General features: G+C 38.5%; 4 protein-coding genes across 6 annotated transcripts; 1 reads left to right on the forward strand and 3 right to left on the reverse strand.

Moving 5' to 3' along the window:
• Positions 1–21,992: 21,992 nt before the first annotated feature.
• On the forward strand, positions 21,993–25,341 carry tac1 (tachykinin precursor 1). 2 transcript variants are annotated; one of them, XM_026942164.3, is made up of 5 exons: positions 21,999–22,483; positions 23,265–23,367; positions 23,528–23,551; positions 24,205–24,261; positions 24,886–25,341. In XM_026942164.3, exons 1-5 carry the CDS (start codon positions 22,370–22,372, stop codon positions 24,930–24,932), a joined length of 345 nt encoding a protein of 114 aa, XP_026797965.1. In that variant the 5' UTR covers positions 21,999–22,369; the 3' UTR covers positions 24,933–25,341. The 2 variants fall into 2 exon arrangements, with proteins under 2 accessions (XP_026797966.1, XP_026797965.1); XM_026942165.3 differs by lacking the exon at positions 23,528–23,551 and having other exon boundaries at positions 21,993–22,483.
• Positions 25,342–28,564: 3,223 nt separating this feature from the next.
• On the reverse strand, positions 28,565–37,882 carry asns (asparagine synthetase). The gene is made up of 12 exons (XM_026942378.3): positions 37,747–37,882; positions 35,792–36,047; positions 34,972–35,209; positions 34,507–34,692; positions 34,047–34,148; positions 33,839–33,966; positions 32,615–32,741; positions 31,630–31,736; positions 31,411–31,511; positions 30,482–30,563; positions 29,948–30,103; positions 28,565–29,863 (listed from the first exon to the last, which is right to left on the reverse strand). The coding sequence occupies exons 2-12, from the start codon at positions 36,038–36,040 to the stop codon at positions 29,654–29,656; spliced, it is 1,686 nt and encodes a 561-aa protein (XP_026798179.3). The 5' UTR covers positions 36,041–36,047; positions 37,747–37,882; the 3' UTR covers positions 28,565–29,653.
• Positions 37,883–38,577: 695 nt separating this feature from the next.
• bloc1s4 (biogenesis of lysosomal organelles complex-1, subunit 4, cappuccino) lies at positions 38,578–46,812 on the reverse strand. Its single transcript, XM_026942103.3, has 5 exons — positions 46,328–46,812; positions 43,041–43,112; positions 42,827–42,928; positions 42,592–42,726; positions 38,578–40,063 (listed from the first exon to the last, which is right to left on the reverse strand). The coding sequence occupies exons 1-5, from the start codon at positions 46,679–46,681 to the stop codon at positions 39,956–39,958; spliced, it is 771 nt and encodes a 256-aa protein (XP_026797904.3). The 5' UTR covers positions 46,682–46,812; the 3' UTR covers positions 38,578–39,955.
• A 994-nt stretch (positions 46,813–47,806) lies between these two features.
• On the reverse strand, positions 47,807–86,021 carry pard6gb (par-6 family cell polarity regulator gamma b). Of its 2 annotated transcripts, none has more exons than XM_026942423.3 (3): positions 85,638–86,021; positions 77,558–77,780; positions 47,807–50,955 (listed from the first exon to the last, which is right to left on the reverse strand). In XM_026942423.3, the coding sequence occupies exons 1-3, from the start codon at positions 85,710–85,712 to the stop codon at positions 49,970–49,972; spliced, it is 1,284 nt and encodes a 427-aa protein (XP_026798224.1). In that variant the 5' UTR covers positions 85,713–86,021; the 3' UTR covers positions 47,807–49,969. The 2 variants fall into 2 exon arrangements, with proteins under 2 accessions (XP_026798224.1, XP_053087243.1); XM_053231268.1 differs by lacking the exon at positions 85,638–86,021 and adding an exon at positions 80,824–81,117.
• Between the last annotated feature and the right edge of the window lie 58,158 nt (positions 86,022–144,179).

Consider the following 144,179-nt stretch of genomic DNA (forward strand, 5'->3'; position numbering starts at 1 on the left):
TTCTCCTTCTTTGTGTGGGAAACCCATGATTTTTATATCAGTTTCATCATTTTTTTTTGTCTTGATGTTGTGGAATGTGAACAATGAGATTCTAAAGGTTTAGTTTATGCTTTATCCACTCACACAACACAGAGAAAATGGCATAGTTTGAAGAACAGATGTCTTTTCAGGGGTTGAAAATGCCATTTCTGTGTGAAAGGGTAGGCAAGACAATTGAGTACTTAGCCTTAGCTTCATCATGAGGTATCCATTCGTTTATCCCAACAGGCATGTTTGCACGTCTCCACTGGAATTTTTTTTATTTATTTTGTTTGTATTTGCATTTTTTAAACTTAAATTTGTATTAATTTTTTTTTTCTGAATTCATGGTCAATTTTTTATTATTATCATTAGAATTATTCATTTAGAATTACATTACTTCCTTTAGGCTGTTATTTTTATTTTTATTTATTTATTTTTTTTGCTATTGATTCAGAAGATTTTACACAAGTAGCAATCATGGTGAAGGTGAAGGAGCATACATCATTAAACAACACCAAGATAATAGAGAAGCCAATAGTCACTCGAAAAAGAGTTGCAGGACGAACTGAAAGCAGCAGGAAACGCAGTTACACAGAGAGCAATAAGAAATGCATCACAATCATCTCCGTTCCTACACCACATTACAGTACTCATCTGCTACAAATAAAACACAAAGATGTATCGAGAATTAGCACACAGGCATTTATACAACTCTTTTTGAACAAAAGATAATAATTCAGTTCATCATGTTTGGAGAAAGAAGCATTGCACGTTTATTTATAAGTACGAAGTCAAAAGACGTTAAGTGTGTAAATTTGAAGAGGATGTATACACTGGAAGTATACTAAATAACAAAAACAGATTTCCCCTCACTGCATATGTCAATTCATTAGAAAAAGGAATGCTGAGATGTATAGCTCCAATAGTACTATTACTGTCAGTCTCTGGGCTACAATTAATCACTTCTCCATTACACCTCCACTGAGAGAAGATGATTACAATCCATACACATGACTTAAAACCACTTACACACCTGTCATTGTGTATATAACCAAAATCGCTCTAGATAGATTTGGGAAAATGTGACTCATGATACAGTGGCAAATCTCGAGCTGACAGCTGAAGTGCTGCACTTGTCATTCAGAAGATTTTCCGTGAGCATCAGGTGTCCGGCAGCGGAGGAGGCATAATATCCAAACCTCCACAGAGACTTAAATCATCCTGCCGCTAATCTGAATGTTTAATTAGCCTTGATGCCCAGCAGAATTTTTGTCTATCATGCAAGATAACGTGCTGGTGAAAAAAAGGTCCCAGATGTGTGTGGTTTTGCATAAAAAGACGGAAATCTTGTGATCAGAAAAATGATTGTCAGGAAAGAGATCTCACATGAGGTGGAGAAGAAAGTCCTGTCAATGATAGTCACATTTAATGAAAATTCCTGTAACTATATAAAACCGTTCTGGTATTTTATGAGATATTATAAACCTGGTTGTTCTGTGGCCAATGTTAGTCCTTCTAGCATATACATATTTATAATCTGTAACAAGATTTGATGCCATGTGTATAGTGTTTGGCTCTCATGAATGAGTAGCTTTTAAAATTGCTAAACAAAACAGTTATAAAGCCACTAACATCACAGTTATTCAGTAGGAAGGTGGGAGTTTGGGTGTGTCTGAAAGAGTTAAAAAAAAAAAAAAGAGTAAAAAAAAAATAGCTTTAGCCTTTTCTCTTGATGAACAGGTAATTTGGTTAGACCAAGTGAATAATAGATTTATCCTTGATGTGGAATTTGTATTGTTACCCAGTTGCTCATTATAACTAGGGGTTTAAACCTCATGCATTCCACACAATACATTATGATTTCGATTCTTAGGTCAACAATTCAACATTTGACAAAACCTTTGAACCCGTTATGACGATTTCGATTTAGAAGCCTCCGTCAATATGTGACCAACTTTGTTAAGAATCTGGGGTAGGCCTACCATTAATTCGTGAATGATCATGGCGTAGAGAAGGACTTTTTTTTATGTTTTACGTATCGATTATAATAGATAATAGCATATGCGTTTCAATTGTTGCTTTTCAAATCGATGCATCGATTCAAAGCGTCTGATCGGTACACCCCTAGTTATAACACAATCTGTATGTGTATTTCATCCACTCATGTGATAGTTTATAGATTTTTACTATATCTTAGCTAGCTAGCTAGTTAGCTAAAGCAGGCTAGCTTACTACCATTTACCATAGAGATGTGCGTAGCTTTGGGGCAAGCCCTTATATCCCCCCTACAGTCTGGCCCCAAGCAGTGGGCTGAGTGATTACAGCGGAACAACCCTATTCCCTTCAACCAGAACTTATACAGTATCTTAGCTACCTAGTCCAGTAACATCAAGTTAGTTCGTTCTGTAGGTTAGTTCATTATGGTGGCTAAAAGACAAGCTCTTGCTGAACGTAAGATGTTTTCTCTTTTTCCTAATACCCAGTGACAGTTATGTGTACAGTCCATTTGGATTCTCAGATTATTTATAACCTCAAAGTCACAAATAAATAATGCAACCCAAACTACATACTCCTGTACTAAATAGTATGTCAGAACATTTTTGGTGTCCTTGCTTCTTAGCGTGCACAGCTGTTTGGAACACAGCTTTGAATTCTCTTTGAATGCTTCCTGACTTACGGTTTAATCTGTGCAGCAGAGAATGACGCAGCACAAACCCACGTTACAAAATATTTATACACGAGTAGCTCTGTACTTCCACCACACAGGTTATTGGTCAGGCTGTAATTACATTTATAGCTCCAGAACAGCTTTGACACTGAAACATTAATAAGCTTCATAATTACCATAAATGATGCTTAAATGCATTCCCTGTGGTGCTCATCACGAAGTGGCTGCTGAAGTAGATTCACAAACAAAGCGTCTACAGACACTAAAACATCAGATTTATGCAGAAATTCAGGCTCTGTAAGTGTTCTGGGCAATGGTAGTGTAAAGATTCATGTTTAGCTTAGTGCATATGCCTTACTGATTACCAAATCTCACTGTTCACAGATCCATGTGTATTGGATGCTGAAGATACAAAATAAATATTTGATTATATAGATCAAAGAACTGATTTACTAAGATCCCAAATAAATCATACTAATTATACTACTTTGCATATCCAATCTGGCAAATTGTTGCAAGAATATTTTCATTAATGATGTGCAAAGTAGCAGAAGACATGTAATCAATATATATTTGATCAATATTGAGTCACAGTTTGTGTGTGTTCTAACTGTTCTTGATAGCCGTGGTGACCTTCTGACCTCCTTGTGACAGCAGGATTACACGCTGCAATGAAGGAGACAACAAAGGATAGCAAAGAACAACAGCAAAGGCAAAAATGCAAGGCACAAAAATGCAGCAGGGGCCAACAGTTGTGAGAAAGGCAACTTCGGATAATATAAAAGGTACAGCTTTGAATTTAAAAGATGAGGGATTTAAAAAGAAAAAGGATATAAATAGTAATAAATAGTAAAAATAGGAATAAAACCATATAGTTAAAAAAAAAAATAAATAACTTTGCCAGGCTTATAAACAAAATTTAAATAAAAGATGAACTTTGTGAGTATTAAGCGTTTTTTTAAAATAATTTTTCTATATGGAAACCAGTTACTTAAATGTTATGACGCGATTACCATGATAAGGTTAGTATTATGTTCAGTATGCATCACACATGTAATTGGGCATCATGTATATACAACTGTAAGATATGTGAACTAAACCATCTTGGAGCAGTGATACTAGTCATAATTTCAAGGAAGTTTCTCTTATTACTTCTTTGCTCATGTGAATGACAAAGTCCTCTGTAGACCCTGTCGAGCATCCTGGATGTTTCTGTAAATCAGCATGTATAATAATTTACATGTGGCTTCCTGTATTTCTGGAATATGGTGAAATGTGTGTGTATGGGGGGGGGGGGAATCAGCTGAAGATCCCAATATCATTTTTGTCATAACTTGACAAGCGATACTGTCTTCATACAAAATCTCATTTCCTACCTTCAAGAAGTAAAGCTGGAAGTGCAATTCAGCATTCTTTAAAAATGCAATATAAACTTTTTTATTAGAAAGCCGACAAACACACAAACACATACTACGTATACCGTACTGTAGGAAGAGGAGCCATAAATGTAGCTTATATGATTACTACTGTAATTTATTGCCTTTTCCTGTCTAGTAATAATGATGAGACATCATAATGACTTTGTATTTTACTTGCTTGTTTTCTGTAAAATGTGATTATAGGCTAAAAAAAACACACACCTTAGTTATCACACAGTTATCTCTCAAAACACTTATTTGATTTTGTTCCGTACACACTGGAGCCATCATGCTGGCTGTTTAGGAAGTGGTAAAGATTGCCCATGATTTGAACAAATAATGGTTTGAGGGTAAATATTTTACTACTAGCAATAAGTTCTTGTTATACAACCTTTTTCATGAGCTAATAATAATTTCACCTATGTTTAGTGTCAACAAATGAGAAGGTGCAGCTCTCGTGAGGGCGAGTTAGCAACTAAAGATGTTCAGCAGACATTTTAACAATCAGAAAGTAAGTGGTGTTATGAAGTGAGTAACACTGTGTGGTGAGATTGAAGATTAATAATGACCCTGTGAGTGGGGTATAGCTGTATAAGTAAAAAACAGACATACATTAGTATCTTCGTACAGCTTAAATGAAAAATTCACCTGCATATTAATCTTTATAATTAACATGTTATCTTCTTCAGCGTCCAAGGATTATTTTGTAATGAATTTCTGAGTTTTACTCAGATTTCACTTTGGTTAATGGTTTCCTACATTACCCACAATGCCATTCAACTACCTGCTGATAGTGGTGCAGTGGGATTTCATCTCTACTGAAAGAGAGCGATGCAGCAGTGCTTTAGTCCTTTAATCTGTCCAGCTCATCTGTACACAAACTGATCAGCTTCCAAAGCTTCAACTTTCATGCTAATACAGGATTGTTTTGTTACTTTAAACATTCATTACATTTTTGAGATTTCAAACAGGCATTTAAATCTGCATATTCACTCTAACATATTATTCCCCTAAACGTTTACATGCTAAAGCCAGAGCCGTGCTACTTATTTAGTCACAAACAATTGACTAATTTTAATCCAGTTTCCATTTGAGCTCCCACATAATCTAATTCTCACTCGCTTTGTGAGTGTTTTTTCATCCTACCTTTCATGAGATCGTCCAGCCATTTTTTTTGGTCATTTGTGTGGAGAGCAAGTGGGCGAATCATTATTACTTAGAGTGGACAAAGTGACGCAGAAATTCAACAAACAAGCAAAATTGTTCCACTTCATATCCTTTATAACATAGTTAAAGGTAATTTCTGGAGACATTTATTTATTAAAAAAAAAAAATCAGCTCTATCGTAAGACACTACTTGTTATCTGAAATAAATAAATAAATAAATAAATAAATAAATAGGGTTTACTGAGAAGTACACTGTTGAATTAAGAGTTCAACACTGGTAATTTAGAGTGCACAAACTAATGAAAGGCAGAATACAAAAACAATATGGGCTTCTGACAATTATCTCAGAATTCAATCCTGAAACGTAGTGAAAAATCCATCCTATTCATCTTAGTATAGGGGTCTGTTTACAAGCAAAATTAAGCTTCCAGTAACATGCTGGATTCTACAAATAACCTATACATCGATTTTAGGAAATAAAGGCATGGGATGAAATTGGCTCAGAGGGATTTTTCAGCATTAACCTGTTCTCTGTCTGCGGATTTCCCTTTCCTTAATCTGCAGGGCGACGAAAGGTGGCAAAAAAAGATTTACAGGGTGTTTCTACTTTATTCTTTTTTTAAATCCTTCTCTTTTGCTATTAGGTCTAATAAATAGGCCTAAATAAAAATCTTGTCATTAATGCAGAATGGATTTCTGTAAAGATGCTTTGTGACAATGTCTATTGTTAAAAGATTTATATGAGTAATACTGAATTGAACTGAATTGAAAGTTGACACTTCACCCAGTCATATCCAGCCATGACTCAGTATTATATACTACACCATACTATACTATACTATACTATACTATACTATACTATACTATGTGTATGCTCCGATGTTCAAAGTAAAGACTTTATTTTCCCATGTTAATCTTGTTGAAACATATTGACCAGGAGAGGGGTATAAAAGAATTTCCAAAGCATTAGATGCAGCATTGAACACCGTGAAGGCCATCATCAACAAGGTGAGAAAATGGAGTGCCACAGTGACATCACCAAGAACAAGACATCCCGCCAAAATTTACAAAAGGACAAGACAAAACTTACCGGGGGGCTGCCAAGAGACCTGCGGCAACATTACAGGAGTTGTAAGATTATCTGACAAGTACTAATTACTCTCTGCATGTGACAACAATTTCTCATTCTTCACATGTCTGGGGTTTGGGGTTGGGTGGATGGACAGAAGCCCTTTCTTACAAAAAAACATAGTAGCTCAACTAAATCACCCCAAAATGTGTGGCAAAATGATGAAATTATAATATAATATAATATAATATAATATAATAATTCCAAAAGGTATGTTTGGTGCAAAAAAAAAAAAAAAAAACACATCAACAAAATAACACCATACCCACGGTGAAGCATGGTGGTGGCAGTATCATGCTTTAGGACTGCTTTTCTTCAACCAGAACTGGGACCTTTATCAAAGTGGAGGGAATCATGAATAGCTACAAATACTAGTCGATTTTAGTGCAAAGCCTTGAGGCGTCTGCTAGTAAGCTGAAGATGAAAAAGAATTTCACCTTTCAGCATGACAATAACCCAAAGCATACACTCGAATCAACAAAGGAATGGCTTACCCAAAAGATGATCAGTGTTTTTGATTGGCCTAGCCAGAGCCCAGACCTGAATCCAACTGAACATCTGACCTGAAGCGGGCTGTGCACAGGAGATACCCTTACAATTTGATGGAGCTAGAATGTTTTTGCAAGAAAGAGTGAGAAAATATTGCCGAGTCAAGATGTGCCACGCTGATAGACTCTTAGCCAAAAAGACTGTGGTGTAATAAAATCAAAAGGTGCTTCAACAATGTATTAGTATAAGGGTGTGCACGCTTATGCAACTAGGTTATTGTAACTTTTTATTTTTCCTATTTTTCCCTAAAATTTTTCTGATTGTTCAATTTAAATTAAGTGATTGCACTTCATTTTTATACTTTGTAATTTCACACTGAGAATGGGAAAACGTTCTGACATGATTTATCTTGGTTTCATTTTTTTACCTCACAAAAACCTGCCATTTTAACAGGGGTGTGTAGACTTTTTTTTATATCCATTGTACATATTGACAGACATCCACATTAACACTCCACTACAGTTTCAGATTAACTGCAGATTAACTTGTCCAGTGTTATGACCAGTCACATGGAAAACTACCTATAATGGAAATATTCTTTGTACAGGTCCGTTTTTTCTCTTATCCCTCTTCTTTGAAGAATAGCATTCTCTAAAAGCTTCAGTTTGACACAATCCGCTCAGCCCCATATTAGTCACTTTATAACTGGTGATTTGTCACGGCTCCATTGTTTGAATAGAAAATTACACTGCAATTATAGGTTATGTAGGCAGCTTCAGCTGCCATTTTGCCATTGTGTGCTGTTGTCTCTGGACTCCAGTAGTTTTCATGCATTCCATAACTCTTAAGTAAGAGCAATGTGGACTATTTTAATTGCGACACCTAACTACCTGCACTGACATTCTGCCTTATGAACAAATTAACAAATCATAAACTTTGGAAGGTATATGTTGTTGAACAAATGTTGTTTTATAGCACTGTAGATTTTTAGAGCACATATGGATGTTGAAAACAAATATTGTTTTATAGGATTGTACATCATTTAATACCATATATGGATGAAAACTACAGGATAATGTTTTGAAAGGAGCATTAGTCATCAATAATGGGAAGCAGAATGAATATACAGCATACACAAAAGAATATTGATCAAAGATGTGCAGTGTGGTTTGTATTAAATCTGTGAATTTAAGTGTGAATTTAAATCAAAGTCAGAGCCAGGAAAAGGGATCATGGGGGTCAAAGCAGAGCGGCGCTCCTTCTTGTTAAATGGAAATCTCAGTGTCACCTGCTGCCCAAACCTTATTTACACTTTACATTGGCAAGACCACTCACCAGAAATCACCTTCTGGATTACATCTTGGGCTCTTCCTCAATATATTTGAGATATCTCTGAGACATATTTACATTTTTTTACTATACTGCATGGATTTGAAACCCTGTGTTTAAAACTCTGCTGAATATCCAAATCAACTTTTGCTTGGCCGTTACGTTCTCATATTTTATATTTGCTCTGGCTAAATCGAATAACACAGAGTGCTGCTGTAAACGTCTCTGCTTTATAACCACTATGGAAATGGAATGTTTCTTGTACATTAATATTATTTTCAGTTTGTGTGCTATGTCGCATAAAGGTTTTCAAAATGCTACTACATGCTTTACTTGGATATTATGCTAATATAAAACAGAAGTAGTACCATTAAGGCAATTATGTAGCTCTAAGGGCAATTAAATTTAAGAATTGAGAGAAAAAGTGTGCTTAAATTTGTTCTATACAAACATAAAAATGTCATTAAGATTCTGGAGGACTGTAGTTGTATAATGGATATTTGTACTGTCTGTTGTCTCAGTGGCCATTTTACACTTTTTTGTTGCATTTGCTTTCAGACGGCGTATTCCCTGTGTCTAGAGGATATTTAGAGCCACAGTTCTCAAAGTGGGGTCCGTGAATCATAAGCAGGGTGTGTGGTTTTTTTTTTTTTTTAGTTAGTTACAGTGATGGAAATCACAACCTACCATTATCAAGGTCATTATATTGATTACTCTTATAGGTTCTTATAGTGATAAGCCTTTTTGTTCATTAGGTTGAGTAGGTTTAATCCAAACCTCAATAACTCAAAAACAAGTCAGCCTATAAATAATGTCAACTTGAATTAATAATCTAATGTAGGATTTTGACTTCATTTTTACAGTGAACCAATTATTAAAACAGAGACATTTAAGGCAAATTAACGCTGATGATGTGTCTACATTTAATGGCTAAAACCATTTATCTATAAGTCCTGGATGATGTCTTTAGAAAGAAAAAAGAGAAAATCTGGTCATTAATGGAGAACGTATTTCTATAAAGATGCTTTGTGACAATGTCTGTTGTTAAAAGCATTATATAAGGAAAAAAGTGAACTGAATTGAAATTTGACCCTTCATCCAGTCACACTGTATACAACCTTGACTCACTATGAAAAACATCTAAATGTATGTTTACTCATATGGTGTATAAGACACAGTGTTTCTAGTGGTTTAATTTACTGCTCTTTTCTCACAGGTTAAGGCTGTCGCACTGGCCGTAGCTGTAATTACATCTCTGAATGTGGAGAATGAGACAAAGCTTCTTGTTGTGTAATAACCTTGAGCAGGAGGTTTGTTAAAGCAAGGTGCCGAATGAAAAGGTTTTAAAACAATGGCTGAAAAGTCCTCATTTTTAATGATTTTTAACTGTCAAGGTAAAACATCCCAAGATGACATTTATATGCGACAGCCAGGAGACATTTATAAATAAATATAGAGATAGTAAAAATTTTGCAGCACGTACACAAAGTTTCCAGGGAAACAGGATGTTTCAGAAAAAGTCCTTCATCAGCAGTTAAAAAACATTCTACTGAAGCTATAGGAGGTGAAACCAGTTCATATTAATATCAATAATTACAGTCAATTTTTATTCATCGCTTTCATTTTGTAATTTGTTATAATCATTTTGTTATAATCAATGCTTAAGTCTGAGCAAAATAGATAAAAACTGTAAATCCAAATCTTTCTAAGGCTTTATACTACAGTACATGGGGGTATTTAACAGTATAACAGTGTGAAGGCCATGGATAGTAATATTTATAAAGTAGAAAGTAAATGGATCTCATCTATTTTCTCATGAGATTTGAACTTTTTTTTTGTATCTTGAGTTAGCTACAAACGAAATTTGTGAGAGAAAAAAAAATCTGTCTAGCCAGCTATCCACTGGCTAGATAGCTGGCTAAATGCTATCATATGACAGCTACTAATGGGGGAGTGTGAAATCCAGCATATGCTTCCTTCAAGAAACACATGACATCAAACTGCTGCTCGTGCTGCATCACAGGGCAGCATAACTATAGTGAGGAAATCACTATCTGCCATTGTCCACGTGCATGAGCTCACAGACTCCCATGATTGGCTACTGTGATTGACAGGGGAGAGAGAGTATTCCATCCCTCCCACCCACAGAGTGCAGCCAGTTTAGCTCTCTGGGATTCCCGGCCACAGATGGCTGTGGCCTTGTCAGGATTCAAACTTGTGATCTCGAGACAACAGGGCAGATGCTTTTCTGTCGCTCCACTTGGACACACCAATGGTTTATTATTATTCCACAAAATAATAAAGTGTGTCATTCAGGATCCAGAGTGGCACAATGGTCACAAACATCATAAGTGAAAATCCTAGCAATGCCACAGCCACCCATGGCCAGCAGTCAGAGGAGCAAAATTGGGCATTCTCTCTGATTGGGAGGGAAAGTGTTACTCCCTGTCAATCACAGCAACACTAGCCAATCCTGGGCATCTATGAGCTCATGTATGCGGAAGAGGGCAGGTAGCACTTTCCTCTGTGTTATGTTGCCCTGTAATAATTTCTGTAAAGCTACTTTGTGACAATGTCCATTGTTAAAAGCACTATATATGTAAATAAAATTGAATTGAAAATTGTTTTCATAAACTACTGAAGGCTGAGAACAGTCCTCAAACCAAATAATCAGGGACTTGCACTGCTGCTTTTTATGTGCAATTTCTTGAGAAGATGCCGCAATAATACAAACAACATGATATTGAATTGTATGTTTGAATTTATCGTACAGTTCCACTGTTAATAACGTGTGCAATATATGGACAATAAACTCTCAATATCTAACTCTCTCTCAGGAAACAATTCATGTGTGTTTGTGTGTGTAAGACTGTGCCATGGTGCCTTAAAAGCCAGCAGAATATATGGACAAAGTATTGCACTGTTCATGTAGTGTATAATTGAACGTTTACCCTTCACTTCCCCCTTCGTCTAATAACACAAGTAAACGTTATGAGTCAATCCAGCGTAACAAGGAGTGATGGAGAACACACAGTCCCTCCCTCATGGAAATAGACTCCACATACGCAACACGAAACACACGCCATTCCCGCCTCAGTGTGAGTGAAGTAACTCATTCGTACTGTCTCAGAGCTGTGAGTGATTGATGGTGTTCTCTGCGCAGGATGGCAAAATGTTCCTGACTGCATTAACAGCGAGGGACTTTATTTAATCACACATGTCTCCATTTGGAAAAGGGACAATGACATCATATCGGATCGGTACCTATGAATCATCAGGTTTGAATTAAAGAGGTGCATTATTATTAGGTCCCACTCAGGACTGTCTTTGCAGATGATATGCTTACTGATGTGTACTGGAACAAACAGGGAACTTTCAGACTGCAAAATTATCTTCTCCCAGAGTGCAAAACCTTGCTGGCAAAACCAATTAAAACATCCTTCTTAGAATGGGAGTGGGGCATGGCACTGCATTTAGCGAGAGAGCTGTGCAGCTCATCCAGCCAGTGAATGTCTTTTTTTTTTTTTTTTTTATAGAAAATATGAACTAATTCTCATGTGATCACAGCTTGTAACCAAATAAATCCTCTAAATGAAGATTCTGTCATTTCTTGATGTTTTAGTGAGTCAATGACAGATGCTGTTTGTCAATCATTAAAAGAGAAAATCACAAAGCAGCCTCCCTTGATGATTTGTTAGTTGGTATTTATTTTAAACACTAGCTGAGATTTTTAATCTATTTAAATGTAACTGAAGAGTAATAGAGTAATAATAATAATAATAATAATAATAATATCCAAATTGATAGGTGTGTACTTCGAAATGATATAAATATGGCTAGAGGAAGTTGAATACCCGTCTCTCATGATTCACAAGAAGCCATAACATGATGCCAGATTTCCTCAAAGCAGTTAAGCTCCTTGGACAAAAAATTAGTCACATGTGTCATTTCTTTCTTAATACTTGGTTACGCCTCTCCTAACAGCGCCAGTCCTGTGTCAGCATCAATGTCTTGTGAGAGTTCCTGTCAATGTTAGCCCACTCCTCCTCTGCCTGGGTGCAATTCAGCTGGAGTCTGTGACCTGCATCAATGTCAGAAAACTTCAAAATCACACACATTTACACAATTACACCACTTGTTACTATAGAAAGAATAATGTATTAGAACGAATGCATTAATATAAACCTCTGAATTGTCTTGCAGTCAGAATTAAGGTCAGAGCTACTGTTAGAGAAAATAAATCAACACCTTCTGACCAATCAGAATTGAAAACCCACCTGTCCCCTTCCCCAACAGTTTAACCATCCTGGTGCTAATTACTATACTGATATCCTTAGCGCTAATCTTACACTTATATTCCAGTTTACTTGTGTCTAGGATTCCTAGTCTACAATTCAGTGTAAGCCATAGGACTTCTGGTGCTGAGTCATGGTTTCTCCCAAAGTTTCTTCATGTTAGCTTCATCATATGGAGTTTTCTCTTGACACTGTTTTCTTTGGTCTGATTACTAAGTAGCTGAGGCACTGATATCTATGCGTCTTGCACTGAGGAGAGGCTTCCGTCTGGCCACTCTGCCATAAAGCCCGGATCGGTGGAGTGTTGCAGTGATGGGTGACCTTCTGCAAGTTTCTCCCATCTCCACACATGATCTCTGGAGCTCAATCAGAGTGACCATCGGGTTCTTGGTCACCTCTCTTACCAAGGCCCTTCTCCCCCATTTGCTCAGTTTGGCTGGGTGGCCAGCTCTACGAAGAGTCCTGATTTTTACATACTTCTTCCATTTAAGAATTATGGAGACCACTGTGCTCTTGGGAACCTTCAATGCAGCAGAAATACTTTTGTAGCCTTCCTCAGATCTGTGCATGGACACAGTCCTGTCTCTGAGCTCTGCAGGCAGTTTCTTTGACCTCATGGCTTGGTCTTTGCTCTGATATGCATTTTAAGCTGTTTGACCTTATATAGACAGGTGTGTACCTTTCCAAATCATGTCAAATCAATTGAATTTACCACAGGTGGACTCCAATCAAAGTGAAGAAACATCTCAAAGATGATCCAGAGAAATGGGTTGCACCCGAGCTAAATATCAAGTATCATAGCAAAGGGTTTTAATACTTATGCCAATGCAATATTTCAGTTTTTTATTTTTAATAAATTTGCAAATCTGGTTTTTGCTTTGTCATTATGGGGTATGGAGTACAAATTGATGTGAAAAAAATGATTTAAAGCATTTTAGCATAAGCCTGCAACATAACAAAATGTGAAAAAATGAAGGGGTGGGAATACTTTCTGAATGCACTGTGTTTAGTATCTGCTTTAAGGCATTTGGATTGTAAGGAAATTCTATTTTTTTTTTTTTTTACCATTTTTAATTTATTAAAGAGCAACATGTCACACTTTATGTCAATAAAACATTATCAAGCATGCTGACATCTTAGCAAATTATCTACAGTATATCTGACAGCACAAGACCAGCTGTGCCAGGTTTCTCATTAAATTTGGCAGCGTTGGCCTCCACTGACAACGCTACTAAAATGGACAATGTTAATTAAAGGCACTGGACGTGGAGTTTAGGGGAATCACAGGCTACTAGAGGACAAGCCAAATCAAAACTACATGAATAATCCAGCTGTTCACAGACAAAAAGCAAGTCATTGAAGTGCTGTTGTTGAATTTTCTAGGTTTAGATATGAAATAAAATGCTAAAAGGAATCATTTTGTGGTAGCACAAAGGCTCTCATTAGAGCTGCTATCATCAGGTAGATAAGTGACTGATGAAACATTTAACTTGAATTGTGAGATAAATAAAAGAAAATAACATGCAACTACAAAAGAAAACCATACAAGCCATACAATGAATAACAAGAAAAAAAAAAAGAAAAAGAAGAAACTGCACAATCAAAGCACAACACTCTAAGTGATTTTTTTTATACTAGAATGAAATGCATGAAATATAAAAGTAAATACCTCACACAGATCGATGAGGAAAGATGTGCCACGCTCAAGAGCCTTTCACTTCAGATTGATGCTAGTTATCCAGGCATCATTGACTTTTCCTAAGACTCAAAAAGTGTATGCATACATGTACATATCTAGCTTGCTAAGTAGTTAGCAAGATAGCAAGGTAATGTAATTTCATCAACTGTAAATCAAATGTTTTTAACTACAGTAGTTTAACTACATTGTATATGAAACTACATCAGAGCTCCAAGGACCCTGGTTCAATCCTGACCTGAATGTGGAGTTTTGCTCCCCGTGTCTGTGAGGGTTTCCTCTGGGTTCTTTGATTTAACTACTTAACTTTACATTAGCCTAAATATTATGCTAGTAACTGTGAAACCAAGCACTTAATAACATTAAAGCTAACTTATAGCTAACTCTAGATAACGCGGGATAACTTTACATTAGCCTAAATATTATGCTAGCAACTGTGAACATGAACACTTTATAACATTATAGCTAACATATAGCTAACTTTAGCTAACCTGAGCAGCATAATGTCATGTTAGCAAGACTGATGAAACGACATAGCCTACAGAAGTGGTTCTCAACCTTTTTTCAGTCGTACCACCCCTAGCTTATTCGGACTGATCCTTGCAGACCCCTCACAATTTAATAAATTTTCAGTTCAATATTAGATTTGACATAATGCCAGCTTTAACATTAACACAAACTTTATTGCTTTAACATTAACATTTAACATTAACATTAACATTTTTGTATGATTTACATTTGACATTTTTGTATTATGACATTAACATATACATTTCATGGGTAACATCAATGTTAAACTTGAATTTGCAGCTTGAGGTGAACAGTAAAATGTTCACACATTTCATTGCTAACATTAAACATTAAATGCCTTTTAGAGGGCATTTAGAATGTCATATTATTAAACAAATATGTTGTGAATGACAAAAAAATTATTGTAAGTATAACTAGTAGATACCAAATTATCAAGGAATAAAACAGTGATAGGTCCTAGTCATGCCTCTGTCCTTGTCCTGCTATTGGTTTGTTGCCTGATTGTGTTAACCTGTTTCATGTTAGTTTGCCTTTTTATATCATTGCATATACCATTGCAAAAGATCGTGCAGTTAGTCATTTTAACACCAAGCCTTGTTTTCTGTGTTTCGTTGTATTTCCTGGTTGCATCATTTCTGATTATGGAATACCCTGTATTATAAATGCCTGTATATGTTCTTACAATTGGTATGGACTTGGATTATGATTATTGCATCCTGCCACATCTCTATTCATTACAAGTTACACTAGCTCAGTTTCTTACCCAACTTGTCCACAATGTTCAGCATGGGGGTAATAACATTCATTCATTCATTCATTCATCTTCAATAACCGCCTTATCTTGGTCAGGGTCGTGGTGGATTTGGAGCCTATTCCAGGAACACTGAGCGATGTGAGGATCACCTGTCCATCACTGGACACAATGCATACACACATTCATATCTGGGATGAATGAGAGTAGCAAAACCACCTACTATAGTTGTGAGAAAACTGGAGAACCCAGAGGAAACCCCCATGGACAAGGAGAGAACATTTGAAGTTCCACACAGAGAGTAACCTGAGGTCAGGATTAAACCAGAGATCCTGGAGCTGTGAGCCAGCAACACTCAAAGAAAAAAAAAAAAAAACACATCAGATGGAAGCAGTGTGACCACACCAAGGCCTCAAGAGGTTAAATGTATTCCCTAATGAACAGGCTGGACCTGGTTTCAGACAAAAAAAACAACAACAGATTGGAAACTAGGAGATTAGAGATGATGAAAATGTCTTTGCATTTCCTCTCTTGCAAGAGACTCTAGCATTTACCGGTCATTAAATAGATCAAATTTTCTGTGCGCAATTGTTTTTTAACATCCTTTGGCACAGACTGTGGTTGTGGATGTGGGTGTGAGCCATAAACATTTATTCTAGACTTTGAATGGATGTGGAAAAACTTTATCTCAGCTGGGATTTAGGAGGGAGGTGATATTGAATATTGAGCAACCTTGAGTGTGCAGTAGCTCAGCAGTGATGGTTTGGTGCTACTGAACAGGAAGTTCAAATCTCTGGTCAGAACGGTCATAAACTGAAACTGTTGAGTGCTTGAGCAAGACTCCTAGCCCTCAACTGCTCAGCTCTGAACTTGGACTGGAGTCTCACTCATTTGTTAGGTAATGTCACTTCAGACAAAACCATTTGTCAAACACAGCACAGGAAATATTCAGTGTATCTTATGGATGAATAAATCTTTAAACCTGTTCAAATTAAAAAGCTGAGATTCATTGATGCCAAAATATCGACTTTCCGTAAGAGTGCATTTTTGGCATATTCTGTCACCATCTGTGAAATTAAATGTATTTCCAATTGTCCTCTACAACCTGATAAACATGGACTTGAGTGAGTTTTGAAAGAATTTGTGCCTTTGTGTTCGTAATTGCTGGGCACATTTGGGTTAATGTCTACTTGCTAAAATGTTCATTTCTGATCTTTCTATTCAATTATTTTTATTAGTGCTGGATTATTCATCTTATGTAGCTGGAAGACATTTATAATTACAGCTAATAAATCATTCACACCATTTCAAAGGGCTTTTTGTAATACTAATTAGTTTTATTCACAATATAAAAGTTAGAAAGTTTTTTTTAGGACAAATCTGCATTTCTATCATATGTAGGGTCAGTTACAGTTAAATTCTTTATATTTGAGAGAACAAAAAAATATATAGTTATAGTCTGTTCTGCTTTGTTTTATTATACAGGGTGTCCCAAAAAGTTTCCAGACATAGGGGACTGTGTATGCCAGCACTACATCGGTCATGCCTTCGTCAGTGGGTGTTCGCGGACGTCCACTTCTCAGTTGGTCCTCAACACTTCCAGTCTTTTAGAATTTGTTAATAAGTTTGGCAACAGTCTCGTGTGTGATGTGCTTGCCATGTTTCCTGTTAAATTCCGTCACAACCTTGTGACAGCTTCCTGATCCAGCCATGAGAATGATTTCAATATGTTCTTCCTTAGTCAAAGGCATTCTTAAAGGCTAAAATACATCTAAAATACATATATATATATATATATATATATATATAAACTTGGAAAAAACAAACTAGATTTTCTATTCATTTTGTCCATGTTTATATGCAAAGGGAGAAAATGTTCAATCCAAGCATACAGAGATGTTAATGATTAAAGTTAAGAGGTAGCTCAAAGACCCAGAAGTATTTATAGCAGTGCTGGGATATGACCTCACAACTTTTTGGTCATTATCATAGACCTGTAACAGTAAAACTGTATTTCAGAAAGTGTTGATCTCCTGGGATGTCCATGCACAACAGACACTAGAGATCACACAATATATGCATATGCGTATATAGCTTGTTGGTGAGACAGGTCAGGAGAGAATGGCCAGACTGGTTTGAACTAACAGGAAGGCTATGATAATGCAAATAACCACTCTTTACAACCATGGTGAGAAGGAATCTGAGGCTATAGTGGGCCCAAACTCATGCAAACTGGACCAGTAAAGATTGGAAAAAGACCAAAAGATGTCTTTCCAATCGATAGATAGATAGATAGATAGATAGATAGATAGTTTTGGCATTCAGGTAGAATGGAGATAGACAGTGTATCATCAGCATAGCTGCGAAAATTAATGCAATGTTTTCTAATTATATTTCAATATACAGCAAGAACAGCAATGGCCCTATTTTCTGAGATAATGTTCCCCATGTTTGTTTCCAGTTAGAGACCCAGGTCTTCTACTTTAACACATTGATCAGTCTACCTGAATATTTGATCTTTCTTCCATGCCAAACCTGCGCTTTATCATCACTAGCACATTTCCCTCCATTACTTTTGCCCACTAATGCATCCTTATTTCAGAAGCTGTGTGGCTGCTTTCTGTCTTCTAAATATTTTTCTCTTCAGGAGAATATGAAATGTAGTTATAGTGTACTAAAGCATTGTGCCTTATTACATTCTTGTTATATACAAGAAGACAAAGTCCAGCACGAAGCAGAAGACAGGATGTGTTTTTTGTGGAACTGAGATTTTTGTGATTTAAAATAATGTTTTAATGGTGCACTTAGCGTATCTTAGTATGTTTCTTCTTCATCCTGCTTAACTTGCTCTTTTGCCTGAGGAACACTTTTACTTCCATCACGTTTGGCCACTAATGCTGCCTTATTTCAACAGATTTCTAACCTTTCTCTGGTTTTCTGCCTTCATCATAGCCCTTTATCCTTAGTAATTGCATGAGTAGTCGTAGTATTGAAAAATATTCATTTAGGACAGGAAACTTTCCTGCCTACTTTCTCAGGCCCCATTGGTCTGACGCTAATTAAAATTGCGAATATGCCAAAAGTTCAGTGGCGTATAAACTTCTTTGATAAAGTCTAACACTTGATGTGGCGACGTTTATATAAAAAAATATCACTGTAAACTTAGTTAAAAGTCTTAATAATTAAAAGATTGAATATCAATACAAGCAAGAGTGGGTCTCAAAGCTAGTCCTGAAAATGCTATGAACTGCACTTTCATGTCTTTAGGTTCTAGTAAATACCTGATGAGTTGAATCAGATGTATTTTGGAAAAACACAACAATAGACGATCTTCACTATGACTAGTTAGTGTAGTTTGAACCCCAGGCATTCCAAGATGTCTTGATATTCATTACTTTCAAGTGTTCAAGAGTAGAAGGATTGTGTATACTTCCAGTTCTCGGAACTATGGTTACATATATAGCCTACCATTCTATTTCCTTATGTTGTGGACCAGGTTGGATTCCTAGTGAAGACAGCATATCAAAATCATCACAAGGGATCATCACAAGTCCTTGGACAAATCTTACAATAAGAGCTGATATGTTTTTCTGTGGCTAATTATGATTGGTCAAAGCGTTGATATTGTTCCCTCTTGGGTCATAAATTTAATGTGCTAATATTGCTCTCTACTGATGATGAGAATAGCTCATTATGTTAGTATCGTACTCTATTGAGGATGAGAATCAGTCAAGTTATTACCTTACTTTACCTACTGCCTTCTATTGTAGGTCACAATCACTCAAGCACTGATACTGAGCTTAGTTGAGAACGAAACTCTCACAAAGTCCCATTACTATACTAGATCAAGGATAAAATACTGATGCTATATTATACCAAGGATGAGAATTACTCAGGGTCAGATACTGTTTGTGGTTGAAGGCAAGAATCACTCAGATGAACCACAGAAATCATGAAAACTTTTAGTCTGTAGAATCTGGTGAAGGTGATTGGTGAATTAAACGTCACAAATGTCCTTCTCTCAGTCCATTGGTAGGAAATTCCTGTTAGTGCGATATCTGAAAAATAAGTGGTTAAATGTTGCTTCCACCAGATGAAATGATTGCATTTTGGAATTGATTCAAACATGCTCAAGGTATATTTTAAGGGTATTTGATACAAATTAGTATCAAGAAGGACCAGACTTGGTGGTGGTAGGTGCACCCCTGTTGGCATTGGGTCCTTTTTACGCTTGACATATACAACCACCGTAGATATCTTTTCTTCGTATGATCACAAGATGCATCATTAAAAACATTACACTAGACATTGCAGACGTGGCATCTTCTTGGGCAACCTGATTTCATGTGAACAAATGTAAAGAAACCAGGGTGATGTGGTTGGATTTTGCTTTATTCATTCTCTAAAAAGCAATGTGAAACAGTATTATTTGGATCCGGAGCCAATCCCAGTAACACTATGTGCAAGGCAGGAGAATTCACTCCGGATGGGACACTAGTCCATCGCAGGGATCACCATTGACATTTCCATCAGAATATACTGGAAGTCAGCTCCACTTGCCATTCTCATAGATCATTTAATCTAATTTAATCTGTGATTTTATTCCATTTGACCTGTAGTGCTAGCTGGACACACCTCACTCATGTCCTGCACTGGATCCTACACTCTCAGTGTGAGTATTATGAGTAATACCTGTAGTTTCCTGGACATCCCTATTGAGACAATATGGACACCTGAAATAAGTGTAGTTACAATTAATTTTAGTGTTCAGTGTTTGGGGTGAGAATCACAAGAATCATAGGGCTGAATAAATCTATAAGTGTTTGTTAAAACCTGTATGAGTGAACTAATCAAATGCAGCTGTCGCAATAACAAAGTGCATCACACACATGTGTAGGTGCTGGCCTATTCTGCACAGAAAAACATTTGCATACATATAGCTTTAAGGCATGATTAAATACAGGGACATAAAGCCACTTGTGCTGTGTGAAGTACTCATCTCTGAGCATCTCCTCCTAAACATCCTTTCTGATGGAAATCAGCGGCGCTCGTCCACCTCCGAGAGACCTCTCGTCTCCTCCGCCTCACTCAAATAACATTTATTTACAGATGAATGAATTAAAAAAAAGGCTGAATGAATCAAAAGCTCCAGAGTTTAACCATGAGCTGCTGACACCACACACACACACACACACACACACTCTCTCTCTCTCTCTCTCTCCAGCACAGCTCCACCCACTCATTATGCACAGTAGCCCTCCAGGTTACTCATGCTATAAGCTTTCTTGTCAGATGAACTGTTAATGAAACACAGCAAAAACACAATGGCAGAGCTTGCATTTAACAAATAGTTGTGAATGAACCAGGGTTTAGTGAAGCTGGATGTTCCAGTAGGGTTCGTTGGATAAACTTTTTCTGAATAGGTTATATATGGAACCTTTTCTGAAAGGTAAACACTTAGTTGCACCAAATTTATCACCCTTAAAGGCTTTTCCTCTTGAGTAACGCTTAAAAGTTGCTGCCAGCTAGGAACAACTCAATTAGTTATCCAATTAACCCTTAAAGAACCCTCAGAAAAACCACTTTTTCTAAGAATGTAGGGTACTGCATAGTTGAAGGGCTCCTCCAGATGGCAAAGTAGATTTCTAAAGTGGATCTGCTTACAGAACAAAAGGTTCCTTCAAGGTTGCTTGCGTAGTTAAGGGCTCTAATTTACTCGAGCAGTTCTACAAGAAACCTTTTCTAAAAGAAAAAAAAACTCATCAGTTGTAGACTCCTAAATAGGATCTTTAAAACTAAAAAACAAAAAACATAGATGCTATACAAAAGCCTTTCTATCTATCTACTCATTTATCTATCCATCTATCTAAAAGGGTTCTTAAACATTCTTTGGATGGTTAATGGATCTATTATACTAAAGCAGTTCTACATGGAACCTTTTCTAAAAGAAAAAAACTCATCAGTTGTAGGCTTCTAAATAGAACCTTTAAAAGCTTTCCACAGAGGGACAAACTAAAAAAACATAGATGCTATACAGAAGCCTATCTATCTATCTATCTATCTATCTATCTATCAGGGGTCCTCAAATGTTCTTTGGGTGGTTAATGGTTTTAATTTAAGAAAGTGGTTCTAGGTGGAACCTTTTTCTTTAAAAAAAAAAAAGAAACACCTCACCCTATAGGTTCTGAATAGGACCTTTAAAGGTTTCCACGGCTTAGATGCTAGATGAAAGCTTTGCATTTTTTTCTTTTTCTTTCTTTCCTTCTTGAGAAAGATCAATATCTACAATCACAAATAGTTTCAGAAAGTCACTTCTTTTTTTTTTTTCCAAATCTCGCCACTTTGACGCAAAACCACACTCTGACGTATTCTGGTCTGCTCGTTTTAGCTCTGAGATTTTTCTTTCTTTCTCTCTCTCTCTCTCTCTCTCTCTCTCTCTCTCTCTAAGTACCTTTTTAGTAATTCCTACATAACTCGTTAGGGAGTGAGTGAGTGCCACTGTCTCTCCCCTCCTCCCTCCCTCCCCCTCACACACATTAGAGCAGCAGCACCCTGTTTATAGGAACTTCACCCGGGTTCAGAAGAAGGCAAATCTCGGTCAGCACCGAGGCTTCAACTCGTGTCAAGGACATCAGGGTCAGAGGGAGAGTTTTTGGGAAGACGCGTGCCAAGCGCATTTATTACTTTTCTGCTATAAAAGCCGTGGTGTGTCTCTGAGCAGTGAGAAAAGAGAAAGCAAGGGAACAAGACAGGAGCGGTCCTCCTTCACAGCATCTCTCTCTCTCTCACTCTTTCTCTCAGTCCTCCACAGCACACTTTCAGGAGGACACTGACTCTGGGACATTTGTTCTTTTTTTTTGCGCCTCTGCTCCGTGATGAAGTTGCTACTCTCAGTAGTGGTGCTTTTTCTTGCACTAAATGAAGTATTTGCAGAGGAAATGGGTCCAAATGAAGACCAGGATTACTGGGCAAACGGCTCCATAATGCAGGTAAGTGGAATTCCTTAATAAAAAAAAGGAAGGAAGGAAGAAAGAAAAAAAATCTTTTGGTTTGGTTTAGTTAGGAAATAACACCTAATTATAATAAATGAAGCATTAATTCTGAAATGTTGTTCAGGATTAAATTATCTGGGTCCAAGATTTAAAAACTTTTTAACAATTTAAATCTGGATTTTCTACTTTTGTAGCAAATCTAACATTACTTCTTAATATTGTGAATAACCATAACTTGAGCTTAAATAAATATCAATAAAAGTCAATAAAATTCCAGCTTGATTAAAGTCAGTGTAAATGGACTTGTGTTGCTGTCCAGGGCTGAAACAGATCACTGATGTTTTATATGCATTGCACGTCTCCCATTTGACTTTGCTCACTGGAAGACAGCCAAGTACTCTCCAAAGAGCTATGAGCGTGTTATGAAAATGACAATGAAAGAAAGAGAGCTGGTCTACTTTGTAAAAATTCCAGCAAGGAATTTTTTTTGTACATCAGAAAATCCACAGGTAAAACCTTTCACGCTGAATGCTGAATACTATTTCAATAACCACCAAACTATAAGAGTTAATTATTGAAGCTTCTTAAGATTTTATTAGCTAGCAGTTGTTTAAATGAGGCTGATGTGTCTACTGTAAGTCAGTACATTACCAAATGGACGAGGGCCACTGTAATGGAATTCCAGGGCTGATTTTATTGTTTTTGCACACTATAAAGCATTTTGCCCTACATTTATCCTGAGCATCTCACTTTACACTAATCAAATAACCCTTCCTAGGATGACTGGCTTCAAGCCGATCCCTTCAGAGAGATACTCAGACGGATAACGAGAAAACCTCGGCCACATCAGTTCATCGGTCTAATGGGAAAGCGCTCCTCTGGTAAGATCATTTCATCCTAAAGCTTTCTCGCCCTCTCTTCCTCTCTCACTTCAAGCCTTTATAGAGTAAATAACTAGCTCAACAGTGATACTGAGAATAAAATGAGGCTGCTGGAATGACCAGACATTCTTTTTTTTTGCATGTTTTTGCCTCCCAAAAGCTAACACACAGATTACACGAAAAAGTAAGTAATTGTTTATTTGCAGTCTTTTTGAACATTTGTTTGGTTCACATTATAATATTTAAGCTTTATGTAAAGTGAGTGTATGTGGAACTCACTGGAATAATTTACATTTAGTAGATAGGCAACGTGAGTATTTACTAAAGCCCTACCATCCTACAACACATGGGTTTTCTTCGTTTAGAAAAGGTTTTTTCAATTTAGTACATTAGAACCAGTAACCATCCAAAGAACCTTCCTTTTCCTGAATTGGGTGGATAGATAGATAGATAGATAGATAGATCGACAGATAGACATATTAAGATTACTGTTATTGGGTAAGAGGAAAATTTTGCATGCAGGAGCTTGTTTCACACACACACACACACACCTACACACACACCCAATGCTATAGGAGCCTAATCAGTGGTGGATCACATTTGCCTTGTCTAATTACAGTATTCACTATGGTATTTAAGTGCTTTAGGTGCTCTGCATTCTTTATTTCGTTCTCATCACATTTCACAGTCTTTCACCAAACTGATTTTAGTCTCCATGTAAAGAACGAGCTAAAGCAACATATGATCAAACACATTTTATTGTACTTTAATGAATGAGAAGTTTAATTTATTGATCAATTGATGAATGGTTTTTTTTTGCTCATATTTACTTTCCAGGGCATAAAATTAACTCCTTTGTGGGTCTGATGGGTAAAAGAAGCCAAGAGGAACCTGGTATGTATAGAATAATATCATATCCAAATCTTAGAAATAATACCTATTATGTAGTGAACAAATTTTATCCATTAGTGCAATTAAGATTTATTTAATATCCATCCAAGGAATTGGGTACACTTTTCAGTACACATTGCATCCGATTACCACTTAAAAGGACCGGTATCATTTACAAACCACAGCAAGAAATGCAGTTTCATTATTTAGAGCCATCCCATAAATAGAAATTTCACTTTCAGAATGTTACATGAACTCTCTTATCCAGTCCAAACCAGCAAATTTTAATATTTCATTAATAATCTTTATCTGTCCATTAGGAATATTTGTTTCTCAGTTTAAGTGTTACAAATAAGCACAGATTGAATTTTTTTTCTTTTCTTTCTTTCTTTCTTTTTTTTTTTTAAGAAACAGGATGTTGTAGAATTATAAAACACATTTTTGGACAGTTTTTCATAATGTGGTCCTTACAGTTAACCTTTAAAAAAGGTCCATATATCTGCCTAGAGCAAGTGCTACAATATATTGTTCACTTTTAGTACTCTTTAGTAGTTTCTATAGACAAGTATTTTCTAATTCTCTCTGGTTCAGACTGCAGCATTACTCATGTTTATCTCTTTCTTTAAGATTCATATGACTGGAGCTTGCTACAGAGCTACGAGGAAAGGCGTTGACGAACAACCCGACCTCCATCATGTCTGCTTCATGCTCAGTGGAGACACCACTCATCTTTTTTTTTTCTTTTCTAAAATAGGTGGTTTCACTTCTAGACTCCAGTAAAACGTTGTTTTCCACCGTGTGGTGATGTAGCAGTACCTGTGCCAATTTGTGTACTAAGAATGGAAGGGACATTTTGATACTGTCCAACATGTAATATTGTGTTTCTGTCCAAGTCTTTAAAAAAAAAAAAATACTAGTGGACTATTTGCACTGCCAATCTCTGCATAGTGCCTCACGATGTTCACAATCTGACTGTGCTGTAAATATTGGTCATGTTCATCATTCTCAGCATTTCCTGTCCATCATTGTAACTGTGGCTTAATATTATATTAAATATTAAAATTATTTTCCTTATTGGTAGAATTGTGGATTGCAAACATTGTGGTTGTGAATGTGGAGCGTGTGCGCCTCCTGGTGGCTTCAGTAAGACATTACAGAGGGGTTAGTGCCTGATAAAATGATATAATTCTGGGCAGAAAAGCAGTTTATTCCCAAACAAAATCTCTGATAAAGTCTAAAACTAATCTGAAAGCAGGGTGAAATTTGGTGTTAAATGTGAAACTTTGGACTGAATAAAATACACCTAGATTTATGCTTACCACACTGACATGGTAGCTAATGACCTCTAAAGCAATAGTCTACTAAAACACACACACACACACACACACACACACAGCACACACATATATGGAAAAATAAATCACATACATTTCACCATGTTATGCCCAGAAATTGCACAGGTGAATTCAAATACGTGATCACGTGTGATGTGAAAAGTTAAATCACCTGCATGTGAAAGAATTAACATGCATCCTAACGTAAGTGATTATTCACATACACTCCTGGGCAAAAAAAATGGGCCAAGCCCAAAATGGCAAATATTAAGCTTTTAATGGTCTTAACAACAAATCATTGGTCAAAAAATGAGCAAGAATTAAACAAATGCACTCCTGAGAGCTCCTGTGCCAACATTTACTGGTTTACTTTTGCCACAGTGAACTGTTTGGGGAAAAGCTAGAAACAGGGAAATTCACTTATACAGTCTTCTTATATGCAAAGGTAAAATCATGATAATGATTCAACTGTTTGATGTAAAATTGAAACTAACACGTCTGGGTGTACAAAACTTTCCAAACAATATATTCTGGGATGTTTTTTTTTTAAAGATTAGTCATTATTTGGTTCTCTGCCACACCTGATGCAGCTCATCAAGGCCCAAAGGCTTAAACATTTAAAGAAATTAAAGGGAAAAGCTATCTCATACTAAGTTTCTTTATCTACTAGTTTAATTCTTGCTAATTTCCTGACCAATGACTTGCTGTTAAGACCATTGAAAGCTTTTTTTTTTTTTTGCCCAGGTCTACATTTGAAATTCGAGTGACTTTTCTGTAAGGGACACACTCACACACAGATACAATGATAATATTGTTAACAGGAATACATTTACATTTATAGCATTTGACAGAGGTGCTTATCCAGAGCGACTTACAAAAGTGTGTTGAAGTCTCTATCAGTAAATACATTCTGATACTGGCTCACTAGGTAACAAACTAGCAATACCATCAGTCTAAAAACTCTGTTGGGGAGATAATAAAAAATCTCTGTTGGGGAGATAATATATTAACAAGCACTCAGACAATACCATTTTTTTTTAAAACTGTATATCCTCAAAAAAAAGACGACACTGAAAATATGAGTGTAAACAAAAGCAGTGAACATGCTAGCATATTTTTTTACAAACAAAAGTTGGGAGTTAGCCATGAGGTAAGTGAAGGACCAAGATGGTAGCTCATCCAGGGGGCGGGGCTTATTTCATACCACTATAATAACATAAGTTAATTCACATTAAGTCATTTTTACTAGAAAACAGAATAAAACAGTGCAATTCTTTTTCCTTGTGATAGTCATATGCTGTGTCTAATCAGCAAGGAGCATATGCTGTTCAATAAAGAAGTGCCTTTAAATAAATTAATTAATAAATAAGTACAGTGGAGTAAAATAACCTGACAAAATTTGTTCCAGAAGCTACAAGAGGTACATAATCCCTCAGAAAATAAATAAGTGAATTAAAACATATGACTTTTTGAAACATTTGGAGTTAATGTTGACATGGTTTTGGTTTTGAAAGTGGCATTTGTAGTCTGTTGGCATGATTGTGGTTTGAGTGTAACATTTCCGTTTGTAAATGAGTTTCGCACTTACAGGCCACTGTAGTTTCCTCCACTTCCGCCTTCTTCTTAGCAGTGCTCCTGCGTTTCCGGTTTCTTTCACTACACCCCAAAATGGCGCTATTTTACAGTCTGGGTCTGCAAGAGCTCCTTAGATAAAACTGAAGGACAAGCTGCTGTCTCTGATGTTCTGTTCTGATGAACTGTCCTGATGAGAGTATTTAAAAAAAAACAGAAATGCATCATAACACTGAATGCAAGGAGTCTGTTTAGGTCTCAACAGACCAGAGAATCTTTCCCTCTTGCAGAGAGCAGAGTCAGTTTCCAATTTCTCATGACTAAACCTTGATTGGTACTGATACGTTTCTAGAACTTTCTCCAGGACTTGTTCTGATAGCTCATTAGTCAAACTCTGAGGAACAGGTTTATTTATACTGAGATCACATGACACTTTAATTGCACACAGCTAAACTCCATGCAACTAATTACATGACTTCTGATAGCAACTAGAACGGTTTCACAGCAATATGGTGAATACATACGAAATCACAACTTTTTTGCTTTTTATTTGTTAATACTTTTGCAGACTATATTGATTTTTCCTCCTACTTCAACATTATGGGCTATTTTGTGCAGATTCATCACATCTACAATTAAGTTCCTTTTAGTTACAGGTTGTAACACTACAAAATTCCCACGCTGTCAAAACACATCTTAGTGCTTGTCTTTATACACAAACACGCTTGTCAGTTCCACCATAGTTAGAGGAAAAACAAGGCGTTGTAATTTAGAGAGGTCAGTAGTAGGCTGTAAATGAGAAACTGGAGAAAACTGGGGATTTTGAAAAACCCTGTATTCACTGCTTTAGTGAAAAATGAGAAAAGCAGCCGACACACTTGTCTGAACTTTTTAAAATGTGCTGATGTGCAGCTGTAGTTTCTGGACATCTTAAGACTGTTTTTTGTTTGTTTCATAGGTTTTTTTTCCCTCAAATGCAGGGAGTACCAACAACTGAAGTTCATCTTTCCAGAAAGATGAAGCAGTAATTTTTATTTATTGTGCAGGTCAAGCTCCTCAATTCAGATTTATTGCAGCGCAGAGCTTCATTTCAGCACTTTCTCAGAAGACATAAGTAAACATCATGAAAATTGTCTGTATTGGATCGTTACGTTATGAACGCGCAGTACCATGCTGCGTATAATCAAATAAAAAATTTAATAACATTTTTACAGCTTGAGGAAATATGTTTAGTGTGGGAAGCCACTTTCCAGTGGTTATAATGCTTAAGTGAGCTTTTAATTCCATGATAATGCTACAAAGAGTGGAAACGTTCAAGAGGTGCAAGCCACTGGATGTATTCAGTGTAAACAGACACATGGAGAAACATGACAAGACCACGAGGAAAAAACAACAAGGACAAGAGTCAAACTTTCATTTACTGCGTTAAGATATTCTTACACATTATTAGGCAGAATGCCATGGAATCACAAATCAGGTTTAAATGCTCATGAATCAGTACTTTAAAAAAAATCATTAAATGGTTAATAAGTGCTGTATTATTAGGATTATTACAATAACAGAGTACCTTTGGGTTACTTTTGCTTGAGGCAGTCGAAAAAGCGATTACAAAAATGGGACGTCACAGTTCACAGTATAACAAGATTTAAAACACAATTTAAATGTTTTATTTTGCTCCAAATTACAATAATGAGTAATGAATAAAAATTCATGCTTTGTTCCCTGAATTATTCCCTGTTCCTTAATCCTTGTTGTGTGTACTGTATGCTGTATAGTCGATTTATTTTTAATGACACCACAGCGCTGTTGAATTTTATCTGATTGGTCAGGAGGTGTTGATTAGTTTTCCATAACAGCAGCTCGGACAGTAGTTCTGGCTGCAATGTGCGCATTATCGTTTCTATGGCAACGGCTAATTCATAGGGACTTGTATGACATGTAATCTAAGTCGAACAATAGATAACAAAGAAACATGTTATCTAGTTTTCTGTTAGGAGATGTAACATTTAACATTTTTGAACGGAGTCTCCAGGTATAGAGGTAACGCTATAACTAACAAGCTGCATTTCTTTTCGTTTTATTATCTTCAAGAGAAAGTGAGGGAACAACTATTTCTAGCTGCTATGCGGGTACTCCACAACTATAAAAGCATAAAAAGTGTAACATTTCGTTCTGCATTATAAGCGGAATAAAACACTTTGGGATATGCTGGTATTGGAAAATAATCAACAGTAATGCTGCGTCACATTGGGATATATCACACCACGATTATTTTCCTATAACAACACGTCCCCAAGTGTATTATTCCGTACAAAGTAAACATTTTTAAAGCTATTTTAAATGTTATGCTTTGTTATAAAAGGCACGCCGGATGACGCAGTATTCTGACCTGGTAAACTCTTGCATGCTGTGTTTATCGTAGAACAGAAAGTCAGAGAAAGGCTTGATCTAACGATGTGATGCAGTATTTGGAATAGAATTACAAGTTGTTACTGATCTTTGTCTGGTTTGTAAATGGACAGGGTTCTGGCCGAGGGGTCTGTAGCTTTGATCCATCGAGGCATCCAGTAATGCGGCGTCCATTCGGAGCGTCCCGGGTAAAGCTTCTCGAAGATCTGCCGGAAGAAGAAGCCTTCTTTGGTAGCGGGAGGGTTGTAGGGGAACAACGCGGCCGCTTTCTCTAACTCGGTGTCGTTCACCTACAGAAGACAACAAAACCCACAGCTGTTAAATGTACAACATCCTCACGAAGCGTCACACTTGGACAGGCTGTGCACATGTACCTCAGACTCGATGTGCTCCTGCAAGCTCATGTACCAGGACTTCTTCACGGACGTCAGTCCGTCACTGAAAGCCTCTTTGCGTCTCCACAGAATCTCGTCAGGAATCAGATTCAGTCCTTTGAACGCTTCCCTCAGAAGATGCTTCTCCACGCCATCCTGTGGTAAAAAATAATCAACTTCGGGTTGGTAACAGTAACTCTGCTTTGCGCTTAGGCTCATTTCCTTATAAAAGCACGAGTGTTTTATTCATTACATAAAATATCTGTAATTTTAGGTGCAAGCCGGGTATGTAATATATGTACGAAGCTCTAAACAGACATCATGAAAAATTAACAACCATGATGTTATCTTTTTTTTAAATATTGCTGTACTCCTAATACTAACACCACTTGTTTTCATTTAACGAATTTAGAATGAAAGTCATGAATGGAGCGGTTATGGCCACTAGAGGCAGCTGCTGCTCTAGAAACCTATTAACCTTTTGTGGGTTAACTTCAGAAGAGTGAAGAACAGAGAGAAGGAGAGAGTCTTAACCTTGGGCGTCCTCAGCTCCTCAGGCAGAGAGAGGTAGTATGCGGTGAACCTGTGGTCCAGGAAGGGCACTCTCAGCTCCAACCTAATGAGACGAGGCCCAGAGAGAGAACAATTAAATAATGAGAGGAGAAAATTTGTTTAAAAATCAAGAAAAATATACAACTTGCTCACCACTTACCTTTTCCAGGAATATACCACAATACACAATATTTTTTTGACAAATAAAAAGTCCAAGCTGCTGTTTAAAAGTGATCCTCCAGGGGTCAGTATGGAGATAATGTTCTACTCAGAGTAATTCTGCGTTCATTTGCAAGTTGTAATAATGTCATTACTGACATTGGGACGTCTGACATGTGAAGTGGGAAAAAAATGGCCATCTCCATGAAGCGTGTGTATTTTGTATGCTCCGTCAGAGCACGTAAAGCTCATAAACAGCTACTTTAAGCACACTTTTACAGTTCCAGGCCTGAGTGCGTACTGGTTCTGTTCTGCTCTAGTCAACTTCAAACATTCATGGCAACATTTTGGACAGAAATTGCAGCAAGCTAGCCGGCTAACGTTAGTGATAATGATAATGTTGATTACTTTCTCAAAACATTGATTAGTATGGTCAGTGTTGTATATTAACTGACCTAAAGCCAATAAGGCTATAAACTCATTTAATAGTAGAGAAGGGGGACGTTACACTGTTGACAGTGTGAGCGGCCATGTTGATTTGATGTCACTCTGTAAACTGGGAAAGAACTGCTAGTTGACTGAAGGAAGACTAACCCAAGTTGACGAGTTGAAACTTTAAGCTGAAGGGGTGTTTTCAGTGGTTTTTACCAGTTGTAGGCAGGGAATTACAAGTTGCAACTTCGCCTCGAAAGCAGCCTAAGACGTGTGATAGATGGTGTGAATTTGCAAGCATGAGTGCACCATCATCTCACCCGTGTGCGGCTGTCGTCCTGTCTGCTCTCAGCGCGTCGAACAGATAAAGCTCCTTCAACAGACGCACACTTTCCTCCGCTCCAGCTTTGGCCGATGGAGCCTGAATGAAACAGCACAAGTTTACACAAAGAAGCACTTGCAGTACGTACTAAGCACACAAAAAGGCTTCAGTCTGATTTACAAGACTAGATCTGATCACTTGCTGAAGTGAAGTGTACCTTATGGAAGTAGATGTAGCCCTGCGTCAGTTCATCAGATCCCTCACCAGAGAAAATCACCACGCTGTCCGTCTTCTCTCGGATGTATTTAGAGATCAGATACATGCCTGTAAACATAAAAGACACAAAATACAAATGCTTGTAAACTAATGAATTGTCATTTTGTATCATTGGTGCCATGTAGTGGCTAAAATAAAACCAAATCGTCTATTATATCTATAATTTATGACCCTTTTTCTATGGCGAAGATTCCACGTCAGATAGAAAAGGAATCACAGTGAGAGGAAAAATCTGACATGGAAAACCCAGACATTGCTTTTCATTTGTAACATGAGGAAAACATACCACACTGAAAAGCAAAACCTCCACTCTTATATCGTCTGATCTCTTCAGTGACAATCAGTCAGAAGGGGATTGATTTATTTTAAAAGAATTAAACACTGAAGTGAATGTAATTCTGCGCTGCACTGCGTTTCACTTTCACCAGTGTGCTGCAGTAGTGCTACACTGAAATGCAATCACTGTCTAATTGCAGCTCAGAGCTGTACTCCTATGCTAATGATTAATCATTACCAATGGGGTGAGTTACAATTCAGACAGACTCTTCACCTCCACGTCAACTCTTCCAGCTGTGCAGCACGGACCAAGCAGCTTCATGGGCAGAGATTTAGAAAATTCTTCTCTCTGAGCACCAAGGAATTCGGACTAATTCACATCATCAGATCAGATGGAAGGAGGAATGTCGCTTAGACACATTTTAATCAGTTATGTTCACTGAGCAGATTGAATGAGAAACGTTTAATCTTCCTCCCGAACAATGTGGGCTAAGAAAAGATCAGGCTAGGATAACAATCCTCATGCCGTCATCCTGCATCAGTTTCTGCTCTACTGCGTGAAGCTCACAGCTCACAGAGTGAGCATCAGGCTGTGCTGTGCACTAAAATTGCATCATTCGTAATATTGCAACTGAAACGTCCAGGCTTACCAACTGACGCGCGCACTGTGGTGATGTCGTAACACTCCAAGTGGAAAATAACTTCCTCCAGCGCGCGGATGCCCTCCTCTGGGGTGAAATTCACCTCGTGGTGCTCACTGCCTATGTGAGCTGCAACCTAGCATATATATAAAAAAAAAACACCTAAAACACCTTGACAACTCATACTCATGTTCATATTTTATTATTAAAGGTACCGTCAGTTATTTTAGCAGATGTTAGCTGAAGCTAGCAGTGCCTTCCTTCAGTGCTCCGGACATAGCCACGCCCCAAAATACACACCTACATCAGAATGCTAGTGCAAGATCGAGAGCTTTCTGAATTGGCAGACGATATGATGATGTAAAGACGCATCCTTATCCTGTTTACTCGGATGTTCAGGGTCCACATTATTTGTGTTTTCTCCTGAAGATTTTTTTTTACCCTCTAAGCAGATATTTCATGAAGCTTCCACAATGCAAAGCGAACTTATAAACACTGACTCCACCTTTGATCCCAAAAAAAAAACAACAACAAAAAAAACGTCTTTATTCTTCTCTATGTCCTGTATATTGTGTTTATGTATCAACTGATCCGAGGACTCTCCCTTAAGGGTGCATCGATACTAATTTTTTAATGTTTTTCTTTTTTTTTTTTTTTTTGGAACTCCCAATTAGAGAGACCGTTACCGAAATGAGTAACTGCACACTATTAAACAAGCAGGAGCGAATTATGTTTAAGATGTTATGGTGTTTAAACAGTATATTTAATGAAGAGCGTGAGGGTAGACAAGCTGAGCACGCAGAGCAGTACCAACATACATAAAATAAAAGCAAGGTGACATATAAACAAAACGTTAACATTGGCGAAAGAAAGCGCACGTGTCTCAGTGCTCGCAGAAGTGAACTGCTCTCACGCACGACAGTTTCTGTGCACGCTTGATTCTCTGCTCCACGCTTGCAAATGCCTTTGTGTACGCACATTTCACACAAAGGCATTATAGTGTTGATTTGAGTGATAACTTGTGTCACATGGTATCCCGTGGTATCTGATGCATTTTTTTACCAGTGCGAGGACGAGTAAATGAGCACGGTGTCAGACAGATACCTGAAATCAGTATGTCTTGTCTTGTTAAATGTCCAAATTCTAACAAAAACAACACTTGCACTAGACCCTGACATGTTAGTATCATTACTGTAACATGGCATTAAACATTAATGATTAAACTCTACTCACCTTGCGTGCAGCTATAACGTCTGGACTGTCTTCTGCCCCGATTGAAAACGTCTGAATGGGATACTGCAGCTGCTCCTCCGTGGCTAGCTTAACAAGCATAGCAGCGACGAGGCTGGAGTCAAGACCACCTAGAGATTAGGAGAGTGTCTAAAATTACATCAGTTAAAGAAAGGAATTGTAAAGGAGAAAAAGAAACAAGCAGGGGTACCTGACAGGAGGCAGCCGATCCTCCTGTGGGCCATGAGGCGCTTCTTCACAGCGTTTTCAAACAGGATCCTGATGTTGCTCTTTACTGTTTCCAGAGCGAAACCTACACAAACAACACAACACAACTGTTCAAACAGGACTTGTGTATTTGTGCTTTGGATATTTTAAGGTAATACAATATTTATTCAGCTTCATGTGGTTAAAGTTGTGAGGAGAAACTCTAAGCTAAGCTTGAGCTAGGTAATGACTGTGGATTTAGCTACAGTTTAGCTAGTTAGCATGTTAACCTCATCATCCACTTTATTAGGAACACCTGTACGCCTGCTCTTTCATGCAATTATCTAATCAGAGAGACTGTCTAGTGTGGGTTTACAAATGTTCCTATTAAAAAGGACAGCGGGTGTGTATTAAATGACACTCCGTTCCCCGTGATTCCTGACCTCTCTCTCTTATGTTCTTACCCGTGCCGAGGTTCTCGACGTTGTCGTAGGCAGCATGTTTGGGCTCTTCGGTGCAGCAGTGGAACCGGTCCAGCTGAACAGACTCCACCTTTCCATTCAGCTTCAGGTCAAACACCTCGAAGTGGCCTGGTAGGAATGGGGTGATCTTCACAGGGTTCGACATGGAGTGCATGATCTGGGTCAAGCCTGGAGAATGGAGAACATGAAGACAGAAAATGTTTGATATTTAGCTCAGTTTTCTCCTTCTTTAGACCAAATTCCAAATGGCTTCCTATTCACTATACATGCTCACTACATAGGGCATCTGTTGAATGTATACAGTACAATTTTACAGTGTAATGTATACTGTATTTTACTATTCATGCCCATCAGCATATTAGAGTATCAGATAATTTGCATCGGGGAAACACTAGAACAAAAATCAACAGAGATAGACATCACCCAAAACAACCTCCTTCCCAGTACCTTTGGCCTCTGAACACACGGCGAGGAAGCCATCTTCAGTCAGCATCCTGAACAAAGGCCTGACGCCGTACGTGTCTCTCCCCAGGAAAACTTTCCTATTGGCCGTGTCCAGCAGCACGAAGGCGAACACTCCGTCCAGCAGCGACGCCATCTTCTCGACGCCGAAGCGGTCGTACAGGTGGAGGATGATCTCTCCGTCCACTTTGGTCTGGTGCTCGAACTCAAAGTGCTTTTTCAGCTTTAGGAGAAGGACATCAGAGACATTAGACTACAACACAAGCAATCTCAAATAAAGAACTGATAACTAATTGTCTCTTACTTCTACATAACCACTAAATTTAAGCAGCAGAAAGGTGGCGTCTGAGATGTAATAATATCGAGGTTGGTTAAAAGCCGGGTAACAATGGAAGCATAAACACTGGAGATCTGAATTAAACAGATAGCGTGTGAGAAAATAAAAGTGGATCTTTGCTTTTCTAGTAACCATGACAACTACAGGATCTTAGTTATCACATGCTTTATGCTATTTGATGCTATCAGTTTCTCACTGTAATGTCTATAATAAAAAAGTTGCATGTCTGCACTCCTGAATCAGGCTAATTATCCATTAATGCAGAATGAGTGATTTTCCAGGTTTGTTTTCCTAAAAAAATGTAGATCACGTTGGATCATTAAACACTCCAATCATTAAACACACAATGACATTGTGTCACTGCAAATATAAAGTGAACCTTTATACCTGTAGCTGTCATTTTAAGAACCCATTTTTAACTGGTTTCTAGACCGGATTTAGACAAATTAATCAAAGACTCATACACACCCGATGGTGGTTGTAGATTTCGCCATTGTAACAGAGCCAGAGGTAAGGGAAGCGCTTAATGCGTAGCGGCTGCATCCCGTACAGCTGGTCCACGATGGCCAAGCGGTGGAAGCCGAAGCAGCAGTTGGTGAAACCGTTGACATTTTCGAAGCGGAAAGCATCCGGACCCCTATGTGCGATCTTCATGGCACAGGTGCACTGAACTGACAGGCACTCATCACTGCCAAACAAGGCCCATATACCACACATTGTGTTTCTGTAGGGAGGAAATTATACATTATACTGTAGGTAATTTCATCATTAAAGGCAGGTCAACTATTTAAGATAGGTTTTTAGACAGTTATGACTTTGCTTATCATCTGAATGAGACGACAACTGTAGTAGACATCACCTGGCCCATTCCCACGTGACTCCTTTCCTATTGGGCACTACATTGGCCCATTCTCACGTGACTCCTTTCCTATTGGGCACTACACCAGCCCATTCCCACATGACTCCTTTCCTATTGGGCATACACTGGCCCATTCCCACATGACTCCCTCTCTATTGGGGACTACACCGGCCCATTCCCACATGACTCCCTCTCTATTGGGGACTACACCGGCCCATTCCCACATGACTCTTTTCCTATTGGGCACTACACCAGCCCATTCCCACATGACTCCTTTACTATTGGGCATACACTGGCCCATTCCCACATGACTCCCTCTCTACTGGGGACTACACCGGCCCATTCCCACATGACTCTTTTCCTATTGGGCACTACACTGGCCCATTCCCATGTGACTCCTTCCCTATTGGGCACTACACTGACCCATTCCCACATGACTCCTTCCCTATTGGGCACTACACTGGCCCATTCCCACATGACTCCCTCTCTATTTGGCACTACACTGGCCCATTCCCACGTGACTCCTTCCCTACTGGGCACAGTTGCAACTGTGACTGGCCCATTTCCATGTGACTCCTACCCCACTGGGCACTACACTGAGTGTAGAAGCCACTATTTCTTACCAGATATATTTCTACTTTTAAAGGAAACAGTAGGTTAATGACTCCTAATGGGATCTAGCATTAAATATTATTCAAACAGCATCAACTAAGAAGAGATTATTCAAAAGCATCAATTAAGAGGTTATTCAAAAAGTTTCACCTAACAAACTTGCCTTCTTTACACTTCCAACAAGAGGTGTCCATTGTGAGTCATTTTACTGAGTCGTTTTACTGATTCGACTCTTTTGAACAAAACCGTTAAACAGAAACTAAATTTTGAAACGTATAATTTACCAACCGAAATATGTCAGCAAAAGTAAATGCCCCCTACAGCTTAACACAGGATTTTCCCTTTAATTTGTCCCATTTTTATATTTTAATGCTAAGCTTCCATATGTGATAAAAGTAGCCTTTTCGAAAAAATAAATTTTACCATTCACAATACACGTTTAATCGCTACCACAACATATTTTACAACGTCAATATTATGGTTACGTCAAATAAAAGTAATATTATAGATAAATATGTAACTAGAATATAAAAGAGTCGAACTCTCGATTCGTTTGTAGTTTGCTTGAGGATCAATGATTCAAAGAGTCGTTCAAATGAATCGATTCGTTCAGGAGTTGAGCATCCGGCAGTAGCAGCAGCAGCTGCACGGCTGATGCAACTGTGACCCAAAACACTGCATGCAGAAACGTGTAACATCGACTATTAAACTAAATTATAAAAATAATAATAATAACAAGGGTCATGGCGATGTGAATGTTTATCAGTAAAAGAGATTAATACGAGAATTAAATGACATCTTGGTCAACTGTATCGCGATGTTTTCTTGATTATTAAAAGCGACGAAGAAGAAACAAAATGAACAGAAGTCAAACTGACCTCCTCACGTCTCAAATGGCAAAAGTTAATCGCGCTTAAATAATAATAATAATAATAATAATAAGGCTGTGTACCTGCTGCTTTACCCAGGATGAGAGAGATGAGTCTCCGCTACGGTGGCCTGGAGCGGACACGCTCGAGCCAGAAGTGCGCATGATGAAATTCAACCGCGGATGTCATAGCGCGCGAGAGAGGGGGCGGGGCGACATTAGTGGGCGTGTTTATCTATTAATAAGCATGTGCACTGTGTTCATACAAGAGCTCAGTCCATCTAATGTCTATCCTGTCAACTAAAATCATAAAAGGAAAACAATAATCTGTTTTCCTGGTATTACTGTGTAAAAATATTTAGTAACGGACCAACAAGAGCACAGGCCAAATACACACTTGCTCATTTATTTAAAAATGTTTCACTATTTACATTTGCTTGGCTGGGAACATAAGTATGTTTTTTTTTTTAATATTATTGTCTGCATACAAATTACTGAATAATCTTTGACTGTGCTGAGTAAAGTAATACTACTACTACTACTATTAATAATAATAATAATAATAATAACAATAATGTAATAATGTAATAAATGTCAAAATATGTTTTTATTAAATACCATCACATCATTGGAATTCAGGTTATGTACAAATGTTTCCATACCTGATTCAGGAGTGTACACGCTTTTCCTTTATGATTAATACCTGCATTCTTTATTATACACAGGCAACATGCTGTCTGTAAGTACGAGAGGTGAATCTCCTTCGAGATCTTCTTTATGTGATGCGTTTAAAACAATGACAAAATAAATAAATAAAAGACAGATAAAATCAAGAAACCGAAAGAAGAGAGTCGCTTTGGAGGAAAATGCCTGCGAATGAACAAATGTAAATGCAAACACTCAAGGTATCTGTCCTTTTTACAATAATATTTTGCTTTTTATTATAAATAAATGTACATTCCTTACAAATTGATTCATTAAATTAGCTAACTGATAATCATAAGGATAAGTGCAAGCGTAAAAAAAAGAGATTATTTACTCAAAACAGGAATAACCACAGATTTCCTTTCCTGCGGCCTGAAGGGGATCAAGTGGAAATTTACAGTATGAACAAGAAGCACAAGCAGCCGTGGCTTTGTATCAAATTACAGCAAGTGACAGTGTTTAATTAAACGCGTACTTGAAATAAAGATCGTTCAAGCTACCGTGATGTTAGTTATGTTAGTGCAAAAAAAAAAAATCCTGGCAAAAAAAGACCAAGATCAAAATAACACTATAAAAATTTACACAATCTTAATTAAAAACCTCAGAAAGTCTTTCTGGTGTTTGCTAGTAGGTATGTGTCGATAATCAGTTGTACAATATACAGACATATTTGACTTAAAACATAAAATATAAACACAGTATGAACAAAATATCTTCACTAGAGGTGATGTGACTTAACCCCTTAAACTCCCAGGTCCTGGGGTTCAAATTCTCATAACGGTTACTGAATAATTCACTAAATAATATTATGATTTAAGGAAACTAAATGTCGGTTGAACATTTGCCAGGTTTGTATTGGATTTCATTTTTAATCTGTTTTGTTACAGAGGTACAAACGTCTACAGTGTAGACTTAATACTTATGATATTTGATTTGTTGCTACGGTGATATGGGAGAACACTCCACTTTTCTGTTTTTTTTTTTCCCAAGTAACCCTCAGTGCAGAGCGAAATGTCCCGGGGGTGGAGTCGGACCTGATCCAGCTCCTCCTACCTGCACGGAGTTGAGCCAAAAGTCCAGGAGATGGAGACAGCTCAGTGATTTTCAGGTTTAATGTGGAGTTTCATACTGTACAGTTGTACAAGCCTCAGTGTAAGTCGTTACTATAGAAACCATAACGCATTAGAATGAGCGCATTAATATAAACCTGTAATTTGCCTTGCAGCCGGAACTACCGTCAGAGTTGCCGTTATAGAAAACTGTTTATGAAATTGTTTATGAAACTAGTGTGATATGAATATTTGATATCGACACATGCCTGTTTGCTAGCATGCTGCTGCGTTCGTGTGAGTGAAAACAGCGATGTTTCCAGGAGAGGCACTTTAAACAAAAGTCCTTTAAAAACAAAAACTTTGTTATAAAACTAGCTGCCATCTAACGGTGTGCTAAAATAGTGCTCGGCTGTGATCGGCGTTCTCGAGTACCACTTTGATATTGCTGTCAGAGGCGAGTTGCCGTCTCGCTGCAACACGCAGCTCGGACCTTTGGCGGGAACGGCGTGAGCTCAACACTGCCGTGTTTTCTGTTCTCACGGTTCTGGCTGAGTGGGGAAGAAATCGGCGGTCCTGAACACAGAGGGAATCTCCTGCTGCTGCTGCTGCTGCTGCTGCGCTGCTCGTTTGGGGCTGGATGGTTTCTGGGAAAGGGAAAAAAAAAGCTAGATGAATCACAGCCACTGTTTAGAATAACACTGCAATTCACACACCTTCAATAAACCGTGGAGAAACTGGAAACTCTTGGCTCGTACACTCTGGGTGCGACTCCACCACAGAAGACAAAAGACTTGGTACAGGATGTGCAGGGCGATAAAAGAGGACGTACTGATGGTATCATCATAACAGTGGAACTACAGAAGTTTGAAGCAGGAAGTGAATTCTGCTCTTCATACCAGAACCTGAAGTACCACTGATCAAATGATATAATTATACAATGCAATGTGGCAGGACTTGCCACCATAAAGGAGAATTATCTCCGTGGGTGAGATAGTTACAGTACTTTCAAGTGAGATAATCTTTTCAAGGATCTTATCAAGTGTAACACAGATAATGCTCAACACAGAATGCTCAACACTGAACCTTTGGCAAACCGTCTTCAGTATTTTATCTCAACTCTTACATGTTTTTTTTTTGGCTGCTTTGACCATGTGACTGAAAATTTTATTTACTAGCTAATTTAAGTTAAATAGCTAGGAATAATGGTGTAATGTTAGCAGGCTGCTAATCATATGACGCACTTAGCTACTGCCACAGACACTTTGCATCCAGTGCTAACAGCTAAAGCTAGTCAACAATATCAAAAATAAATAAATAGATAAATAAATAAATATTTAAAAAAGCTTAATGGGAACATATAATTTTTTTTTTCAGATAGCCTTTTAGAATGCCTTTGACAAAAGAAGTCATTGAAATAATTCTCATGGCTGGATCAGGAAGCGGTTGCGATGGACATGCAATTACACGCATAACACCAGATGTGTTAATACGAGTTCATCATGAGCAGGAGCATCGACTCTGTGTGTGTTTTATAAAGAAATAGCAATCACGTTAATAAAGATACATTTTGCTAAAAAGTGTTAATTTCCTCTATGTATGCAGAATTTTGGGACTCCCTGTACTATAAAATTACTGGTTTGTACCACATGTTATTTTGTGAGTCTATTTGTGTAACTGTTATTTTGTCAACACTTAAAAATATGTATTACATAAGGACATGTACTTTTTATCTGTTTATAGTTACATTAATGCTGTGGAACAAAAGACAAACTGGGAAAACCAGAAAGCACAAACTGCTCTGTCCTGAAGACTTTCCTGTTACAGAAAGCGTACTGACCCTGGAGACTCCTTCCATAAACGTAAATAAAAAGAAAAAAAAAAAAAACTTCACTGAATCAATGATTATATGTTTGTCGTTGTTAAATAACAGGATGCTTTTGAATCCATTTATTAGGCTTAGATTATCCCCACTAGGCTTATGCGATATAGCGATTTTATCATCTCGCAATGATATCCAGTGGTGTTTACTCTGATTATAGAATATTACCAGACCTGCTGACCTTTACGCATTTTGCATAGGAGCTCAGAAGTGTAAAATCAGAGTACGCTAGTACAAGTTTATCACTCAATAATACCCCAAAGGAGCAGTCTGTTTCTCCCCAAATAAAATGGGGGATGAGTCAATCGACATATGAATCAGGAATGATTAGAAAATATTAATTAACAGCGTCTGGAAACTCCGCCCCCTTCCCCTCATCTCACATGCTCCAGACTCGTCTAGGAAAAATGTTTTGAGTTCATTAATGTGAAATGAAATCTATCCGTGTATATTTGACTTAGCTAACATTACACAAGTATATAGTTAACACCAGTTAAGTGTTTTTATTGCCACTGAAATATTTAAGCCAAAAACTGTTAAAAATAGTACTTTTGATTTTCGGCAGAACGAGAAAAAGGATGACAATTTGACCTAAAATGGTGAAATAATAATAAAAAAAAAGCATATGGTGTAAGATGGTATAATAATGAAAGATTATAGCTGCTTTTAAGAAGTGTCAGGACAAACCCCAAGCCTTAGAACCAGGTGAAGCATGAAATGCTGACTTGGCAGAAACCTTGCTGCTTTGCTGCCACCTTCAGGTGTGGCATTATTGCTCGAACAGCATGCAACAAATGCAAAGTTTTTTAAACTGTTAAACAGAATATAATCTGAACAATTTTTTTTTTTTTGGAGAAATTGAGCAGTTATTCATAAGAAAAAAGACAGTGCATTGTCTAACTGTTCAAAGAATGCAGAAGAAAGCAAGAAACAGTAACAGGAGACGTGTTTTTTTTTTTTTTTTAAATCATGACCAAATTAAACCACTACCTCTGTCAGACTGTTAGCAGTTATCTCTTTATATACTTTGTAGCTAGCTCTAATAATACAAAGTCAGGACATTTTACAACATTCTGCAGCAACTCTTCCTTGTAACATAATATCCCCAACTCCCATTAGCTTTGTCAGCAAACGTTACTTGTTAACATTAATTCTACAATTAAACAACAGTGTTTGAGAACATTGGAGCAGGAAACCCTTCCGTCTTTAACACATGTGCCCTAGAGACTGACCTGAATGTTTACAGTTTGTACAATGTTATACAGTCACACACCGTTTTGTAACATTACTTACATTTAAAAATCCCGAGACGTTCATTGTTCGGAAAATCTTTTTGAAAGCACCAGGTAGAGTCCGGGCTTCACCTTCAGCCTCGATTACTTGCTCCTCCATGACACTCACGTTGGCTGCGACCATCTTCACAAAAGCCTCGAGAGAAAACGGATATAAATACACATGTGTAACAATGTACACATTGTTGTATATTAGCTGATCATATAGCACATGCTGTTATTTAACATATAAATACCTCCAGCTTATCGATTTTCCTGTAAATCTGTCTCATGTCCTCGGATTTTTTGTAAATCTGAGGCAGGCTGATGTTCACGATCTGAGAGGTGTCATTGCGAATCTGCAGAAAAGGAATTATTTGTGAATTATGTTGTGTTTCACTGTAATGAGAGTTAAAGCAAACAGTTAAAAGCAATCATACGTGCAATTCTGTGTGTTTGTCATTAACTCACCATGTCCAGCATCCCTACAAACTCGTCCACTCGAGTGAGCATTTCTTCCAGACTCTTCTCCAGACATAAGATCTGCAATGGATACAGAAGTGGAAAAAGTCATAAATACAGCCAAGAGTGCAAGTAAAAGCTCCAGTTTGCTGCCCAGTCACATGACATATAGTAGCTAATGTCATGCACAATACAATACTTTGATCTTGACATATACTATAGCATGGTTATACTATACTACCATACTACTACTATGATTATACCTTACCACTAGTACTACTACTATCTACTAGTACTACTACTATCACCATACCATACTACCACTACTACATACTACTAATACAATACCACTGCTCCTGGTACTACCATACCACGATCACCATACCATACTACTACTACTACTCCATATATACTCCTGCTACTACCATTCTATACTACTGTTACGCACTACCACAACATGCTACCATTCTACTAATACATAGTACTCCAATATCATAATCAGATATCACTGCTGCATTCTACTGCTACTACCACCATACTATTACAACCATAGTACTATATCATATTAATACTATTACTTTTACTACACTACAACTACCACACCAACCATCACTACAAACTACTACTACCATAACACTCCTACTTTTACTAGCACACCATTATAGCCATACTACTACATACCACTACTCCCACACCAGTACAACTCTATTACTACCCTACTATTATTACTACTACCATACCACTGCAACCATACTACTGCATACTACCACTACTACCATAACACTACCATACTACTATGAAACAACTACCATAACACTACTACTACTACTACACAGTACTTATACAGTACTACTATTACTACTCCTACCATACTACCACTACTACCATAACACTAACACTATCATATTAGCATACTACTATGACACAACCACCACATCATTATCACCATATTACTACATACTACAACTATACACTACTACTACCATACCATTATGACCATACTACTACCATACTACTGCTACTACCATAACACTACTACACAGTACTAATACTACCACCATACTACTACTACTACCATACCACTACTACACAGTACTAATACTACCACCATACTACTGCTTCCATACCACTACTACACAGTATTAATACTACCACCACACTACTACTACCATCCCACTACTACACAGTACTTATACTACCACCATACTACTAACATAACACTACCACTACCATACTAGCATACTACTATGACAGCACTACTACTACCATAACACTACTATATAGTACTAATACTACCACCATACTAATACTACCATAACACTACTACATAGTACTAATACTACCACCATACTACTATTACATTGTACTAATACTACCAACATACTACTACTACTACTACTACCATTACTACCATAACACTACTACATTGTACTAATACTACCACCATACTACTATTACTACCATAACACTACTACACAGTACTAATACTACCACCATACTACTATTACTACCATAACACTACTACACAGTACTAATACTACCACCACACTACTGCTACTACTACTAGTACTACATAGTACTAATACTATCACCATGCTAGTACTACCATAACACTACTACACAGTACTGATACTACCACCATACTACTGCTACTACTACTAGTACTACATAGTACTAATACTATCACCATGCTAGTACTACCATAACACTACTACACAGTACTGATACTACCACCATACTACTACCATAACACTACTACACAGTACTAATACTACCACCATACTACTACCATAACACTACTACACAGTACTAATACTACCACCATGCTAGTACTACCATAACACTACTACACAGTACTAATACTACCACCACACTACTGCTACTACTACTAGTACTACACAGTACTAATACTATCACCATGCTAGTACTACCATAACACTACTACATAGTACTAATACTATCACCATGCTAGTACTACCATAACACTACTACATAGTACTAATACTATCACCATGCTAGTACTACCATAACACTACTACACAGTACTGATACTACCACCATGCTAGTACTACCATAACACTACTACACAGTACTAATACTACCACCATGCTAGTACTACCATAACACTACTACACAGTACTAATACTACCACCATGCTATTACTACCATAACACTACTACACAATACTAATACTACCACCATGCTATTACTACCATAACACTACTACACAATACTAATACTACCACCATGCTATTACTACCATAACACTACTACATAGTACTAATACTATCACCATGCTAGTACTACCATAACACTACTACATAGTACTAATACTATCACCATGCTAGTACTACCATAACACTACTACACAGTACTAATACTACCACCATGCTAGTACTACCATAACACTACTACACAGTACTAATACTACCACCATGCTATTACTACCATAACACTACTACACAATACTAATACTACCACCATGCTATTACTACCATAACACTACTACACAGTACTAATACTACCACCATACTACTACCATAACACTACTACACAGTACTAATACTACCACCATGCTATTACTACCATAACACTACTACACAGTACTAATACTACCACCATGCTATTACTACCATAACACTACTACACAGTACTAATACTACCACCATACTACTACCATAACACTACTACACAGTACTAATACTACCACCATACTACTACCATAACACTACTACACAGTACTAATACTACCACCATGCTAGTACTACCATAACACTACTACATAATACTAATACTACCACCATGCTAGTACTACCATAACACTACTACACAGTACTAACACTACCACCATGCTAGTACTACCATAACACTACTACACAGTACTAATACTACCACCATGCTACTACTACCATAACACTACTACACAGTACTAATACTACCACCATACTACTACCATAACACTACTACACAGTACTAATACTACCACCATGCTATTACTAACATAACACTACTACACAGTACTAATACTACCACCATACTACTACCATAACACTACTACACAGTACTAATACTACCACCATGCTACTACTACCATAACACTACTACACAGTACTAATACTACCACCATGCTATTACTAACATAACACTACTACACAGTACTAATACTACCACGGTAGTATGCGGTTTGGGACGAAGCCTACAGGAGAATACAGACACTACCCGGGATAATTGTGACTTGTACACATTGACAGCTGAGGAACCCTGAGGAACACAACACTGTGGATGACATTGCTCACCTCCTCGCCTGCGTCTGCTCGGATATAAGAGGAGTAACTAAGCGCAGTCTGTCTCAGGAGCTCATCCTCCTGCTCATGGACGGGACTCTGCGCAGCAGCACCATCCAGACTGGGACTCTGAGGCACGTTACCGCTGAAACTGGGACTTTCAGATCCGTTGCCGGCGAAACTGGGGCTCTGGGAGACGTTAAGTCCGAAGCTGGGGCTTTGGGAGACGTTTCCGTTGCTCAGGCCCTCGCTCAGCATGGACACAGTGCTGGCGCTTTGGGACACGATCCCGCTGTCTCGGCTCACCTCCTCACTCGACTCCTCCAGCGGAGACAACACCGGCGCCCGGCCTAACCGATGCTCCATATCCGCCTCCACAGATCTACCCGTGTGTCTTTGGAATGATATTCGCAGTTAAGTCTTCTTTGCTGATGTTTCACCAGACCGAGTCAGGTTAAGATGTTACTTCCGCATTCATCATGTGACTTCGACCCCTTCCCCCCTCCTTCCCCCCTCCGTCCCTCTCCGTACGGACCATCGTGAGGCTCAAAAAGTCGCTACCTGCCCTTTTGCTGATCGACTTTCCATCACCATTTCTCCATGGTAAAATCCACGTCGAGGTTTCAATACTTAGCTAAAAATACTTTTAAGTTTTTTTCCAAATGGGAACCACAAAATAAACATACTTCTGGATGTTTGTGCTGCATCTGTGCACTGTTATAGACTGTTGTGTGTGTTCATTCATTAATTACTTTTAGGATTGTCCTGCATTTGGCTCCATCCATATTGCCCTTTAACCCTGATCAGCTTTCCAAGCCGTGCTGATGAAAAGCTGCACTACCATGATGCCACCATGATGCCACCACCACCGTGCTTCATTGTGAGGATGGTGTAAAACTACAAAATGTGGAAACATATGATGGATCATTTTTTAATAAATAAAAACTGTTGTGTCACATTGTTGTGGTAAAAGAGGAATAACACTTCATGATGTGCTTGGAAAAGAATCAAATTCAGGGTGGTAAGTTGTAACTGTACCTACTCTTTGTTTCAGGCTACATAACACCATCCCAACACTGATTATTTTCCTATAACAGCACAATTTAAGTGTGTTATTCTTTATATAGCAAATGTTGTATTTGGTCTTAGAGAAAAAAAATGGGATTTTATGTAACCAGTGCTTGTCTGTGGCAATGGTATATGTTTACTCTTTTCTGCTATATATTAAAGTTGGGAAAATATCATTTATTTACATATGACCTGACAATTTCTTCAATTATCATAATGCTCCTATAAATCAAATGCTTCTATTCTTTAGGTTTTGCAACAATTCGAGTTATCAGGTTCAGCTCGAAGAAAAATGGGCTAATGCTTTTATAGAAAGTGACATTTAATAGAAGAAAAATATAAGTGTTAAGCAACAGGATAAACACAAACAAGAGAAATGATTGTTTATCTGGATCTGGACAGCAAATAACTCAACACTTCATATCATCATAAAATCAAGATTTTTATTCAAACTTAAAATTGTTGTACAGAGGGAAAAAACAAACGAAGAAAGGAAAACACAAAGACAATGTTTAAATTTCAGAAATTCTGCAGAATAAATATACATTTACTCTGATTTGAGGTGGTTCCTGGTATGTCGATGACCTCCAGTAGCAACCAGCAGAGGGTGACACAGATACGCATGTGAATGAAACTACGGAACACTCAGTGGCCAGATTATAGTGGATGCAGGAGTTATGAGTTATCCAGAGTCCCATGTTTGGGTCTAAGGCACACAGGATCATGAAGAGTACGTGGATACAAGTTGCCCACGCTAACATTAATGGACTCATCTAAAAAACTATCAGGTAACCGGAGTGCACACACCGTCAAAAAGATTCAAAAGCGAGTGACAGACAGACACCCAAACACACCATTCTTTAACTAAAGGGCTGAAAAATTAACAAACACTGACAGGATTCATGCTTTATATAATGATTGTTCCCAGATCCAGTGGTGATAAAAGTGCACAAAAGATTCCACCATGAAAAACAAATACAAATGTTTAGCAATTCTGATCTTAATTTGTTGGTTGGTTCTGTATTTTTATTAGTCCTGTGAGAATTTAGCATTTGTGTATCACGATGATGTCACATTAATGATGTCACATTAATGAGAAACAACCTAGAAGTAGTGGAGAAGTTGGTGCAAACCTTGGACTCCCAGAATGCAATGCAGCTATATGACGCAGCTGTGCTGAGCTATGGCTCAGCTCGTCAGCGATCTATGAGATGACTAGCGCGACGGCGTTGACAGTGGGTATTAGCATGAAAGTTTAAGCTGATGTGTTTAAGCAGAGTGTACAAATGAGGAGGTGAGAGAGCTGGACAGACTAAAGGACTAAAGCGCCGCTGCATCACTGTCTTAGGTAGAGATGAAGAGAGGACTAAATCCCATTGGCACTGTGGGTAATGTAGTATGTAGTAAGTGAAAACAGAGCAACATGTCAATCAAAGAAGTTCAAACTAATCTCATTTCATCTTGGACATCACTTAACATAACATACTAATTATAAAGATTAATACGCAAGTCGTTCAGGGCAGATTTTTCCTTTAAGGACAGTTAGCACCTGCATGTGGAAGCTAAACAAGCTGAGAACTGAGGCGTCTCTGAAGAACAGAGACTGTACACAGCTGTGTGTGCTCAGGTCATGAGCCCAAGTTGAGAATTAATTAGGAGGTACCTGACAAAAATGTGTGCTTGTTTGTCAGAAAACATCATGAAAGACATAACTCTGTGCTGCATTGCTGTATAGAGGATTTGGACACGTCTGATTCCCAGAACATAGAAAAAAAGAGGTTAAAACAGAGGATTTGTTTAACACTTTTTTGGTCACTGCATTACACGTGCTAATTCATAGTACAGATAGAGGAAAAAAAATCCCAACTGTGAGTACACGTGTCCAAACAAAAGAGTAAAACATCACAATATTCCTAAGATGCATTATCAAGAATGTTTAAAAAGAAAGAAACAAAGTCTTGATCCATGAAATCACAGTGATTCATGAAATTACAGTGTATTCGCCTACGTAACCTATAATACTCAGGCTGCTGGAATGAGATATAAAGCCACAGAACAGAGACATTTAACACTTTGGTAAAGTCACGAAAAGCTTGTGTTAATACGTTAGTGATGTTTATTTCTCCCAGTATTCCAGTGGACTGCTTGTGGTAGTGGAAAACCTTTGATATACTGTATTGTATGTAAGAAGTCATAGAGAGGCCTAAACCTTACAGATGTTCCGATGAGACATTTAGAAAAAAAAAAGTGATTTCTATATGCAAATCTTGATATAAATGACATTCATGTTAAATTAGTATGTAATCAGTGGCTCTGGAAAACTAATAAAAGGAAAAAAGAGAAAACAAAAGAGAAAAAAGAGACATGTACCACACTATTCCCTATGCATCCCCCGACAGACAAGATAAGACACGTCATTTAAGAACAAGTAAAAATTCAAGATGTTAAATTACATTTTACAAAAGGCTTTAAGAAAGCAGTGAAGTCCCAGGCTGTCAAGTCTGTTGCCCCAGTCTGTAAAGTCTCTGGGTGGGATTGCGTTAAGAGGGCGATATAACGATGCACCTCTGTCCAAGCGTGTGTGTGTTATAGAGTGATAACCATGCCGTCCTCCTCTACTCCGCCACTGGGCAGTGCCAGGCTGTGCCGAGGGTCTGTCCTCAGGCTGCTGAGGATTTTGTGGAGGCTGCCGTTGCTTTCCCTGGCGCCGTTGTAGGGCGTGTGATGGAGGTTCAGGTCTCTGTGAAGCCTGTAGCTCAGGCTGTTATGGCCTGTTCCGTTGAGGCTGGCGTTAGAGTGGAAGGATGCCGTGGACACGACGGAGAGCGGTCTGCTTTGGGGTTTGGGAGGCGAGGCAGAGGTCAGCTGAGTGGATCGAGATGTGAGCGATGCCAGAGAGGCGTTCGATTGGCGAGTCTGGCGACCGATGCTGTTCTCAATGACAATGTCCAACTCCTCATCGCTGTCCAGGTCATCGTGGCCGTAGCTGGAGCTCACGGCAGGCATGGAAGATGGCAGAGACTGCATGCTGGTGATGCCCGAGCTGCTGCTGCTATCCGAAGACTGACCCGAACTTCCTGACACGCGGCTGGCACGCACAACATTGTTACGCTGATTAGCCGGCTTCACCGTAACGATCAAGTTGTGGCTGTTGGCGATCATCATGTCGGTGACCTGGTCTAGAGTCTTGCCCGTCACCTCAATTCCGTTGACCTCAAGAACCTCATCGTTGACGGCGAGCAGACCAGTTCCTTCAGCCAGGCCTCCAGGGACCAGGCGCGAGATGAAGATACCTGGCACCTTCTCGAGACCGTGTGCTGTGACGCGTACGCTGGTGCCGTCTCGGATGTAGAACCCGAGCGGTTTGTGCGAGCCGTAACGGTACAGCCTCACACGCCGGTGCGACTCGGGCACGATGTCCACGTCGATGATAGACGACACAGGACGGAAATCCTGAGGAAGGCCGATGCGGATGTGCGGCCGCTTCCTGTTCAGGTCGTTGCGCAGGGCGACCCCAGCCTTCTTCTTTCGGGTTAGTGTGTTGGTGCCGAAGGTGCTGTAGTCAATTTCCTCTGCAAAAGAAATAAAAAAGAAGATGGTAAGGCTGTTAGCATTGTTTGCATCTGACTCAGAGTTTTCAGTTTCATATAAGCAGCAGGCTAATATCCACACATCACTTTACAGTGACTACTGTAAGCTCATCTACCATAAAGACACTAATAAATGGGGTAAAGTTAATTCAAAAATGATCAAATGCGCAACAAAATCATAGTGTAAAGTGTCTCAGCCTCAAATGCCTAAAATAGTATCCATTTTAGTTTGACTCCAAAGAGTGTGCTCCCCAATATTATTTACTTTAGGGTTAACAATTTGAAATTTTCAAGGTAGGAGAGCCTAGTCTAAAAATGTCACAGTATCACGGTATTAATCGACCACTAATAACACACAAGTCGGTGGTGAAAATCAAAGGAAAATTCTATTATGAAATCTTTGCACATCCTTGTGTTTATAACAAAAACAAAATGAAATAAACAGTTAAAACTGTCAGTATTTCAATTCAATTCAATTTATTTATATAGCGCTTCTAACAATGGACATCGTCACAAAGCAGCTTTACAGGAACCCGGATATAGATTTAAATATCCCTATATATCACGTTGGTGTTGGAAGCTGAAAGAGAGAGTAGCTGTGAGGGAAAAATGTACCTAGTGTGGCAGTATGTAACCAAATGTAGAGAGCTGTTTAGTTAGCTGTTTAGCGGTTTAGTTCTGCTCAATAGTGCTATGTTCTTCTGTGCATTTCATAGCCATCGTTTATGTTAAAGTTACAAACATGCCACGAGTGGAAGCAGAGGTAACAGAGCCAAGTAACGTGTTTATAACAGTAGCGGATTTCATAGGAAAAGGGTTTTCACTACAGTCACATCTCTTGTGCAGAGAAACGGAGGTTACTGTAGTATGATTTAGGGTGAATCCAGATGGAAGAGGTTGTAAATTTTTTTGGGGAGTCGCAGCCAGATAGAAAATGGATGAGAGCCAATGGAGTAAGGAACCTGATCAGAATGAGTAGGTAGTATGTAACCGTCAGAGCGTACACCATGACTAACTTTGACAACCCTAACAAGTAAGATATCTAACCAGCCATCGTCTTCTGACACAGAAACCCTCCAGGAGAACGTGATGGGCGGATCGGGAACGAATAGTTAAGCAGTTTACGGCTCTCTACACACCCTGCTGTCGGATGCCTTTTGTGCCTCTGCTAATGACGGAGTTTCCCTAGAAGACCACACAGCAGTTTAATGAGGATTCTCAGGGAGCACATGGTCCACAGCAATCAATGGCATATTCAGACAACCACAGCTATGCAAGGTGCATACCACCACTACAAACACCATCCCGGTTACAGCCGCTGCCCAGCATGGAGTTTAACTAACAGACACCGCCTGTTCAAACACGCTCCGATATATTTAACAATACTCATGTGAAGCCTCGGAGTTTTATCAAAGCGGCACTTTGTGGTTATTGTTAGGCAGCAGGAGCAATCTGACTGGGTGCAGACATACTTTTATTATGTGCTGGAATTCAGCCGCGAGTGCAAGTCCACTGATAGGAAACACATTGGATAGCTTGACTCTCTTGCTCTCTCTCATTCTTTCTCTCGCTCTCTCTCGCTCTCTCTATGGCACTCGACAGACCTCCACCCTTACTTGCTCTTATCTCAGACAAAATAAGTGCACCTCATGTCTTGAGGTCCATGAAACGGTTTGGAATAAGTGAAAGCAGGTCAAGTATTGGAGCATAAAGTACCTCCTGCTCAGATTATTATCCTGGATATTCAGCCTGGAACTAGACGTCAAGACATTTGGTCCAGGGTGTGACTGGATGTTTTGGGGTTTAAAATCCCAGGATAGCTAGAGACACCACTGAGCCATGCGGTTAAAGGAATACTCCAGTGTTTTTCTACGAGATCTCTCTCTACTCCATCTTTAGCATGTGTGTGAATACAACACACAGCAATTACAAAATGTTCCCTGTATTCTGAAAAGAACAGAACACACACCGAGCGAAAATGAGCTTATAACAGAAGTCTATGGGGCAGTCGCTGAACTCATCGACAAACATTTACAGAAAACTCATATTTTTTGTAAAATGTTTTCATCATTGCATATTATTAGCATGAGTATTTCTAAATAAAGCTATAAATCTGTATGCTTTTAGAGATTTTCAGAGAGAAGAATTTTTGGTTACGCGTTATTGATCATGGTCGAATAAAACTCCTAAAGAAGATCTTTCATCTTCAAGTGTAAGAGCCACAGTTTTAAATTCATGCTATATAGTTACATATCATAAACTTTTACTGGTGAAATTCCACAACTGCCCTAGACACACTTGACATTTTTTTCTCAACCCTCTGCATAGATATTACATGGAAACCAATGGGATGCAGCCACAAGGCAGGTGGCATGTGGCCACTTAAAAAGCACTGGCGATGGCTTTTTTTTTTTTTTTTTGGTCATAGTGATGCGCTTCCAAAAGTTTGACTTCTTTGGATAAGCAACAAGTGCTTTTTATTTCCTGAGTAATCAGGTCCTAAGTTTGGGGGCAAGCAAGAAAAATCAACATGGAGGAAAGAGTGCCAGTGAAATATAAGGAGATTTACAACGTCCTGAATCAAAAATAATTAACTGCAAAAAAAAGTGCTCTGGCCGATGGATTTTCTGTTAATCAAAACAAAACCACGCCAAATGTGGAAGCACCCTAACACTTGCGATTTTGAGTAAACAGATTTCTTTTGTTGTTGTTTTTTCTCAGTATAAGGAAACACACTACCAACGCAATGGATAAAGATGAACGCTTTAACCCTTGTCTTAGCTCTATGCTTGAATCATATTCACTTACAAGTCGTTTAGGATATTACTAGCAAATATATAACTGTAAATAAATAAATAAAGTCTTAACTATGAAGTTGACCAAAGAGTCTTATTGCAAATAGGAACGTAACATTGAACACTTTTGCTAAAACAAAAAATCCAGGTGGCGTTTATTTGCCTCCAGCAGGTGAGGTATGTTAATATGAGGCTCAGCATGGGTAGACCATCTGAGACACTGAGGCATGGTGGGAAAACAAACACACTAATCTAACGCTGCCTAGACGTTTCCAGACATAGTGATGGCCGTGGCGCACAGCCTACTAGACAGAACACAAAGTCTGGCTAAAATAGGCAGGAAAATGCACATCCATTTTAAGATTTCCTGCACGATAGGGCCAAACCTCAAAAACATTTTGGTCAAACAAGGCTCAACATCATGAGCAAGCTGAAAGGGTAAGAAAATAATTATAGGCTTATTGTTTTGCAAATGATTCTCCAATCAAGAAAGCATAAACTTGCTAGGAACAGTGCCGGAAAACCAACCAAACATTCCAGTACAAACAAGAACGAGAAAAAACGAGAAAGAGAGAGACGAGGCAGACGACATCAATCATGACAGCTTCACTGAGCACCGCGCACCACTGTTAGCGTGCACACAATGAGAGTTTTTAAAGCTTCAATGAAGAGATGAAGCTCTTCACATAGTGCCAGGCACCCACTGCTGTCACCTGACTCAGCCTGGTGGAGGGGCAGGGGTCAGAGGTCAGGGGTTACTCAAGGGGTGGGAGGAGAGGGGAAAAAAAAAGGGAGGGATACATTCCAACATGACGCAAAGCTTAAATATTCAGAGCTGCACTGCAATGGAAGTTGCATTAAGATGCATGCTTCAAGTGTACCATGGCTGATTTGTCAGCTTTAGCAAGAATAATCAGTCGGCCATTGTTGTTGCAGTCGCTCTGTCGGTGCGTGATAATGGGATCACGCTGTGGGAACGGGACGGTGGGAGAGCAGGCAGTCTTTTGTCCCAGATTTCCCACCTCTCATTAACTTCCACAGTGAAATGGCCCCCCTTTCAAGTCATGCACAATTTTGACAGAGGCTAATAAAAGCAGGGATCTAAAGGCCTTAACAGCCAGTCATTAGGGCTCCTGGTGCAGTTTACTTTGCATCTACTCCAGGGCATAATGAAAAGTCCCAATTTAATTCAAACACCCAGAGAAAATCAATTAACCCAGACCAAAATCTGCCAGTATTTCCGTCTCACTCGGGGAAAACGGTCCTCTCGGGGGTACTGCATGAAGTAACTGTAGCATCACAGAGGAATCAGCAATGAGATGCAATCAGCCCGGATCTGCTTAGGTTTTCCAAGTTTGAAACAATCCATTAATGACAGCTTTTATTTTTCATTTAAACACTCTCACCAGCTGAGCTTTGCTTTTCCAACACCTAGATACGAGTGACACCCAACGATGATACAATCTCAGTAAAAAACAGGCATTGCAGAAAAACATCATCAGAATGTGAATCCAATTCAGTGTGACTGGTGTTTAAATGGCATTGTGTGTTTCCATGGAAACGGATCGTTCCAACGAGGAGTGGAATAGGGGAGACCAAAAACAACATCCTGAACTCCAAGGAAGCACCACATTTCTCCTGCTCATAAAAATAAAATGTTTTAAAGTGCAAGCTAAAAACAATGAAAAGCATCCCATAACTATTCCGAATGCATTTGTTATGTAAACATATTATATAATGATGTTATAGGAAATTAATCAACATCAGGGTGGTGTGATGCGGCCCAGTGAAAAATAAAAGTTGATTATTTACCATTAATGGCATGTTCCGAAGTGTTTTTATTCCTCTTGTACCACATGTACCACATTTGTCATTCGCATTTATTAAACAATGACACAAGAATAAGAGTTTAAAAACTCCACTGTATATCCACTCATATCGCTATCCTCAAGGCCGTGTCGTTTTGGCTTCACTGCTGAGAAGAATTTGATAAGCATTATGGTTTAGCCTGAAGTGCCATCTCAGCTGAAGTCAGCCAAATCTAATCTGAAACTCTTTTCAAATCCGCAAGCGAGGTGAGCAAGCGCTGTTGTAGTGTAACTTCACGAACCAGTGTCATCATACAAGATCTCTTTACTTCCTCCAGACTGAAGATGTCCAAGATATGGACAAAACACCAGCTGGGTCTAATAACTGAACAGAGGAAACGAGCTGAATCTTAATGTTTCCATTAGAGTCTGAGACCACTACCAAGGACTGTTTTTATTTTATTTATGAATCATTCATATTTTATCATTTAACAATTACAAAATGTTATTCCAGTGATGTTAATCAAGTATATTCATCAAGAATACATTATTTATTTAAGCGCTTTGTAGCCAGAGCCCCATTTAACTGTGAAAAAAGTAATGTTCAAACATTAGGCTCATTATTTAAATGTGAACAATAATATTTTGATGATTTATTGGCGCCATTGAGCCGTTTTAATTTCTGAACTCAACCGAACACATTAAAACTGCCTTTCATTAAGCTTTCATTAAGCTGAAATTATTTATAAGCCTACTTGTTTTTTGGTTGTTGAGGTGTAGATTAGATTCATTAAATTCACATGACCAGTCAACTCAGCTACTTGGGTTGTGATTTCCACCACTGTAATGAAATAAAATAATCAGAAAAAAACCTGGCTAGGATTTACAGACCACTGGGGATCCCCAACCTCACTTGATGAAATAAATGCAGCTATTGGTGGATTCAGGTTTTCTGAGTCCACCAATAACTGGAGACTGAAAACTAAACATACATGTTGCTGACAGACTCCCAAAAATCTCCTTAATCCTGTCACAAATAAACAGAGAGATTAAACATCAGTCTAATGAAAAAAGCTTGAACTCTGTGTCCATCTAAACCTAATTGCTCTGAATGTGTACTCGTCTTTTGCTGAATCTTGAAGTTTGGCGAGAACACGAAGCCCCTCCTCGACTAATAAAGTTAGTGCACAGTCAGCATACAGCTCCCTCACACACACACACACACACACACACACACACACACACACACTTCCTCCTTAACCTGTATTACCAGCCTTACCCTGTCTCACATCTGGGAAAAGTTAAAGGCCTACATACAGAGGAGGTAGAGAATGTGCTGGTAGATTAGCCTCCCTTTCAATCTCCTTTCTTCTCTACACAGGACGTTTTCTCCACAGGTCATGGCAGTGTGTGTGTGTGTGTGTGTGTGTGTGTGTGTGTGTGTGTGTGTGTGTGTGTGTGGTGTAGTGTGTGGTTTGAACATTCCTCCAAACGGACAGGGGCAGTGGGGGAAGGCCTTAAAAGATGTCTGTCAGGCAAGACAAAACAACACCCTACTAATAATATGTTCAATTACAGTAGCACGAACAGTAGTGTATATTCCTGTAACTGCTACAGTTTCACACTTGCTGCAAATAAGTACTACCATAATTACTGGAGTAGAACGCCTACCGTAAATCCACTAACTACTGGTCATACTACAGTTAAGCTAATGAAAAAAAATGACACCACACTTTTGTTGTTGAAGTTGCAACACTTACAAAACTAAAGTTTAATCTACAAAATTATGGTAATTATGGTAATTTCTTTACAACATTCTATACAGGTAGCTGAAAGTCATAAAGGCAAACATTGAAAAGCCAGGATGCTAGTGTGTGGATAAAGATGATAATCAATTACCAGTTTTCAATAAGCAAAAGTTCTAGCTATATAAATATAGCCCTTAGAAATACATTGTACACATAATTTTATTATTTAAATGTTCAGAAATGTGTTTATATAATGTGTGTGTGTAATATTATAGTAATGCCTCAATTAACATTTCCACAACACCACCATGATCAAGATGCTAAGTAACATCCCATACAAACTGATGCTAATCCAGTGTTGACATCCACACAGTAACTGAAATAATTCTCTACAAATTTTGTTGCCAAGTAATCCAACAGCTTTAGATAAGCTGTAAATTATGTCCTATGTCCAGTATAAGCTCTGCTCTATGTCAGTTAACATAACACGTGTTCAGCACATAAAATATGTCAGCGTTCAGATTTTTAAAAATGCCAAATATAGATCAAGTCTTTCCAATCATAATCCGCCCCAATACTGATACATGGCACATCCCAATAATGTTGTGATACTTTTTAACTTAATACTTTAGGAAACTACTATTATTGCATTTGCTAAATTGTATATATGATTTCCCCTGAATATAAACTGCTGTCTAAAATGGTCCAGGACAACAGATTAAGTGGAGCTGTGTGAGTTTAAATTAAAGGGTAGGTCAGAATTTTCTGGAATATGATGTTTAACACTAACAACGTAAAGATTTTTTGTTTCCAATATTTTCTGTATGAAAGAAAGTTTCTAAATAAGTTACTGTTGTATTTACTTATCATAATCACTATAGCTAAACTGTATCAGCCATACGTATATCAGGAACATAATTAGTCATTGTAAGTGTTTAAAGCATATTATGTAATTATATAACCCTGTTATTATACAAGTACTCTAATTATATAAGTAATGTTATGACATAAGATAAATACTGCTACTCTCACTGTTAATAGACAATTGATAGTGCATTATGCAACATATTAATGTTAAATTTAAGGAAAAAAAAAAACCCTATTAAAGCAGTATTCTTTCCCCTTATTACATTCTCGTGAGAGAAGTAGGCCAAGTGAGTTCAAAAACATTGAAGTACTATAGCATTAAATGTTCCTGCAACTGTTGATTGTAGTAATTGATGATATCCGACCTTACTGTCTATAATGTATATTGACATATTCGAATAATTATACATTAATAATATTCACAGAGCATGGACAGTATGTGCAACAGGGTGAAAACTGTGTCCTGACCTCATTTTGCCCAGAACATGACCCTCAAAATTCCCCAAACTCTCCCACGAGCTGCTCACTGAGTCAATCCAGACCTGCTGTCTAATCTCGGCATGTCATGCGTGATAACAAACAGGACAGACTTTTAGGGGTTTAAGGTGCTAATGAAGCTCTCAATCCATCCCCAAATGTGTTTCTGAAAGAACCAGATAAAAGTTATTCTGATAAAATCTTCTCTGATTAGCTCCCCATTGCTCTAAAAGGTACCTTTATAAACGTGCTCCACTTCAAACGCTACTAGAGTCTACTCTTACTAAAGCCAAAAAAGGCTATAGCAACAGGATATGGCACGTTTAGCCTGATAATTACAGAGTCACAGTGACAAAAGTACACGGTTTCCTCCTCCACTACAACAACACAATGCACAAAGAGAGGCAAAGAAATACCTCACTGGAAGCCATGCTTTTAAAACCGCAACAAGAACTGCTTTGGTTGCATTTTTTTTTTCTCCTTTGCACTCAGAGGCCTGGATTACGATGTGGTTTAAGAAAAGGAAACTACAGTCTTGTATGTAAATAATGAGAAATTACAGTTTTCATGGCAAGTTAAGCTTTTTGGATGAATCATAAAGCCTCAGCTTTCTTGGGAAGAAGAAGATGCATTAAAACATCCTTTGAAAAGTCTATTTTTTTGATGCTTCATGCTGAATTCTCAAATTCTTCATTTGAATATCTTATCATTTCTATAGTAACAATTTACACAGTGGACGCGCTACGTAATCTAAGATTAATAATAAATAAATAATGTGTTTTTTTTAAGAGTGTAATTGTTGATATGGTGAAGTTTTCTGTGAGAAGATGCTTATTTAACATTTATGGAAGGAGTCTCCAGTTTTAGCGCTGTGTAAGTCAGAAGTAAAGTTGTAACTTGAGAATTTCCAACATGGGAGAGTCTTCAGGATAAAGCTGCATTTTTTTTTTTTTAGATAGCAAGAGAAAGCGACAGAATGGTTTAAAGCTGATATAACACAATAACAGGAACTAACTTGTTTTGCAGACATTTAAAAGCATTGAACGTAACTATAAATGGATAAAAAGTATACCTTGTCATTCTTTAATAAATAAAAAAATTAATTACTGACAAATTGGTGTGGTATAAGAAAAAAAAACACCCGGACGTACTGTTATTGAAAAATAATTAACTTTGTGGTGATAAAAGTAACTCTGGTTTGTTAGGCCTCCCCATAACACCACCCCATCATTGATTATTTTTCTATAACAACACTCCCTCGAGTGTTTTATTCCTTACTAAACTCTGGTTATTTATATTTAGCATTTAAAAGATGCAACTAATGTGACTAAAGGAGCTGTTTTATTTATATTATTTGATATATGATTTAAAAGGATTTTGAGAAATGTTAGGCATCACTGTTCCTAATTTAGTTCCTAATTGTATTCCTAAATTAGCTGAATAATTTAAGCAGCCCTAATTCCTATTTTGCTTATGGCAGTGGGGGATTTTATTATTGCTGTACAGCATGAAATTCGAAATCATGTAGAAATACATTTTGTGAACACCACACAGGGCACTTGTGGTCCGTCTTCTCTCTCAGGAGGAGCAACCCCAAACTGGTGGTATATAAGATACCACCTTGTGGGCTTGGGCAGGTCCAGACTGGCTCTGCACACCTGCAGTGCACACACACTTGTGTACACACACATATACACACATACACACACACACACACACACACACACACACACACACACCGTTTTTTGCAAGAGACTTCCTGATTTGTGTGCTGACACAAATGTGTCAGGTTCTCCACTTGTGCCTCGCTCTACTGCTACCGTTTGCCCTAATGACACATACACACACATACACACACACACACACACACACACACAAACACTGCTCCAGCTCTTAGCTGCAGGCAATTTGACAATGACATTTTGATCAGCTACGTCACTTATTTTTCATCACTGCTTTTATGACACTGATCGCCTCCATCACCAAGGCAACAAGTATCTGTTCGGATTGCAACTTTGCATTATTATAGATATTATACTTAGAACATTTAAAAAGAAACTCAATCAAGTACTCTCACTAACTCTATCAATGCCTGAGTTTCCAGTTTGCTTCAACGTCTCTGGGCTGCACTCGTGAACTCTGGAGCAGTTCGAGACTGGCAGGAGGCCCACATGCTTGTGGAGAGATTCTGTCTCCATCTCTGTCTCACTGCCATCTGTGCTAAATGCACTGTTGGTATGTTACATTCAGCCAGTTGCAGTCAGGCCAGTAAACAAACCTGTCCAAATAGTGCTGAGTGAGTCAATTCACAAAGGAATCACTCTTTTAAATGACTCTTTCAAGTGAATCAGGTTAAAAAGATGTTATGTTTGACTTGTAGAAGTCACAAAGAAGGTAGTAAAAACAGGGTTTAGTTTGAAAAATCTGTTTGTGCCAGACCATCTTGTTTGTCAGTCTTGGCAACACAATTATATCACAATATCATCTGGCAAAGATATGTGATATAGTCTAACCTTTCATTCATTCCACTGTAAGTTTAATTTCTATTAAATTATAGTACCAGAGTGCAGATCTGCTTGACAATCTGATAAATGTATTAATCCCTGGTTATAAGGTATATATTATTAGCAAACTGAGTGTAAATGGAGTATTAGGCAAGTTAGCTTTGTCATTAAAAAAAAAATGCAATTCTGTCTTAGTCACACAAAACAGGTTGTTAAACAGGGCTGGGTAACCATCAACATGATGTGATGAATCAAACGAATCAATTCACAAAGTTTGATTCACTTAAACTTCTTCAGAAGAATCAAATGAGCATCAAAGCCAGGTATCATGGCGCCCGTAACACGAGCACAAAAAGGAGGTTTTTGTGATGCATTTTGGTGCAGGACATTGCACACATACCTGTGTGTTAAACCTGAAACTGCTGCCGTCCATAACCAGTCGAGCCGTCTGAACTGCATTAACAAAGACGGATCTGTGTTTTGTATCCTCTGTCGAGAGCTCACTGGCTGATCGTGAATGGTGACGACAGAAACTTTCAATCCTGCTCATTTCTCTGTAGCGCTGTCAACACAAAGGGCTCGGGTCAACTCCATGTTCAAATCCCCGTAACTGGCGGCTTAGCATGACCACTCTAGCCAATAGGCTTCAAGGTTCAAGCTTTTATAGTAGTACAGACTATTTGTCAAGCTCCATCACATCTTGTTGTCTTAAAGGTCTCTGATCTATATCTTAATGGTGCCAGGTCAAGCGTCAGCCCGTAGAAATCCCATGATGCACTGCAAAGAGCAACAGTCCTGTTGTGTGAGCGAATCCCTCAGTTAAGACTGAGATAAAAGAAACAGGGAGGTTATAATAAAAATTAATTTGGTCTACCATGCATCACCAGACTGCAGGGGATTAAAGGAACTCGCTTGCCCTCCGTCATTACTGAGCATGAATTCTGATTCATTTTCTCCTCACAGTGTTCATGTGGTTAGTTTAGCCATGAACACATAATCAACATCATAGAACTGTTCTTTTTAAAACACCTTTTACTCACAAACAGCTTCATCCGTGCGAGCCAAATTCCACTAATCAGTCTTGGGCACACACACACAGTGAAACCATGACCTAATGAGAGTCACAGCCCAGGTCAAAGGCACGCAGACATTCCAGGAGTTCAAGCAAATTCTTGGAACGTGTGTGTGTGTGTGTGTGTGTGTGTGTGTGTCGTGGCCACATATCTTGCAGATCTGAGGTGCCAGGCTGAAAGAAATCCTCTCTGGTTTCAGTCACATACCACACACACACACATCATGCTTGAATCATGATCATGCAGTGCATTTAAGCTTCATTTAAAAAAAAAAAAAAAAAAAAAAAAAAAAAACATCCGGACCATAAAGTCTCAGTAACGTTAGGCCTTTGTATGTGGTAAACAGGAAACACCACCATCTTGCAAACGTAAATGAATAACAGAAGTAGGTATATCTTAGTATTACATTTTATATCATGATAACTGACTAGCACAGTTTGTCGTAACTCAGTATTGTATTTCAAAAAGTTCCACATGTTGTTAGTAGACCTAGAGTGGACATTTTGTCCTCCTACCTCATCCTACCTCGTTTGTCATAAAGTCATGCTCACTCTCATCAGGCGACCAAAATATTTCTTTTGATTTACCTGAAGATGACACATTCTGACGTAACACTCTCCTAAAATTAGGAACCTTGCAACCTTGTTTCTCAAAGAAGTGTCTGTGATACACTGTTTCACCAGAGAGCCGATGGTTACAGTGGTTAAGATCGCTATTTTACCACAGTGCTGTCGAATGCTCAAATCTGATTGGTCAGGAGGTGTTGATTAGTTGTAATAGGTGTATATTATTGCTCTCATTCTAATGATGCTCCACATAAACTAAACCTAATAACCGTGCTGTTATTTAACAAAGAAAAACATATAATGCTGTTTTCTGTAAGGAGACATTTATTTATCAGTTATGGAAGGAGTCTCCAGTGTCAAGTCTGTTTAGTGCCATTGATTTGATAGAATCTGTATTTGTATTTTAACAGATTAAAAGTATAACTGGTTGGTGATCTGTGGAAAGAAATTTTTAAGAATACAAAGTCCTAACAGCTCCAATAAATAAGTAACAAGTATGATGGTACATATTTGCCTGATCTGCCTAATATTTGAATAACTGACTGATATTCTCAGGTGCAAAAAGTTTGAGAATCCCTGCGTTAGAAAACAGCCGTCCTTACGCTGCCCTATAAACGGGACAGAATTTATCTCCGGAGCATAAACATTACCTACAAGCTAGAACTTCCTCTTAATTGAACCAGAAGAACAGAATTGTGTCTTTCCACAGCTTCTTATGTGCTTACTGGAAAGAGCCAGAGTGTGTGTGAGACATGAAACCAGACATTTCAGTCAGCAAATAACACTTTCAGCCTCTTGGCCTCAAAAATTCATAGGAAAAGGAGTTCAGTGCAATCATTTCTCCCCACTGTGGCTCCTCAACCCCCTCTCCTTCCTCTTTCCCTCTAACCATAACTGCCGGTTAGAAAAGAGATGCCGGAGACATGGAGTCTCACAGCTGCCTTGTTTGTTTGTTAGTTGGCTGATCTTGCCATGGTGGATGCAGTTTGTCCAATGTGTGTGTGCGCATGTGTGTGTGTGTGTATGTGTGTGTGTTGCACTCTGGAGGATGAGGACGAGAGCCTACATTGTAATTAAGGGACCAAAATAGGCCAGCAGCAGAGTCCAGGCTTTCCAAAACACTCTGCACACTTGTGACTCTCATGGTCCAGAGCACTGGGATTCATCTGTTTGTGCGTTTATGTCTGTATGTGTGGCTTCATGGAAGGGAGAAAGGGAAACGGAGCTGATTATGGTTGTCACTGAGATCCAATTTGGGAACTACTGTAAACATACTCTGCATTCCTGTACTGTTTTCAATATGCTTCCATCAACTTTCCTTTTCCTTTCCTTCCAACTTATTCTCTGTTGAAATGTTCCTTTCCTGACTGAAGTGGTCTCTTCCAGGATGACTACAACCCCTTGCACAGGACATGTGGGCTCACTCAGTGCTTTGATAAGGAAGACAATGATGTAAATCATATGTTATGACCTTCACAGTTGCTGGGTTTCAAATTGATTACACACCAATGGGAGATTCTGGAGCAAGGTGTTCTCCACCAGAGCTCTCCACCACCATCTTTACTGTTCATCCTTTCAGTACAGTTCCAGAAACTTGTATGCCAATGAGCGTTGAAGATGTTCTAGCCGCTCACGGTGGCCCATCACCTTACTAATACACTTTATGTTGGCTTTTCTGTCTGGACATAATTGTATTGGCTATCTGCAGCTCTGTGCATTGGTTCTGACCAGTCCAACAGGAAAACATGAGCTTTTCAGACCAAGACTACAATATCTGCAAAGAAATTATTGGATAATGTTTGGTGTTGCCAACGTTTGTTACTTTTCCCATCCTTTGCTGATGCACAATAAGCCATGCAATTGTGGGATTGTGTTTGTTGTAGCTCTGTTGCTGGGTGATGAAAACCACCCCAATATCTACCAATAGCTGTAAGTCCGGCCTGCAAAACTATACCCTACCAGACATCTTTGCCAAGATCCCATTTGTTACTGAATGCTTGAACTTTTTTTCACAAATTTTAATTTGCTTTTGAGTGCTCATTCTTTAATGGATCGATGATTAAAATGAAATCATAAAGACCCAACAGGAGACAGTCTGTCACTAACAGTTATAGCATCCCAAGCTGCAACTGTGGTCACCATGTCATCATCGAAAGCAAAAGGTTTCTTTACACTGTCAAGGATGAAATTGGTGTATCCTTCCATATTTCCAGTAGCTCACAGTTCTTTAAGCTTGCCTGAACACTGCCAGAAGTAAGCATGCATCAGAAAAGAACAATGTATTGTAGGCAGCAAGACTTTCTTTCGAGCTATGTACAAAACTATATAAACACGCTAACTAGCGTCATACGTAAAATGTAAACCTCGCAAGACTGCAATGCCTTCTAGGCAAGTTCTGCTCCTGAAGTCTACAGTTACATTGACTTGTTTCCTCAGGCCTTCAAGAGCTCATCAAACAAACACCATTTGAGCTAATAAAGTAATGGAATGAGCCTTAAGATAGTGGCAGTGTTTCACTAAGAGAAATAGCAAGGCGAGTCCAAAAAAGGTTGCATTAAAAACAGTGTTGGAATGGAGGCATAGTGAGGGTCATGATCTTTCCAGAACATGCTAATGCTGCTAAAAACAACTAGTACCAACCACAAAAAAAGGTGGGTCTGGTCTATAGTCATACTTCCTTAACCACAGAGGCGGGGTGGGCAGCAAGAAATCTGTCAATAGCTGGTGAAGAAGAGGGTGTGGATATGGACAAGATTAGAGAGAGGAGAACAGATTCCACATTCGGCATATGGCCACCATGGACAGCAGATTTCTACAATCCTGCAGCATAAAATAAAACTGAAGCCAAGCTCCTAATTATGTAGATGAGCTCTTCATTTTACAGACAGCCATAAAAGAATGCTATGACAAGATGGTGCCAGAATGCAAAGTGAAAAAAAAGTGGAATGTACTAGATATCTCGATCAAGACTTTCACGAACGTTACGGCTAAGATGAAATACCATTAAGCTATTTAGCGTGAGGTCATGTGATTATGACAAACAGAGAAAGCTTTGTGAGGATGAAATTCACCATCATCAAGTTACCAATGTTACTTTAGGAGGAATTTGAGATAATAGAATTCGCCCCCCCAAAATGCACCAAAAAATCTTAAAAAACAGCACACATAATCACTGATAAACAAGTTCCCACTTGTCCTCGTGGTTTTGAATCAAAGTGAGGAAATCCACGATAGAGTCTGTTAGTGTCAGCCTTAACAGAGGCAGCCTAACAGGCTCCACATGCCTGGCCTTGTCTTCAAGATGACGGAAATCAGTTGAAGCGGAGTAAGCAGACCAGCTCTACCAGCTTTGCAACACTTCAGCAAGAACCACCATTTCCCAGAATGCACCATTGCTGATACACACCCTGATTCACATGTCTGCCTAACCGCACTGGACTGAGGAAGAATACAGAGGCTGCAAAGCACAGCCTCAAGCTATAAACAACTATAGTCTGCAGATTCTGGGTTAAGGCCACCAAATGTGCCCCCTCCTTACATAACAAGGTGAAGGGATGGAATGATTACTCATTTATTTTCAATTTTTCTGTATGTTTATACATATTATATAACTATACATTCTTGTTATGCTCAACCATTTTGGATATCAACTGGTTTCACCAACATAACTGAAGGATTTTGCTCCGAAATGTCCTGTTTCTCTAGAAAGATTTCTGACAGGAAATCATATTCAAAAATAATGTTCTTCATTTTCAATAATAATGCTAGCTAGCTAAACTGACAAGATTTCTGACAATTTTTCAGTCATATTCATACATTTTCATAATCTTCACTACTAATGCTAGCTAACATGAGAAACTGACAAAGATTTCTAACAGGATTTTTCAGTCATATTCATAAATGGTCATAATCTTCACTGCTAACTCTAGCCAGCTAGTTAACATATGCTAACCTAATAAGATTTCTGACAGGAGTTTTCAGTCATATTCATAAATGGTCATAAACTTTACTGCTAACTCTAGCCAGCTAGCTAATATGAGCTAATCTGATGAAGATTTATAACAGAGTTATGAAGGAATATTAAAAACCTTCATCTTCTTCACGACAAATAATAGCTAACTAATATGAGCTAACCTGACAGGATTTCTAACAGGAACTTTTCAAGGAATATTCCAACATGTTCACTGCTAAAGCTATCCATCTAGGCAATATAAGCTACCTTGGTAGGATTTCTGAGATACTTAAGTCACATTTACAAATCAGAACCTTCACTGTAATGCTAGGTAGATGACTAATAAAAGCTAACTTGATACAGTAGGATATTTCATAAAAAGCTCTATAAATTCAATAATAAGACTAGGCCCATGTAGACATTTGATATATTGACTCACAGACACATACGTCTATCAGACACACCCTTTTCACCAAGTTAGTCATCATTTTAGGGAGCATTTGTGCTCATATGATGAAGATGAAGCTCATACTGATGTAGATGAAAGGAAATGATGACTTGCTTCTAAAGATCCTTAAATTTAACAGACCATCACATACACCTTCTCAGCAAAGGCAACCCCGTAAAGCTTAAAAAACAGTATTGTGATAATATCCAAAAAACGTGATATGAGATTGGGAACTGAGTCGTATAAAAACCATCTCAGATAACTGAATCTTGGCCAAGGTCCACAGCTATTAAACAAGATAAATTAGGTCATCAAATTGGCACATGAAACAGGAAGATTTGTACATGTTGAATCATGCATGTGGTGACGCTGAATAAAGGCAGGAACTGTGGTCTGTAGAGTGAGAATGCATTAGACAGCAAACCACAAAAACAAAATGATCACTGAGACGAATTCGAGAGGAAATAGAGCATGTTTATTTATATTTATCAAAGCTTCAAGCCTGGCAAAAACAGGCCCATGATGGAATTAACGAGCAGTACGAGCAGTGATGATGAAACAAAACTAAACACACCCTCATTCACACTGAAGTGTAGGAAAAACTGTGGGTCATCAGAGACATGGAAGAAGTGAGGGTAGCGTGTCAGTTTCCACTCCATTCCACCTGCAGTTTATTTGGCATCCATACATAGCTATTCCCACTGAGCGTACAGCACCTCTTTATGAGACAGACCACACACAGACAGACAGAGACACACCCGCTGAGGTTATTTTACAGCGCTACCGCAAGCATGGCACAAGAACAAAGTCAGGAGCTTCCCGTGGAGCAGCAACTAAGCAACAGCACGGGAGGAGACACCGAGGTGACGCTGAGTGCCTCCTGTTCCAGCCTGATTAATCACCTTAGAGCAACTGCTCACCATATTCAGCAAAATATAAAGGTCAAAACCTTCTGGCTATTGTGCACAAATTACAAAAAAACCTGAAATGCAAGTCAGACGATGAAATGTATCTGAGCTCCAAATGACTGAGGTCCCAGTAATTGGATATACAGTGTTCATGGATATTTAAGACCCAGAATATTGGCATTAGGGGTACTTCAAAAATATTCTCATATTTCTCCCATTCTCTCGTACCTTTCATTCAGAAAAAGGCTACGTAGGTAAATAGTATTTATTCTGACACTTGATACACTTGAGGCAGCTTAAGCCCTAAAACTCCCAGCACCTATTAGTGTATTCCTAACTGTCAGAACTACATACTTTTCAAATCGGTTTATCTGTAGTTATTGACTAATTCATAGTGAAAAGTTTTAGATGAATAACTGTAAAGATAAGCTGGGACTTCAGGGATTAAGACAGGTGACCCCGAAGCCAGCACCATGTGTCATTCTGTCCACTGAACACAAAGTTCCCTGAAAAGCAACATGGTGGACAGAACTGTCCCTCTAACTGAGGAAAATGCTTACAAAAATAAATGGTACCCAACCACATTTTTCTAACTGTTAACACTGTATTTATAGCTTTGTACTGCATTGAGTCATATTTTTGCTCATAGATTGCCAGACGTCATGTAAGGAGTAAAACACAATGGCGTGTGCTATTATAAGATAATAATAAACAGCCGGATGGTGTGATGTGGCCCTACATGAAGCAGAGTTACTCTTACCAGCCCAAAGCTGCTTATTTTAAGAGCATGTACCACAGTGTTTTATTTCTCTTATACCACAGCAAATTGCCAACACTAACCATTGTTCTTTATTAAAGAATTGCACATCATACTTTTTTATCCATTAATAGTTACATGAAACAGGTTAATACTGTTATCACATATGTTATAGATGCTATAAACAGTTCCCTCACCAGTCTCTCTTTTTTCTCTCTCAAAGTTAAAAAGACAAAAAAAGGCAGCTTGTCTTGTTACCAAAAACCCACAAAGCACAAACTCTTCTGTCCTGAAGACTTTCCTATGTCTGATAACTTAAAGTTATAGCTTTACTTCTGACTTCACAAAGCACTGACACTGGAGACTCCTTCCACAAACGCTACATAAACATCTCACAGAAAAAACTCACCATATGAACAATTACACACATCTTCTTTTCTATCAGATTACATGAAACGTCCACCATAGATATCTCTGTAAATTAGCTGTTACTATAGAAACAATTACATATTAGAATGAGTGCATTAATATAACCCTGTGATTTGCTGTTATAGAAAATTAATCATCACCTTCTGACCAATCAGAATAGAGAATTCAACACTAATGTGGTATAATGGTTACATATGTTAATGTCAGTGCCTAATGTATTAGAACTCGAAGCTAGCTAGCTGTTATCCAGCCGAGACAAAAGTTAAAAACAGTCATTTTTGGCTACCTAGTGTTAACTATCGTCAGTAACAGAGATCTATGGCGCTAAACGGACTCCAGTAACAGTCGATGAAAAAGCAGTGTTACAACAGAGCAAACATGCTAATCTGGCAAAATGAGTGTGCATGAATATTTGTGGAAGCACTGCTAATCCAGAAGAATATAAAAACCACAAAATAGCGTCTGGCCTGAGAGGACATTTCTGGCTGACTGGGAATTTTTGAAGGAGATCAGCACTTTCATTGGAAAGAGGGAGGAGAAGACGAGCACTGCAGCCACAGGAAAGTGGTCCCACAGCTGTTTTTCTTTCCCTCCTTCAAAAAAGCCTATTATTAATAACACCTGCTGTTTCATCTGATCTCTTATTAAAGAAAAAAATCTGTGCTTTTAATTATAGAGTCTTTGGCCAGAGAAGAGAGAAGAGCTGCCGTTCCATGGATATAGAACCTTGTAATCTTTTCACTCCTACAAAAAGCAAAACATTTATTTAGGTAATGGTTGCAGTTTGTTATTTATTTATTTTTTTTACTAAAAAGTTGTAGCTATGCTTGGATTTTCCCCAGGCCAAAAATAACCATAAGGGTGTGGGGTCAGGACGAGACCCAACTACGAGTTGTGTAATCCTCTGAAGTACTTACATAACAGGAGGCAGAAAGCATGGAGGGGATTTTGTGCAGGAACAAACCTTACATCAAACCAGTGAAAGATTAAATTTAATGTTAAATGCTGTCTGGGTGAGAGGGGTGCCATTACTTTGTCCCCTGTCCATCAGAGTGATACTGGCTGATCGTGAGAGCCTGCTTGCTCATGTGTATATGCTAAAGTGGAAAGTCGGAATTAGGAACTACGTCATTTCTGACGTAAACCACTGACGCTTCCATGTTCGTCTTTTGTTAGCAACAAGCTAGGCAGCTAACTGTGACGAGTGTATAGTCAGTGTTAGATTTAAGAAGCAAATATGTCTGCATGCTGAATGCATGCTGCATGCTAAAGTAAGATCTCATGCTGTGAGCAGCCATGTTGATTTGACGTCACTTGCTGAACTCAGAGTTGAGGAGACCGTCCAGAGTTTACAAGTAGGAATTTACTGGACGTTTTCTTTGGTTTTTCCTAGTTGAAGGTCAGAGTTACGAGTTTGAGTTGAACGCAGCAATAGTACAGAGTAGTTAGTAATTCCCTGGACCTATGATAAGAGAGAACTGACAAACTGAGAAAAAATACTGGATTAAAAAAAAAAAGTTTTGTATAAATAAGCTAGTGTGTAACAGCATTTTTTTTTTTGGGGGGGCTAACAATGCACTGATAAAATTAGACAAATACACAAAGCTAATTTGGCCAAGAAAATAATTAATCATTACAAACAGGCTAATACACAAATCTAGGGTTAATAATGAATTGGTATAAATATATGAAAGCTATTTGCTTAATATAGCTAAATGATTTGCTATAAATATTTTAATGTTCTTTAATTTGAAGTAAATATTTAAATACTAAAACTCTAACGATAAACATTCTCTAATGTACTGGCTTTTAATCAAAATGACAATAACGCAAGCTAGGAAGTAGCAACCTTGTACTACTGAAATCTCATGTTACACAGGAACCGTGTTTATGCCAAACAAAACAAAGTGAGCAAAAAACTTCCACAGCAGTACAAACTTCACCACCTTGAGGAAAGAAGAAACTCTTTTTCTGTGTGTTGTGAACACAGTGTGGCTTCATAAAGCCGAGAGTCAGAGATCAGAGCAGGTCACGTCACCCTACACTCCCTCCTCGACTCCCCCTGCTCCCTTCCCCCAAACACTCCTTCACTCGCTCTTAACAGAAAGAATCTGGGCACCGCTTCTGCATGAGCTAAAAAACCGTGACAAGTTTACCAACCGGCATCTTGAAAAGCAATTTCCTGAAATTTACCAGGCTGAAATTGGGGAGTTTTCCAGTGGTGATGGATCAAAACAGTCTTAAGCCACATAGGTGGGAAAAAAAAACAGCCAAATCTCAAAGCACCGTGTTAATTTCTTGTGAATGACAGAAATGACAAAAAGGGCCATGCACTTCACTGAACAGGGCAGCGTTCCCAGAGCAAAAGCTGTATGACTCCGTGCACTGATGACTGATCTCTATTCAAGCCATGCCAAGCTTTGTTCTCTCAGTAACAGATTTAGGATTTTCACCGTTAAACACCAGCCAAAACAATCAGTGAGATCTACTTCATACTCTTTCACATGAGACACCAACTGATAACTGAGTATGTTACATAGAAGGAATGAAACACTTTCAGGTCATGCTGTTATAGGAAAATAATCAACAACAGGGTGGTGTGATGCAGGTTTTCTTGTTACACCTCAAAGTTGATTGTTTTCCAATAACTGCACATCCCGAATTATTTTAATCCTCTTATACAACAGCAATTTGCGAACACTAACATTTTTTAAATTTACATATATATTTATAGTCACATGCTCAAATGACGAAGGATCCAGCTATGTCCTATGGCATGTCAAATCCAAAGCAATGTCACAAATACTAAAAGCACAACACAGAGACTTGAGATCTCTAGCAGGCTCTAAAGGCTCTAGTGATTTGAGCTCTGTTTCCTGAGGCATCAGACAAACAACAAACTCGCACACACGACTCCTAAAAGCCCCTCTTAAATAACTTAAACCCTCATGGCTCACACTGCTCTGTGGTTTTGTTCTAATTTCCATTTTTTCCCCTCTTTCTGCAGAATCTGAGCTTTGCTGGTTTGTGTAAAAGTTCGTGATTTGCAATTTCCTCTGCAAGCAGAAGACCACTGAAATTCTCCAGGCTTTTATAATCTGTGCTTTCTGTATCGTATGAATCTTAAAACTAAGCAACCTTCAGAACGTTAATATTCCTCAAAAGGCGGCCTTGCTCTGAACACTCAAAAAAAAAAAAAAAAAAAAAACAGTGATAATTCACATCCCTCAATGTAAATAACTGTCATGAGACCACTTTATTTGGATATCATTTGAATTCTCATCTTAATAACTAATCAGATATAAACTGCAAAAGCAATGTGGCAAAGCTGCCGACATCTTCCTGCTGGGTGTAAATGTTACATCTTTATGCATCATTTTTACATCTTTATTCGTCATTGTTACGTCTTTATTCATCACTGTTTGGTCTTTATGCATAGCTGTAACATCTATATGCATCACTGTTATGTCTTTATACATTATTGTTACATCTTTATGTGCCATTGCTACGTTGTTATGCATCTATGTCATGTCTTAATGCAGCACTGTAGCATGTTTATGCATCATTATGCCTTTATGCATTGTTACATCCTTATGTGTCATTTTATGTCTGTGCGCATCACTGTTATGTCTTCATGCATTATTGTTTCATTTCTATGCATCATTGTTAGGTCTTTATGCATCACTGTACATCTTTATGCATCACTGTAGCATCACTGTTACATCTTTAAGCATCACGTCTTTACTCATCATTGTCAATATTAACATTTTGTTTTGTGTAGGTATGTAGCAGATATGTCTTTACACATTACATGTTACATCTTTATGCATCCATGTTATGTCTTTATGCATCACTGTTACATCTTTATGCATCATTATTGTGTTCTTATGCATCCTTGTGCGGCTAACTAGCCAGCTAATGTTACCATAGCACTCGAACGGAAACAGTGTAATTATGACTGTTAGAAGTGGGAAATAGGACTGGAGACTGGGGAGCATCAGCTGAACATGAAGTGAATTAGCACTGATTCACTCCAGAACTGAGGTTAAAACATCCAATGTGTATTAAGCTCTGTCTGATTAAAATAACACTTCCCAACACTGGTTTTAATACATCTGCGCCGTCTTTTTCTTTGCTCTACTACACTCAGACTAATTACCACTGCTCCGCCACATGTAGCAACAATCAAGACAGGACATGTGTTCTTAATCAGCTTAATATCATCAATCTGTAACTGAAGTTGGATTCAAGTATCAACACTGACAGCACACATCAGAATATACCACATGCAAGAACAAAAAAAATACTTTTAAAAGAAAACAATGACATCCATATGTTTAAAAGCTTAATAGTAATAAATAAAATAGCTTGGCTATAAAGAGAACAACATGAACCAGCATGTGAGGGGAAAAAAAAGCTTTGAATTGTTCATTCATTTGAAATGTTCTTTCATTGCTCATTAATATTATATTATATCTATAAATTTTCTGAGTTTTGTGTGTGCGTGTCTCATGAAAAAAGAGAGAAAACTTCAGAAACAATGACAAAACTGCTAATGTGGGCCTTCCACTGTACAAGTCCTTGTGTAAGTTGTTACCATAGAAACTACTATTATAGAAAATTAATCAACACCTTCTGACCAATCAGAATCAAAAATTTGACATCACTGTGGTATACTTTGTTATAAAGCGACAAGACAGATGGAAAGGTCTGCTCCAGAACATGAACTTTCTTTGAACTTGTGTTTCAGTTTCTTATTTTTCTGCCTCAGTTTGTTTACTTGTCTCAGAATCTTCCCTGTACCTTACGTACAGCCTTATGTGCTTGCTCACCTGTCCTTCCGCTATTCCCTACAGGATGCACACGAAGGAAGACAAGATTTGGCCTCCGATTAGTCATTACCCAGAGATCTTTCACATGCTTTCTGCCTCCCGGCTCATCACAGGCCAGAACAGGTGCTCTGTAATACGCTCATGTCAGTGGAAGTCCCCGGCGAGGGGCTGTGCAGGGGCATGTCTGTGTCTTAATCTTATCCATGCTATCCTGAGCGTTAGGTCGCTCTGAGTCAGTGGCTACTGGTATGAAAGAGAACGTCAAAGGCCATGAACGGAAATTGAGGCAGACTGCTTCAGGGTTTGTCTTTTCTGGATAAATAAAGGAAGTCCCCAGCATTGAGGACAGGATGAAGGCTTGGACTGAGGAGGCTCGAGAGAAATAAAGAAACGTTTTTGCTCAGTTTGAATCTGAATCCTATGGAAGCCTTGAACCACAAGTTGTGAAAAAAAAAATGCCATGACATTATTTCAACTTAATAACAACGTAGCTTGTTGTTTTGACTTAATATTTAACACCCCACTATCATTAAGGCAAATTTATAGAATATTAGTTTATAGTAATAATAATTCTACATGCTGTATACAGATGGTATGGTACATCAGATTCAAACAGTAAAAATAACCACTATGACTGAATGATTAAGGAAGTACAACAAATTGAAGCATTATGAATCATAATAGTATGTCAAAATAATGAGAGAACTAAAAATACAGTCAAAATAAGGGTGCGATATCTTGAAATAATTAGTTATTATGCCAAAACAACGACATATTATGTCAGTATAATGGCATAGCACATCAACATATTTTTACACAACTTCAGGACTTCCACAGAATCTGAAACTCCAGGCCACACTTGCATTAAAACACTTGCACTTAACTGACTCACCAGCTGTGTGTGTGTTTGTATGTGTCATGAACAAGGACTAGCTGGAATGTGTGTCCCCTCTGCTACCACATAGCTTCATGTCTGATTACTCATCCTGAGAGCTGGACGCCCCCCTGACAACGCACCTCATTGTACTGCGCACACAATGGACGCCACCGGACTTGAATGGCGACCTCGGCTATGAGAAACGGCCCGCATTAGCATGACAATACCGAGCCTATCGACCACACAGCTTGTGCTGTCATGAGAAAACGTAGCTTACGTAATGCAAAAGCGGGAGACAAGACGTGCTGGTATTCACTGCTGGGAAATGTCGCGTTAAAGCCTACACGTGGACGTATGTGGAAAATAAAGTAAGATATTCATTTGTGCACTATGTATAGGACCTAGTCTCTGTTTGTGAAGAGGCTCCATAGGTAGGCAGCACTCTGGGGTGTTTTTATCTGGGGCAAATTTAAGATTCCTGAATGAAACTCTTCCTAGCTTTCAGGTAAAATGCCCCCAGTGAGAATAGGGCATCATCCCCAATGAGAACAGGCTTTTAAAATAAACTATTGTGATGATACTATAAACTGTGATCAAATTTAAATCCCCAAATCCATGATTAGATTAATGCCTGATAATTTAGGCACCTAGGGAGCACAGCCTACTGAGATAATTCTATAATTCAGTTGGTCCGTACTTATAGAGTCGAACAAGCTCAATTCCTGCTCGACTGAGGGCTGTCAATCATGCAAGCTCATTAAAATATTAGGCCACACCCAGACATTTCTCATACCACCCTGAAATAGAGCCACAAATTAATTAATGCACTTAACTAATGAACAGTATGAAAGCACTGGATGCCTTCATTCAGATGGATTTCAATATGTGTTACTGTCTTAATTTACATTTATGCAAAAAATTAGTGTGTAAAGACTGGCAAACATCCAGCTAGGATTCACGACATGAAAGTGTGTGCTGTTTACGGAGACACAGAGAGACAGACAGGAGCCGCTCGACATCTCTCTTTCTCTGCTGGGTTTTCATGGGGTTCTTTTGTCCTAATGTAATGCCTGCCATGGCAGCAACCCAATGCTCCAATGCGGCAACTTCTGCTTGCAGCACACACACACACACACACACAAGCAGGACACAAGATCAAACAGATAAAGCTCTACCGAATAATAAACGTCATCCACACACACATACTTTTCCACAAAGGAGACGCTGTACTTCAGGCCATATTTGTCCAAATCTGAGGTTCGCACTTCTGTAAAAACATGAATCGAGACATGTGATAACACTGAGATCTGCAGTCACAGAGTTCACTTTTGTTAGAACAGCAGAGCTTCTCCACAGGAAATCCAGTCACACCACCAGCCTTTCCTACAGGAAGTCACCTCCAGGCCTTAACCACTGTCCAGTATGCTTTTTCTCACACACACACACACACACTCCAGGGAATTCTGTATAAGCCCAACAGCTGGCACTCTGGAGGGAAAATGTGACAAGGCAAAAATACAGAATAACAGCAAAGAGTCTGTGTGTGGGTCAAAAAAAAAACCCATAAAAATACTGCTCAAAATCCCAAAAATGGCATGACTGTGTTTACTCAGCATTTTATCTGTACAGTGACAGTGACAGTCAGGGTTAGACAGATGAAGCTGAGCGGATTTTCAACTCAATGTGCATGAAGTGCTCACTGGTGGAAAAACACAGTACGAGTAAAGACAGGACTGGAACAAATCCGGAGACAGAATGTTGTGGTATGAATCTGATAGAAACTGATAAAGGTATGAATCTGATAGAAACTGATAAAGGTATCTATTTTTTCCTTGCAATACTATACACGTCTCGATATGCAATCAATAATCTGATGGTAACAATGTTAATATTTAGAGCTGTTTTGGTACCATTCAACATCATGCTGTACAAACAGTTTGATTTGAAAAGTAGCAGAATGAAAAATGGTAGCTGAGCCACGCCTTTTTTACTTAATCTAACATGAGCAAAGCCACGTCTCCTTTAGGTGAACTGCCATGCACATATGCTATGCCTCCTTTACTTAGACTGAAATGCACAGAGGGCACGTCCCCTTCACGTGGACTGACCTGCAGAGAGGCCACGCCTCCTTCACTTGGACTGACACGCACAAAGGGCACGCCTCCTTCACTTGGACTGGCATGCACAGAGGCCACACCTCCTTCACTTGGACTTACATGCACAGAGGCCACACCCCCTTCACTTGGACTAGCATGCACAGAGGCCACGCCTCCTTCACAGAGATTAACAGCCATAGAGGCCATGCCTCCTTCACAGACACTAACAGCCACAGAGGCCACGCCTCCTTTACTTGGGCTGCAATTCACAGAGGTCACACTTTCCTCACTGAGGCAGCCATAGAGGCCATGCCTCCTTCACAGAGGTTAACAGTCATAGAGGCCATTGTCTAACTGACAATGTTTGTGCAATACACTCCATTTCTGCCACATTGCTGTAATCAGTGAATCCTTATGCCAGCCCTGGAGATGAAAAAGACGAGGTACCTTGTCTTTGGATAAAGATCCGGAGCAGGGGGTGCGCTGTGGACACGGCCTTGCAGAAGTTGTCATCGTTGTTGATGGGCAGCAGGTCTCCATGAACGTCAGCGTAGCCGATCATCACCTCCATGTTGGCGATGCGGTGGAGGTTCATGATCAGCTTAAAGAACTCCTCGAATTTGCCAGGCTTCGCTCGGTTCACTGAAAACCTGCGAAACTCTGCACCATACTGAGGGGAAAAGAGAGCAAAGAGCTCACATGAAGCCATTTAAATCCATTAAATCATATAGCAATCAATATAGTCATCAGTTAATGAGTAAAATCAGCCAGAAAGGTGTTTTAAAAAAAACAATGAAGGGGCCTTTTTTTTTGTAATACGCAGAACTGACGAGTAGTAAATGAGGTGTAAATTTGTAACTTTCCCCATCATCTGCTAAATTTAGTCAGTTATTTCTCCATACAATGATTTCTTTTAAGCTTTTCAAACACAGGATGAGTTAGTACAGCAGAGTGCTGACACAGAGCAAAGTTCTGCTCCATTTAATGGCTGCGTGAAATGTTGTTTAAAACATTTATGACTGGAAAAGTCAGGTCAATTTCTTTCACTAGTTGCCAACAACAGCTGAAAACTAGACACAATATTTCTTCAGTACATGACAAAACCGATTCCAGGAGCCGGCCATGAGGCGTTTGAACAAAAACAAAATCCCCACCTCTTTATTTGCTTTCGGTCCGTGTGTTTAGTCTTTAAACACTTCAAGAATTTGAAAGAGATTTTAATGAGAGACAGAATATTGGGCATTTCCACAAGCCTGAGAGGAATTAACAAATATTCCTTACAGTTAAAAAAACATTTTTTCCTCTATCAGGTGATGCAACTTCTACAGTAAACGTATAGCTTACTAATTGTAATAAGCACAGTGTGTTTTTAGTGTTTTATAGTAAGTGTGATACTCTTGTGCTTATAGAAAGGTACCATACTGTTAGCGTGGTGCTAAAATAACACTGAAAATCTCAAACCAGTTGCTATGGCCTAATACTTAATTACCTGTTTCCTAAAACTAGTAAATAAGTATATAAATGAGAGGATTTTTAAATTCAAACATTTCATATTTAAGACAAACTACATTAAAAATGCACAACGTAAACAATGAAATACAAGTTTTCCTATAACAGCACGTGGCTTTATTTGTCTTATTTGCCAACGTTAACAATATTTATTTACTAAAAACAAGTTAGTTCGTCTTCTCACTTATGTTACAGCAGCTAGAAACAGTCATTCCCTCACCAGCCTCTATTTTCTTTATATCATGATGTTAATAAGACAAAATTACAGCTTGTCATGTTAGTTCTCAGTCCTGATGATTCTTCCACATTGGAAAGCATAGCTTTACATCTGGCTGTTACAAAGCTCTGACGCTGCAGACTCCTTCCAAAAATGCTAAATAAACATCTCTTTACAGAATAAAGATTTAAAAAAAAATGTGCAGCTGTTGATATGGTGAAGTTTCTCTGAGGAGACATTTAAGTATTATTTTTGGAAGGAGTCTCCAGTGTCAGCATGTAACTTTCTGTTTTCTAACACGACTGACGGCTTTACGGTTGTCTTAGTAACATGAGAAGCTTATTATTTTTGTCTTATTAACCTTTAGAGAGAGAAAACAGGAACTATCTTGTTTCATGGATGTTCCACAATATTAACTGTAACTATAAACAGAAAAATAAAAGTATAATGCGTCATCCTTTAATAAATTGGCAACATTCTGTGGAATAAGAGAAATAAATCACTCGGGGACGTGCTGTTATATATAAATAATCAACTTCAGGGTGATAACACTAACTCCGCTTCGTATTTCGATGCATCACACCACTCCATTATTGATTATTTTTCTATAGCAGCACACCCTTGTCATGTTTTAGCCTGCTTTGTCAGGTTATGATGAACTCACTGTTTGAAAAAAGGAAACAGAGGAAGAGGAGGCAGGAAAACCATACAACAATGTAACATGCAGCAGAAATGGCCACATGCGCACAGGACGTCATGCTCTGGGCTCTCTGAAGCAAAGACACTGTATACAGAAGGCCAGTGCAGGAAACAGACACACCCCCACACACATACACACACACACCAACACCACTATCCATTACTGTTCAACAACACCCACACATCACCGCTACACAACAATAAACACTCCGGTTTGGATGAGTTTCGTGACCAACCACAGCACAGGAGGTGAGCCTGAGGTCATGTGATCATGTGACTGTTGTACTAATGTTTGCTGCGTGGGCCTGCAAAACACAGGCCTCGCTTTGTCTCTCGCAAAAACACCGCTCTCACAGCAGTTCCCAGCATGCACTGTAATTACACTCTCAGTAGGAAAAGCCTACATGAGTCAGGAACAGCCTGTGATTATCAAACGCACAAATATGAATGCAGGTGTGTGTGTGTATGTGTGTGCGTGTGCTGCTAAGCACAATGGAAAACACGCACACACACACACGCACAAACAGCTCAAACAGTCAGACCTTACGGCATTAACAAACCTTCATTCAGAACGAACGAGTTAGCAGGTTAGTTATTTCACTTACACGAGATGAATAAATAAAATGTTATGCAGAGAAAGCACACTTGGGGTGTGCTGTTGTAGGAAAATAATCAATGACGGGTGGTGTGATGTGGCACGATGCAAAGCAGATTTACTGTCACCGCCATAACAGTACATCCCAAAGATTTGTTCCTCCTAAACTACTACTTTTCCAACTATTGCGTTTTTTTTATTAATTAAAAGAAGACATCATATTTTTTAACCATTAATAGTTATATTTAATGTAGTGGAACATCCATTAAACAAGTTAGCACCACTTATAGCAGTTTATAACAACTATAAAAAACTCATTTCCTCACCAGCCTTTTTTTATTCCCTCATTCTTTAAGTTAATAAGACAAAAAATGCGGCTTGCTACTTGTTACTGAGAAACCAGAATACCAGACCAATACTACATGGAGTATCAGAAAGTGTTCAGAGAGGAAAATGACCAGGCGAAAACATGCAAGAAAAGTTATCTATCTATGCAAGACTAACAAATTTTGTCAAGATGGTCGATGCTAATGGCATCGCTAACGGCAACAGCAAAGCTAAAAGCATCATTTGTAGCGGGCGACACTAGGAGTTGTTTAAAATTTACAGTGTCCCCTCTGTAATAATTTGTCTTGAGTTTACTTCAACACCACAAAATAAATGAACAATTAATAAATGAACAGATTGACTTACATTTTATAAAGTTAAGATCTTCACAGTTACATTTAAGGTGGTGGTGTTTTTGGCGAGCAAAAATCCTGACAGTAAGTTTGAAAAACTACAAGCCACAGTGGTTGATGGGGAATGAACAGTTTAGATATATAGACTGTAGTTTAGACTGGAATGTGTAGAGGCTGTGTGTACTTAGTGTGTAACACGTGCGCTGATTTCATGTGAAACCAAAACATCGCTGGTTTCGGTAAACAGGCATGAGTGAACTCAGTTAGTGAGCCAAGGGCGCTGTTTGTACAACCTGTGACCACTGCTGCATTTACACACACACACTAAATCTTTCAGTAATGCAGCTCAGCCACTGCAGTGCATCGGCTACCACTGACACACGCAAACGCTTCTTCTTTTTATAGGGCGCCATTACTTTTGTCCTAATTCAATTGCTATGGATTGATGGATTTGTTTTGATCTTAAATTCATGTGTATAATTGAAGTAATAAGCGATTTAAGTTCGGCAGTGTAATCTGTATATAAATCGCAGTAACTCATCGACACTTTTATGACTCGAAGCCGATCAATCGAGGTTTACGCTAGTGAGTCACCTTATATGCAAATTTATGCAAACTCAGGAGCTCCTGTCAGGTACGAACGTTTTCCTGATCTAACTGGATTTTGTATGAATGCCACATTTCTTGTGCGAATGCTCCTCTGAACATTTTACGAATAAGTAATTTCTTATTGATCTTGATAAATGAGGACCATTTTGACGACCTTCCCCTGATATTACTATTATTAATGTAGCTAAGCAATGCTATGCTAACACCTAAACCTAACCCCAACCTCAGTAACCACAAGGAAAGCTTTAAAGTTTATTCAATTAAAGTTGAAGGTTTTTTTTTTTTGCTGTTTCCAGCTGAGGTCCCCATAAGGTCAAAACTATCTGATATTCCTACCAGCTTCACACTGTCATCAATACCCCACTAGATTTTCATCAGCCCTTGTGCCTTTACAAGTTGAGACAGGTAAAGTTAGAACTATTCTCATCAGAAAACTTTACTGACGCCAAACAGCCGTGCATCTCAGTCGTCTCTGGTTTCAGTGCTAGTGTGCTATCTCTCATTGAAATGCAGATAACTCTGAGAAGTGGAGATTTTAGCTCTGAGAAAGCAGGGGGAGTGTGTTCTGGTAAAGGGTTTGACACGGCGGTGAGCTTTCTTTTGCTGCAGACTGATAGGACTGAAAAGCAGCTCGAGACAAAACAAATCAAACAAAGCTGCATCTTGGCCCCGCAGGTCTCATCTTATCTAAACAGCAGTCCCTCTCAAAACAAGAGCTCTTCCTGGGGCAGTGAGAGACAGGAACCTGACAATGACGTCCTCTGTAATATCACACACTGTTCAGTGTGATATGGGGAGATTAGGGATGGTGTAATGGTGACTCTCAGAATGCGTGACGGGTTTCAAGATCCTGCCAGTTCTGACGGTGATGTACAAAAATGTACCAACTTTAGCTGGGTTTCGCAATTTTAAACAAATTTTACACGCGAAAGAAAATGCAAACGAGTCTCTGCTTACATCAACTGTAGTCACGTGGAAAACCTGTAGATGACGTAAAGGTGATTATAGTGGAAAGACTAGATTACCTAATACACAAAAACAAAGCACCAAAACATCAGCATAATGAATAGATTTGTAGACCGATTCGTTTGATTCATTTGACTCATTCATTCATTTTCAGTTATCAACTAATCCTAGTCAGAGTTCCGGGAATGTTCCATGATCCTTTTGTTAATTAAATCAAGAAAACTTTTGTTTTTTTTCCCCTCTCCTGCCATGTTTACCTTTAGATAGATCTAGTTAGAGTACTGAAACGCGATTTATGCGCACTACTTCATTATTTCTTCGGAAAATCTACATCAGAATGTCCATCACTAGCTTTTCATAATCTCATTTTTATCGACAGACTACCTTTTCCACCTTAGCCAATCACAGAATGTTGTTTTCCAACAGCTAGATGGAACTCGCCATACATTCAGGGAAAAAAATGCACTCGTAGTAGGATAAAAAGTACTTATAGTACATTTTATCTCCTAGTACATAGTTATCTGTTTTGTTCCTGTTTTCAAAACAGATATAAACAGGTCACTCTTTTTTTCTCTCTCTTGAAATTAGTAGGGAAGGAGTCTCCAGTTTCAGTGTGTCATAACAAGGTAAAGTTTTCCACAACAGGCAAGTCTAAGGATGGAGGATACTGTGTTTTTTTCTTCACTCATTTTAAACAACGTTCACAACATTCCACCAGAACTAAACACAAAATATCAACTCTGGCTTTTATAAGTCTACTGAGTTACAGAACATTGTTGTCAATGTAAATGTTGTAATTATGAAACAAAACCCACCAATTAAACAACACCAAGGTTCAACATGCACAAGCGGGCAACATTTATGGCAACTGTAAGTCTAACTATTTATACTAATAACAAGCGGTGCCTCTGAACAGGGTTTATAGAAGCAGAACTGACCAAGAGTTTTGCAATATTATGATAATGTTGTAATCTGTGCTAAAGGTTGAACCCATCACCCTCACCAGCGCAGGTGGGTGAAACCTGTAATCTCAAGATCTAGAGTCATCCCTCTAGACAAGACCCTCATGCTTTACAGGTAAAGTCACTTTCACACACAACAGCCACTCGACAATTCACACTTTGAGTATATTCGTCCTTTCAGGTTTTGGTGAGACAGCTGGTTAATCCAGACCACTTCTGTATTCAGATGTGAACTATCTATGCAAGACAAGCTTAACGAGGACCTTTTTGTCTTCTTTAGATCCAGACACTGGCCCCTTTCATGGACACCAGTAGCAGCAAGCATTCCAGCCTCTGTTATGAATTACTGAATACTGCAATCAGACAATGGCAGCCCAAAAAAACAGGCATCGCTCCCACCATGCATTCCACCAATTTGGACCAGCCACAACATTACACACACCGTCTATTCAGAGTCACTGTTGTCTGACAGCAGTTCAGAATTTGCTATTAGGACACTGACCTTGCTATTCAGGGAGACAACCAATGCGTAGGGGTTAGCCGAATGTGCATGACACGCCGGAGACCGGCTCGTTTACACAGTTTCCCAATCCTGATCCTGGAATAACCATTCCCTGCACGTTTCAGTGTTTTTAAAGCTATAACGCAAGCAGTGTAACCTCATAAATAGCTTAGCAATGAGCTGAGGAGTTCGAACTGGAGGATTAGAAGGGGCAAAGGAGCAAGATTGGGAAACTACTTTTAAGATAGGTCTACAACAGGGTTTGTTATGACTCGTTATCCTTCTATGGTTTTGCAACAACACCACTATTTTCCAAATATTAAATGTGATGTGTTCGGATATTGCCTTGTGAATGTTATTTCTCTTATTTATATATAATTTTCATGTTTTCTTTGATCAAGGTGCAGTGTAATAATGTCAAATAAAATGCAAGATATTACATTTATATGGAAAATGGTGTCATATACGTCTACAGGGGCACCTGCATTGCACTTCAGCAGTAAATGTAAAAGTTATAAAGGTTTCAGTCATATCCAAAGTTTTTTTCTTTTGAGAATAATCTAATATATGCAATATATAGAATCCAGGATGTAACTGCAGTGTACTTCAGGAATAATAGTGGACGCAGTAGACAAAGTTTCCTGAGAACCAGGACATTCTGAACAAATGTCCATCATGTTTCTCTAAAAACCTTGTGCGCTACACTTATCGTTACCGTTTCCATAGTAACAGCATACACGGGGACTCGTATGGTGGACGCTCCACATAAACAGATTAAAAAATGCATGTAGCTGTTGATATGGTGAAGTTGTACGTGTGGAGAAGTTTATTTAACGCTTATGGAAGGAGTCTCCAGTGGCAGAGGTTATGTTTTAATAGAGGTTTCTCGGGAAGCTGTATTTTTGTCTTTTTATTCAACAGAGGGTAAAAAGTGAGGGCTGGTGAGGAAACGACTGATTATACTGTAGCTGCTATAACATAAGTGATAACTTGCTTAGTGGATGTAACTATAAACTGAAAAAGTATCATGTGTTATTGTTTAATAAATAAGAAGTTCTGAGGAATAAAACACATTGGGGAGTGCTATTAGAAGAAAATAATCTTCAAGGTGATAACCTGGTATAAGAGCGCCCGGTCGTGTTTTATTCAGCACTTAAGATTTATTTTTTCTGTAAGGAATATCAGACTTCTTTGCTGTTGCTTAATAGTTTGATCTCCAGTTACAGTTTATGATGATGTTTACTTGCTTAGAGCACAGTAATCATCTTGCCCGGGCTTTTGTCTGTGTTTACAGTTTGCTACTTTTTGTACTATATAAGAGTTATCATGTTTGCACTGTGTCTGGGCAGGAGTGTGCAACTGTAGCACAGGAATTTCACTCTATATAGATGCTCAAGCACTCTTTATGCACATGACAATACAATTGTATGTATGAAAAAAAAAAAAAAGTCTGGGAAACTGAAAAATGGTCTGCTACCTTCAGACTTTCTCACCTCACCTGACATTTTTACAGCTCTCAAGACGTTTGGGAACTTGTTCTGAGATTTCACAACTATCTAATCCACTGGCATGCAGGAGATTAGATCTCCATGCAGTCAGATTAATCTGGAGCTCGAGCCAAAACACCACATTCTCCCAAACAGTTCACATGGAAATAAAGCGGATTAAAAACCCAGTGCTTTTTATAGCACTGGAGCCCATCCGGATGGTCTTGTGTAAACACAGCACTCAAATCAAACACAAGTCAGTAGTTTCAGAGGTAAACAGTAAACAAAGCTGCATACTCACTTTGCTTTTGACTTCCACCGCGTCCAGGTCCGAGTGACGCAAACTCTGCGCCTTATTATTAAAACTCCGATTCATTTTTGACGCCTCGATGGTCTCACTGCGGTCCGCTTCTCACTCTCTCTGTGTGTGTGTGTGTGTGTGTGTGTGTGTGTGTGTGTGTGTGTAGTGGCTAGATCCTGGAAAGGAAAGAGTAATCCTAGGCTATTCCGATCACGACTCTCCAAGAGGCTCAAAAAACTTCAGGGGGGAAAAAAATAGATGTGGAAGGAGGGTAAAATCACCGCCTCTGCCTAGAGAGAGAGAGAGAGAGAGAGAGAGAGAGAGAGAGAGAGAAAACTTTTCAGAATGACATCATGGGTGTCTCTCTCCCAATCCCTCCCCAAAAAGCGGCCGAGCGGAGCAGCGGGCCTGTATGCAGGGCAGAAAGGATCAAAAGTGGTACATTTCACAACCAACGCTTTGCTGCGGGTTTTGTGCAGGAAGTATGGCTACTGTTCCTCTGTGTTGTATCTGCTATTGTTGGAGTTTTACTCACGTGTAAAAAAAAGTGCTCTACACTGAAAAAAGAGCTTAATGAATTTACTTAAATCAATTGCGTACACTGGTTGAACCCTGATTTCCTAGCGGCTGAGGATGCCATGTTCTTGCAGTGACCCGGGTTCGACTCCTGGGCAGGAACCAGCCCAGCCACCGGGAGTGTACTCTCAGTGCCGGTCCCAAGCCCAGATTAAATGGGAGGGTCGAGTCAGGAAGGGCATCCGGCGTAAAACCTGTGCCAAATCAAACATGCGGACCAGTGATCTGCTGTGGCGTCTCCTAACTGGAGCAGTTAGAGAACAAGAACAACAACAACAATTGCAAACATCGATTCCACTGACTGAACTGTTTTACAATAAAAAATTCAGTGGTCGAACATCCAGCATGATTTGATCATGTATTTTTCAATAAAATCAAACTCAGTACTCTCTGAGGCTCGGACCCAGGTCACTGGTGTTCAGCAACACCTACATTAACACCTCGGGTTCTAATTTAGCAGCTATTGTGCTTTGTTGTTCATGAAAATGTAATCGTAAATATATCTTTTGTAATTAAATTACGCACACTCGCAGGATAAAGGCAACTACAAATACACATTTGAATTAGCATTTTCAGTCAGCTGAATTGGAGTAAGGTTCGGAATACGCTGCTATCCAATCACATTCCTTCAGCTAAATAAGGATTATAATTCTGTCCCAGTTGACCCTGCATACACTGCTGCATGGACGGCTGTATGGCTTCACACACACCAGAGAGAGTTTCCTCCAGACCAACGCCATCTACTGACAATACCAAAAAAGCTGTGCTGTGGTTCAAAATAATGCTGCTTTTGCACCAGTAGCGAGCTGGGATTCATATTTGTTACTTATTTTATTATTAGCAATATATTTAAGAATAATTATAAGAAAAGCATACTAGTAAATCAACAACCTTAATGGTAACCATGCCAAGTGTTATTCTACATTTATTTAAAAATGTAAAGTGGTTACTGAGAATATAATAATAATAATAATAATAATAATAATAATTGTTATTATTATTATTATTATTATTATTATTATTATTATTATTATTATTAAATGTGAACACCTAAAAGTGTTAAAGAAATTAAAGAAAACATATAAAATATTTGAACACATAATAAAAATATTTTGTTATGTTTTCAAATAATATTTATTATTCATATAAATCATTATTCATAAAAATAAATACAGTATTTCTCATTTACTTTGAATCACTCAAGATTATGAAAGGGTTAAATCGCAAAAAGTTCAGATCTTTGTTTTACAAATCTAATATTTTTTCAAGACCCCTAGGGTAAAACTTGCACATATTTTTCATTGATTCTATTTTAATCATTTTATTTTTATTTTGGATTTTTAATTCTCCAGAACTTGGTAATTTTGCATTGCTTTAATTGTTATTAATTGTTATAATAATAATAATAATAATAATAATAATAATAATAATAATAATTATTATTATTATTATTATTATTATTTGCCACAGTATGCTGCCCACTACAGGTTGCTTACACATTTACAGAAAATAATATTCAGCTCACTAGATGTCAGTATTGTACAACTAAAACTTTTATAAGTGGTTTTTTATGTTTATAAGACCAGCTGAAATCAGTGCACTGTCTCAGTGGTTGCAGTACTGGAAAGAATCGAAAGCTTAGCAGAAGCTTAGCTTGGAGAAAACAAGCACAGAAACTCATAGAGGAAAGCGCTATAGAGACGGTAAACCGAGCGGAGGATCGAACCATGTGAGGCTGGGAGACAGTAACGCTACTTCCACACACACAGAAATATAATCTTACAGGTCAGAGAAGGCTAAACTGCAAGAGTGGTTGTCAGTTTGTGTACACCTCCACCAGTGCTGAACTGGTTAATGGGGTTTGGAGTGCTTCAGGGGGTGAGGGGGATTATGGGGCCCAATCCAGAATGCATCTGGGCCTCTCATAAGAGGGTCAGGCCCTTAAACACATTCTCTTGTCACTCTGTTAACCCTATCTGGACCCTGACATGCCGCTTATCCATCTCTCACTCAAGGTCTATGGACAACCAAGGCAATGAGTTTCACATGCACCATGAACAGGAGGAAAAATGAAGCGTTTGGGAACTTTCCTGGTCCATCATAACCCCGGGGGGCACTAATACTACACACGGCCCTGTGCAGGCCTGTTAGTGTGTAATCCGAGATCGGGAGCCGGAGGAGTGTCTGTGATTGCTATTGTGCAGAGGCAGACTGAGCGTCTTCACTGTGGAGCGCATGAATCCGTCATGCCTGTCTAAAATATTAAAGCCGGGGATTTGAGATCTTAGGAAATACATCTAAGATTTGATCTCAGATTTTAGTTACTATGGCAGAACGTTAGCTTGATTTACCTCTACCAATATTTCGTCAAGATTTTGTCAAGATTTCTATCTAGAAGAAGTATAAGCAGTTGTGTTGGACCTCCAAGCCACCAGGGGGCTTTGTAAGACCACTGGATTTTACTTTGAATCTATAAAGTGGATGTCTTTGGGCTTTTTGGACTTTGGGCCCGCAAAGGGTTAGAATTATTTTATTGTAAGCTCTCTCGATTAGATGCCAGCATTTTTTAACCAAGTTCTCTAAACCAGAGCTGGAATTCAGAAGATCATTCTCGAGACCACTGTGCTTAATTCTTGGTCTCTTTTCTCAAGCCATTTTGCCTCAATCTGGTTTTCATCTTAAGTGGAAGACTCAAATAAATGTTATATTTATTTTTAAATTACAGCCCCAATCTATATATTGATATATATTTAAATTTTTTATGACACGTTATTTTAATCATAAAACTGCTTTCCAGCAGAATGAAGAATAAAACACAGCACTGTGTGCCCATTTTACAGGAGGAAACATAAATTTAGCTAAACAGCTAATTGCTGTCTTATAAAAGACAAACTTGTGCTTCCTATCTGGCTAACTTGTGTTTAGTTTTAAATGAATAAGCTCTGTCTGTTATTACATTAGAATGTGTTTAGCTAACTGCTAGACTATCTAACTATGAACAATATCTGTTTCAGGACTGCTAGTCAGCCAACTTTCATTTTGTCAGTTAAGGTACATGTAGCTAGATAGCTAGCTCACATAGCTAAAGCTGATGTTAGTGTACATTGGTGAAATAGCCAACCTAGCTAGCTAACTAACTTGAGGTTAGGTTCACACTGCTAGTGTTGAAAAGAGCTAAAGTCAACCAAAGACAGCTGTAAACTGCTTTTGTGCTCTTTTGTCTTTGTCTTGACCTTTAAAAATCTTGGTCTTGTCTTAGTCTTAAATGAGACGTGACTACAACACTGCTGTAAACTTTACCATGCCTTTCATAAGATAAATCCCAGGGGCTGATCTTATTATATTTGGATGAATATGTGGCTCTGTTTAATCCATTAATGTGTGAATCCATTAATTCATCATGCTTAAAACATCAGTTTCCACGAATCATCCATTATACTGTAGGTTATGAAAAATGTACAATTTTTCCCCCACAGCATTCACTCAACCTTGATAGCTGAACAAATTCACCCCTATGAAATAATAATAAGAATATTTCACAGGTACTACAGGAAGTTGCATCATATGACTTTCCTGAGGATCATGAGAAAAAGAAAAAGAAGTCTTCTACTCTTTTTCTTTTACTTTCAGCCAAGAAAAAAATTGTAGTATTTGTAGTGAACCAGTGATTGGGAACAGGTGTGTGTGTGTGTGTGTTATTTTGCAGAGGATTCTCAGACACTGAGTTTTTACAGAAGGAGCCGATGTGACAGTGTCATTAATGTGTCTGATCATTGGGAACTTGAATCCATTTGGCCAAGTACATCTCAAAAACCACACAAAACACTTAAAAGTAGCCCCAAAAGTTTAGACATTGGAAAAGAGAGACCACTTTTCTTCAGTCTTTAACTAGGAAATAAGTTCACAGTGGTGTGCATGCATTTCTGATTAGCAGTACCTTTTTGACATCGCCTATCCATTGCATAATCCCCCTTTCCATCTCCCAGTCTTTGCAATATATCTTACATCAGATATACCTCTGTACATCGATGACACACTGTCTGAACTTACACATTCCCTTTGCCATAGGCTATGCTTCCAGAAACTTATTAGATTTAATTCTAACTGTTTGTTTGAAACTAGCCCAAAAATGCCACCCATGGACTTTTCCACACACAATCTTGTTCCAAATTTAGTATTAAAAAACTGTAACCCTATCAACCCTGACCATGGAGCATCAGGACACTGTGCACTTGGCTTTAGTTTGCCTTTTAGTGAAGAAAAAAAAAAGATAAATGAACCCCAAGCATATAGTTCAGGATTGTATGATGGCTGCTGCGATACTGAGATGAAGTGCTTATCTTTTATGTAGATGAAGCACAGAACAGAGGCACCAGTTTAATGAAGTATGAAATATTAATGGTCCCAGCCTGAGGGGATTGCAGAGATATATTTACACCAGTAGGGGGCATATAGATCCCACAAAAATCCTTCAAGCTCCCCAAGGGGGGCACAACATGCAACACTGGTGTAAATACGAACAAACATATAAATATAGAGGCATTTATTTGCTTGCTTTATTTCCTCTTTGCACCCTAAGGGCAGAATTTTTTAGGTCTTTTGTTTTGTTCCTGCACACACACACACACACACACACACACACACACACATACACACGCAAACACAGAGTGTAAGCAGTTTCTTAATCCCATCCAGTGTTTACACACTCCTACAGGGCCAAAATAAGTGTAACAGAGTGATGAACATGTTCCCTCAGCCGTGATTACAATTACATGCTCCCTGTGGCAATTACATGACTCTACATTATTTATTTGCTCCCCTTGTTGTGTTATCTAGGACAAACACAGCCATCATTATGGAGTACTGATAACAAGTACAGTGTAATCCGTTTGAGAAGACGGACCTGACCAGAGACACGGCTGGAGGATGTTAAATCCGACATCATGCACTAGTTTGATTTGTTTTTTTTTCTATTAATTCAAGTAATGTGACATTACAGATTAAACTACACATGCCAGTAAAAGCTTCTTATTGAGATCCCTGTTTGGTGTGTGTGTGTGTGTGTGTGTGTGTGTGTGTGTGTGTGTATGCCAAGGCATTATATACCAATTTTATTTAAGGAGGCACCTTTTTTTTTCTGCTACTTCCATACATTCACATTATTCTAATAACACATGCTAATAAAATGTTTGAGGGTTGTGGAGAAAAATGCCATGAGCTGTGGAGAAATAAAATAAAGCAAGAAGACATCATGAAAATTGGCGAAAATACAATTTTTTATGTATAATAATATTAATAATATGTATAATAATATTATTATAAAATTAATCAATAATTTTAAGAAGTTTATATGAAAGATGAAAAATGATCTGCCTGTGAAGTTTTAAAAAAATCATTTTATAAGATTAATCAAAAAGTTATTTAAAAAAATTAAAAAAGTAGTGTAATTTTAATAATATTAAAATCTTATAATGAGAAATTATATAATGGATACATTATATACAGTATATACGCAATGGTTTCTTGCAGTATAGAGTAAAAATGAGACTCTTGTGGTGACATTAAACTGAATATCAGCTGATTAATGATATGAATTAAGAAGCAAAACCAAAGCCAGGACTGACTTACAATCAGAGATTAACATTTTGTCTTCTTTGGGCCAATGTAAGTGTTGACTTTTATAGCTAACTGGTGAGAATACTGTTTAATAAGCTTTTTGGCCAATAAATTCGTTTTAATAACAGCTTTGTGTTCATTGTAACACTCCATGAACAGTGTTTGATAAATGATTAAATCATGCTGCCTTTAATCATATAAACTTTATTTAATTTACAAATTGACAGTTTATTGAAGCTTAATTTAATTTAAGGAAGTGGGTTTTTAGTTTACTTCCTTTGTGCTAGTTTGTGGTTAGCCTGTTTACTAGTGAACTCAAAGACGAGAAAAAATAAGAACGTTCACATACACTATGTAAAGAGGGATTTTTTATTACAACTAACCAGTGTTATGTCTTTTTTGTATGGAATAAAACACTTGGCTGAACGCTTTTACAAGAAATTTGTCGATGATGTGGTGGTGCGAAGTGGCGTTACTGTTACCACGCAAAGTTTATTACTTTCCTATAACAGAATGTCCCAAAGTGTGATATTACAGACATACAGCACAACAACCTGCCACCATTTACACATTTTATTTATTATAGAACAACATGCGATACTTTTTATCCATTTATAGTTACATTTAATATTGTGAAACGATTCGTTCCTATAAAGAGTCATTCGCTCACTAGCCTGTCTTTTTTCTTTTCTCTTGAAGTTAAAAAACAAACAAAAACTTTGTCCTTAAAACTTTTCTGTGGTGGGAAAACTACTGACTGTTACAAAGTGCTGACACTGGAGACTCCTTCCATAAATGATAAATAAGCATCTTCCCACAGAAAACTTCACCATATCAAAGATTAGACATTTTTCTTTGTTAATTAACAAAAATGCATCTGTTTGTTATTAAGTTTAGATCATTCGGGGTGTCCACCATACAAGTCCTCCTGATTAGTTGTCAATTTAGAAATGATAAAATATTAAAACTGGTGCCTTAATATAAACCTTGCTGTGAGAACTACTGCCAGAGCTGCTGTTGTAGAAAACGAATGAACACCTTTTGACCAATCAGAATGGAGAACTCGACAGAGCTGTGGTGTAGAGTGTATTAAATTATCAAATGCAAATTGGTGAAATAAATTGCAATCAAATTAGCAAATATCCCGGGGCACGCAACCTTTCCTGTTGAACAGGGGCATGACCGGGCCACAACGCCTCTGTGTGTGTGTGTGTGTGTGTGTGTGTGTGTGTCTGTTCTGTTCATCCACCTTCCCATGATAAGTGCATTGCTCTCCTGAGTTTTAGATGGATGGGACCCAGATGCCCTTGCATGCCACACATGAATGTGTGTCCAAAGGAGAAGAATGAAGTGGAATTCAGCGAGGTCCAGCGGGAGAAATTCCTGTCAGCAGGTTACTGGAGAGCAAAGATCGCTGGGTTTTAATTTTCCAAACGGGAATACTGGAGCACGCTTTGGTCCAGCTCATAACTGTGGTGGAAATTCTGCACGGCTAGATAGAGAGAGAGAGAGGGAGAGAGAGGGTAAAAAAAGCACCAAATGATGAAAACCGTATGTGGGATTGTCTGTGTAAAGGATACAGATGATCTCCTGGAATTTTTTGGACATGTCTGTTTTAGAAACAAAAGAGTAATGCAGCAGTGCTTTAAGCAAAACAGATGACTGTTGCCTGTAGTGTGTAACACCTAAGCTGTGATAAGTAGTGTTTAAAAGCTATGATGAAACACATTCAGGCCCTCAGCCAGGGATAGAAATAGGCAGGGCGGTGAAGGTTTGGCTCTTTCACTGTGTTATTGTTTTGCCTCGGTTGTGGAAGAACAGGAGGGGCTGGACTCTGGATGTGGAGCTTTACAACTCATGCTCCTCTATGTTTTCTTCCTCTGACCAGTTGGGCAAAATCATTACAGGGGATTACATCTTAAATCTGTAAATGTTCATGTGTTTGGTTTTTGTTGCTTTTTCTTTGTTTTTAGATATAAAATTCCTTTCATTGCTGCCATGGTACCACCACGCATACATCTTTTGAACCTTTAGTATCTATCTTTCGCCTTGAAACATGAATACACTATACCTTTTAAAACTGTAATAATCTCCTATTTGATTAATAATAATCTAATAAGAAGAAATATTAGATATACTTGCCAGTATTCAAGATATTTTAACTTGCTAAGATATCATTTTTTGCAGTAGGGGGTGGTACTGTCATCTTCTGTACCTGTAATTTGCAAGATAAATGAGAAATGAAAATATTATATATTCACCTTGAAACATGAATACAGTATACCTTTAAAAGTGTTACATCCACTGCAAAAACAGACATCAAGAGAAAATACCTTGAATAGAGTCAACTTGATCTAGTATTTTCTTTTATAAGATTAAGATAAACCAAATATATGATTATTAATCCTATTTCTAGACATTTGTCCTCATTTCAAGCTTGAAATGGTCATGTTCTATTGGCAACTATTTTTTCTGACTTGAAGTATTTATTTCTAACAAGAAACAAAATGATCTGCCAATAGAATAAGAGAATGTAAATCTTGAAATGAGCAAAATCATCTAAAAATGAGCTGAATAATCTCCTATTTGATTAATAATAATCTAATAAGAAGAAATATTACATATATTTGCTCATATTCAAGATATTTTAATTGGCTAAGATATCATTTTTTGCAGTAGTATAATTTTTTTTTGTACTGTCATATTTTGTACATTTATTATGCATCTTTCAACGAGAAACGAGAATGTTGTATACCTTTAAAAATGATTTAAGGTACATAATTGGACTTTAAGGATCGCATAAATATACAGTATATATATATATATATATATATATATATATATATATATATATATATATATATACTTTTAAAGCTTTACTCTAAAAGCATTAAAGATACAAAAGATGCACTCAACATGGTACCACGCCAGTGATAAGGAAAAGTACAGTTTGGTATCTTTATATCTGAGAGTGTATAAGTCATAGAAGGTGTTCTTTTTTTTATTATACATATACTTATTTATGAATCTAAAATACAGTATATACTCATATTTATTCAAAGCTTCCAAAGCTTCACCTTTCATGCTAATACAGCCATCGACGCCATCCCACTCCTCAGCTTGTAGATGGTTAACTAGCCGAGTCTTTCCCTTAACACAGTGCAGCCGAGTCATATAGCTGCATTGCATCCTGGGACTTTTGAGTCCAACGTTTGTGCCACTACATCTACATTGCATTCCTCATTAATATAACATCACTGAAAAATGGTGAGTGAGAAAAGAAGCTCTGAGAAACCTGACCATTATTACTTGATGTTTTACTTGAGGTTATTGATTTTTTTTCTACTATTAAACTCCATTGTAACTGCACTAGCAATAACAATGTTAATGCCCGTGTGACATCAGCACAGCACACAACTGCTGACTTCTCACAGGAACACTGAAAATACGGCACCAACCAACAAATTAGCACCAGCATCACTAAACACATTACAGCTATTTCAGTGTAAATATATTTAATGTGTTTCAAGATGGAGTTGTCCTTTAAAGTCAGCAGCAGAGGGATCTAAAAATTACAAAGTAATCTGCTGCCATTATAATGTCAAATCAGTGTGCAGAAAAAAATTAATTCTTTAATTGTAAATCTAAATCATGTGTACTGGAGATCCCTGCTTGCAGCTGAAGCGGTCCAGTAGCAGTGTGTTCGCCTCTGGGTTTCCTGTGGTGGTGGTGGTGGTGTTAAATCGCTTTTCCCTTTTTTTTAGCTGAAAAATGAAAACATCAGCCATCTGGTGTGCAGGTCACAGGTTAATTCCTGGCTTGGTAATGAGGAGGCTGTATCTCGGGGACGTATGGGACCCTCGAGCACGATGGCCGTCGGCCTCTGGAGCGTGCATTAAACATTAACAATACGCCACACACTCTGTAAACCATGCTGCCTTCCCTTGTTTTTTTCTACTCCATTTTTTTCTCCTCCTTCCTTTAGCTTCCACTTTATTGTTCCTTCCTGTGTATTGACTCAGCCTGCCACTTCTGCAACAGTGCATCAATACTCATGATCAATACAGAAAGGGCTAAAAACTACAAATATAACGTTGTGGTTCTGACATTAAACTAATCTGAAGTTAAACCCAGTTTAGATGTTGATTTGTGAGACACGTCTTTCAGTCAGACATCTGTTTTTTCTTTCCACAAATAGCTTCTGGGTGTATTTTTAACCTAATTGGAAATACCATATTCGGTCTCTGTAGTCTAATGGAGCGAAGAGGACCATTTCCTCTTGTTAGGGAGTCCGGAGGCCGTGTAGGACATGTCAGGGAAAAGGCGGGGTTAATTAGCTGTCTGCCTCGCCTCCTGCAAATTGTGACCAGACTCTCTCTCTCTCTCTCTCTCTGCCCCTCACACAACCAGGTTATATGGTGTGGTCTGTGGTCATTATGGCTGTGATGACCTCCTTAGTCTCCAGGCTTTCTCCTGCAGCACTGCACTCACACACACAAGATTAAAAAACTCATTCAACATGCAGGAAGTGTGTTTCACCACCATACGTCTGTATGAGTAAAACTGACAAACATCTGAAAAGTGTGTGTTGTTCTAAACATGACTGAATGATGATAGTGACAGTGATGATTACTGGTAATGTACTGCTTTGCCTATTAACTGAATCAATATCAGAAGGTTACTATGTCTTTAAAATCATACACAAGTTTTTTAATTAATAAAAAATTTAAAAAGTGTCGCTTCTAATTAACCAATTAGAAAAAGAAATGCCTGTGATTTTACTGCCATTAAGAAGCACAGAACACAACACTATAAGCCCCACCCACTTTCCTTGAAATTTGCATATTGGAGCATGATAGGCTTGTATACATTTTGACTCAATAACACTTTCATGTGATGTGATGAATGAAGTGTTTTTTTTCCCAGTTAATTAATTAATTTAATTTACTAATTAAATTAATTTACCCAAATGATATATTCATAAAATATTTGTGTTTTATATTGTTTTGGTGATTTTACATGGAAAACTTGAAATAATACATAGCTACAAAAGTATCTTTGTATTTTAAAAATGTTTTTAAATATGAAATTGATCACATGGATTGATTGGTTTTATTAATGAACCAGAAGTTTGACTTTGTTAGTGTTTTTTTAATTTACATTTTCTTAATTTTAGATTAAATGACTTTTTTTTAAATGACTTGTCTTTCCTGTTATGCAGCTCAGCCAGGAGTAAACTTACACTCACATAACTTGGAAAAAAAAAATAGTTAATATTTAATGGGCTTAAATACACAACACTGCACAATTATCTGAAGACTGACTATAGAATGTGTGTAAAACAGTGCACTATCTGTGTCCTCTCAGCTGCTTTGTCTAGACACACACACACACACACACACACACACACATGCACATACACGGTACCAGAGTAATCACCTCCCTGAAGCAGCCTGACTCCCAGGGCTGTTCCTCCTCCTGGCCAGATTTACAGGAATAATAAAGAAGGGACTGAAAGAGGACGCGGTGGGACAGACATGCTGTCAGGAGTCCCACTCGCCCCAAGCAGCAGGACAGGACAAGGGCACACACACACACACACCTAAATATATATATATATATACACTTACACATCAACACATAGACACACTGTCTCTGTCTCCAGCCTTCTCTTGTTCTGAGACAGATCTGATAAAGGTATTGGAGTCAGTAGAAGGACAGGACCTGGCCTGTCTGCGCCGCTTTTTGATCTGCCGTGTGTTTGTGTGGATTTATTCAGCGTATCAGAGAAACATCGATCATTACAAGTGGAGTTGTTCTTGGGCGGTGCAGAGCAGTTTTACACAGAGGAATGTTTATCTTCTCAGCAATCTGGTGAGGATGAATGTGTGTGTGTGTGTGTGTGTGTGTGTGTGTGTGAGGGAGGGAGTGTGTCGGAGAGAAGAACAGGAATAGTGGGTGATAGCTAGTGAGAGAGAGTGTTTATGTGTGCACGCTGGAGCTCGTCCCACACTGCTGCTCCGATTAAAACAAAACAACATCAATCTCCAAGAGCACAGAGCTTTAAATAAGTGGCCTGCTGTTTATACGTGTGTGTGTGTGTGTGTGTGTGTGTGTGTGTGTGTGTGGGTCTGCATTCTGCATCCTCAAAACCATTCATTCTCCTTACCTCAGCAGTGAGGGTGTAAAGATTTACTGACTCAAACTGGTGTCAATATTTACACGCTTTCATTTCTAGTGAAGGAGGCATGGCCTCTGTATCTGTCAGTAACAGTGAAGGAGGCGTGGCCTCTGTGTCTCTCAGGGTCAGTGAAGGAGGCGTGGCCTCTCACTCCTCAAAGTTAATGCTTTGCAAAAAAGGATATATTTGTGAAAGTGAAAATATCTTTAATATAGACAAATGTATCTAATATTTCTTATTATGAGATTATTAGAAAATAAATTTAAGTTTATTAAGCCTATTAAAAACATTTCTAGACATTTCTAGACAAGCTTAAAAGCAAAATTATCTGCCAGAAAAATTAACCTTGAATTTATTATTATATTTTAAAAATGTTTGTTTTTTTATTTCAGTGCACTTTTCCCTCTATTAAAACCAAACTGAATTATATAACAAACACTGAATCTTATCACATCGCATCACCACACACACTGAAATGGCTCTTAATCTGATCATATTTGAATCAATGCTTAAAATTTATCTTTCAGGAATCAGATAATTATTTACACATTCTCAGTATCTGAGTCACTGTCACACACTGACTCACACGGTCCTGTTTAAAATGTTGCTTCTCTCTGTCTCTGTCCCAATCAGAGCTCCTCTCACTTTTCTGTGATGCCAGACGCACACACACACACACACATGCATACACACACAGACACACACACACACACCTCACCTTGATCCGGCAAGCAGTGAAGTGTGCACTTTTCTTCCCCTGGCTTCCCTCCCTCCTGCCCTTGTCTTTGTTTTGCTGGGGTTTTGGGGAATATGGGGTAGCTGCAGTGGGGGACATGCGTATGTGTGTGTGCGTGTGTGTGTGGGTTGTTGTTTCACAGAGGCCTACCTCACCCCTGCTGAACTGAACTGAGCCACTGAGCAGCTCCAGTGAAAGAGTGCAGAAGGATGAGTGAACATTGTTAGTTCACTCCTCCCCTCCTCCTTCTCTCTCTCACCCTCTTTTTCCAAAATCCCCCCTTCACTCCCACTGAGAGAGGGGACATGAGCAAAAACCCCAGGAGAGTGGAGGAAAACATGCCCTTATTTTACTCCACCCACTCTCTCTCTTCTTCACTGTGCATGCTTTGTCTGTCTCACACATGTTTATCTCCCATACACCAGCCACGATCCTTCTCTCCTCTTCCTCTGTCCTCTTTTCTGCGCCTTTAATTACTCATGTCAGTCTGTCGAGATGTCCATGTTCCCTTTATTCCTCATTTACTGGATGTACTCTCTGGGTGGGAGGGGCATACTCAGTCTCTCCTGTCAATCACAGTAACATCAGCCAATCACGGGTGTCTGAGTGCTCATGTATGTGGAAGAGGGTAGATAGCACTTTCCTCAGAGTTAAAAAAAGATGTGGTTGGCTGAGTTCACGTGTCTCGGAGAAAGCACGTGTTAGCCTTCAAAAGAAAATAATCTAGAGTAAAGCATTATTACGCTGCTGCAAATATATGAACAGTATATAACCGCTTCTGCCTGACTGAGAGCAGTAGAGAAGGGACAGGAAGAGGAAGACCATATGGCCTGGGGCGCTCCTATTTTACTTCCTCCCTCGCTAGAGTAAGCTTAGAGCCTGCAGACTCGACAGAAAAGAAACCCCTCCTGACCTGCACTACTGTAGCATATGGGCGCGCACACACACACACACACACACACACACACACACACACACACACACACACCTCCCTAGAGACTCTTTGAGTGTTACGAGATGTCAGTGGTGGAAGACGAACGAGTGTAGAGTGCACTATAGATTATGAGTGTGTGTGCTGTATGAGTTTGTGTGCTCAGCAGGCTCCAGAAGTCTGAAAGTCTGAATCCTCGAGCAAGAACTGTTTTTCTTTCATCAGTTATGGAAAATGAATGCGTATTATGCAGTAGTGTAAGTTTAAAGTGTTCCTATGGACTGAAAGCAATAATAATAACTCAGAATGTTTTATTCCTCTTACACAGCACAAATCATTTTTTTTTATTTACTAAAGACTGACACATCGTACATTTTATTCATTTATAGTTAGTGTTATGTTTATAGTTATAGTTATGTTGTAGAACATCCAAAAAACAAGTTATCGTTATCACTTATCAGTCTAAAAAACTCTTTCCCTCATCAGCTTCTCTTTTTTAATCTTTCTTGAAGGTAATAAGACAAAACTTGCAGCTTGTCATGTTAGCAAGAAAGAGCAAAGTGCAAAACTCCACTGCCGTGAAGACTTTCATTTGGCGGAAAACATCAAGGTACAGCTTTACCTCTGACTGCTATAACGTGCTGATACTGGAGACTCCTTCCATAAATGCTAAATAAACGTAAACTTTTGGATGAGTTTTTGATAAACAATGGAATAAAACAAGATTTGCTCATTTGTTTGTTTGTTTGTTTGTTTACTTTATACAGCGGTTTGCAATGAAATTTTAATATATGTTCTATTTTTTTTTTTCTTATTTGCAACAGTGAAAAAATAAAGCTTGAAAATCAAAAGTATGTCTATAAAGTAAAGAGTGATGGAAACAGGTTTCTGGAACAAATTATGAGTATTTGCTGCTGTTTCCTGACATTTTGCGTTTGGTTGGTTCTCTTAATGCCCTCTTTGTTTTTTTTCCTAATATTCAGCATTAAAGTAGTGACTGCTTGGGTAAATAATTTGCAATATGGGAAACATTTGGATGAAAACCCAGCTACAGCGAGCATTAAACCCCGTCCATCAGCTCTGCTCTCACATCTGGTCAGAACTCTTTCCAATCCACCATTATATGATCGTTTTTCTGGATTTAGAGTTGGAGCGAGTGCGATGTTAATGCAGTGGCTTATGCTGCGGCTCTCGTAAGCTCGGCTGTTTGGCCGTCTTTAGATGTCTGTCATAATTTACAGCTTTCTGAGGATTTATATTAATCAGCAGGCAGCATGTCAAACCTGTCGATGCGGAATTTCTGAATAAATCGAGAAAAAGGACATCATTCTGCTAAACACTGATTTCAACTTGGAACTGATATGAAACCTTTATATTTTATATTTTATACATTTTATGCTTTATATTCCAAAATTACTTTAGAGGTGGAAAACAAAACAAAAGACTTTTTTCCTCCCAACATAAAACTTTTTTTTTTACAAAATTATATTGATATTAGAAATTTTGTTTAAGTCTTTTTGGGGTAGATTGAATTAATATATTTTATTAAAAATGAATTCTGAATAACCTGCAAGCATGAATGTTCTTCCCCAACAAGAAGCTTTCTCAAATTATCGTGAAAAAGAAAAAGATATTTAGCGTAATGCATTGAAACCCTAGTCTGTTTGAGTGGAGGGTAACAGAAGTGTAAAGAAGATAGTGTAAAGAAACTTTTAAAAAATTACAAATATATATATATATTGATCATTAGCCTGTTTTAGAGAAAAAGCCTCCTGAAGCTTGCAGTACATTATCAGACAATGCACAAATTAATTAGAACATTTACTCAGACATACGCCCACATTAACACTTTCTTTTCAGCCAAGAGTGATAACACACACATATACACACACACACACACACACATGCACACTGGCACATGCACGCTCACACGCACATACAGATCTGTTGCCAATGACGTCTTTATCCCACGGGTAACACAGCATTACTGATTGGGCTATATTAAAAGAGACGATTTCAGCAGTTCTGCTGCTGTTCATTACAACTTGTAACAATGCAGGAAGAGGGAGGAAGGGACAAAGACACAGAGAGACAGGTGGAGTGTAATGCAAGTGAGACGTGTCAGTGTCTCTGTGCAGGTCAGTGAGGGAGTGTGTAACAGAGACGTGTCAGTGGCTCGGTGCAGGTCAGTGAGGGAGTGTGTAACAGAGACGTGTCAGTGTTTCTGTGCAGGTCAGTGAGGGAGTGTGTAACAGAGACGTGTCAGTGTCTCTGTGCAGGTCAGTGAGGGAGTGTGTAACAGAGACGTGTCAGTGGCTCGGTGCAGGTCAGTGAGGGAGTGTGTAACAGAGACGTGTCAGTGTTTCTGTGCAGGTCAGTGAGGGAGTGTGTAACAGAGACGTGTCAGTGTCTCTGTGCAGGTCAGTGAGCGAGTGTGTAACAGAGACGTGTCAGTGTCTCTATGCAGGTCAGTGAGGGAGTGTGTAACAGAGACGTGTCAGTGTCTCGGTGCAGGTCAGTGAGGGAGTGTGTAACAGAGATGTGTCAGTGTCTCTGTGCAGGTCAGTGAGGGAGTGTGTAACAGAGATGTGTCAGTGTCTCTGTGCAGGTCAGTGAGCGAGTGTGTAACAGAGACGTGTCAGTGTCTCTGTGCAGGTCAGTGAGGGAGTGTGTAACAGAGACGTGTCAGTGTCTCGGTGCAGGTCAGTGAGGGAGTGTGTAACAGAGATGTGTCAGTGTCTCTGTGCAGGTCAGTGAGGGAGTGTGTAACAGAGATGTGTCAGTGTCTCTGTGCAGGTCAGTGAGCGAGTGTGTAACAGAGACGTGTCAGTGTCTCAGTGCAGGTCAGTGAGGGAGTGTGTAACAGAGACGTGTCAGTGTCTCGGTGCAGGTCAGTGAGCGAGTGTGTAACAGAGACGTGTCAGTGTCTCTGTGCAGGTCAGTGAGCGAGTGTGTAACAGAGATGTGTCAGTGTCTCTGTGCAGGTCAGTGAGGGAGTGTGTAACAGAGACGTGTCAGTGTCTCAGTGCAGGTCAGTGAGCAAGTGTGTGACAGAGACGTGTCAGTGGCTCGGTGCAGGTCAGTGAGTGAGTGTGTAACAGAGACGTGTCAGTGTCTCTGTGCAGGTCAGTGAGCGAGTGTGTAACAGAGACGTGTCAGTGTCTCTGTGCAGGTCAGTGAGCGAGTGTGTAACAGAGACGTGTCAGTGTCTCTGTGCAGGTCAGTGAGCGAGTGTGTAACAGAGACGTGTCAGTGTCTCGGTGCAGGTCAGTGAGCGAGTGTGTAACAGAGACGTGTCAGTGTCTCGGTGCAGGTCAGTGAGCGAGTGTGTAACAGAGATGTGTCAGTGTCTCTGTGCAGGTCAGTGAGTGGACGTGTGAGTCAGAGTCGTGCTGTGGAGATAATTCCTAATGTTCTTCACACTGTCCTGCAGAAGGAGGAGAGACGAGAGGAAGTGAGTAAATGAAAGACACACAGCTGAAATACAAAAGGAGAGACAGACGGATGGAGAGACAGAGAGAGAGAGCGAGAGAGAGAGAGTAAGCATGCTTCAAAGGGTTTAACGGAAGAGTGCAGATGTCTGCAGGGCAGATGCAATCACCACCATGACCTTTCTCTATCTCCATATCTGTCTCTACCTCTTTCTTTCTTTCTTTCTTTCTTTCTTTCTTTGTATCGTATCTCTACTTGTATCATTTTCTCTCTCCGCTCTCTCTGTCTCTCTCTCTTCATCTTTTCTTTCTCCCTATTCTTTCTTTCTTTCTTTCTTTCTTTTTCCTACCCCATCACTCACTTAGTCTCTCTCTTTCTCTATCCTCAGGAAGTGGCTGCTTCTGAGGCTTCCTTTCACTCATATCAGTTTTTTTTTAACCACCTTACTCTGTCCATACACACACACACACACACACACAGTCTGAAGGTGAGTTTTCATGTGAGCAGGCTCTGAACATAAACACCAGGTCATCACATGCAACACACAAAGGCAGTTTAAAAAAAAAACTTGCTCATGCTTTTATTAATAAATAATATATAAATAAATTACAAGATAGATAGATAGATAGATAGACAGATTGACTGATAACTCTTTATTAGTCCCATTTTGGAAGACAATATACACACACATAAATACTACAGAGGTAATTAAATAAAAACAGAAGAGTATTAAATATAAAGTATAGCTACTGTGTCAAAATCCCCAGCCAACAATGTCCTTAAGTGCAAGTATAAAAGTTGCTATGTTTAAATTTACTCAAGTATATTAAAAAGTGAAAAGTAAATGTTTTTACCTGGTGAAATTAATTTCATGTCAGTAAGTAATTTTTATTTTACTGAGGTAGTGTCAGGGGCACTCATCCTCATCCTCAGGTTTTACACTGCAGTCTGGTGGCTTGTCCCTATTCAAACACACACAGATAGCTATAGCGCTAACCACAGTGTGTAGCACGAGAAGGTCATGGCTGATGATGAATTGACATTATTCTGATATAACTGATTTTTTCGGCTTTGATGAACCTGATTGGAGGTTAAACTGAAATGACTGGATGCTACACTGAGGCCACTTGATTGATGAGTAGCGTACAGTCATTGAATGAGAGAAGAAGAGACCTTTGAGATTTGAAACGAGTACTTTGAAGGTCTAAATAAAAAAGTAGTTTTTTTATTGGTATTTAAACAGATGAGCTAAGGATAGAGTTAAAGAGTCAGATAGGTGCAGGGAGGAAAGACTGAGGCAGAAGCAGCCTGTCACTCACTGTACTCCTCTGAACATTAATTTCAACATGGAGTAGGTGGGTGGGTTTGGTCATAATGACTGAGAGCTTGGCCAGCATTCTCTTCTCCACCACCACCACCACCACCTCCACAGAGTCCAGTCTGAGCCCCAGGGCTGAACAAGCTTCAGAAAAGACAATCCCATATTTCTGTTCATCGCCTGGGATTTCTGAGGAAGTTTGGAAAACAGTAGAGAGAGCCGAAATAATATTATACTAATGCGCTATTGTAGGCCTGTGATTAAAGGTTTGGCAGTTATTGTAATATTTTTAAAAAATGCATTTGAATATTCTTGATACTAGATATTAAAACATGTTAAAACTGTATTTATAAAACATTGTATTTAATTTCTTGTCACGACTATACTCTCTATCTGGCTGCTACCCCAATAACTGCTATGTCCATATATGGTAAAAGCTTATCTGCTGAATATTATGTCATAGTATGGTATGTTTACATTGGCAGTACTTTTATTATATGGTTATTCTTTTGCACTATGGGTTCTATCTGACATTTCCACACTAGAACTGTGTACTGGTTGGCGCTGCACTGCCTCTTACTGTGCCTATTGTCCTGTTTTGGTAGTTATTGTACTGTCCTGTGCTGTTTGTACACATTTGCACGTGCACTGTATGTGTAGTCTCATGTAGTTCTGTGTTGTTTTGTGTAGCACCATGGTCCTGGAGGAACGTTGTTTCGTTTCACTGTGCACTGTACTTAGCCAAAAATGGTTGAAATGACAATAAAGCCACTTGACTTGACTTGACTTAAATATTAATTGTGGTCTCCACTCATTGTGCATGTGTTCCGTCTCTCTCTCTCTCTGACGGTGGAGGAAATGTTTTCAGCTTGCAGGTCTGTGACAAGGTGCATTTGGAGAGCAGCTCTGACAGACAAGCTCGGCTCCATCTGCAACCTGTAAGACTGCAAATGAGTCACAAAATCCCTTTAATTACTCTGACTCACTTCATTGAAGAGGAGCAGGATGGAGAGAGGAGAGTGTTTCAGCACAAAGAGACACTGAAGAACACTCTGTGTCACACACGCACACTATAGATGATATATTTAAAAAGTGTTAATTCTCTCAGTCTGCTATAGACGTGTCTAAAATTAACTCAATTCAATCCGTGACTTAAAGCTTTTCCTGCCTATTAATTCTTCAGAAAAAAAGTGTCCTCAGTATGCTACACACTGTATAATCCCATTTCATTAAAAAAAAGAAAAAAAGATAACGCTTGGAAGTGAGTTGGGATTTTATTAGACATCCTTAAATAGATTAATAACATTTTACAGCGAGTTTGTCGTTTGTCGTCTCAATGGAGTTGGCAGACACAATTTAGTGGAATTAATGAGCATTTAAGAGTGGCACGTCCCACAGAGACGCTCACAGCTCAAACACACACACACACACACACACACACACAGAGTAAGTGAGAGAGAAAATCTAGGACAACAATTTTGGAGTTGGCCATAAGTGTGTGTTGGAAAATTATTTATATATATATATATATATCTATTGCACTAGACCAATTTCCTGTTATGCATCACTTCCTTACACTCATTCCACTGCACTGTCACTTGACCACACTATCGCACCTCTGAATCTCACTGCCTGCTGTGCAACACACATCGACCTCAGCGAGGTGTGATCTAGCTGAAGGTACAACCAATTTTATGAGTCAGATTAATTAACTCATGACAGATGATCTTTTCAGAATCAGGAACATACAGATTTGCGAAAATACCGACATATCGAGCAAAATAAAGTGCAGCGTAAAGCCGACATAACAATGTAACAATGCTAGCCAGAATAAATAACAACACTAGCCACAATAAATAACAACACTAGCCAGAATAAATAAAAATACTAGCCAGAGTAGATAACAATGCTAGACAGAGTAAATAATGATGATAACCATACTCACACATCTTTTACATGCCGAAATATTCACCAACGACTTCGATGGTGATGTGTCAGTGTGTCGATGGCACAAACCCCATTTCCTCATTCTTTTCCCTTAGTCTGTATTAAATCACTTAACTAACTACCTAGCTGGCCACAGGCTACTACATTCCGTTAGCTACCACTTTTTAGCCTTGTCACTTAGGTTTCCAGGCAACCAAAACACATTACTGGGCCGTACACTGGAATTTTCATTTCCCAGTGGCCTAGCTAATAGATTTATGTTTTGTCCACCCCTAAAAGCATTAACCTAAAATACGTGTAAAGACCTTTTTGTACATGAAATTGATGCATTTTGTGATTTTTTTGTAGTAAGAAAAGTAGTTTAATGTGATGCTCACTCGACCATTTAACTCTGATCCTTGCGCTTTTGGAAAACTCAGGCCTTTTTTGTAGCATGCAGGAAATTTTTAATAACTCCGAAATCAAACTCGGTGTGATTTTATAAATGATGCTCTGGTGCAGAACAATATTCTCTGTGTTGCTACAGAGTAGTGTGTGCTTTTGTTTAGGGGTTTCAGTGTTTAGATTTTTCATCGATTAATTACGCAGCTTGTTTGCAACGGACTTGAGCTGAATACAACCCACACATTCTGTGTTCATGAACACAGATTAACTGTCAAACTGCTGCACCTGAATGATGCCTCAACAGTTCCTACTAGACAAAGTGTGAGCACACACACACACACACACACACACATACACACACAGTAGAATCATAAAGCTCAGACATCCAGATTGAAGCAAGCAATGTGTCATATGTGGCTTTGTCTTCCCGAGACACCTGCCTTGGTAACCCCACACACACACACACACACACATACACACACACACACACAACATAATTGCATCTCAATGCAACAGAACAGAGGCAACAAAAGGAAGTGCACTCGCTGAAGGCCCAATCTGTCTCCGGCTTTGTGTGTGTGTGCCCATTTATCCACATTAGTGTTGGATTAATTGGGTTAGAGACAGAGATGTTAATAAATGCACTCCGTGAGGATGGCTGCGATTGATCACCCGCTTCCTGCCATACTGCTCACATACACACACACACAAAAAAAAAAAAAAACCAGGGAGATTCATCACACACACAATCTTTAAACACACCACATTTTACAGCTTCATAATCCCTCCATCTTCATAAGAATACAATTACGGCAAGCGCGTGTCTCCCTCCTCTCCTCATCCTCCTCTCTGTTTGCGCATATCATCTCCCTGTTAGTGATGATGATTAGAATTGCAAAAGCTCTGCTGTACATTCTCTTAAACTCTACTCTTTCTTTTCCTGGCCTCTGTGTAGCCGCAGTTCCATGCATGCAGATCTGCAGGTGAATCAGTATGTATGTTATCTGTGTCTTCACATCTTCCAGATGACATCAGCTACATTGTTATCGACCATGGAAACCACAAGGAAGATTTTCAACCGGAAACTTTTACAACAGTCATCACTGGAAAGGTGATCTGATCACCCAGAGCACATCTCTCCAGAAAATTCCGCTCTAGAGATCGTATCAGTGTGCTGAGCTAAATGATACTCTATCATAGCAAAACAAGAAAAGAGGAGCTTTGTAGATGGGCTGATCGCAACGTTTGGAGATGAAAGGCTCACATACCAGGCACGTCATACCGCTACTCAAATCTGAAAAGGGACGAAATAGGACAAAGGCCAGTGCAAAGATAACTGGATTGTAGGCGATTCAAAAGCAGAAAGACTTTAATTTAAGCTTTTAATGCCTTTATGAGGAATTTGGGTCTGAGGAGTTCTACTGTGGATCTTGGGTTGTACTTCAGGGCACTCAAGTATGTTTTGTCTCATTTCAAAAGTGTTTTGGTTACAAAGTTGAAGGGAAGGTGGAGCGGAGGACAGAGTCAATCTGAGCAGAGCAGCAATAACCTAACAGAAATCAACGACAAGCTTCTCCTAATTAATATTAACTTTACGAGTTTGTTTGCTGGCTAGCAACTTCAAAATGTATTTAAAAAATGATTACATCTCACAATTATACAAACCTTAGGCAATGGAGCTGTGAAGCAACAATGCTAGATGCTCAGAAACAAACCCCTCTGCGTTCAAAATGGTGGCCTACTCACTATTCGCTACATTGGAAAATATTGGCACACTATTTAATAGTTGAAAAGGATTTTGTACATTATGTTACACAGCTTTGTTGACTCTTTGACGCTAAACACATTCCGTCATGTAAACACGCACGACAGTAGCTAATTCACTATCCTTGCTATTATTTTCCTGTTTCATATCTCAGGATAATAGTAGCTGAGCTAACTGTAAACTGAACATGTGTGTGACTATAGAAATAACTTTATGAAAAATTATCCGCTTATTATGTTACATTATATTAATACTATTATGTTAAGAAATAAGAAATCTGGAAGAGGTCTGAACAGATATTTCCTCCTTAGCTTCTTGGATTCCTCACTGATGGTGAATCAAATCGAACAACTCACTGCACTAGGGGCGTGCCGTTACAGGAAACTAATCAACAACAGAGTGGCCTAATGCAAAGCGGGGTTACTGTTAGCACCCCGGAGTTGATTCTTTTCCAGCAGTGTTTTATTTCTCTTATACTGCAGCAATGTTTCGATTATTATGAGTTTTAATTCATTAATTAACAAGAGGTCATACTTTTTAGCCATTTATAGTTACATTTAATGCTGTGGAATGCAAAGGCCTCTGTCCTGAAGACTTTCCCTTGATGGAAAACTATGAATGTTACAAAGTGCTGACACTGGAGACTCCTTCCAACAATGTTAAATCTTAAAATTAAATCTTTACATTAAGAGAGCTTTAGAATTTCATGGTTCGAATCTGCAGCATTGTTGGTGTGATTTTTTTTTTTTTAGTTTTATATTGAAACTCATTCATTTATATTGGTGAGACCACATCCATGAAACATAGTAAAAGGTAAAAGGTACACAATTCTACATCATAACAGTGTTATAAATGCCAAACTTTAGTTACCTTGTATTGGAATAGTGTTTCATAAGACTTTTAAATGAAAACTCAGCACCAGTGCAATTGAGAAAGATCAAATTCTATACTAATATATAAAGTAAATACAATATATAAAGCTCCCTAAAGGTGAGATGACATGTGGATACTTGATAGACAATATCTCAAAGCTTCCCAACATTTGTTTTTAATTCAATATTAGTAAATATATAATAAGAAGAACTTAAATGTTCATCAGAAATTAAATAATAATTACACATAATTACAGTCCAGAGGAGTCGACCATAGAGACAATGTGGCTTTTGTATACATAGTGTGTGTGTGTGTGTGTGTGTGTAATGTAACTGCAGGCCAAAGAGAAAGTCCCTCCACTGACTAAAGGCCAATAATTGAGAGGGGAAGCTAATATTCACAGACAGCACATTTCCAATTGAATTATTCAATTAAGCCACTCAAGCCAATCACAGAGCGGATAAGCAAAATAAAACTCGTTTCCTCTACACACTGCTTCCAACATATTACTGCACAATGTTTTTGTGTAAGCGTGATTTCATTATGGGAAGGTAAAGTTAACATACATACTTTGCATTTGTTGGTAGCTGGGTGTACAATATACCACTTTATACTGCAACACTTTTGAATTCTATCCTATTCTGTAGGATAAGTGGTACAGAAAATGGATGGATGGATGGATGGATGTTTGGATGATTGGATGATTATATGGCAGGCTTATGAGACAGGGCTCTGGTTAAGTGTTCCCAATTAAAAATGTGAGTAAAATGAGTAAAATTCCACCATTATGAACTTTTTTTTTTTTTTCAATTTCTGCAAATGAACCATAAATCATTAAACAAACAAACAAACAAATAAATAAGAGCTGTCTCTTGTGTCACTGTTTTAGTAGTTTATTTAAAGATGCTGTTTTTGTCTTTTCTGGTGAAGCTGCAAGGAAGAAAACCTGCTAATGTCATCTTCCCGTCTGGAGTAAACTGACATGTGATCATAAACCCTCCATCACCAAGCTGAGAAATATTCCTCTGATGAAACACGCCAGAAAGAAGACGACTTGGATTTGAGGTGGTTGGCGAACTGAGAGAGAGAGAGAGAGAGAGAGAGAGAGAGAGAGAGAGAGCAGTAGGATCCTCCTCCACTCGCTAGACTCTTCCTTCTCTCTCCCACAGCGGCCATCTGTCCCTCTGAGTCGCCACGCCGAGCCAGCGTGAATTAAAATCAGCCTACGAGACAAGCAGAGTGCATGCAAATACACACACACACACACACTACTTGGTGTTCTGTTTTGTCCCCTGTTTTGTCCCCTGATTGAGGGAGATTAAGTCAAGTCCATTTGGGTCACATGACCACAACCATATGACACTGGCCCTGGCAGCACTCATGTGACAGGACACATCAATACTTACACACACTCACTCACACACACACACACACACACACACACACACACACATACACGCATCATTATAAACACAGCCACTGAAACTCTGGATTATGCCAGAACACATTAGGCCAAAGTTTCATAACTTTGAGGCTTTTTTTTTTTTAACACATTTAAAATCGCAAAACTCTATGTCGGAATTCTCAAAACTTTACGTGCAGATATGTTTACATTTTCCTTTTGCGGGTTTGAGGAATTAAATTCTTCATGCCAAACAGTTTAACAGTTGAATAAGTTAATGACAGTCAAATGATTGGAAAGTAAAAGATTTAACTGAAAACTATGCTCTTTAATTGTCAATAGCATGAAAATTGATTGCTAGCTGCTAGTTATTTGTCTTTATGAGCTCGACATTAATCACTCCACAGTGAGTCTCTCTCTATAGAAAAGTCTTTCTCTTCAGAGGTGTGTGACTGAGTGGACAGCGAGTGCTAATTAAAGGGAATTTATGGCATTGCTACACGTTGTTGGGCGGATACAAAGCAAGGCTACACCTTTCCCTCTGTGCATACACAGCCACTGCTGCACAGCAAACACAGAAACGCTTGCTGGGAGACCAGGAATTACCATGGTGATGGGGTCGTGACCCACGACCCATCAGGGCTTATGAAGAACCTGGGTCATCCGCAAAGCAAAAAGGAGTTCCCATTTTTCTGTGTCAGGAGGCGTTCCATGTGAAAAATAGATCCAGAATGTGTCAGAAAGTGGACAAAAATGCAAACATCTGAAGAGAAAGAAGACACACTGAGCCTTGCATGTGTATTCTGCAGGAAGAATAAGACTTTTCTTTTCTTTTTCAGGATGCTGGCTCTCCAGTCAGTCTGACTCTTATCAATCTCTCATCTTCACAACATATCTAACACTCACCAGGTCGTCTAACCCTAAAGGTCACTTTACAATAATGAAAAAGTAAAAATAAAAATTGTGAAAAAAAAGTATTTTAAAACAATCATAAATATATAAAAGTATAAATAAACAAATAAATACATAATAACATTTTTATAGCATGTAACATCATCAATTATCTTGAATTATAATAATAATAATACCTTGCATTTAAATAGCACCTTTCTAATACACAAGGTCATTTTACAATTAATAAAATTAAATAATTAAATAAACAAACAAACAAATAAATAAGTATAATTTAAAAATACAACAACTGCTACAACTACTACTACTAATAATAATAATAATAATAATAATAACAATAATAAAAATGCATTACAAACTCATTTCTATTACATTTCGTTACTTCCATGATATCATCTATGATATCAATATTGAGAACTGAATATAATAAATAATATATAAATGTTGGTACCTGTGAAGAAAGAGGGTCCTGAATCTTAATTTAACCCCTTACCTAAGACCATAAAAATGAATCGCTCTCTCAGTTTAACCTCTGACATTTACTCACATTTCAGCTGCACAGGAGAAATAAATGAAACCAGCACTGAGTGTAAATGCAGCGCTGGTACTATTTATTTATGTTGCAGTTTACTGAAAGGAAAAAAAAAAGTAAAACTGGAGTCCACTAATTAACCCAATGTCTGTAGTTTCATGGGAAAAAGATGCAGCACTCTTGATAAGGTCATCTGTCAATCAAAGCCTCAGCTGTTACCTCTGAGTAAAACCAAAAAAATCCATTCATCGCCCATCTCGTTTCATTAATCATGAGGGACAACAGTCCTGCATCACTGACCTTTTTAATGAAGTGAAAAAGCAATCTTTTATATCGAACACTGATGCATTTTGTCTTGTGTGGTGTGTCCAGGATTGTTGCCCTACAGCAACACTGTTTCTACTGGACAGTGGTTAAATTAAGACAGAACTCAAGTGAGTGGAGATTTCCCATCTTCGGTTTGATGGAGATATAAATCATATCATGGGATAAAGGTGATGATGTTCTACAGCTTCGCACCACCTTTCAGTCAATTGTAACAGAACAATAATTAACGACGGAGTGGTATGATGTGGCTCCCTGTGACTGAAGCTGCTGTTACCACCCTAAAGTTGATTCTTTTCCAATAACAGCACATCCTGAAGTATTTTATTCCTCTTATATGGCAGCAATTTGCAAACAATTGCAATTTTTTCTGAATTAAAAAAACAACACATCATGCTTTTTATCCATTTCTAGCTATGTCATTGTGCCATTACACATTGTAGCTATACACAGTTGTTCCCTCACCAGCCTCTCTTCTTTTCTCTCTCTTTATGAATGTCTCCTTACAGAAAAGTTTGTGTTAAATAAGAATATGTTTTTTTTATCTGTTTATGGCTAGCCCTAGATAACGCCATACAAGCTCCTGTGAATTAATGGTTACTATAGAAACAATAATGTATTGGAACTAGCGCATTAATATAATCATGTGATATAGATGTAATGACTATATGAATTGATTTCTTCATCAGTAGTATCTCAGAAGTTTAGGTCCAGGGTGATTTTGACAAATGTATTTTGATCAAATGTGCCTGTTCACTGTTTTATCAGCTTCCCGGGGCATCTAGCTGGCCTTAATATTGCAGATTGATTAAAAAATGGTTCTTGTTGAATCACGATTCTGTACAAAATGACTTTTTTGATGACTGTGACCACTTTTTTACATTGAAAGCAGAAAATAAAATGCTGTACTTAGCTCTAGTGTGTGTAACTAACTGTGCTAGTTTCTAACGTATGCATAGTGCCTTTGCATAGACCCCACGTTGTATTTGAACTGTTTTTATTTCTCCAATAAATTCGAGATTCCTCTACTAAATATTGCACTTCTTTGAATAGATGCATTTTACTACATGATTAAATAATGAGAATGAAACATAATATCACTAATCACACTTGTGATATAGCTGAAGGCTTTGATTTGTGTCCTTCAAGATCTTCCTTCTGTGAGCAAGACAGAATAAACAATCTGGTAAAAGATGAAGATCAATCACGCTGAAGAGGAAAGCAATGAAAGAAACACACACACACACACACACACACACACTTGCTCTTTTTCTCTGTCTCAAATTTGTGTGATATATGCATCTCTTGTGCTTTTTTATTTATACATGTGTGTGTGTGTGTGTGTGTGTGTGTGCGCGCGCCTCTCCAGTGTACTGAAAGTGTATTTTCTCCCTCATTGTAAGCACATTTGTCTGTAATTACGTGTGCAAGAGTGAGAGAGAGAGCAAGAAAAAGACAAAGAATGAGAAAGAGAGTGAGAGAAAGAGACAAGGGGCTGTTTCTAATTTTGTTGTCAAACAGTAGTGAGTGTGTAGCGCCGAGAGAGAGAGAGAGAGAGAGAGAGAGAGAGAGGGGAAACCTGTGCTGGGTCGGCTATAATAACTGTGAAAAATCTCATTAATTCAGTCGGCTCAGCCGCTAAGTCCTTGTATTGTCACTTCTCCCAGGGCCCTTTTCACGGCCTAACTAGCGTCATCTCCATGGCGACGGAGGAGAAATGCTTTGCATGTCCCCTCAAATTCTTTTTTGTCATTGTTCCTGACAAAGCTTGACAAACCGCATGTGACTCGAAGGGCTTCTCTGGCGGCTGCGTGACTATTCACACTCGAGCCAAAAGCAGCGGCCATATCGATTTTTAATAAAGCAGGCCTGCGCTCTTCAGTGTGTCCCTGCTCGCTTTGTAAATCTCTACAGGAAGCATGGACAGGCTTTTCCTTTCACATTACACACACTCTACAACACTGCCCACATCCATTCTGACCTCAGTACACAGCTCTAAACCTCTTCACTCAATAACATTCTTTATAACGTCACTGAAAAACAAGCGTAAGTCCAACATCAACAGAATGCCACTTACAGTCAGCTTCATCACTCAGAGTAAGGAGCATAGAAACACAAGGAGGAGCGCTGTTATAGGAAAACAATCAACATCCATCCATTCTCTGTACCGCATATCCTACACAGAAGCCTATCCCTGGGGACTCGGGGCCCGGGGTGCACCCTGGACAGGGTATCAACCCATTGCAGGACACAATCTCACACACACAATTTGAAAATGTTCAGATCTCTAACTCCTTAACTTCCTCACTCCCTCACTCCCTAACTACCTCATTCCCTCAAACCCTATCTCCTTAACTCCCTCACTCCCTAACTTCCTCACTCCCTAACTACCTCATTCTCTCAAACCCTATCTCCTTAACTCCCTCACTCCCTCAATCCCTAACTCCTTAACTCCCTCAATCCCTAACTTCCTCACTCCCCAACTCCCTAACTCTCTCACTCCTGCAATCCCTTACTCCCTCACTTCCTCACTCCCTCACTCCCTAACTCCCTCACTCCCTCACTCCCTAACTCCTTCAGTTCATAACTCCTTAACTCCCTCAATCCCTAACTCCCTCACTCCCTCAATCCCTAACTCCTTAACTCCCTCACTCCCTAACTTCCTAACTTTCTCATTCCTTCAATCCCTAACTCACAACTTCTTCACTCCCCCAATCCCTAACTCCCTAACTTCCTCACTCACTCCCTATCACCCTCACTCCCTAACTCCCTCACTCCCTAACTCCTTAATTCCCTAGCTTTCAAGTTTCTTCTGTATTTTTTTATAGCCCTGAGCTGCAGGTTTGAAGTTTGAAGTTCTCCTGGCTTCTTGCTTTAAGTGCCCATGTATCTCCTGGTTCGTATCTTCACCTGTGCTTTGGATTAACAGTAATACATTCACGATTGATTGCAATGCTGCATGGAAGAACCAGCATTAATAAATAAATGCACGTGTAACAGCCTCGAAACAAACTGTGGTCTGGGTACTGAATATATAATTAAATATGATTCAAACCTAAACTCTAATGTATCTATCTCATAATATTTAAATTGTTACCACACTAGAGCTAATTTTCTTGCAAACACTCAGTAAGTTGTGATGTTTAATGATATCTAGAGTTACTGAGTTTAAACACAATTCACGTTCCAGGGTTCCAGGCTGTTTATGAGGCGGCTGGTCTAAATTTACGACATCTAATCGCATTAAATAGATCTATAATCCTATACAATCTACATATGGAGCTGATTTAAGAGATCAGAGTTCCTCCAAGGCTAATTAATCCATATCAACCTTAATTAATCAATATTAACCTCAGGCTGTTCCTTAATGCTAATCGTAGAGTGTGTGTGTGTGTGTGTGTAGGTATGGGTATGAGTGTGTAAGAGTGCATGTGAGAAGAGAAGACAAGCAATACATCATTGCAAATCACAATTTAAAAAAAAAAAAGCACGCTGCTTCCTCTTTTAAATGCAAATAAATGGAGAGAGAGAGAGAGAGATACACAGAGCAATAGATACACAGAGAGAGAGAGAAAGAGAGAGAGAGAGAGAGAGAGAGAGGGAGAGATACACAGAGAGAGAAACATGGAGATAGAGAGAGAGGCAGACATAGAGAGAGAGATACAGACAGATAGAGCGAGAGAAACACAGAGAGAGAAACACAGCAATAGAAAGAGAGAGTGTGAGAGAGAAACACAGCAATAGAGAGAGACAGACAGACAGATAGAGAGAGAGATACACAGAGAGAGAGAGAGAGAGAGAGAGAGAGAGAGAGAGAGGGAAACACAGCAATAGAGAGAGACAGACAGACAGAAAGAGACAGAGAGAAATTCACAGAGAGAGAGAGAGAGAGAGAGAGAGAGAGGGAAACACAGCAATAGAGAGAGAGACAGACAGAAAAAGAGAGAGAGAGAAAGAGAGTGTAATTAACCTTTGACGTACATAATGATATCTGTCCAAGCTTAAAATGAAGTGGGCCACCCTGCACCCTAACACTCATGAAGCATTTACATTGCCACATATTATTTAACGTGGAACAGAGCGCTGCGGTTTATGTAATGACACGTGTAATTTTATCAAAACTGGCCCTAAAGGCTCCAGCGAGTCCTCCACCACAAGCATGGCCCCCTCCCCAAAGCCTCAAACCCAAACTGCATAACTGTGTGGAGCGTGCTGAAGCCCAGGAATGTCTAACATTATCCCTGAAAGATTTATTTTAGCAACCATGTTACACACTGTCAGGACTAATCCCGCTCCACTCAGATGAATAATTACAGATTATTTCACACACTGCACTGCCCTTACGCAGAGAAAAATACAAGTTCTGTATATTTTTCAGATGGCAGCTAGAGACTAACAGACAAAAAAGAGCTTCAAATAAACAAGCAAAAAACATACATAAATAAATAGAAAAAAATGCTAAAAATATTCAGCTCAACTTTTTTGTAATTTTATTTATTTATTTATTTATTTATTTATTCATTTATTTATTACAATATGCTATCTGAGTGTATCTAAATGAAACTCTTCTTTTGTGTATAAATTAATAAATAGTAAAAATGCTAAAAAAAAACAAAAAACTATTCGACAAAGGTTAATTTGTGTTTTTGAATGTGATTTTTATTTTTTTTATTTATTTATTTATTTTTTTTACAATTTCATGTCTGACTAATATTGTAAATGAAATGTTTTATAATATATATATACAGTATATATATACTGTATATAGTATACCTGCTAAAAATATTAAACATTGATGTTTAATTTCATTAGAAATTGCTTATTTATTGTTTATTTTGTATCTTTTACTACTGTATTTTACTATCCTTAATGAAGCATTAGGGGCTGACTGCAAAACAATTTAGTAATAATTATACAGGCAATAAAAATTGCAATCTAGTACACAAAGCTTCCAGAGAAACCAGACATTTTGGAGAAATGATCAGCTTTTTATCATTCCTATTACACCATTAGGAGATCTTTATTGAATTTAAGTCCTTGCAAATAACTCTCTCTCTCTGTCTCTGTCTCACACACACACACACACACACACACACACACACTTCTACAGTGTCAGTGGCACTCTGTGTGCACTGCTAATAAAGACTTTTATCTGAAATGCTGCAGTTTTTACTACATCTATTATTATTACTGAAGTGACTATTACTGCAGTTTATATGTAAAAGATTCTCTCAGCTATCTAACACGGCACTCTGAAATCTCCCGTAGGTGTTCATGTGGTGAATGTGAAAAGGCCAGAGTGTATCATTCACGTCATCTTTTTATTCCTCAGCAAGGCATGTCACTGATTTATTCAGGTTTTTCCTTTAATTTGTCACCAGTCTGTATATAAAGTATACAGTATGTATAAAATAATTATATTCTTCCTGGCTACTATTTAAAATAATTGCTTATGTTGACTGTATTCCAAATTCAAACACCACACTCAAAATGAGTTTCTGCTTCACATTACAGATCTGTCCCGTTTAATGTGTCAGGTGATGAACGCTGCTCCCTCTCCACTCTTCCTTCATTAACCATTTTCTTGTAACAAAGCACTCATACTGTTCAAGTGTAATGACTTCCAGAGTTGCCTAAAAGCCCCCTGAAACCCCACCCCTCATCTTCATCTGCTCACTTCTTTGTTTTTTTTATTCTCCTCCTGTTCCTAACCATGTATTCTTTCTCACTGACTCACTGACTCTCTGTCTCTCTCTCTCTCTCTGCTGTGTGAACTTTGTAGCTTTCATATGTCAAACACTTGAGCTCATGAACCAGCAACCTTCAAACCCTCGTCTGTGTGAGCATTCCTGAGGTTTCTCACCTTGTTCCACAGACTCAGGCAACAAAATGAAGCAAAAATAAAAAAACCTCTCCCACTCCTGCATGCATGCACTCTTGTTTTATACCACAGCGCTGTCGAATCAAGTCCATTTTCTATAACAGCAGCTCTGACAGTAATTCAGATCACACATTTATATTAATGCACTCATTCTAATATGTCATTGTTTCTATAGCAACAGCTAATTCAGAGGGCTGAAAAACATATATAATTGATATATACGTTTTCTATAAGGGGACATTTATTTAGCATTTTTGGAAGGAGTCTCCAGTGTCAGAGGACTTTCTGGTTTCTCATTAACATGACAAAGTGCATTTTTTTCCTTATTAATTTAAAGACAGGATAAAAGCAGAGGCTGGTGAAGGAACAATTGTTTATAATAGTTACAGGACCTGGAACAACATTGAATGTAACTATAAATGGATACAAAGTACAGTATGTTGTTCCCTAATTAATAAAAATTGCAAGCATTGGCAAATTGCTGTGGAATCAGAAAACAGTAACTCCATCACTGATTATTTCCCTATAACAGCACACCATGTCATGGTTTATTTCTTACATCGCACACGGGCGCACGTTCAGGCGCATCACAAACCGAAGAACTACACTTTCAAATCATTTTGCCTCAAGCCAAAGCTGATATTTTTTAAATGTTCGCATCATAACACTTTTCACATGTTATACAGTTGTATACACTTGTATATGAGGTAGTTTTGTAATAGAATTAAATCAAATTTTATTTCAATTTCAATTTATTTTTTCAAATAAAAGGTTTTAAAATGTACTTCCTCCTCCAAGTAAGAGCTGGCATGATTGCAGCAGAAATATTAATTATTTAATTATTTAAATCTGGATGGAGAAACCTTTTACAGTACAAGTGATTGACAGCTAAGTGGTCAATATTTGCAAAAATAACTGCTTTTAAAGAGAAAGAAGGGAGGAAAACATCAGGCACATGTACACCTGGTCCATGTCGGGGGGTTTTCAGTGTGGCTCATCTGCCAGCAAATTTATTTTTTAACACAAAGGGGTTTTTTTTCACAGATATTAATGACATTTTACTCACTCATATAAATAATTACTTGAGTGTTGAGTAACTAAATATGTTTCACTCATGTTTCATTCACTGGTTGTTTAGCAGAATCTGTAATTACAAAAAAGTGAATCTGAATGATTTCAGGTGACTCACAACGAATCACCACAAACACTCAGAGTATGTGTGTGTGTATGTGTGTGTGTGTGTGTGTGTGAGAAAGAGAGAGAGATAGAGAGAAGAAGAAGAAGAGAGGGAGAGAGAGAGAGAGAGAGATAGGGAGCACACAGCTCTGTAATGAAAAGAACAGACTATCAGGGGTTTTCCTAATGCCCTGTGTAGTGCTCTCATGCACAATGGCAGCTTGAGCTCCCCATAATCCCCTGTTTTAAGGGCTGTGAGTGCGGCAGGGGCTCCGACTCAGCACGCCAAGTTTACACACGCCAGGCAAAGAAACGCAGCAACCACGATAAACTACAGAAACACACCTTTGTCTGTCTCGTCTCCTGGAACAAGTCGAATGTGCTAGCAGAGCACTGGTAGATGGTTTTCGGCACTCACTGGTTTTCGGCACTCACGACCTTCTGCTGTTGTGGATAGTTCCACATGGGTACCTTAAACACACTCACCCCCTTAGTGCTTCAGTGTATGATCTCACCTGGATACTGTAGATTCGCACCTAAGAACTGCTGCTGTAATCATAAAGACTGCTCATCTGAGGACTCAGTCACGATCCAGGGATTTGAAATGTTAAAGGGAACGAAAACAAAAACCAAAAACCAACGAAATGTTTCATTGGACAGAAACGAAAAAGGTAACAAATTGTTCCAGAGTGCTTCATCCGTTTCAGTGTGATTTCAAAAAAGCACAGTCTAAACCTAAACATTTTCGAACAGGCCTAATTTCCTGTCCAGCCTAATTTCCAGAATTCATCATTTCCTGCATGCTCCAGGAAGATATGACGTTATAAAGCAGAGTTTTCGAAGTTCAGGCGATTGCAGGAACATTTCTATAGAAAATATTTTTTTCCTATGATTCTGCAAGCAGAAGGATGTTCTGAAAATGTTAAAAAAATATACATTTCTGATTAAACATTCATTTTTCTTTATACCCTATACTTCCTATAATCAGAGTAGGCTATCATATGATTATTATTAACCACTCTTTCATCTCGTTCTAATCGGTTTTGTACTAAAGAGGGGGTGTGGAGTGCTGGAGCAGGAACATAAAAGCAAATGTCCTTTCTGTTCAGAAGGAGCCAAAATGAACAGTTTCTAATCTGAGTCTGGTTCCTCTCAAGGTTTCTTCCTCATGTCTTCTCAGGGAGTTATTCCCTTTGGCTTGCTCATTATGGCTCTAAAGCTACATCCTGATTTCTTTAAATCTGCTTCGGGATAATGTCTACAGTCAAAAGGCACTACACAAATAAATTTGGACTGATCTGTGGACTGTATCACTAGAATAGTTGAAGACATAAAAATAGAGTTTTATGAACGGGCTATAATGATGGAAACAGTGATCTTTACTTCAGATCTGTGTAATCCTAAGATAATGGAAATATGCTACTTTACTAATCATGTCTAAGGTCTATTTTTGACCATTTCTATCTCACTCTGTTGTTGTAACTGATTTTCTCTAAGAAACACAGCCTGGAAATAGGATTTTATTTAAAATAATACCTGCGCTAGAACATAATATCTGCACTAGAACATATCTGAAGTGAATGAGAAATTATTCAAGGTTATAAATCATTGAAATCATAGAAATCATAGAAATCATGATTTCTATATGGTGTCACCATCATGGCAGCATGTTTTTTTTTATGTAAACAGTATTATAAACAAAAATTCTCGTCAAAAAATCATCTCTACCAAGTATGAAACATTGTAACTAAATTAAAAACTAAATAACAGCAACATATAGCAACTAGATATAATGTTTTGTTTTTTTTTGTTTTTGTAGCGTCAACATCTATACCTATATATTATCGTTTTGAAGTATTAAAGGAGAAGTCAGGAGTTTTTAAATCAGTCCACTGACATGATATTTGCTGAAGTTCTCCTCGCATTCAAGAGAATATATGTTTAGAGGGAAAACTCTGGTCTTTAAAACAAGATAAAAAAAAACAAAAAAGGTGGACCACCAGCATCTAACCAATCAGGATAATGAGATGTCTTTCCTTGCCTGTCAATCATGCTTGTTATTAATTCAGAAAATGTATGTTTCTTGAAATGCTAATCCTTTAGTTCAGTTTTAAAAATAGTTCTGACATGAGAAAGTCAGAGAAGAACTTCCAGGAAGCAAGAAGTTCATATTTCAGCAGGCGAATCACACTAAATAGATAGAGCTTTTCTAGGAAGTAAGTGGAGTCAGTGGTGAGAAGTGGCTCAGCTTTTTAAAAATTCATTTATTTTTAAATCCATCATAGAGCATTAGCCACAAACAGGAATTTAAACATGACCCAGTGACTGGAGATGGAGCTGTAAATAGCATTAGATACAAAAATCATTGATCGTAGCTGGACAGATGGAGACAACTTTCTCTGTAATTACACACAGTCTGGGCCAACTAAAACAGCACAAATCATCTGTGATGCCGATGTTCATGATTCAACATGAACATTGCACTTAGAGTAATCAGTGAATGACTCAGATTACTCAGAGTTACATCATGAAGTGTGAATCGTCAACATTTCTCAGTGTTCGTGATCTACTGTTTAATATTTCACGTCTTTAATAAGTTTATAATGGAGAAGTGAGCACTTTGTCTGTGCTCTCAGAGTTGTCTATCTTCAGAAAGATGCCTTCACACCACTCTGATGCTGTGCGAGGCTGTTCATTTCTATCCAAATCTGAGGTTTTTTGCATTGCATTTGTAGTGTAATCTCCATAAATACACTCCAAACACACAGCAATCCATCAGTCAACACGTCAACACGATTACATTAGCTCTCTTATTACCCGAATGCAGCATTCCTACCATCAGGAGCCAAAATAATGATTTCAGTTTTGCTGTAAAAATAAGTATTGACAATATTAAAATATTTAACTCCCCTTTTTTCTGGGTCTTTTGAATTTAAATAATGTACACTCAGTGGAGCTGATTTAATTTTTGGCCCTCTGTATCAGTCAGTGAATTTATTTAAATGAATTTGAAAGCTCAGGAGCAGCATTTTCTAATTTTGTAATAATTAATTATAATACAATTATAATACTGATAATATAAAATATAATATACAATATGAAAAATAAGTAAATAAGGTTCTGAACCTGTACCTGAACAATAAATCTGTTTATTCCCCCTTTTTTTTTTAATATAATATTCTTAAAATACACTATTGATGTGTATTTTAAGAATATTATACTAACAATTTTCCTTTTTAATACTAAATAATATATGATTTTTTTTTTTCCTGTATGAGAGATGAGCATGAAATGGCATCGTGTTATGTTGTTGTTCTTCTTTCGGCTGCTCCCGTTGGGGTTGCCACAGCAGATCACTGGTCCGCATATTTGATTTGGCACAGTGTTTACGCCGGATGCCCTTCCTGACGCAACCCTCCCCAGTTTTACCTGGGCCTGGGACCGGCACTGGGAGCTCACTGTTGCACGCAGCCGTGGCTGGGGTCGGATCCCTGGCCAGGAATCGAACCCGGGCTGCACCAAGGCCTAACCACTAGTCCTCCAGGGACAAATGGCATCATGTAATATTCATGTAAAATTAAAACCTTTAGTAAAGTAAGCAGCTAATAAATAGGAACAAACAAAGAAACAAACAAAGAACCCAAAAAAACTGACTGAATAAATGAACAAACGAACAAACAAACAAATTAATAAACCCTTTGGTCTTTGAGCCATTTATAAAATCTTATTATAATAAATTGTGCAAATTATGGACTAGTTTCCTGATTTGTATTTATTTCTCATATATCTTCTTATATTTTAATTAAAGTAATAACGATAGTAATTAGTAATTCATTCCTTTATCTTGCTAAATAATGATGTGTAAGTGTATGTGTTAAAGGGAAGCTGTAGGTACTGTATATCAGGCAGTGAAGATGAGCGGATTGGCATCTGCTTTCCAACAGACGAGAGGAACCTGCAGGTCTCGTCCTGTCGCTCTTAGCTCCGGTGCTAATTAGTGCTAAGTCGCAGATCGGCCTGATGGGAAATGGTGCCATGAAACTGGCACGAGCGCAGAGCATCCAAAGCTTAATGAGATGCAGCACAGACAGACAGAGAGTGAGTCGGGTGGAGAAGACACGCACACACACACACACACACACATATTAAATCCCTGCAGTATAGTGCTGTCGAAGCAGGACATTTACACTGAAGAATATTATACTGATTGTTCATTTTCATTGTTTCTAGTCATATGCCATCATTTTTATATACTTTTTAAGCGTGGTGTTTGGTGATTAAAACTGGAGGAATTCATTTTTTATGTGGATAGACCTGATAATACGTATTGCATGGATTTACATCCTATTGACGTAAAATCCCATTTTATTTTATTGGTTTATTTGGGAATTGGCTAGAATTAGAGAGTGTGTGTGTTTGTGGGCTGGGCAGGAGTCACTACAGGCAGGCTGCCACTACACCACACACACACACACACACACACACACACACACACACAGGCTGGCATGTCCGGCCCAGGACTCCATCTGCCAGCACAAATGAGAAAAATGTGCTTTCTGTGATAACGACTGGCCGCTGCGTGTCACAGGGCCTCCTCAGGACCTGTCTGATAGTCATGGCCTCGCGCGTTAGAGCTAAACGGACGATGGGACGTTCTCCAATCCAACAGATTAGTCTGTTTACCAGCAGGGTTCCTACTAAATGCACTAAAGTGCAGTAAATTAGTGACCACTGTAACCTCTTACGGTGATGCTAGGGATTTATTTTCTAATCCTTTAATCACAGAAAGATCCTGTTTGCTTTCTGTCTTCCGCAGGTTCTGCTTTAGCGCAGCCCTGACCACGCCCTTTTTTTCTCATTTTTAACAAGAACATGAACGGTTCTGCCTTTTGGTCTTGTAGTTCTTACAGGTTTGATTTGCGTTGTGTCTTGTGGAAATTCTGTGCTGTAAATGTTGCATATATATTCATAAAGAAGGGTTCCTCAAGGGTTCTTGCATAGTTAAGCGCTCTTTGCTTTTAAATGGGTTCTGCTTGGAACCCTCTTTGATAAGGTAACACCCTGTTGTAGTGTTCTTCCTGAGAGACAACAAGCCGTAATCTACACTTAATAATAAAGAAAATGTATTCAGCTATTTAACAAAGAAAAATGTATAAACGTTGATACACTGGTTTATTGAAACTTTTTGGAAGGAGTCTCCAGTGTCAGTGTGTTGGTTATAAATATATAAATGTAAGTTATAAATGTACAGATAGGTGTGGTGTCTTTCACTGGAATTCAATCTTTATGTTTAATTTTCTCCCTTTTTAAATTTTAACCCGATGTTAAAATGCTAGAACTTTATTGTATTTGAGCTATGTGCAAATAATTTCATTTTAGGCAAAGATGTAGTTTTCAGAACTGTGTATAGTAGAAAATGTCGTAATTTGACCGGGTGATGGGTTTTCCCAGGCCGCCACATATTTTGCACCATATTGTATTGTATTTTGTTGTAACTGTATCATTATATTGTATTGTTGTATTTAGTTTATGCAACAAAGCAGCAAATGAAATCTCTTGTACATCTCGCAAAGCTTTTTTTCCCCTGAGAGTTTAGGGTCACGATCTTTTCACCACCATCGTTTCACATCTACTCCATTTTCTTTTAGTCAAAGCAAAATAAAAGAAAGAAAGATTAGCTCTTTCAGGATCTTCTGAACTCTGTGTTCAGGTTACTTTCACATTTAAGGACGTGCACAAAGGGACGCTTTTTAATACGAACTATTATTAATCACCTTGTGTGTGAGGTTTGCTTTGAGCTTTGTAATTTTCTTCGCTTAACCTCCTTCGCTTCGCTCCTTTAAGCTGAATAAAAGCGGTAAGGTGAAGATCTCTAGAGATACAGTTCTGCATTTTATAATTCCCAGGCTGACGGCGTAAATCACCCCACGCTTTGTCTGATTTATGTCAAAGTCTGATGTTAACCTTGGGGTTACTGACTTTTTTTCTGTACAGAGCAAACAGAGCTTGGCAATGTGGCAAATCTCCAGCTCTGTCTTAGCCAAACTCAAAGGATTAGAAGAAAAAGATGAAGATAGATAGATAGTGAGGCCAGAAAGGAAAGAGGGAGAGGCAGATAAGAGAAGAAAAGAGAACTTTTAAAAGAGAGAGAGAGAGAGAGAGAGAGAGAGCCTGAGGCAAGTCCATATGACTGGGCTGTCAGGTTCAGAGGTCATCATCTGGATATTTTTAACTATTCCTAAAAAAGGGCCCTTCAGGGCTGCCTGAGGTCACACCAGGACCCCCCCCCCCCCCCCCCCCCCCCCTTCCACTGACCTCTGACCTCTGAGCCTTTCAAAATCATCTGGACTCTGAAATATGGGATTTTTTCTCTTTCTTTAAATCAGACGCACATTTTCTCATGCTCGGACAAACCTCACAAAATAAAAAAAAATGGGTTGAATTTAGTGTGGCATGTCCTCATCGATGTTAAGGATGTTTAACAGAGTGTATGCACGTTAACAAACCAGGCACGATAACTTTTTTGAAAGCGCTCTCTCTCTCTCTCTCTCTCTCTCTCTCTCTCTCTCTCTCTTGATGTGGATGGCCCAGCCATAATGGCATGCAGATGGTGCTCAGCAGTCAGCGTTCGACATTCAGTGTTCAGCCGTTCTCGAGCTTCCTCTCTCCTGGAACGTACCACGCTGGCTCTTTACAGGGGGAGCTGACCCGCTCAGCACTGAATCAGGACACACACTCTCTGCTTACACTCCATCCCTGAGTGGTCTCATTAAAACATACAGCTTTACGTCCTACCTGAGACTTTAAACACAAACAAACGCAGGGTTTTAATGGCCCAATTCATTTCACATTCCAGGTTTTGTCAGGAAAACAGCAGGAGGCAGGTGAACTTCGACTTAAATGATGATAGAATAACTAAAGCTTAAAAAATCATAATAAAGAACCTGATGTGATGTGAGCATTTATGGTATGAAATGATTCTTCAGTTTATTGAAATGAATAAAGACTCATACTATTATTTATTTATTTTTATTTGGCACAGTGTTATTGTGAGTTTAAAATTAGTTTTGTGTTTAAAATGTGTAATGTGGTCTGCTCTTTTTTATTAGCTTTAAATTTTTCTTTAGTTTTTATATATTTTATTTGTAGTTTTTCCCACCTTTTTTCTTTTTTTTCTTTCTTTTTTGGGGGTGTCTAATATGAATGATGAATAAATACACACTGCGTATTGACGAACATTCTTGGAAGAAAAAAATTCATTAATGCAATAATGGCTTGGGACTGGTCAAATTTTTATTTTTTTTTTAAATGAATGACATTTTTTAAATTATTTAAAAATGTTATTTATTTCACATTTGCGTTTTAATCTATTTAAGTCATATATGTGGCCAATAAATTCATTGTATTTTACTTTGCATTTTTTGATTTCTAGTTAAGAAAGAAAGAAAAAAGAAAGAAAGAAAAACAGAAAAGAAATAAACAAACCAAGAAAATCCTAACAGACAGACAGAAAAAAAGAATTTTTACCATCTAACACCAAGTGTATGTGGGTGGATGGGATGCTCCATGCTAACAGCTCAGTGTGTGTGTGTGTGTGTGTGTGTGTGTGTGTGTGTGTGTGTGTAAAATTTGAGGAGGTGCTTGATTAATCCCTGTTCAGTGTTTAATCACTCTGCTCCTCCCCCCGGTGCCCCACTGAAACATGGGATGTGGCATTCCTAAAGAGGAAAGGGTCATTGCTCATGACCTTTGACCTCTGGGCCTCGGATTGGAACAAAAGTGGCACAGTGTTTTTTTTTTGGCAGGAAGGGTTACTGATTGACTCCTTTTCTCTGTAGGTTTATTTGAAGCTGAAAAAAAATGTGGCTTCATTGATGTTTTGTAGTGAATTCGACTTTTTTAAGAAAAGTCACCCACAGGTTATTTTAATTTAAAGCAACGGATTCTGTTCAAGTATATAAACATGAACGTGCAGCGATCCTTACTAACTGCCTGGTGAGGGTCACGGGCTACTCGTTTGTTTATATTCATATTATATAAGAGCGGATCATGAACATAGATTTTGGTGCTGAAGGATGACATTAATAAGGACATAGCCTCAAACTGCATTATGTCAGAAGGCTATCGCACTTGACTTATGCTAAGGGTTACTATCTAGTGAATTTTTAGACTAACCTCATAATCAGCAGATGTGAGTCACCAACATACAGTCATACAGACTAGTTTTAGATGTACCTTTCTATCATAACTGTGTACGCAAAAGACCTGAAACAAGGGAGAAAAAAATTTGGGCATTGGAAAAGGAAGACACATAGTGTGCACGCATTTCTGATGTACGGATATTATCTACTCCATAAGCCCCCTTTCCTTCTCCCAATCTTTGCAATATGTCTTACATTAGAAATTTCTGTACATCATAGACACATTGTCTGCAATTACACTTTGCCTTTGTATGTGGAAATGTATTAGATTTCATTTCAATTATTTGCTATAAAACAAGATCTTGGTGGCTGCTAAACTAGCCTAATTTGACTTTAAAAAAAAAAAAAGTAAACTTGGCAAGCTTGTAATTAACTGTCCTGTACAGTGCTCCTCCCCCAAGCATGGGGCAGCGTGAATTGTGCCCCAATGGACCTCTATTAGCGCTTGTTGCAGTTCTTAGTTTTGACCACTAGGTACAATAATGACTGTATGGGGCTAAACAAGGAACACACTGCCCCATGATTGTGCAACATCTAGAAAGGCTAGAAAATCAATGGAACACTTCCTGGGCCACAGAGATTGTTAAAAAAAAACTTTCATTTTAGGCAACACCCAGTTCGGATTTAAATCCGAATACGGATACAGATATGGATATTTGGAACGCTAAACAGCTACAGATACAAGCATTGTGTTACACTCCTAATCAACATATTAGTATTTAATGCTTACAGATGTGAATATGTGTGTGTGTGTGTGTGTGTGTGTGTTTTGATGTGAAGACAAGAACACGTGTGAGTGTGTGTATCAGTGTTACAACACAAGAAGTCATGCAGTGTGTGCTTGCCCGTGATTGCTGCTCTCCACAGGTGAGAGTGCTCTTGAGTGTGTGTGTGTGTGTGTGTGTGTGTGTGTGCTCTGATTATGGAGCAGGAGGACCCTCTCAGCCTTTGCAGACAGGGGGCTGATTCCAGCAAAACTCCTAATCAGGTGCCATCATTAAAAACAACAGCGCTTAAGGTAGAGGTTTCCTCCGGGAGTTCTGATTTTCAATCCATTTTAATGAGTGTGAGGAAGTCGACAGCGGATCTTTCAGAGTTCAGGTTTAAATATTGACAGCAAATATCTGAAAGCCAGGACGAAAAAGGGGGCATTAAAATTCATAGCAGGGAGGGGGGGAAAGCAAACTCAATAAATCAGGAGTCGAAAAGCCAGACGAGGCACAGAACGTTTTTATGGAGCTGTTGACGTGTAAGAGAAGTCTGGAGGTATTTGATGAACTAGACTGATGTGTATGTATTTGGACAAGCTGAAATGTTTAAGATGAGGATGATGATGATAATGATGATGATGATGATGAAGCACAGACGCCACGCTGGATTCACACAAAAGGCAACAGCTGGCCGGCTTTCCCTCCTCCACCCTTCCTCTCTTCCTTCATGCCTGACTTGAGGCTAATGTTGCTGAGAGGACAGGAAGACTCGCTGGGGGTCTGTGCAGGGGAGTGTGTTTGGAAGAGGGGGGAGCTCCGACTTCTTTTGTCTCGCCTCTCCTTGCTTCAAGATGTGCAATCACGACTTGAGGAACATCCCTTTTCATCTCGAGGCCTGCCAGCTGTGAAGGCAGTCAATAAACCGATACTTCCCCATCCACTGCACTCCCTGTGCTGCCTACTGGCCTTGTCTGCATGCACACACACACACACACACATACACACACCTCGACTCAGCCTGCCTTTGTTTCTGCATCTGGATCCTGACTGTAAGTAAAATTAGCACGGTGTAGTCACAAAGCCATAAAAGCACTCCTGCTCCGCCTCTTCCCTCGTTCCAGGTGGAAGGGAAAATAGAGCGAGGCCTTTCGAAAAAACCAAGGGAGTGAGAGTGTGATAATGATTTTAACCCGAGCCCCTCCCTCCTCTCTCTCTCTCTCTCTCTCTCCCTCTCTCTCTCTCTCACTCAACCCTCCTGGGGTGAAACACAATTGCCTCGAGGCTACAAGCTCTATTCGACACTCAGATATGGCTAATCTCGGCGCTCAGCGTGTCCAGAACATAGCAGTTGGAGAACGGCGATCTAGCAGAGCGGCCTGGCGGGAATCTCACAACGGCATCCTGGCTCACTTTCAAAACATCATCCAAGCCTCTCTCCTGATTCCATGCGCTAATCTCTTCTGCGATTTACACCAATTCTGTCCAAATTCTTTTTTTTTTTTCATCACGTGTATAATCCACTTAGCTGGAGGCTCTAATTGCTCTACTGGAAGAGAAACACACTAAACACACTAGCAATCGCAAGTCCTCGGGCCTACCTGCTGTTTATTTTACTCCCTGCCCTCGCTTTTCCCTCTGGATATAAATGTGTGTGTGTGTGTGTGCATGCTTGAGTGCATGCGTGCATGCGTGTGTGTGTTTTTCTTGTCTTCTTCACCATCCAGTGGCTCTGATGGACCTCAGTGGCCCTCAATCGCTCACTCGCTCACACACACACACACACACACACACACACACACAGCTTTTTTGCTGTTCCGGAAAAAAAAAACTACAAAGGGTCAATGGAGCCAGAAGCCAGACAGAGGAAATAAGAAGAGTGTTTGTTGGCCTCCTTGTATCGGAGACCATTTAAGGAAAATGAGACTGTAAAAATGCCACAGCTTTAATAGGCTGCCACAGGATGTGTGCTCATAAAAGGAACCCCCCATATCCTCCCTCTCTCTCTCTCTCTCTCTCTCTCTTTTTCTCGCTCAGCACAGCTTCTCAGCAGCAGATAAATGAGGACATCAGTAAAAATGGTAGGAGCTGAGAAGAAGATTAAATGAAATACCGGGGAGCCCATCAATAACCTCACAGCCATCTTTAGCACCCTTCAATACAGACAGCTGATAAAAGGGAAAAAATAATACAGAAGGGCAGGAAAAAAAAAACTCACATTCAGTTATTTTCTGACGCTTGATGAAGCTGTTACTGCAAATATATCTCTGCAGTGTTAAGATGTAGCATGGAAGCTCAGATGCTGTATCACCAGTAAGTTGCCGGTTCCCAAACTGTGCAGTTTTGGCATTGAATTCTCATTGAATTATGTATATTTATTTATTATTTTTCATATTCACCCTTTTTAAAACTTAATTCCAAGTCCAGCACCACTATCTGTTTGATGTAACCACAATATGTCATGGAAGCCATTCAAGGCCAATATTAAATACATAAAAATTACACTAGTAATTACTAGTATCAATCCAAGTCCATGAATCTGAGCTGTAAGTGAGCTGTAAGTGTCACAGATGAGTGCTCGGTCAGCTTATCCTTCAAACCATAGGCACATTTTCTTTACAGGAGCCTAGGTGTGAACTAGCAAAAAATATGGCATTACTTTATTAACTGAATAAATCAAAACTATGAATTTAAAGTGCTCTATAATACTGTAGCTTATATTCTGCACAAACATTATGATTTCATGACCTTCATCTAGTATCTCATGGCTATAGTAAGTTGTGCAGACGATTAACTTTTGACCTGCACATAAAAATGTAAAATAATAGGACACACTGGATCAAATGCTATTTTATTCATTTCTGACATTGATATTTTATATTTATGATATTTTACATCATATTTCACTTGACCGCGAAGAATTTTTTTCTTCAGTCCGCATTTTCTATCCCTGAATTTTTTTTAAAGGCAAGTGCTTGCGTTTAAAGGCAGTGGTCTAGACGCTATTGAAAAAATTCGTCTCAGAGGTTTCCACTCAAGAATAATCTGAATATGGAGGCCAGGAAATCAACTTCTGAAGCCTGAATATGTGCAAATTTCCCCATAGAAATATTGATGTAACTTTTGGACTTTTATCGCCGGCCCTAAGCACACATCACTAAACTCTCAATTCTGACCAAGCAAAGTAAAGTATATTTTATTGCAATTATTATGAAACAACACATATGCTGGTCTGTACATGATAATGTGAAAACTAGATGAACTTGCATGCTTAAATTTACGATCCAGCTACTCAAAATTGTTCAGGATCCCCAAAGCATCAGAAAGGTTTCTTCAGGCCATCGTGATTAATTTGAAACAGTAGTTTGCAAATCAATTATTCCCTCACGATCTGTCCATCACATTGCTTTGTTTGACATTTCCATAAAATGAAAGCCTCCTAAACTTTGTGCCGCCGAGCCCCGCCCACAATCGGTCTACCATCCATCCTTGTGACTCATCAACTGAAATGAACAACTTGTGTGTGACATCAGACTGAATTCTGCCTCACTTGTTTCAGTTTTGATCAAAGCTTCTGCGAAATGAATGAATGTAAGTCTCCAGTCAGCAAATGTAAACTGTAAAAATGTTGAACGTTTCTGCATTTCTTCATGTCAGTTGTCTCATTTAGCCTAAACGTACATCTCTCTGCAGTGAAAAGCCCTGTGGGAAATCACATACTCATTTCTTCTCTCCACATATGACTGTGCTGTAATCTCCAGCTCTGAGATTGTGTGATAAAGAGGCAACTTTATCATTTTAATCACAAGACGATGACACATGACATGCACGAACGCTGCCGCGGGTAAGCGATACGCTGCATTCATTACGTTTCTCATTAATTTAATTTAGGCCTTTTAAAGCCTTTCATTCAAACTCCTCGGCTGTATGTTGGATCGTATAGCAGCAGGCCTGTTCGCTGAAGAATTTGGCTTAAGGCGGTGAACGAGTGCGCTTGTTGTCATGGAAACTTGGCTGCAATTTATCATTAGCAAGCACGCTAATATGCCCATGAGCATTCGCTGACCTTTGATCCCAGTTTCTGCCTGAAACAATTTATATTCGCATTATCTATTGTGCGGGCATTTTAACTTAAACCCATGTAATTGCCTCGTATTAATGACGTGCTTTTAGTGCTTAATCGTTTATGATAACCCAGAGATAATGTTTGAATTACAGTGTGATGGAGTCGTCGTTATTAAGCAACGTACTGACGCTTTCAGGTCGGATTTTATGGGAGGGTTGATTGCCTCCATCCTCCATTAAGTGGAGATAAAGTGTGTATGTGTTTCCTTATCTCTCTGATTATGCTACTACTGGGGTGCCAAAACTTTCTTTTATGTTGAGCTCTCTCAGGCAGACATTAAAATGTATTGATCACAGAGAATCATATGTGATGCATTATGAATGAAAGGTTTAACTGGGTTACACTTTACATAAGGAATAAAACACTTGGGAGTGTGCTGTTATAGGAAAATAATCAAGGACAGGGTGGTGGTGTGCAGCCAAGTTACCTTTACAACCAGAAAGTTGTTATTTTCCTACAATAGCACATCCTGAAGTGTTTTATTCTTCTCATATCACAGCAATTTGCCAATGATTATGATTTTTATTCATTAAAGAATGATGTTGTACTTTTTGTCCATTTGTAGTTACATTTAACTCTTTTGGAACGCAAGTTGTAATGTAAGTTATCACTTACATCATCACTTATATCACTTACCTGTTATCACTTACATCATCACTTATATCACTTACCTGTTATCACTTACATTATCACTTACATCACTTACCTGTTATCACTTACATCATAGCAGCTATAAACAGCTGTTCCCACACCAGCTTGTCTTTTATTTCTCTCTGTCAAAGTTCATAAGCCAAAAAAAACCCAGCTTGTAGTGTTACCAAGAAATCAGAAAGTGCACAATTGTTTGTCCTGACTTGTTGATCGTTACTGATCGTTACAAAGCGCTGACACTGGAGACTCCTTCCAAAGATGTTAAACAAACATCTCCTTACAGAAAACTTCAAAAATAATATTTTTTTAATCCAATTGTGCATTCATCATATAATTTCTTACTATAGAAACGATAACATATTAGAATAAGTCTATATATATGAACCTGTGATTTGCTTTACTTTCCTCCTGACCAATCAGAATCGAGAATTCAACAGCTCTGTGGTATAATGAAGGATAAACTAGACCAGGTTCACGTCAAGAGCCTGAGCTTGCCACGATTTTGTTGTTTTGCTGTGTGAAAGCCTCTTTTTTTGCTGCGGTTTGTTTGGACAACTCGCTCCGGAGCTGATAGTGTTCGAGAGCGGCGCTAATCAGCTCTCGGTCTCCGTTTGCACGGTCTCAGAAGCCCTGCGTAAAATCACAAAGACGCAGTGATCACACCACAATTAACACACACTGACACCACAGCCACACAGCTGCACACTGAAAGGAAGGACTTCGGTTATTTCTCGGTCATGCATCTTCAAACACTAATGTGTAAAAGTGTATATCAGAAGAGATACAACTTTTCAATAGAAACATTTTTTAATAGTTTCTTAAGGTTTATTACAGCTGAGTCACTATTAGTGCCATAGACATGGCTATTAAGTAAGGGAAAATATTAAAGAGGAACCTAAAATTCCAGGAAAAGCTCAATTTGAGACTTTCAGTGAGTAAGTTATTAAAAGCAAATACATTTTAAAGGTAAATCTATAGATAGACCTATAGATAATACATTTTATTAATTCTTATATGTTATCAAGAGCTTAATAAAACATATTAATTATCTTTTTCTAATAAAACAAACATACGTATTTCAGTTCACCTGTAACAATGAGTATCTAAATTAAGCTCATTGCTCAAAGTTGAACAAGAGGCCATTCTTTCCACACACTCAACTGTACAGATCATATATTTCTTGGACACATTGTGTTTATTTGTGGCATTGCTGAAAAGCTAAACGATGCACAAAAGACGCCAAAAGCAAAACTAAAGAAAAGTGTTGCATCACATGACATGATACCACAGAAAGTATCGCTTAAAGTACCAGATAATGACATGGTTCACATGACGGAGTTATTGGAGACAAACCGCTGTTAGTTCTGTTAAAACCACAGTGCCTCTATTTGTGTGCGTGTGTGTGTATGTGTGTGTGTGTGTGAATGAGGGTATTGAGGGGCACAGCTGTAAACTGATGCGGTTTTGCTCTCATTGCTCTGCTGGGGTCTGCAGTCTTGTGCATGGCCTGGAGGCCATCTTTCGAAACACACACACGCACACGCACACACACCCACACGCGCACACTCACACACACACACACGCACACTCTCTCTCTCTCTCTTTCTTTCTCTTTCTCGTGTAAGTGTGTGTGCTTACCACAAACGAGAATTTTGTTTCTTCTTTGTTTCTCATTTCCATTTAATCAATACTCACTTAAAATAATAAGTCTAAGGCCAGTTTCTGGTTCTGTCAATAAATGTTTAGGAGGAATTAGTAGAATTTGTAAATTAATCTTTATATCTGTTTAATTCTGTAAAATGGAACTAATTTGTCCTTGGGAAGAATTTGTGGTTATGTGTCATCAATACATAGGCTCCAAACTCAAAAGTCAACATTAATAGCCTTGTCTTTTACAAGTCTTTCACTTACAAGCCTTGTAAATGAATCTCCAAATCTGTACACTGCCAGATATAAAGGTACCAAACTGCAATTCTCCTTTTTGCTACCATGGTACCATCAAAGATACATGTCTTGTACCTTTAGTATGTATTTTTATACCATTAAAAATAACTTAAGGTATATAATTGGACCATAAGGACCACTGATGCACCTTTAAAGCTTTACTCTAAAAGCACACCTCATGCACCTTACCAGGTATAAAGATACATACTAAAGCTACAACACATACACACTTGATGATACCACTTTAGCAACAACAAAAAAGTACAGTGTACTTCCTTTATTTCTGAGAATGTGTTATTCATTCTTTTAGAGACACTTATTCAGGTAATTTGTGCTTATGTGTCAACAATATAGTTGTGTGGTTCTGTTGGTGCACCACAAAATCTCCAGGAAAGCGTAAATCACATTTTACTGTTTTGCCAAATTTCAGTGCTGGAAATTTGGAGTAAACACTATAACAGGGATCTTCAAATGGCTTGGCAGACCGTGGTCCAGCTGCAGATCCAGCAAAGTATTTCCATGGACAAACCAAAGACTTGAAAAACGACTGTAGCAGAGCCAATCAACATATGAAAAAAATGTTTTTTTTAAAAAAAACATGAACCGATATGGCTTCTGTAACGCATCCTCTTTTGCGGCCAATCACACACATTTATGCAAATTGTTTAGCTAAAGGCAGCTCAATGGATCAGAGTCTAGCTACTAGCTAAAGGACTTTTCAAGATTTTTTATTTCATTTATCTTATCTGGTTTGATTTGTGAACTGACCTGGCTTATTTAAAAAAATTTGTCAAAGAAAAGAGAATATTTCAAGATGATTGAACAGAGAAGTGTGTGTTTATTCTCTACTTGAAGTTCATACCATGTGTTCAGACTCAAAATTGGTAACACGAAGCACCGCTATGAAACAAAACATAGCCACATCAAATTATGTAGAAACATCAAGTAATCCCTTAAGTTTCAGCTAACCATTGTCGATATTCAGTCATGTTCGTTAACAGTTAGCTTATTTGGATTTTTTTTAAGCAAGGAACATTTTACGTAACTAGGCCTTTAGAAACTGTAGCTCTATAAGAACAGCTTTTCTAAGACTTTCTCTCTTGTTTGTCTCTTTGAAACTATCACCACTCCTGAAAACAGTGCATTTCACCCATGACTCACTTGCGAAATGCACAATGTGTAAATGATGCATGCTGTCTTCAAAAACCGCATGCTTACGCGAAATCCTCACATGTTTATAACACTGAGTTTCCTAGTGTTTCTCTTCAGATGTGAGGCGCATTCCGTAGAGCTTGTATAACCCAGCTCAGTGAGTTTGTTGCTGCCTTTTAAACGGCTCGCGTGACCATTATTTCAGGTGCAATTTTACAGGCAGGACCCCAATAAAAGCTTAAAACACCAATTGGAACTTGTAAACAGAAAGTGTTTTATCTTTTCATGTCTTTCATGAATTAACTGAACGTCCTCCAAACGCACGCAAGCCTGAGAGAAGACGTATCCGGGGCTGTGCTGCAATGTTTAACCACTTGCTAAATTTAGCACTGAACAGACCACGAACGCCTCATCTCTCAACCGTCGAGTGGAGAGAGGAGACGCAGAGTGATAGTGACATGTCTTCCGACTACTCTCTCCCTCTCTCTCTCTCTCTCTCTCTCTCTCTCTCTGTGTCTCTGAACCTTTGCCAGCTCTCTCTCTGTCTCTGCTGAAATGAATAGGGATTTTCAAAGGATCTCAGAACAAAATCTCTTCCCAGACTTGGCCCATGACTCCATTTCACTTTGTTCATTTGAGATCAGGCCCTAATGCAGCTGGGTTTATAAGTGAGCAGGGGGTGCTGGGAATTTAAATATACAAAGAAAAACCCTAAATGTCAAGTGGCTAAGAGAAAAATTTTGCTGTTTTTATGAGTCAGTGTACGAGGTCTCACTCTCCTCCATGACTCAGAACACCAAATTCTACATTTTGTATTTACCCTTTTCTGAAAAAAAACCCGTTCAATCGTCTTTCAACCTTCCCTTTGAAAACGGTCGCCTCGGGGAACGCAGACATGAATAGCCATGCATGGCCTGGAGCTTTTTTCAAAAATCATCTAAGACGTTAGCCGGTAGCCTGTAGAGCATCATAAGCAGGCCACGGGGCGTCAGAACACTCTCCAAACCTGCAACTGGAGAGTGTTATGGGTCAAAATAGGCCCCTTGTGCTTGTCATGAAATATACATCTCTTAAATCGTTTCAGATTTGTTCTTTTCTCTGCTGCAGCAGTATAGTACAGAGGGTTTCTTCCGTAGAGTAGGATCCAAAAGCCTGAGACCATTGCTAAGAGAAATTACCTTTCTCAGATGTTAATCTTTACTAATTGCAAAAACAATATGGAAGTATGGATGATAATGTGTATTAATTGTGTGGCAGTATGAAGAATGGTTTTTGAATAGAATATTCAGATAGATTTCAAGAATTTCTCAAACACACAGTGTTTGGGGTGCCATTACATTTACAAATATGTATGTAAAGATTTTTAAACACATTTTAAACACAAGTAAAGTTTCCTTCAGAATAATATGTTTCAGATAAATAACTTGATTTATTTATTTCTTAAATAACTTTATTTTAGACATCAATACAATTTACAAAATGTATGTTTTCTAAGATTCAATGTTGAAATATTATTTTATTAAATAAGTTTGATCTGTAGGCTTAAATGGTGCCCCAATCATGGAATCACCCTAAAGTAGATTTTCTCTCAGTTTGAAATAAAACAGTAGATTTAATGGTTTTAATCAGTAGCTACAATACATTTAATGAATTCTGTTTTAATTAAAGAAATACTCCAGCACATTTCAACTTAAACTCATCTAGCACATCTGTAGTGTATGTGTTTTACCTCTAAGAAGAATTTTTACACATTTCTATATTTACTTATGATAAAATTCACTTCTAATGGAAATCACTGAAGTTCTACTGGGCTAAGACCAGTGATGAGATCTGTTAATAAGTGTTCATGTGAAACACATTTTTGCAGAATTTGTAAATGAACTTCTGAACCTGTAGAGAATCTTTCACATGGAATAATCTGTGGTTATGTGTCACCAACAGGAGTGGAAGCACTTGAGCAATTGTACCTTGTTATTGCACTTAAGTATGATTTTGGAAGATTTGTACTTTACTCAAGTATTATTGAAATTGCTACTAAATTTACAAGAGAAGAAAAATTCAATTTTTTATTTTTTTCTTAATAAGATGTTGTCGTTTATTCAGGATGAGGCCATGTAATAAGAAAATATCAGCCTTTAAAAATTTGACATGAAATATGTTAGCTTTACATTTGTTAAATCAGCTAGCTAAGTTCTATAAATTAGCTAGGGAAATTCAATAGCTAACTAAGTTTAGCTAGCTCTGATATTAGCTAGGTAGCTAAGGTTTGTTTTTGTTGCTAGTAAACTTTAGCAATCACTCCAACAGAATTATTAAACTTTTGCAAGCCAAATTCTAGGTTTGTCTGAGATAGCAGAATACTTTCTTTATGACTGATTGCTTAGCAAAATAGCTAGCCATGCAGGGTTGAGCATAATGAACTTATGGTCAGCTCTATTCATCTGTTAAAAAATGTTTACTTTTTACTCTTGAACACTTGAGTATGTTTAAATGTAGCTACTTTTGGACTTAGATAGTTTGCCTCAGTTTTGCCTCCAATCCTTATACTTTTACATAAGCATGGTTCTGTGTACTTTTGCCAACCCTGGTCACCAGTATAGTTATACAGATACCAGAAAATGTCCAAGAAAGTGTAAATAATTGGTATCACATTCTGCAGTTCTGCTTAAGTGCAACATTTTGGTTGAAACTCTAGAAGGAAAGCTGTGGTATGACTTTGTCATGTTTGCTCATCCTCACACATTTATCATTAGACTGTAATGGTTATAGTTTCAAATTTACATTATATAGTCACTTCAGAAATTATATCACTGCCCTTAAACTTGCATTATAAGTGGTTTTCTGGTAAACACGTAAATTTCTGTTCTTTCCTCCATACAGGAAGGTTCTTCGTCATTTTTGTCCAAGGTAATCCCATATACTGGACATTACACATGCAATGGACAGAGTCATGTTAGAAAACACCAGAGTATCCCTTTAAATGTAGCTCTATGTGTCATATTTATTCATTTAACCTCACACAAGAGTCCCCTTTCTTGTGATGTTTATTCAGCTATTTCATGAGAACAGGCTTTCTGTAGCAGACACTCAGTGGTGCATGGAGGTTTTTTTAATGTTACAGAATTGAAAATGACTGGATTTAACAGTGTTACAGTCGCTGGCCACATTCTGAGCTCTTGGCCTGCTCTGAAGGCCATTTACTGCCGGGCAGCGAGTGGCAGCGCTCCAGCTGCTCCTTTTAAAACTGCTCCATTAAGGACAGACAGTGGCTAATTACGAGTGATTATCCTAACAGCAGAGACGATGAAGTATTTATTTAAATGCCATTGCTATTTTTCGACCAGGCGAGCTCGGAGAACGGAAAGCTCCTTTAGCTTAAAGCTTAAAACACAATTACTGGTGATTTCCAGACAAGAGCCATGGATATGTAAAGGAATGTACTAAAAGTCCCATGATTCCTGTGGCCATACCATGTCTATCCCACATTCAGGGCATACACAATGAGGCTTCTATTAGAGTCCCATCCTGTTGCATGTAAGCGTTGCTTATTAAATTATACCCTGAGAATGAAAAAGAAAGAGTCAAATAGACAAGAGCGCATCGAGACTGACAGAGAGAAACTGAAACTTGATGCAAATATATTACAATTAAAAGACCTTTTTTTTTTCATTTGACTGTATATTTACATTTCTATTTGTTTAACAGATGTCTTTTTTGTGTCTGACACAACATAATCCATTGACTCCATTGAGTTTCAAGGGTTCTTTAGATAGTTAAAGGTTCTTACCTTCCTAAAAGGGTTTGATTTAATGTTATAGGCCATTGATTATTTTCCAGAAGTGTTTTATTCTTCGTATACCACACTAATTTGCCAATCATTACAATTTATTAATGATTAAAGAACGGCATAAACTTTTTATTACATTTAATATTGTGGAATGTCCATGAAACAAGTTAGTTCTTGTTATCTCTTTTCATTCATCTCATTATAGCAGCTATAAACAGTCTTTCCTTCACCAGACGCTATTTTTTCTTTTTCTTGAGGTTACAAAGACAAAAAATAACGTTTGTCATGATACAGAGAAAGCATAAACTCCTTTGTCTTTCATGTGTCTGAAAACCTACTGACTGTTACAAAGCCCTGACACTGGAGACTCCTTCCAAAAATGTCACATAAATGTCTCCTTATACATTTAGATTATGTGGCGCATCTGCCATATGAGTCCCTGGGAGTGAGCTGTTACTGTAGAAACAATAATGTATTAGAACGAGCGAGTTCATATAGACCTGTGAATTGTCTTACAGCCGAACTATTATCAGCACTGCTGTTACAGAATATTAATCAACTCCTTCTGAGCAATCATAATCGAGACTAACTATAGAAAACTACAAATGTTCACGCACAATTCAAGCAATGATGTAACAAAGTTAAGAAGCATAACACAAAAACTTTCTCAGATTGAAGGTTTTTTGGACCAAAGGTTCCTGGAATGTTCCCGAAAAAATGTTCTGCTTTATCTGAAATTCCCTAGGAACTAGCTGGCAAAGTAAAACCAGCTCAAATAGATTTTTCTCTCAAATTTGATCTGGCAACTCTGTCTGAAATATCTAGTAATCTACTGTGAGCAAACTGAATCCGTCTTTTGATGCATGCTAACTGCATCTTTCTGATCATCTCAGCGTTCATCAGCTGAACGTTTCTCTGAGAGCAGCATCTGTTAGTTGCATCAGCTCATCCTCTTCTCCCAGGCCACCGTGAGTCACAAAACACACTGATTCTCAGGACCTACGCTCCCTCTGCTGCCTTCAGACAAATGTCAGGGTCCTGATAAATAAATAACGACACCCAGTCGACTGACTCTGCCCTCCTACGTACAGCACACACACACACACACACACACACACACACAGTGATTGAATCTGCCTGTAATCCCACAGTATTATCACACTAAATCATTCAGGCCATGTGCTCATTTCTAGCCGTGTGGTCATACACTGCAGGAGTCAGAATTTCCTTGGTATTTTAAAACATGTTCCCTTCACGGTTTATGCATATTTGGACGAAATCCTCTTCTGGCGCTCCTAAAAATGGAGATCCATTTCAGCTGGCTAACAAAACAGGCCTTCTGAGAAAGTGTTCACAGCACAGAAGTGGCTCATTAAAGCAACAGAACTGCTGCACAGACACACTCTAAAACAACAGCGCTGAACTGTGAGGCTAAGAGAAAATGTCATTAATGATTGCTGTGGAGAATTTGATTATTAGTGATATAGAATCCTTCCAAGACTGATTTACAATGAGTTATAAGATTGTTAAAACAACTGCACACAAATAAATCTGTCCATAGAGCTAAATTTATTAAAACTGAAACTAACATGTAAAAAATAATAAAAGAAAAATATCTAAATAATACAAATACATCAAAAGTAAAACTAAAAATTTTTAATATTTAAAAAAAAAAGTAAATAAAGGTGATAGGGAACCTTTTTTCTAAGACTGTATACACTCCAGTAGAAGCCAAAAAGTGTTTTTTTGGCAAATAAATAAGAAAAAAATTGAAACACATTTCCTCAAACACCTAAATCTTTGCATTTAATGACGTCTTCATTTTCCAGTTTGATCTATTTTTTCCCAATAAGCATTTCTCACTTGTTATATCAATTTCTTACTTAGATTTCCTAATTCTACAGTATTTAACCTGAACCAATTTCATAAGGTTTACACATAAAGTTTAAACTTTATGTGCACTGTAGGTTTTTTTTTAAGTTGTGGATAAATTCGACAATACACGCAATCCTAAAACGAAATCCACATTATCCACAAATCAGACATGTTACTGTAACCATGAAAGTTACAGTAGATTTCAACTTTTTTCAACACCACACTTTCAACAATAATAATAATAATAATAATAATAATAATAATAATAATAATAATAATAATAATAATAATTCTAGCACTCTAAAAGGCGGGGGGGGGGGGGGGGGGGTTCTCTGTCACTACAGGAGTAGTGTTAGATTTTTCTCGAGCATTTAAACTGATTTGTATCTGTTTTCAATAATATTGAAACATTTTTATGAATCATGCTTTTTACTGACATTTGGACCCTTCTGTACTTCTGTACTAAATACTGACTAATATGACTAATATTTATTTTTTTATTTTCTCCCATTTTCTCCCAATTTTGGTCATTGCATATTCTCGCCTACTAACTAGTTCCCACGTACAGGACTGCCTTTGCTTCCTCCTTCAAACTGCTGCTCATGCTATGTCACAGGGCACTCTGAGTTTAACTGCCCACATATCTGAGCTCACAGACGCCTACCACTGGCTAATGTCACTCTGATTGACGATAGAGAGAACGCTTTTCTGTTGCACAACTTGAGAGCCTACTGTTACTTATTTCTATAGTTTTTAATTGTACAACAGAGCACTGTGGTGTTGCAGGTACTACTGCACTTGCTCAGTTCCATCCTGAGTAACTGTCTGTGTAGCGTGTAGGTTTCCTCCAGGTCCTTCGGTTTCCTCCCACTGTCTAAAAACATGCCAGTAGGTGGATTGACTACTGTAAATTGCCCCTTGGTGTAAATAATGCCCTGGTGTATTTTCACCTTATGCTCAGTATTCCTGGAATAGAGTCCGTATCCACCACAACCCCATGACCAGGATAAAGCGGATACTGAAGATGAAAAATATTTGTACAGACATGGGATCCGGCCCAGCACTACCACAATCACTGGCCTCTGATGATAAATGACATCATATATATGACAAATCTACCATCACCAGTCGACAAAGTATACCATCATTTAAAAAAAAAGATTTGATCTGAACAACACAGGAGAACACATTCACATGTATTTCCAACTTCAAAGGTCACTTGATACAGTGACTAATTCCCTCGATGAGGAACAGCTGGAATTTACAGTTCCTCCAGATGTGGTCCTGGACTACACATATATAGAGTAGATTTCCTCCCAGAATGCAGCGAGGCTTCGGATACTCCTGTATGTGGCTGGAGTGATCTAATGCTATACATATGCTGCGGGAATGAAAAATGTCCGCTTTCTCATCAAGAGGTATCGAGAGCTAAGTGTTGTGGTGAACACTCATAGAAGTACATTCTCATGGACATAATTGGCGTCTGGTTTCCTCGGTTATGAGGGTGTTTTACAGGGGCCTTGTCTTATTTGGCCATGTCTGGAGCCCTTGTTTTATGAATGAAGGCACTGCATGTTCATACTGTTCGTATTTCACAAGCTGGGACACTGCAAGGCAAAACAGGTGATTTGCATTCGAAACAACTCTCTCTCTCTCTTTCTTTCTCTTTCTCTCTCCATCTGTCTCCGTGCCCCTCCAGGCTAATGTTTTCTTTCCATCTGGATAAAGCCTGTGCACCTGTGGATCACAACACACCCACATGCACACACACACACACACACACAAACAGCAAGCTCAGAGAAGCAAAGAAAATATGACATGCAAGCAAGATGACGAGGAACAGAAAACAGTATGTTCACACACACACACACACACACACACACACATACACACACAGATGTAGGCTTCAGGCTTCAGGCATCAGCCACTCTCCGGCCAAAAGCTTGGCTCTACAGGCTTAATGATCTGCAACTGAACATCTGAGTGAACGCGAGTCCGCCTATGAAGTGGAAGGCATGAAAACTTGTTCCAATTATTTCAGTTGTGCGATAAAGCCTACAAAATGGCCTCCATCCTCAGGTCCAGGAGACCGACTCCACTTTGAGGTGAACGC

The sequence above is a fragment of the Pangasianodon hypophthalmus genome, chromosome 29 (genome assembly GCF_027358585.1).
Source record: "Pangasianodon hypophthalmus isolate fPanHyp1 chromosome 29, fPanHyp1.pri, whole genome shotgun sequence".
Lineage (NCBI taxonomy): Eukaryota > Metazoa > Chordata > Actinopteri > Siluriformes > Pangasiidae > Pangasianodon > Pangasianodon hypophthalmus.

Bases quoted from the DNA above. Each gene is read 5' to 3' on its own strand.
- tac1 (XM_026942164.3), top strand. From the start codon at position 22,370: ATGAAGTTGCTACTCTCAGTAGTGGTGCTTTTTCTTGCACTAAATGAA. The intron at 23,368-23,527 runs GTAAGATCATTT...GCCTCCCAAAAG, and splicing joins AATGGGAAAGCGCTCCTCTG to CTAACACACAGATTACACGA. The intron at 23,552-24,204 runs GTAAGTAATTGT...TTTACTTTCCAG, and splicing joins CACACAGATTACACGAAAAA to GGCATAAAATTAACTCCTTT.
- asns (XM_026942378.3), bottom strand. From the start codon at position 36,040: ATGTGTGGTATATGGGCCTTGTTTGGCAGTGATGAGTGCCTGTCAGTT. The intron at 34,693-34,971 runs GTACTGGGAAGG...TCCATTCTCCAG, and splicing joins CGTGTGTTCAGAGGCCAAAG to GCTTGACCCAGATCATGCAC. The intron at 30,104-30,481 runs GTTAAGACTCTC...TTTTTACCACAG, and splicing joins AGGAGCTGAGGACGCCCAAG to GATGGCGTGGAGAAGCATCT.
- bloc1s4 (XM_026942103.3), bottom strand. From the start codon at position 46,681: ATGGAGCATCGGTTAGGCCGGGCGCCGGTGTTGTCTCCGCTGGAGGAG. The intron at 43,113-46,327 runs GTGAGCAATGTC...TATCCATTGCAG, and splicing joins GAGCAGACGCAGGCGAGGAG to ATCTTATGTCTGGAGAAGAG. The intron at 42,727-42,826 runs GTATTTATATGT...TTTTCTCTCGAG, and splicing joins GGAAAATCGATAAGCTGGAG to GCTTTTGTGAAGATGGTCGC.
- pard6gb (XM_026942423.3), bottom strand. From the start codon at position 85,712: ATGAATCGGAGTTTTAATAATAAGGCGCAGAGTTTGCGTCACTCGGAC. The intron at 77,781-85,637 runs GTGAGTATGCAG...TTTTCCCCTCAG, and splicing joins CGGTGGAAGTCAAAAGCAAA to TATGGTGCAGAGTTTCGCAG. The intron at 50,956-77,557 runs GTACCTCGTCTT...TTTCTTTTGCAG, and splicing joins GATCTTTATCCAAAGACAAG to AGGAAATTGACTACAGCACC.